A 116645-nucleotide genomic window follows, 5' to 3' on the forward strand; every position below is an offset into this window, starting at 1 on the left:
TAAACTATGAGAGATTTTACATTTACACTTGGACAATCCTAGGACTACTAGAATAAATCATATCATATCCTAGATTTTTAAGTTATTTTTGAAAAGAAGGGAGTAACAAATTATTCAAACTTTAATTGCCTCTAAATAACAGTTCCATCCCCATCCAAGCTTTGCCAGTCAAACGACGACGACTCAAACGCGATCTCGACGGAAAAAAAAAAGCACCAGTCACCACCACCATTAGTCTCATCAAAATTATTCAAACTATAGCACGACTGGTTTATCAGCCAAAGGACATGCATGCCTGCAGGACATATGCTAGGAACAGCATGCCATTTCCCTTTGTTGATCTAAAACAATAAACCACTACTATTACAGATGACTACACTAGCAGCTACTTCTACTGCGAAGCCGAGTTTAGAGATGGTTGATTGTAGGTTCATATGGTTAAAACTTAAAACTAGCAGTAATTAATTAAGGGGTTATTTAGATGGCAGTCAAAATAAACCTTACCAAATTTTGTAAGATGGTAATATTATCAAGTTTTGGCACGATTCTTCATGTACTTACCAAAGTTTATAAAAAACTAAAAGCATGCAATTTAGGAACTTCAAAAAAATGGTATGATTTAAATTGATATCTTAATTTACACAATAAGAGCAAGTTTAATAGGATAGCCAATTACTGGCTCCAAATCATCTATAGCTAATCCAATAGCTTATTCATACAATAGTTAACCATAGAAATATTCTACACCATTAATATCACCTCTCATACACACATAACATTTTAGAGTCTGTGTTCCAGCTGGCTATAAATCTGTAGCCGCTTTCTTTTCTCTCTTCTCTTTTCTTCTCGATATGTTGTGATTATAGCTGGCTTATAGCTTTTCCTGCTCTAAATAAGTAATATAAGAGCAGGTACAATAGCAGGCTATAAACCAGCTGCAAACATATTTTAAAGAGATAAATCAGGAGAGAGAAGAGCAACGGGCTATAGATTTGTAGCCAGTTGTAGCACAGACTCTAAAACGCAGTGTGTCTATGACAGGTGGGACTAGATATTAATAGTGTAGTATGTAACTATTGTATGAATGAGCTATTAGATTGGCTATAGATGAATTGGAGCTAGTAGTTGGCTATACTATTGAACTTGCTCTAAGGGTAAATAGTAGTAGGAACAGTAAATAGTAAAGACGTGGGTCATTAAAGGCCGCATCAAAGTTGTCGCCGGGTCGTCCCATCCTCCCTCCTCCGCAACGCACCGCGCCGCGGCACAACCTCCCCCTCTTCACCACCTCGCCCCCCTCACATCGCGCGCCCACTACTATTTGCCGCCGCCGCCGCCGCCATGAGCTAGCAACCGCCCACGCCCTCGCCCTCGCCCTCGCCCTCGCCTCCTCACCGCAGCATGAAGCCCGGGGGCGCGGCGTCGTCGGTACTCCCCGCCGCGCGCAGGGGCGGCCGCATCGCCGCCGTGATCGCGCCGCTGCTCCTCTTCCTCGCGGCCGCGCTCTCCTTCCCCTCCTCCATCGGCCGCATCCCGTCGCTCGTCGCGCTGGGACGGAGGCACGCTCCGTCTCCGCCCCCGCCGCCGCCGCCGCCGCGGGTGGCCGTGTGTTTGGTGGGTGGCGCGCGGCGGTTCGAGCTCACGGGGCCCTCCATCGCGCGCCACGTCCTCGCCCCGCTCGTCGCGCATCAGCAGGAGAAGAAGGAAGGCGAAGGCGGCGCGCCCGTCGTCGACGTGTTCCTCCACAGCCCGCTCGACGCCGACGCCTACAAGCTCTCCCTCCTCGCCCGCGCCGCTCCGCCGGGATCCAGGCTCGCCGCCGTGCGGGTGTTCCGGCCGGAGCGCATCGCCGAGACGCCCGAGCGCGCCCGCGTGCTCACCGCCAGCAACTCGCCCAACGGCATCCAGGTACGCGCCCGCCGCCGTTTCAATCTCCGATCACCCCCACTACTCCATGGTTGGATTTGGTTTGGTTTGTTCCTTGCTTCCGCATCAAACCACGCACGCACGCATGCTAGCTACCTCCCCGACTCCGATCGAACGATAGCTTCCCCGCACGTTGCGTCGTTTTCTTCATCCTTAGACTTGCTTGCTGCCGCTGCATACTCCTCATTGCAATTTTTTTCCCTACACATTGCTAATTGTTTATCGATTTTTTGTTGGGTGTTCTGTTTGTTCGTCTTGACTTGTTTGTCGCCTCTGCTAATCTGTCCACGTTGCTTAATTTGGAGATAATTTGTTTCAACCTTTCTTCTTATATTAAAAAAAACATTTAAGTAAAAAACTACCTAATAAAGTAGTAAAACCACCTGAAGTTAAACCGAAGGTAGGTGATGGTGGCAATGGCATGGTAGGGGCAGGTTGTTGGGTTCTTCTCTTTAATCTAGGGGCGGTTTCATTTCTCTATATCCTTTTAATTTATTAAGCCCTTAATTAGGTCCAAAAGATAATTAAGATTGATAACGTCTTCAAATGGAGGAAAAGAAACCAAGCAAGATTGAATTGGTACCAGTTTAATCAATTTGCATCTTATTATCTACCGCGGAAGTCGCATGGGAATTGTATAGAGCCATCATCAATTTGTTAATGGCCCATTGGCCAGCCATCGGGCCATGCATGCATGTCATTCCAAATTCACGGATCTAGTCAAAGTGTCAGCTAGACAGCGGCCAAATTCGCTACTGCTAGTTATTTTTTTTAAATGAGAGCTCGTTGCCCACAGCTAGCAAAAATATCAATCACAATCACCGAGTTGGTTGGTTCTCAAAAGGCATCAACGCGTTGGGACCATAACTCTCAATTGTTCATAAGGACGAACACTACAGTAGAATCAGCACAAGAAAGCAAATTCAGAATTCAGAAGAGAAATCATGTGCTTAACAGTAAATAAATATCCGAGTCAGTCTTTGGTCCAAGCAAGGTAAGCAAGGTTGGCCAAGTCGTCGATCGGATGATTGATCACAAAGTCATTGTTCCTTTCGTAGACAGTTCGGTACGTGTCAATCAATGACCCGTCTCTGACTCGCTCTGCACTGTGTACCAACAAAAAAATTGTGTCGTGTTTTCGTTTTTTGCACTGTGTCCTTGTGAATGTTCGGCGGAAGCTACGAACTGAATAGGACATTGCCGTGTGCACATTTGATTTTCACTGTGAGACATTTGTCACAATGTACTTGGCTAGTACTGTGACAAATCTTACGCGGGTGCACCCATAGGACTACCAGTACACGTAGGTATAAGGCATGCACGTCAGCACGTGCCACGACTACCATGACTGATCCCAATCCGATGGTAGTTTCTAACTGTCTGTGTGCTTAACTACCACGATTAATTAGTCTAGTAATTTCTCCGTTACAATGCAAGACTTTTTAGCATTGTACACATTCATTTAAATGTTAATGAATCTAGACATGTGTATGTGTTTAGATTTATTAACATCTATTCCCTCCGTTTCACAATACAAGCCATTCTATCATTTCCCACATTTATATTGATGTTAATGAATCTAGACATATATATCTATTTAGATTTATTATCAATATGAATGTGAAAAATGCTAGAATGACTTACATTGTGAAACGGAGGAAGTATATATATATGTGGATAATACTAGAAAGTCTTATATTGTGAAATGGAGAGTAATTGAGTATTATTGATCAGCCTGAATTATCCATGAGATGCTGTGTGTGTCAGTGTTGATCCATGGTTGGTTGGAGAGAGACTGAGGGGGGCAAATTAAAGGCAAATTACCGGCATGTCAATTAGTAGATGAGCACATGGCTGGCTCCACATGAGTGCTTCTATACATACAGTAGAGTAACCAGAAGGTTGCGATTGCTAGTGTAAACAAAGCATATCAGGCTAGGCTGGCACATATCCTCGTTTCTGCAAATAAACTGCTGGTTTCATTTGGACTTTTTTTCCAATGAAATTTGTGCCCTCCAAAACAGAGGATGACAGTTCATCATTAGAGTTTATTTAGGTTCTACAAGACAAAATTTGGTACCGACCATTTGGAACAGTAAAAAAAATATCTTCTGAAATTACTGTAGAAACGTGATGTTCTTATACCATCAATGTACGGATACATCATCTTGGTCTAACATAATTTGTTTTGCTCGAATATAATAACGTGCAAAGGTGTATGACAATCCATGTTCCACGTAGTATTAAAAACGGCAGGTAATGTGGGTACGTAGTGACGCTTTTGAGAAAGTCTCTTGAAAAGCCATTGTCATCTACATCACAAAAGTTTGATAGATATTGTTCTTTGCCTTGCTTTATGCTCGTCTTTTGCATCCTCTGTATTCACCTCCAAAGCTTCGGATTATGATGGCATTATGCTTTCTCTGGGAGAATTGGAGAAAAGGTGACAAGCTACAAGTAGATAGATACCTCATCCCCATGTAAACAACCGATGCCGCAAACGTCAATGCTCGGAAAAGAGAAAAAAACAAAGTAGATTTAAACTTGTCATGTGTTCTCCATCTTGTCGTAAAAAAAGTTATTGACAGTGACTAATCTACCTAATCCGTAGATTAAATCAATCTATTAGAATACTTATTACTGTATCTACTTATGTGTCTAACTATATATTAGAGTATATTCCCTGTCCTATAAAAACACCAAATGTCTAAATTTAAATTTAAAGTGAGAGTTGGTTTTTATGGGACGAAGTTGCTGTTAATCTGCAATTAGAGTTCTCATTTTTGTATGTATCTATATTGAGCAGGGATTGCTGCAATATTTTCGGTTGGTGGAAGGGTGCTTGGACCTGATCCGCGAGCGCGAATCTCGAGGCAACTTCACGTACGATTGGGTGGTCCGTACGCGGGTCGACGGCTTCTGGACCGGCCCGCTCGCCGCCGCCGACGCGTTCCCGGCCGGCGGCGCCTACGTCGTCCCCAAGGGGTCCCGGTTCGGGGGCCTCAACGACCGCCTCGGCGCCGGCGGCCGCCACGCGTCCCGCGTCGCGCTGTCCAGGCTCTCGCTGATCCCTCGCCTCGACGTCGCGGGCTACCAGGAGCTCAACTCGGAGGCGGCGTTCCAGGCGCAGCTGAAGGTGGCCGGCGTCAAGGCGAGGGAGCGGCGGCTGCCGTTCTGCGTGCTGAGCGACCGGAGGTACTCGTTCCCGCCGGCGCCGTACGGCGTGCCCGTGGCGTCGCTGGGGAGCCCCGGCCCGCTGAGCGGCGCCAAGTGCCGGCCGTGCCGGCCGGCGTGCCGCGGCGGCGAGTGCGCGTCGGCGGCGCGGCTGGTGCGCGGGTGGAGCTGGACGGAGTGGCGGAACGGGACGCTGGAGATGTGCGACGCGAGCGTGCCGTGGGAGCAAGGGTGGGAGGCGCTGTTTGACGAGGTCGCCGGCGAGGAGGCGGCGGCGGTGCGGCGGAGGGTGGCGACCATGGGCGCGGACGATTGCGTGGCGGAGGTGGCGGCGCTCATGACGCGCGCCGAGCGGTGGGACGCGCCCGCCCCCGCCGAGATCTGCCGCGCCGGCCGCCTCCGCCTCGCCACTCGCTCCGCTTCTGCCAATGCCACTGTCACTGCCAAGCCCAACCAAAATTGATTTGACCATTTTTTTCCCTCAGGAACACCAAACCAAAGGCAGAAAAGGAATAGAAAGAAAGAAGAGAATACAAGTTGGATAGTGGTAACTGATACATATTTTTGTACAAATTTCATAGAGATTTAGCTAGAGATCACTGATGAAGAATACTGAATACACACACAGTGTATATAGCGTCAAAATTCATTAATTGCATGATCAGTTGTTCGTTTCTTGTACTTACAAATGATACTAAAACATAAACCTAATCTAATAGTACGCTCGATAGCTGCAGGCAGCATGTCTCATGCATTCTTGCAAGCTGACTACTAATCTAATCTGATGGTTGGTGTAAAGCTGTATCCATCTGGACCACCTCTAGCCCTTTCTTGCAAGTTCGTGCCATTGTTGGTCAGTGTATGATTGGTGTTTGTGTGTGTGTGTAAATCTATTATTTGGTGGGCAAATCACCATAAGACGAGGCATCACATCGATCTACCCATCATTCTTGCTTGCTGTTTCTTCTAGTGTTAGCTCTAGGTTGCCCAATTTTATGACCACTTGTTTGTTACCCCATCAGATGGTTATCATCGCAATATCTCGATCGATCGATCTCTGGTTCCTTGTATCTCAATCTCCTACTAAACTAACTATTCCTTGTTTAAATGGTGTGACATATACGTTAGCTAGGGTAAATTTCACTCTTGTTACTTCAGTAATCCGATCAAGATTCATGCTTGTGCTATGGATTCTTTTCAGTTAGCTGACCAAACTTTCCTCACTTGGGACCGATGAGATTGAGATGGTGTGTCCTTTAAGATAGTGACAGCTCTTATGTTTGGTTAATGTGAGTTCTGATGGATGGATTTGGCTTTGTATAGAATTATACCTGTCGCCGTCGAATGCAGGGTTGGTATACACTAGGCAGGAGAGGCTTCTTTTGCTTTCTTGCAAGACATGTTAAGTTCCCTCTTGTGGCATAGTTTGGACGGCGACGGATGTTCAGATGCCAAAATACTGGCACATTTGATCAGGAATTTCTCTCCCAAGTGCTTCTGTGCTTGTCATTTTCCTTTGTCCAAATCATATGCTCACATTTGTTCATAGCTAGAAGTTCTTCTTTTTTCTAGGATGGAGGGGATATGTTCGTGACCTGTCCAATGATGCATATATGAACTCCAGTGATATCATCCATCCATTTCATTAACCTTTGATGTTTCCTTCTTGTTAACATATTTCCACTGATGGATACATTCTGGCATTTTCATTCAGAGTGTATTTCTTTGTTTTTCTGGTCAAAAAACACCAAACATTCCAAGATGGAGTTAATATCTCATCTGTAACGACCAACAGGGAGGACACAAGGACGGATAAAAGGAGCTGGCTTCTTATCTGCCAACAGAGACAAGCAGGTCCCCGCAACACCAACACCAGCAGCAACAAGCCATCAATGCAGCTTTCTCCTCCTCAAGCAACCACCTCGCTGTCCTACGTGTAATGTGTTATTGTCCTTGGTCCTTCCTCCTCCACTGGTCAGGTTAAGCCCCAGGCAACCAACGACAGCAGCAACAACGCAAAAACATGGTGCAACACATTATTTCCTGTCATTTCAGACAAAATTGCACTGACAAACTTGCGACCTAAAGGAGCTGATCCGTTTTCCTTTTCTCTTTGAAAATTGTTTGAGCCTTTGCATCAGAATCCTATTCCTCTCCATGTGCAATTACCGTATGGCATCTCCTGTGTAGATCGCTCCATGTTGGCCATATGTTTCTTGCCGGATGTTACAACCCTATCTTCAGAGACAATCCATGGATGGAATTTGCATTGTGTAAAAGCAAAGGAGCTCTCACCTGTTGCATAAGGCAAAGCTCGAATCTATCAACTCTTGTTGTTGTTCCAGCAGCAATCCGCGCATGATATTCAATTATTGATTTGTCCTGTTTGTGGTAGACTGGTTGGTGCGTTTGTTCTGCTCCTCTTCCTGTTAATCTAACTTGGCTTCTTGTCAGCTCAAGAGGTGTGATAACTTGGACCTGACTTTCAGAGCTGGCTATCATTTTGCTGGATGACACGCGAGATTGATCTCCTTGTTTAATCGCCTAATCGGGATTGCCATGTTCCTGGATGTTCTACAAGATCATCCATCACAGAGGCCATCACTTGACCAGAGAGGCACATCGCAGCTATATGTTGATACTGACATGAAGGCAATGCATCCGCCAGTTTCTCTCAGCTTTTTTTCCATGATCCTTGCATTCTTCTTTAGTCACGTTACAACTCTTGCCATGCACTTCATTTTGATTTATGATCAATCTTGGCTTTTGTCTATTACAAATAGCTGCAGTGGTCAAGATTCAGTTGACAGACCATTTCGTCTTCAGTATTGCCTTCTCAGCAGCTGACGTGTTTCCTGTGAGAAACAAAAATTGCTGTGTTTTAGGGACAATGCGTAGACCTTACCTTCCCAAACAACATTGCAAAATCTGAACTTTTGATGAGACAGGCAGCAGTATGAACCTTCAGCTATGCATGACTCACAGGATTGCTGAATGCTGACACCAAAACTTCGGCATGAGAAACTGGATCCAGGTGACAAAATCCTAAAATCTTACACAAGCAGGATTTTTTTTTATTTCCACAAATCTTTTGCTTTACTCCAGTAGACAACAGTCAGTTTACTAAAAGCTTAATGTCTCCTACAGATGGACCATATGGACCTTCAGAAATTGAGATTTGGATGATTTATTCAGACATTTACAGGAAAACTGATCCCAGAGGGACCAAAGTGGGGGGACACCAATAGAAAAAGACCAATATATTCCTCTAGTACAATATCCCTTCTTTTGCATGAGATTCCACTGCTGCATAAAGACTAATGAGCATTCCAAAGTATTCCCTCCGTCTCAAAAAAGGCAAACCCTGACTATGTATCTGTCTTTTTTTTTTTGTGACGGAGGGAGTATGAAGTTGCTCAGTAGTCGGTACCAACAAAAGGGTATAAACATCTGATGCAGACCATTCAAGTAATCAAGCTGTGCTTTCATAAATATTGGATCTGCAAAAAGGGAACAAATGAATTGTGCTAGCTAGGTATTTAAAATATAGAGATAGCAGAAAACCATACAACTGCGGACATCTTTTCTGTTGAGCTTGCCGGTCATGGAAAAGGCAGGACATGATGACTCAGTTTTCTCCCATGCTAGCATGAACCATTGCAGTACCTAGTGAATTACAAGATTTGAGTAATTTACCACATTCTTCAAGATGTCCTGAAACTCACTGTGTTTCAGTGAAAAACCTATTATGCTTTTAATGAAGGCTGAGAAATGCCTTTAAAAAAGGGTGCATCTCTGGTTATCTGACAGCTGCATGGTTTTTCTGTGTGTTTTTTTAATCTTGTATGCTTGCTAGGGGGCACTACATACCAAAACTAACCCACAAGGTGGTGCTCCACTGTCAATAGGAAGATGTTAATGGATGTCAGCAGAGTCATGCCGCAAACAACTAACCCTAGCGGTGGTTGTTGGAGGATTTGAAGAAACACTAGAAACATAGTATTGCTAGCAAGTGCAAACCAATGGGATGTTAATACAATAAAACTGATTAAGTTCATCATGAGAATGACCAAATGCCTTTCAGAAGACAATTGAACTCACTAATATAACACAGAGAATAACTAAAGTGCTACCGTAGTCAGGAGAAAACAATACAATGTGGATATCAAATGTAAACTTAGCATAGCAAAAATTATTGGAACATTTGCTGAAGCTGTGAGAAAACTATTGTCAATTTGCATTGATTTTATATAGGGATATACCAATAGGTAAGATGTCCGAAGCAGCTAAAATCTCAGTCCAATAGCATGCTTTTTGTACATGATAAAAACACTGCACTAATGATCCATGTACTTGATTAGCTCATGCAATTCACTACTAGATAATTTATTCAGATACAATATTTGATTTTAGTGATTCTGATTCATAGTGTTGATGTTTTTCATGGTCACACCTGAAAAAAAAATCGTTTGAAGAAAAAAAATTGTGTTTGTTTACACAAAAGCATCGAATCAAGCTAGAAAAGCTTGGTACAGATCAGAATAGGGCTCTTGCCATTTTTGATTCTCAAGGACTAAGAGCATATTCAAGATTTTGTAGCTTCAATTGTACATTTTGGTAGATCAAACAATCATATCACAGATTCATCTGAATTTGCATATTTCATTGTAATACAACAAATTAAGGCAGGCAACTAGCTTTTCATGGAAAAAAAAACTAAGGCTGAAGCAAGTACCAGGGACAAAGATACTGGCCATGCAGCCTACTTTATGATTTCATCCGGTGCAGCCACTTGAGCGAGTTCTCGAGCTCAGTATACAACGTCACCTCCGCAAAGCTCTTGCTCTCGATCCCGTAGTCGAACACCTCGTATGCATCCGGTATTCTCCCTGCACGACACAACGCCCTGACGAATGTCGCATAAGCTGGAGCTTCAAGCTTCATCGCGGCACCAACCATGGATTTGTAAACATCGACGGCCTTGTCGAGCTTCTTGTTCTTGCAGAGCCCCATGAGCAGAGTGTTGTATGTTCGCTCATTCGGCTCGCATCCCTTGGCCTCCATCTCCTCGAGGAGAGCAAGCGCTCCCATGGCGTCGCCCTTGACGCACATCCCGTTCATCAGCGAGGTGTATGTGATGACGTCCGGGAAGTGGCCAGCGGCGGCCATGGCGTCGAGATAGGTTCTTGCCTTGGTGACCATCCCGGCGCGCGCGAGGCCGAAGACGAGGGTGTTGTAGGTGACGAGGTCGGGCTCGACGCCGTCGTCCTTCATGCGGCGGAGGACGCCGAGGACACCCGCGGGGTCGGAGGCGGCGCAGTGCGCCTTCATGAGGGCGTTGTAGACGGGGGCGTCGGCCTTGACGCCGTGGTCGGCGAGGACGGGGAGGAGCTGCGCGATCTCCCGGGGCTCCCCGCGGCGGCAGACGGCGTCGGACAGCGCGAGCAGCGCGGGGCGTGGCGGCGGGGAGGCGGGCGAGGGGTGGAGCTCCGCGAGGAGGCCCCTCGCCGCGGCGACGGAGCGGTGGCGGGCGAGGCGGCGGAGGAGCAGCGAGAGGGAGTGCGGCGGGAGCGGGATGGTGCGGGCCGCGGACCGCGCGAGGTCGACCGCCGCGTCGACGTCGGCGTCGGCCGCCGCGCGGATGGCTGCGGCGAGGTCGGAGGCAGTCTTGATCGGCCTCTTCTCTACCGGCGGCGGCGCGGCGGCCGTGGCCGGAGCCGGGGTTTTGGAAGCCTTGGCTGGGGTTTTCCGGTGCCTGGGATTGCTGGGCCTCGGCGGCGCAGGGGGCTGGGAAGCCGAAGCATGGGTGGGCTTGGCAAGGACGGCGAGGGGGAGCTTGGCGGCGCGCATGGCGTGCGGCACCTTCCCCATCGTCCCCGGCGGCGGCGGCGGCGGCGAGAGTTTGGGAATCGAATGGTGACAGAAGGAGACGGGAAGGAGGAGGCTTTTGGCCCATGAGATATATTATTGGGCTTTCGTTTAGTGGGCCGTATTTGGGCCAATGGAGTTTGTTGGGCTTTGCATTATTGGGCCGTGGTCCCTGCCCATGTATGTCATGTCAGCCTTGTACTGGTTGGGCCAGATTGAATATTTTTGGGGGGAGGAGGGGTGAGAGTGGAAAATTGCAAAGCGTGTGGCGCGTTGACCGGTTGACCCCACGCAGGTGGGACACGGGACGGGAGAGGCGCGTGGGAAGAGGGGAAGACGACGAGAGGCGAGCAACACGATGACATAATTTTATAAACCACTCCACTTGCACACCACCAAAAGTGACCAAACATAGGCAACCTTTGTTTCAAAGTTAGTTTATATTTTATCTGGATTACATTTATTTATCCAATCTATTGCACTTTCAAATTTAATACTCCACACACACACATGAAAAAATAAGTACAACTGTAGATATTCATATCCAATATTTGACTATCCATCTTTATAATTTTTTTTAAAAAAATTAGTCACACATAAAATATTATTTATGTTTTATCATTTAATAACAATAAAAATGTTAATCATAAAATAATTCAAATAAAACGAACGATCAAATGTTAAATATAAACAGTGTAAAACTATGATAGAGGAAGTATAGTAGTACTCCTAATTTTCAAGTATTAATTCACTTGAATTTTGAAATGTGCCCTCGCACTATCCTCATTCTCCTATTTGAGATGACAAATGATTCCCAAAATGAAGGGACTAAACCGTAAAATCGCCGCGGCTTTCTCTTTCCTTTTGTTCCCTCCTCCTTGGGGTCTCGCAGCATATCAACCAATCACCACCGGCGGCCACCACCACCACCACCACCACCATCGCCTCGCCGCCAGCCAGATCCTCCCCCTCCCCCGCGCCAATCACATCGCCTCCTCCGATTCCCAAGGATTCTTCCCGCTCTCTTTCCTTCCTTCCCCATTCATCCGCTTCTTCTTCTTCTTCTTATTCTTCTTTCTTGTTCCGATCGGGGATTCGGATTTGGGGATTCCGAGGCAGCGGCCGCGGCGGAGGCGGAGAGAGGGAGAGGATGGGGTACGTGGGGCAGCACGGGGTGGCGACGCTGCGGAGGTACAAGTACAGCGGCGTCGACCACTCGCTCGTCGCCAAGTACATCCTCCAGCCCTTCTGGTCACGATTCGTCAACCTCTTCCCGCTCTGGTTCCCGTAAGCGCCGCGCCCCCTCGAATTTCTTTCCTTTCCTTTTCTTTTCTTCCATTCCACCAGTGTTTTGATCCGTGCCTTGTCAAGCTCCTGGCTTTCGCCAAGATGATTGCTTCAAAGAGAAACACTGGCACTAGTTAAGATGATTGTTCACAATGTTTTCTTCTCCACCGCACAAGTCGCTTTTGTGTTTTTTTTTTCTTCTTCTTTTTTCCTACAGGGACAGTAGCATTTCGAGTTTTTTCTTTGATTCGTTCAACTGGGTTAGCAGTTATCGCATATGCTTATGGCGCTCACAGTTACATAGCATGGGCATGAGGAATCCCAAGCTTTTCTTTAGCTTGTGGAGTCATTTTTTAGTTTAGAGAGCATCTTCCAGTGGGCTGCAGACAGTGGACATCAAAATGTCAGCTTTTGTTCTCCTTGCTGGACACTGAAAAGCATCCTATTCCATACTCCTATTCAATACAGTAGTATTAGTTAATCCTTTTCTCTAACATGCTAAAGTTAGGTTCATTACAAAAATTAGTGCTATGGCTTCATTTTTACATCTCTGGTCATTTTTGCTTCCTACAGGAGGGTGTAATCTGAAACAATGGTTACTGTAATATCAGTACATAATCATTTGCTGTTTATCATCCAAACTAACTAGTTAAGCACTTATGGAGCATTTACATTATGAATTCATGCTAGTGCAATACATTATGTTGATTTCTTTGTCCAAATGTATTTGTTAAAATACTAACTTTATTCTTCTTTTCCCATGTTGGAATCGACCGCAGGCCAAATATGGTGAGAGTCCCGCACATGCTGATACTATGAACTAGGGTTTTCTTTTTGTTCAAGAGCTGACAAAGCATTGTTTCCATTCCTGTTTTCCAGATTACACTGACAGGCTTCATGTTTCTATTGACATCGGCATTCCTTGGCTTTGTAAGTATCTTATGGCTGTAAATTTTCGATGCTTTCTTTATTGTGGCCTATACAGAGGAGTTTTATTGCTCGTTGATGCAGCAGAAATATTTCAGCCAACTGATACCTTATTACTGTTCCAATTTTATCTGCAGTTTTATTCCCCTCATCTCGATACAGCACCACCTAGATGGGTGCACCTTGCACATGGAATGCTTCTCTTCCTTTACCAGGTTTCAATCTCATTTTTTGTTTGATTGTGCCGTATAAAATTTCCAGTCGCTACAAGCTAGAACCTTAGCTTAGAAGTACAATGCATGCAGACTTTTGATGCTGTGGATGGTAAACAAGCAAGACGTACCAACTCATCAAGTCCTTTAGGCGAGCTATTTGACCACGGTAGTCTTTACTGAAAATACAACTTGGTGAATTAAGTTTTATCCCTTTAGAAAGTCCTGTATCTGATGCTGACATGACTATATCTTGAACAGGATGTGATGCGCTTGCATGTGCTGTAAGGCTATTCACCAACTTTTCTCCCTTGCATGTCCCAATATACGGAAAATCTTGTGAACTGATTGTATTTATTTTATATATTAGTTTGAGGCCTTGGCTTTTGGAAGCACGGCAATGTGTGGAAAAGCTACCTTCTGGTATTGGTTCATTGCTGCTGTCCCATTTTACTGCGCAACCTGGGAACAGTGAGTTCATGTTACTTGAGTTCTTCCATTCCTAGTTAGAGCATCAAACTACACTAGGAACCAATTTTTTATGCTCACTCATCTATTGTGAAATGGTCTGTGGAATGCTTTAGTGCTCTTAAAGAATTCGAAAGCACCGGTAAGAAAATCAAGGGTTTATCAGCATTGGCCCAATTCAATTTAGTTTCTGCAAGAACATAGATGATAGAAGCACTACTTTTTTTCAAGTTCAAGAACTAATAAACTAGATACTCTGCTCATTGTTGTTTCTATATTTGCATTGATATTAAGAGACTTTCACTGCATAGATTTTGAGTAGTACCTTTCTATTCACACTTAATTGTCATCTCTGCAGCTTTTTCACAAACACACTAATTCTTCCTATAGTCAACGGACCGACTGAAGGCCTTATGCTAATCTATTTGTGCCATTTTTTCACCTTCTTCACAGGTACTATTTTATTCCCATTTTTATCAACTTTTAACTAATCAAATCTATTCTGAGCCTGTAAATCTTTGTGGTTTTATTCTGACAATTTACTGTGCATGTATATCAGCCAGTCACATTCAAGCCATGTGGTTATAGCAATACTAATAGCTCATCTTTCCTTTCACAGGAGCTGAATGGTGGGCACAAGATTTCCGGAAGTCAATACCCCTACTAAACTGGGTACCTCTTGTTCCTGGTATGGGGACTAGCAAGCTTATAATCGTTTCGTAATATTTATTGTTTTGGTAATCATATGGTACTCAATTGTTTTAGCATACTATTTCATCTATATCAGTGCAATTTTTTCGTTAATACTGTGCAATAGACGTAGGGTTTTGGACAGCTACAAATGCTGGCATTGCCTATACTATAATTAATTGCTGGTTGCTTCTTTGCAGAGGTCCCAGTATATGGAATTGCACTGTTTCTAATGATAGCTTTTGCTGTAATTCCGACGATTGGATCTAAGTAAGTTCTTACTGCACAGCATGTACTACTTTATGAATTATTTTATATTACCTGTCAGTTTAGTCATCTATGGACTATGGAGCATATGAATCCAGCAAGCTTCTCTTGGAATCAACTGAAAAAATAGTTGTGTTTTATTTATCAATTCACTCTCGAGGCAACTATTGAATTTAAATAAAAATATCATAACGTTCTTTATTTGATAGCCGATAAACATTCAACCTATGATCAATTTGCATTATTCTAAACCTACAGCATTCACAATGTGTACAAAGTGGTCGAGGCAAGAAAAGGAAGCATGCTGCTGGCACTAGCAATGGTAAGATCTAAATATGTCATTTTGTGATTTTATCATGTATTCATGTCTCTCTTTTTTTCAAATGATATTCTATTTTGTTGTGCCAGCTCTTTCCTTTTGGTTTGCTGTTGGCCGGAGTTCTTGTCTGGTATACCTGTTCACCTAATTCTAGTTTAGTTGTATATATCTTTCTTGTTCTTTCTATTAATTTATTAAATTTGAGCTAGACAACAGAAGCTAGCAGTTAAGGTAAAAAATCCTCCAGCATGTCACTGAAGGATTTTTCATTTTTATTCAGGTCCTACCTATCTCCTTCAGATATAATGAGAAACCAGCCACATCTTCTAGTTATTGGAACTGGTTTTGCATTTGGCTTTCTTGTGGTAAGGCCTTGTGCTATAACTCATACATTTATTGCCTTGCAAATACTTGTTTTGTGGATGTTTCTCTTTTAACTTCCTGTCATTGTGAAATATATTTCTGTCTGTCATCCTGCCTGCTGCTATGAAAATCGCCTTATTGGCCTAATGCATGGAATGGTTTATAATATTGCTCATCTTATTATTTCTCAATAGACCATGCTGGCATGATTTGATATTTTGTGTTAAAGATTCTGTTCAGAGTAGGTGTGCAACTCTAAGCAACAGTTTATAATATGATCACTTTATAGTTTTAGCATTGTATCGTTCCAGGTCTGTCATGCTAAAAATAGTTTATGTAAGCCAGTATATTTTGGTCTGACATGCTTCTTTTGTTGCAAAAGACACTCTTATGAGCATTACCTAATATCTACTTCTATTATGCACAGGGCAGAATGATTCTGGCTCACTTATGTGATGAGCCCAAAGGTCTGAAGACAGGGATGTGCATGGTTGTTGCCTAATCACCTTTGTTCTTTGGTTTTGTTTTCCACCACCTTTTATAAGTAATATATGATGATACGCATATATTTTGTTATGATTAAACATTGTGCCTCCCTTTGCAGTCCCTAGCATATTTCCCATTTGCAATTGCAAATGCGCTGACTGCACGGCTTGATGATGGGTTTGTGCCTAACTACCTTTTTATTATCCTCTACATGATAACTCTTTTTACCAACCTTATTTGGCCATCGATTGTTGTTGCAGAAACCCCCTTGTTGATGAGCAGCTAGTTCTCCTAATGTACTGCTTATTTACCGGTACTACATTATTCCAGAACTTAATTACTACCGATGGCGCTTGAAGTAGTAGTTTTTACCGATTTCTTTTCAATAGTTTTTACAGTAGTAGCATATCTTACCTTGTACAAGCCCTTTTGTTCCACGTATGTTTGATCTCACTATTTTGATCAATTTTGGCAGTGGCTCTCTACATGCATTTTGCTACATCTGTTATCCATGAAATCACCAATGCTCTCGGGATTCATTGCTTCAGGTTTGTGTTAGTCACTGCTATGCACTTCATTTCTGCCATTTTGTATCAAATGTTTGACACGAGGTTTTTTGTGTGGTGACAGGATCACTAGGAAAAAGGCATAATTGTGAACCATCCACAATTGCCTTGCTCTGGTTGGCAATCATATGTTATATTTGCGCAAAAAGGCAAATATTTTCAATTATTCTTCATGAAGATTCTGCTCTTCAGATCATATTTGCATTTGTTATTCCCAGGATTGCTATTATCCGAGATTGAAATTATCATCAGAACTTGTGCTGATAAGGAAACGACGTCCTTGGAAGAGTTGGATTTTGTTTGTTGTATCACCTAGAACTTCAATTCAGTGATGCTCGGCAAAACTTTTTTTTTGGGGGTACATGTTGAGCAGATTGGCAGATGATACATTTGTAATTTTTACATTGTAGCATCACCTGAGATGCAGGTGTACAATTTATGCTAAAAATGATGCTCATTATGCCTTACATATTATTCATGCTCTTTTTTTTGAGAGAGAGAGTAAACTTATATATACATACTATTATATTCTAATAGATTATTGTTCCTCTCTCCGGGTGAGCTGATGTACTGGGCTCTGAAAGCATGATTTGAATTTGCTGAATGGATGATGACACTTGGAGAGTTGGAGTGAACTTGTCTATTCTCATTTGAAGATGCACCTCTGTTCCAAAATATAAGCACTGCTACATCTTTATCAAAACATAGCTTGTAAAATGCACAATCAATTGGATCTTGCTCCAATTTTTCTTATCCCCTAGTGCTTTTGTCCTGGGCATCAAGAATCAAGAACTTTCCAGACAAGCTGGCTTCCTCCTTTTTGTTCTCTCTTGAGCCTTGTGGTAGTTACTGAGTACAGTTAATTGTAGTAACAAGTAACTGTAAGGGTGAATGTAATCACATTCCAACCCAAATCCTGTACTAATTAAGCACTGAGCTAGCTCTCTCTCTTCTCTGTATATATAACTAGCTGATCTGCTTGTATTGTCACAAGGTCACTTGCTTCTCATAGCCATGGCTGTGCTACGAGCTACCGAGCTCCGGTTGCTTCTCGTGGCCATGGCCGTGGCTGCTGTGACGGCGAGGGGCGCTGCCGGTGGCGGCGCGGCGAAGGTTCCGGCGATCTTCGTGTTCGGCGACTCGACGGTCGACGCCGGGAACAACAATTACCTGGCCGGAATCAGTGCCAGGGCCGACTTCCCTCACAACGGTGTCGACTTCCCCGGCGGCGAGCCGACGGGGAGGTTCAGCAATGGCCTCATCGGCGTCGACTTCATAGGTGAGTAGTAGTCTAAGTAGCTTCATCACTGAAAATAATTGAAGTCATTGCGGTTTGCAATTGTATGCAAAGGTGGAAAAAAAGTAAGTGTAAGTGATCATCTCGTCGTCACTTGAGTTAACAAATTTCAGCAAATTCAATATGTAAATTCTGATGAATGGAGAAGAATATTTGAAAATGAAATTTGTAGCGGCTGCGATGGGGTTCACCAGGAGTCCACCACCTTACCTCTCTCTCATCGCCATGGATGCTAACAGCAGTGGTGAGGTGATGAGCAACATGATGATGGCAGCTGCATCCGCCATGAAAGGAGCCAGCTTTGCTTCCGGAGGCTCCGGTGTTCTTGATTCCACAGTACGCATAAAATTCTCCAAAACCATTTTGATCCTGCATGTTATTTCTGTTATTATGATGGATATGTTTGTGGATTGTGATGTCATGTAATGCTAGTAATTTTGTTGGACACAAAATTGAATTTCAAGTCCTATATATTTATGATCACCAGAAAAAAAGGAAGTTTGGTAGGAGCATGGTTGCTACCTAAAGTTGAAAATTTTCTTCCAACCTTCAACTAAAGCTATAAATTCTGCTCCCTGGTTCAAAATTTGGTTACTTACTTTTCCAAAGTGCAACTACTAGTACAGTTTACTGCACACAACTGACAACTGACTTAACAAATTATCATTGCACCAGGGGACTACAATCAGCATGACAAAGCAGATAGAGTACTTCTCAGATCTCAGAGACCAGATTTCGACCATATTGAGCGCCGAAAAAGCGTCAACATTGCTGTCAAAATCCATCTTCCTCATCAGTGCTGGTGGGAATGACGCCTTTGAATTCTTCTCGCAGAACAAATCGCCAGACTCTACAGCAATTCAGGAATTCTGTGAAGCTTTTATCTCCACATATGATAGTCATGTGAAAGTAAGAGATCCGAACTATGATCCAGTTCCTTCAAGCTTCAAGATGCTAATAGGCCAGTAGCAATTGATGCAACTTAATAAAAGCTTCCTTCTATGTAAAAGAAAGAAATTGATGCAACTCATGTTACATTTTACTTTAGTCTGAATCAATATATCTGAAATTTTGAACAGAACATACTCCCTCATTTCAATTGTCCACCAAATGCAACTCAAACTCGAAATGCTTGGCATGCTGGCAAACAAATTATGTTTTATTAAGTTAGTAACTGTTGAAGTATTCTTGTAGACATTATACAATTTAGGAGCAAGGAAGTTTGCAGTGATCAATGTGCCATTACTCGGGTGCTGCCCATATTTGAGAAGTCAGAACCCGACCGGAGAGTGCTTCGAACCGCTAAACCAGTTGGCCAAGAGACTGAACGGCGAAATCCGGGACCTGTTCCGTGACCTCAGCTCCGAAATGCAGGGAATGAAGTACTCCATTGCCAGCTCCTATGAACTTATCTCCAGCCTAATTGAAAATCCACAAGCTGCTGGTAAGTTACCTCAGTTTAAGCAAAGAGTAATATGACCTGGAACTCACACCTCAAACATTGTCACAGTTCTACTTAGCATGAATTGAATTGTAACCGTCTACTTTTCAGCTATATCTGAGATCTCACAGACTTGCTGATTGATTTCAGGGTTTGTAGAGGTGAAGAGTGCATGCTGTGGTGGTGGTGGCAAGTTCAACGCCGAGGAAGCCTGTACCCCCAGCTCCAGCTGCTGCGCTGACCGTAGCAGATATCTCTTCTGGGATCTCCTCCACCCTACCCAGGCCACCTCCAAGATTGTAGGCCTTGCCTTCTATGACGGGGCAGCACGGTTTGTCAGTCCCATAACCTTCAAGCAGCTGGCCGACGCATAGCATTTCGGCATCAGAACTAGAACTTAGGATTCACTAGACCAAGACAATGCTTGTATCAATCTACAGCATGGCAAAGATGCTGAACTATCCAAAGACCAAACTATCTGAAAAACCTACATAAGAGAGGTGCTTCTCTTATGCTTTACCCTTTGAGAACTGCAGAAATGGTGACAGAACCTGTCCTAGTTTTCTCATGAGTGTAAGTAAAAATGGTTGCTGGTTGTCCCCATTAGGTGATTGATCTGTGCTCTCCTCATCCACCGGAGAGCTCCAGTCAGTGGCCAGCCATTGCTTCACCCTGTCGCGCTTGGCGACAAGCCGGCCTTTGTTCCTCATGGACAGCCTCAGGGGGCTCCCCATCCTGCTCAGAACCTCCTGAGCCAGCTCCCTCACCTTGGGCTCACCTCTGACATCGCTGTGCTTGCCAATGCCACACACCACTGACACCTCCAATGGCAATGCGCGGCGCGCCTTCATCGCATCCACCCACTGCAAAATCAAAACATAGGCTGCAATTGTGCTGAATCCATGGAGGTTCAGCTTCACCTCCGACTCCGACCAATCCATCGCCTTGTCGAGCACCGAAGAGGATGTCAGGAGCTCCTGCACCAGCTCAGCTTCTGCTGGCCATTGAGATGCAGACCTGAGCTTCTTGACCAACTCAGCCGTTGACAATGGCAGTGATTCCCCCAATTCTTGAGCCATCGAAGCTACTGTTGGGCATGAGTTGAGCACAAAGTTGAAGGCCTTCGTCGTCGGCGCAATCCGCAGCTTCCTCATCCTCCTCAGCCATGCCAGCATCCTGGAATGGTCACGGCAGGAGGTGTAGCACGAGAGCACGATGTTCGCCGCGCCGGTGCCGAGGCGGATGCCGGCGTCGGACATGGACGAGATCACCCTCTCCATCTCGGCCATGGATCCCGCCTTGCCGTAGCACTTCGCCACCAATCCGAACTGGAACGCCTCCGGCTGGTGCCCCCGAGACGCCATCTCCCTCAGCGCCGCCTCCGCCTCGCCGGCGAGGCCCATCAGGCACAGAGATTTTATCATCGCCGTGTAGGTCTTCTTCCCGGACAGCGGCGGCGAGGCTCGCAGCTGGGAGTAGAAATCCATCGCCCGGTCTCGCATCCCGCGGGAGGAGAAGGCCGCCATGAGGTCGCAGTAGAAGAGGGACACCTCCTCGGAGGAGGAGGAGGTGGAGTGGAGGCGCGAGATGGAGTCGGAGATGAGGGATCTTGATTCCTCCGCGCTGCCATTGCTCTCGAGCAGCGCGGCGACGGCGGCGGCGTGGATGGAGCTCCACTTGAACCACCGCGCCTGGGTGACCACCTCGTAGAACTGCAGCGAGAAATCAAATCCCACCCCAAATTCGTGACGCGAAATCGGCAAGAAATCACAAGAATAATTTGGGACGCGCTCACGCACGCCGCACGCGCACCGGGATGGCGAAGGGGTCGGAGTCCATGAGCAGGCGGGAGAGCGCGGCGAGGGCGGCGCGCTCCGACTTGGAGGCGACGTAGCTGCGGATGACGCGCTCCGCCGCGCCGGGCGTCACCGTGCGCTCCAGCTCCGACATGAGCCGCCGCTCGCTCCGCCAGCTCGAGCCACCTCCCGCCGCCGCCCGCCGCAGGGACGCCACCGCCACGTTCACCCTCCTCCGGCCCCTCCCCCCGGCCGCCGGCGATGGCGCCGGGGTCGAGAGCGACGCCGCCACCGCCACCGCCATGGCTGGCTGCTGCGCTGCTCGCGAGCGACGCGGTTGGCGCGTCACAAGATGAGACGTCTTATCACCAACGGGTACACATCGCAAGGCCGGCCCAGTAAAACAATTCAGCCCAAATAGGCCCACCACATTTGGATTAGCGACCCAACTGGACCCACCAGTCAAGCAAGCTTCATGCATGGCTGATGGGGCCCAGTTCGTTAGCAACTGATGCAGTTCTTGTCACGTTTGACTTTATTCTGAACCAAAAGTTTATCTGAAAAATGTGAGCTCATTATGTATACCCTCATTTTGAAATTGTGAACAAATCATACACCCTATACCCTCATTTTGAAATTGTGAACAAATCATACATCCTCATTTTAATCCACGAGATGCAAAAGATGCAGTCGTGCAACTCAAAACTGATCACTATGATGATGGAATGCCAAAAATTTCCAAACATGTTTTTAGCAAGGGAACAATTATTTGCATGTATTACTGTGCTCGAATTTAATGATTAATCGTGAAGTTTTCAGTTTTTCGGCAGAAGATCACCAACTTTTGTGTAACACGCTCCACTTTCAACAAGATGTCAAAACTAACTGGTAGAATATAATGCAGATATTTTTTTAAAAAATATAATGTATAGAAATCTGGCCTCTACGTCCACAAGCCACATCCAAAGGTTATACGAATATTTAGATTTTAAGTCTCGTAACGAAACGCAGATAACCTTGGAAAATATAGGCATACACTACAAGATTTTCATCTACAACATAGGAGGAGAAAATCGGAATTCAGACATGAACAAGAAAACAGGATCAATTTGTACAACTCTTTTCAGCACATTCCTTTTTCTATACTTGTTCTCATTAATGCAACAAAACTAGAACAAGAAAAACAACAGCAAAAGAAACCAAAAAGCTGAAAAAAAAACTAAATAAGCAAAAAAAACAAAGCTGCAACAACGTAAGAAATACTTTTTTTTTAATCACTGTACACCACAATGCGCTTCCCTCTTGTTGTGGGATGCTACAATTGAATGATGCACCAACATTGTATAAGCTACTTTCAGTGGTTTCTCTTCAATGCTGAAAGAAATCCTGCCTTTGATTTCTGGCGACCCTCGGTATCAGCTCTCACCTGTTTTTTTAAATCAGGATATTAAAACAAAATTTAATATATATTTTTCTGGAGCATGATATTGAACATGAAACAAACTAAAATTTCATTGAGCAAATAGTTTCTGTTTTTGTAAAAGAACAAAATCTTGAGAATTTTTAAGAAATGCATGATAAATTGATGAGTCGAGGTGCATTAGAACTGACCTCTTTGGGGAGTCTCTGAAGAATCTCCAGTATCTGGGAGAAGTCAGGCCTTTCAGCAGGATCTCTATGCCAGCATTTCTGAAGCAGCTCAGACAGCTTGGGGTGCGTATCTTTCGGAATTGTTGGTCTAAGGCCCTGCAGAAAATGATCAAAATACACATGAGTGAACCTTAATTTTGTGTAGAATTGTTGTAAATAACTAGCAGCTCTCTGCTACATATGTACAAGTTAAAATGCTGTCTTGCAACTCTTTTAGATACCAAAGGCAATCTCCTATCTTAGGCCTTTTATCCAAAAAAAAGGCCATACTTTATGAAATCAAGCAGGTATACCGTATATATGCATGTATATGAGGATATAGATAAATATGCCAATAAATTTCCATGAAATTTCTAGGTATGTACAGTGTCTCTAAAGGACCTATATTCTCTTGAAAATACTTGTCTTTTCAAACTACTCCTACTTGGCAATCACGGCAACTATTTCATTTACAATCAAGGTTCATAATCATTTTCATATGCAATTCATAGCACTTTCTGCTAATGGTAAGAATCTATGATGTTAAGCAGATATTATATGTGACCCTACAATTGAGGGAGCTACAATGACGTGACTTGACGGAAGTTTGTTCTACTTCATCTCATTCCCATGAGCATGGTAACCTGAAAACCTAACTTGCACCTCTAATCAGGTGAGTGATTAGTAGGATGGACACAAAGGGAGGCAATCGCATATTAAAAGAATGGTTTCTTGAAAGAACAAGGATGCCATCATTTTTTAAAGACTGCTTCTCGAAACTACTGTATCCTTAGAGCATCACACATGTCCCCCACTTGAACTAAAGAAATCCAGCACCCACAGGACATAGCTATACAATGGGTTTCATCAACATTTTAAATTTTTGAGCTAAATACTACGGATACCACGCATGTAACTACAGAATTTAAGCAGGGATGCTTGCTTACCTTCTGAACAACACCTATGGCTGCTTGTAGTGGTGTTAGGTACTCATAGGGTATCTGAGAAATTGAATAGTTAGGTGAGTTTAGTTTTATATGTAATTAATATAAGTTGGAAAAAGAAAGAAAGAAATTGACTTTTTCCTGGAGCAATTTGTAGTTACCTTGCCAGTTAGCAGCTCCCATAGAACAATACCAAAGCTAAAAACATCTGCTTTATGATCATAGGGCTTATGTTCAATGACCTGTAGTTACAATAGAATACAAATGTTAGAATAAACAAAAATGCTGTTGTTATTCTTATGGAATGAGCGTATGTATAACAGGCACCTCAGGTGCCATCCAACGATAAGTTCCAGTCTCTGCAGTCATCACTCCGGATTGATCTTTGACACGTGCAACACCAAAATCTGCAACCTTTACGACCTGAAAAATATGATCGCTCTCATTTAGAAGTTCAATGACAGGAGCAAATATCACTCTGCACACTCTGTAAATCATATAGCATTATGGATGAGATTATGGATGAGAAAAAACTAGCCTTGTTTTCATCCATAAGAAGATTCGCTGTCTTGAGATCACGGTGAATTATGTTGTTCTGATGCAGATAGTTCATTCCTTTAGAGATATCTGTCGCCACTCTCAGTATTTCGGATAGCTTGAAAGAATTGTTCTTTTTATGAAGGTAATCATGCAGACTACCTCCTGACATGAAATCTAAGAAAATGAATGCAAATTAGAGTGTGTCAAACACTACAGAAGTTTGTCTACAAAGATTATAAGTTAAACCGTTGTAATATACCTGTTACAATATATAAGTTGGGCTGTCTTGTACAGGCACCGATAAACTGTACAACATTTCTATGGCGGACCTTTCTGCAAGCATGTAGATTTTGTAAGAAACAATTTGGTACAGTCAATAAAGTCAATATGCATATGATTTGCCAAATGCTAAACACCAGAAAATGCTCGATAAATGGGAGAAGCAATAAAAAAATATTAAGTTAACCTCATAATGTAGACTTCCTGTGCAAAATCACGGTACATATCTGCACTAATGCGTTCAGGTCTCACTACTTTAATAGCTACATCCTGACTGCAGTATGATCCACGGAACCTGAGAAAGCAAAGCATCAAATGGCACTCAATCCCCAGTTGTGTAAAATTATATTGTTTTCACTTCCCGACAAAGATAATGGAACTTACAGATCGCCATTTGATCCAGAAGCAACCTTGGTTCCAAACTTGAGAAGCTTGAGATCTATCTCCCAAACATCCGTCCCATCTGTTGGTATTTCCACACTGGTAGATGGCATACTCTCTCCACCTGACGGACCTTCCAATGATTGTGACGATGAGTTTGATGTTGGCCAAGCTTGTGTCTGTACACGAAACCAAAATAAAACTAAAACAAATGTTTTTTATCTGAGGAATTCAATAGACCTTACAAGATTTTTATGAGTGCAATGAACAAGGCAAGTACTGGTTAGGAAAATAATGTTCTGCATTCCTTTTTCAGGTCCAGGTACCATATTTTCAGGCAACAATTAATACCACGAGAATGAGTTTTTTTTTTCGTTGAACTTCATAGAAGAAAGTGAGGGGAAGCTTATACCTCAATGTCATGAAACTTCTCCAGCAACTTTTCTTTTAGCTGCTCAGTACCCTGCAGTGTGCATCAAAAGAGCAAATTATCAACACGAAAAGTGAAGTATGTTACTGAACTAACTGAACTACTGAAGCGTTTAGCTCTAAAGACCAATTGCAATAAGGACAAGACAAACTAACACAGTAACACTATTATGCTGGGTGCGTACCCCAAGGTGCCAACCAGTGACAACAAATACATCCAATGAGTAACCATCACTTGTTGAAAATGCATGCGCTTCTTGGATGTCAAGACCAAGCTCACTAAGCAAGCAAGTCAGCTGCAAGTGTATGAAAGGCAAAGTGTAAGAATCAAAACAATTGCTGACATAAGTCCTGTATAAAATTGCCTTGAAGTTCACATTAAACAGATTTGTAATGTTTTTTTAATCTTTTTTTCTAAATAAATATGTCCATTTATTTTTACTAATGATTTTCCTAACTAGCTACTTGTCAGCTTTTGAATTTCCTTCGCTTTGTTAAGATTGTATTGAAAGAAGTATGCCTACCTGACTAAGGACCTTTGGCTTATCAGTTGTTGCAAAAGTTATCTCATGCATTGGCCTGCAAGATTCAGAATATAGCGAGAATTAATCAACTAGAATGAGAATATATAGAATCCAAGTATTAATCAACTATTTGCATAATCCTAATGAAAATGCCCATAAATACTTCCTCCGTTTCACAATGTAAGTCATTCTAGCATTTCCCACATCATGTCTAGATTCATTAACATCAATATGAATGTGGGAAATACTAGAATGACTTACATTGTGAAACGGAGGGAATAAAGGCTTAAGTTGGAAAAATGAACTACTCCCACCAATTATGAGTACTTTTGACAATTTCATAATCCACTCACTACATGATCAAACCAGCGCATAACAAAGAAGCTCATGCGTGGCATCGGCTTTTTGTGAAATGTCTTGTACATCTAAACAAGTATGCAAATGCAATATTGCCAGAGAAAGTACCATATTCGGAAAGGAAATTCTGCATATCATGGTTTTGCAGCTAACTGTTAGTAACAACTAATCCACTGATGCTATCATTTGTTAAAAAATAGGCCACAGAGGCATGCATTCTTCACAAGGTAAAATATGCGATTTTCTGGTTGTAACACAATATACCATGTTAATTAATTGATATAGAGAAGTATCAAAAACAGTTTTTAAAAGGGAATCGCAACATGCCGACATGCCAACCTTGTAAGGTAGTAGTACAAGACTACAAGCTAGTGCTAAGCACGCTATGATTGTACAGAATGGCACATGAACCAAAAGAACCAAAGACAAATACAGTGGGCTCCTCTGAAACACGGGATTGAGAAAACAAAGGAATAGGAAAAACACAGAATTTCGATAGGAATTCAAACGCAAAATAGAGGATTGTAAAACACAGGAAAAATTCAAAAATTGAATGAGAGAGATAGACTCATAGAAAACTTTCCATGAGGTTGGACCTCATGTTAAAAATCCTCCAAAACTTGTATGGAATAGAGCATTCCTTAAGAATTTCATAGGATTCAACAGTTTTCAATCATTTGTTTCAAAGGGCCAGATAGGAAAAAAAACCTATAGGATTTGAATCTTACAAAAATCCTATGTTTTTCATTCAAATCAAAGGGGCCCTAAACTCAAAATAAAGCGAGGTACACGTGAACTGAAAAGGGGAATTATCTACCTGGAAATGAGATGAACACTGCTATCTTCATCATTGTTACTGCTCCTTAGATTAGCCTCACTCGCCTCGAGCGCAAGTGCCTCTAAGTTGGAGCAAGAACCAAAGGCAGGAGGGGGATGAACCCTGAAACGATTTGTGTAGTCACCATTACTCCATTAGCGTGCATAAAAGACAAGAACAGCCAAGGAGACACATGCATGAAAGTAAACGAACTTCATGTGCATATAGATAGATAGATAGATAGATCATGCATACATTTGTCTTGCCAAGTGGTTGGTATGAACCGGCTCCATCCCAAGCTCAGAACAATCATCCATATCACCATCAAGAATCCTAGAAACCTAGATCAAGCAGAAAACAAAGTTTGGTAAGCCAAGGAATTAAAATGTCTCTTCAGTTTGATGCAACATCTAAGCTCTACTCTTCAGTTTGATCTAATGAACAACATGAGACAGCACAAATCAAATTCCCCGAGCAACACCACAGGAGAGAAATAAAAATCTAATGGAAATTAAGCAGTACGCGAAATCGACCGACATGCAGGCAGCCATGGATGGATCTCTCTCACCTGGACGACGCGCACCGACAAGGCGGGCCGCCGGTCCGGATCGCGCGCCTCCTCCAGCAACCGGTGGTGCGTCACCACGTCCTCCGCCCTATCCGCGTGCACATCCAGCGCGTACCTGCACGCCCGCCATGGCCATGAGGGAAGTCGGGGAGGGGGAGGGAGGGGGAGAGAGAGGGCAGGAGAAGAGATCTCACCGGGCGGGGAGGCGGTGGAAGTGGGCCCAGAGCGCGTCCTCGTAGGCCGGCGAGATCTCGACGGGGGCGGCGGCGCCGAGGCCCCGGAGGCGGGCGAGTACCTCGCTGTACACCTCGAGGCGGCGCCCGCTCTTGTCCGCGCGCCGTCCCCCCGCGCCGACCTCCGCCGCTGGCTGCGGGGACGACGGCGGCGGCGGCGGGGACGACGGCGGCGGCGGCGGCGACTCCTCCACGGCCATCGATTACTCTCGAAGCAAAGCGAGCGCGCGCGGCGGCGTGGTGCACGAGACGAGAGAGGAGAGCCGTGCCGCTACTGCTGCTGGGTCTGCATGGGGTGGTGGTGGCGCGCACGTGAGACGTGACAATGGCGGCGAGAAAGTCCACAACTTTATAGACACAAACAAGCGGAGGCGCTCGCCGTAGAGAAGAAGAAAAAGATGAGAAGAGAGACAGGTTTTTGTCTAGGTTCTGGATTGACTTCTTCTCCCCTATTGGCTGGAGTAATAATAGTACCATTGTACCCTCAACGTCTCAAAATAAATCATCTCTTACTAATACACAACAAATCTAGATATATATCCATATTCATTGTATTCACATTTTAATACGAGGTTGATTTATTTTTGAAACGAAGGGAGTAATACAATGATCCAAACAAAATAATTCAAGATTAATGGTCTGTTTCGTACTAGCTTCAATTCCACTTATTCTAAAGTTCAAGTCCAGCTAAATAATTTCGGCTCCATCCAGAATAGAAGTGGAGCTAGTTAAACTCCAAATCCAGCTCTTGGAATTAAATTTTGAAAAACAGATTCTAAGTATAATACTAAGAAGTTAAAAAAATCACAATTTTTATTAGGTATTAAACTCCTTCCGTGTTTAGCTTATTTGGAAGTGAAGTTTAAAATAGTATTAGGCTTGAAATTTAAGTAAATTTATGTTTTTATTAAAAACATTGAAAAAAACAAGTTGTATTTTAATTGGGGATTGAATATTATTGGGGATAAGGCTGCAGAAAATGGGGGTGATGAATCTGGAGGATTTGGATGACCATAATAAAATATGAGGACATTAATCCAAAACCGAGTCAAAAATGTGATGTGGAGAATGGAGAACGGTTACACACAAGCCATGCAATGACCAGTGAATCAGTCCAAAAACCATTGCTTTCTCCTCGACCTGTGTGCATGCGCAGTACTACAACTCCAAGGTCAAAGCAGACATTGCACGTGGTTTATTTGCTACGTCCACACGTACGGTGTGTATGAACCCGGAATAAAAACATTGCTTTCACAAAATAAAAAGAAAAGTTACTACCATATGGTTGAACTAAGCAACAATTGAAGCATCATTTTAAAAGGATGCAACTCTGAGCGAGACTCAAAATCAACTTCAAACTGTGTAACGAGACCATGGGCGGGAATTGTATATATGTGTACCGCTGGCTTCTCACCAAAAAGCTCTAGTATTAAATTTATAGGTGGTACCTTTAATATTTCTATATTGATATGTTTATATGTGTCTATATATAAATAGAGCGTACAAAATATGACAAAATTGGAGCTTACTCGGCGAAACTTGCGGGCATTGATGAGGCAATGTACTAACCTAACTAAGCTAGTTAGGTTCATTATATCTCATATTTGGGCTGGGTTCAATGGTTCATCCAGCCTAGACACTCAAAAAGTGGGCAAGATAAACAAAGATACAATATTGCAATTTGAAGCACTAGTAGTACCAGTGAGCACCATATCATAGCAGGATAGTATAATTAAATCAAGAAGATATTGTAAATTATTTGGTTAGTATTTTCTATACCATGATGGTCCTATATGATACTGCTAACTAGTACTGTATGACTATACTGTTAATTGGAGCTCTTTGAGCATGTAACAATGGTAGCAAGTAGAAAGTAGCTAGCTAGTCACTGAAACGTACTTGTACGTACGTAATTCAAGAATGATAGATAAGCTAATCAAGTACTGATGAGATAACATTGTCCTTATTTATTTGTTTGAGGCGATTTTCTACTAACCAATTTTTTGATAAATACAGACACAGCGTTTGTGGTAAGTTCTGAAAAACTTCGCATATATACACACCGGAGGGAACAAAAGTAAAAGGAAACTTCGATAAATCGTTTTTCTTTAATTTGGATAGTATGAGTGATTTGAATTTGAAGGCATCAATTTTCTGACGGTATAGCGTGGGATCTTTTTCAGGGTACGTATTTTGAATTGAATGGAATTTAGCTTGGAAATTACCCACTCTAAAAAAAACTTGGAATTAAAAGAGTGGTGCCTTGCTTTTGCCTATGACCTCGTTCTCTTAAACTATATATATGCAGTTCACCTTTCGAGGCGGAGCTGGATATGCCCATGTCGATCCTCCGCATCGCACAGTTACTCCATGCACGAACCAATTTTTGGTTTGGCTAATCACGCCACGTGTACTCCACCATTTCTCAAAAAGACCGTGTTTTAGCATGTGTAAAGGAATATGCGATTGAGTTTTAATTATCTTCTTCGCCCATTGATATAATTAGTAAAAAATACTACTCCCTTTGGTATTATTTGTTTGACGTTGATCATCGTATATACACAACTTCAATCAGTAATTTTCACTACTCCATTCGCCCCTTTAAGATAATCGATTTTAATTATTTACTGCTCCTTACTCTACCAACTCTCATCTCGTACCAACTCTCGTCTCATACTGGTCGCTAGCTTCTATCCAATCTCTAACTAAAAGGTCGTCGGGCATATCCATAGTATTGTACCCCAGAACGTGAAACGTAAGCAAGTGGACATTTATCACCTTATCTCCGAAAAAAAGATAGATTACATCGCTGGCTCGAGCTTGAGTCTTCGCATCGGTCCAATGGTGAGGATTCACTTGATATATAAAATCCATCATAAAACCATGTTGGCATATTTCTAGCGAAACCTTATTCAATTTGACACATGGCTCGAGACAAGCAGCCTGATGTTTTTAGAATATGCTTGGGGATTAAACCCAACAATCATACGATGATTGATCTCCACGTCTAATATAAGCATATATAGTTGTGGTTAACTTAATTAATCAGAGAGGAGGAATGATATTTATATCAAGTGCTGAACGAGATCAGGACTCCAGCCCGGCACCTAGCAAGTACTCCTACGTAGTACGACACATGGATCGATATCCATTTATACTAGTGGATCAGTAGTTTACAATTGACTCGCAAAAGCAAGCTAAGCATCGAGTTAACATCGGCTAGCTATTCCAGTGACAGTGATTTGGTCCTAACCAAGTGGCTGCTGAATTATTGACCGTTTGCAACTTAAATTAATTGTTGTTTTTATCACTACTACTTGATCTCCGACTCTCCGTTTGAGAACATATACGTGTTAAGCAGTTCAAAATTAAAACTGAAAAAGTCATGAACAGCGGCAGACCAGAGATATATATAGATCGAGAAAATATATATAGTAAATGCACGATGTGTAACCTGCATTTTTGTCATTTAGTTAAGCAATAATTAAGCATTCATTATCCAATTAAAAAGCAATAAGCATTGTATATTCAGAGTTGCAGGCGAAGTCACGCAACAACCGATGATCGATATCGATTCCTGGCGTCGCATGCGTGAGTACTTGTGCCTGTCGGCATCAGACAAATTAAGCAATCGATTCATTAATTAAACATATGTGTGTGGAGTAGCTATAACCTTGCAGAGAATCAGATCGAATAAGTTAAGGTAAACGATAAAGATAACATAAGAAAATATATCAATAGTAGTAATTAAGTCTGCATTTTGTTTTTGCTGGGAAAGTCTGCAATAATTAGTAGTAAAAAAATAGTGTTGGATCCAATCGTTTTGCAGAATCAAGTGCAGGTTTGACCTGAAAATGCATTGCAGCATCAGAGTGAGAGATGCGTCAAATTAAACGAGCAGTGGCGACTACTGGACGGGCTCGACTGGCCGCGTCACAACTACAGGATATGCATGCAGCTGGACACGTAGCTTCATCGACCGACACGTAGGCATGCAGAGATACGCGATGTCTGACGAAATTACGTTTATAAAATTTACTACTCCCTCTATTATATATTATAAATCGTTTAACTTTTACATAGTCAAACTTGGTTAAGTTTAATTAAATTTATAAAAAAATTTAGCAACATATAAAATATCAATTAGTTTCACTATATCTAATATTTAATATATTTTAATAATATGTTTGTTTTGTATTGAAAATACTAGTTAAATTTGAATAGATTTAACTAGGAAAAAAAGAAAACTACTTGTAATATGAAACGGATGAAGTAGTTGATTTGGCTGTGACTTATTGACATAAGATCGAAGATGCATTCTTTTTATTATTATTGAAACAGAGCAGCAGATAGATGCTTCTCGGGATTTTCAGAACGTGTCATGAAGATAGGAATACCAGAATTTATACACTACTCCTATCATGTGCCTTAGGATAGTACAGGCGTACTATAATATATTGAGTTATTCACCATCAATTCATTCAGTTTTAAACCCCTTTAAAAATCATCCATCCAATCGTGGCATTTTTAAATAATGTTTTGTTTTTGAAATTTCTTTGCATGCATATAAAATAAAAAGGGATAATAATAACAATACTAACTATCATCATTTGTGCCACTCCAAGAAAGAAGGAATGATAGGAAGGAGAAAAAAAAAGAAAGGAAAAGGAGAGATGAGGAAGAGAATGTTCAGCAATTTGGCCCATATATTACCGATGGGCCTTCCAAATACGTATAACGTGGCCCATCAACCTGGTTCGAATTACGTATGCAGCCCAGCAACATGCGTCCGGATACAACACACACAAACACATGCTATGTTTGGCCTAAAGGTCTAAAAAAGTTATAACAAAATAATAAATATAAAATGTATTCATATCCTAGGTAGAGTTTAAATATTTTTATTTAATTTGTAGAAATTAAATTTAATGTTGTATGTTTGTGGAGTGATATACGGATACCTTGTTAAATGTTAATAAAATTTTTAAAAATTTTGATAGCTATTTGGGTACCTTGAAAGAAATGAGGTAACATCCACTCGAGGAAAAGGACCATATTCTAATAATTATGGATAAATTTAAACGCTTATCATTTTTATATTTGTTTACCTATGGAGTAAAATACTTGTATTCTGATTCTACACAGGCCTGATCAACGATGTGCTTATTATGCTTTATGCTACTTGTAACTTGCTAATGAAGCGCGATTACACTCGTGACTCGTCCCTGATGCCGCCTGTCGCACGCTCTTCTCAAGCCAAGAATCGCATTCCTTCCTTGCATACATAGCATCATTTCATTTGCGTTTTCATGCATGCCCCCGTGGGGCCCACCTTAGTAGACTGCGGGCCCACCGGTCAGCCTCCTCTTGTGCATTAATTCAGCAATCCTCCCGCCATGCATGTGCCCTACGCTTTCACACCGTTAATGGTTAGCTTAGCTAGCCCCCGAAGCGGCCGAGCTCCGGTCATCATGTCTTGGTCCGGCGAGCTGTCGCCGCCGGCGGCGGCGTCGGGGACTCGCCTCCTCCACGGCGACCTCGACCTCACCATCCACGAGGCGCGCGGCCTCCCCAACATGGACTTCCTCTCCACCCTCCTCCGCCGCCTCTGCCTCTGCCTCCGGCCGCCGGCGAGACGGCCCAGCCCCGGCCAGAGCCGCGGCTCTGTCCCGGCCGACGAAGACGGCCGCCGCCAGCCGCACGGCCACCACCTCCTCCCGACGTCCGACCCGTACGCCGCCGTCGTCGTCGCCGGCAACACGCTCGCCCGCACCCACGTCGTCCGCGACTCCGAGGACCCAGAGTGGTCCACCCATGTCCTGCTCCACCTCGCCCACCACGCCACCGGCGTCGCCTTCCACGTCAAGGACGCCGACCCCTTCGGCTCCGACCTCATCGGCGTCGCCATCCTCCCCGCCGCCGACGTCCTCGCCGCGGCCGCCGCGCCCATCGTCAGGAGGGAGCTCCCCCTGTACCGCCCCGACGGCCGCGGGAGGCCGAAGCCCAGCTCCGCCATCGTCATCACCGCCTCGTTCGTCCCCGCCGGCGAGCATCAGAGCATCTACGACGCGGAACACGGCGGCGTCCCGGCGGCCTACTTCCCGGCGCGGCGCGGGTGCGAGGTGAAGCTGTACCAGGACGCGCACGTGGCCGGCGGCGAGCTGGACGGCGTGCGGCGGCGCGGGGTGTTCGAGCCGGGGCGGTGCTGGGAGGACATGTGCCTGGCGGTGCTCGGGGCGCAGCACCTGGTGTACGTGGCGGGGTGGTCGGTGAACACCAAGGTGCGGCTCGTGCGGGAGGCGATGTCGCCGGAGATGGCGGCGAAGGTGGAGGAGGTGCGGACGACGGCAACCGACGACGACGACAATCCGGTGGCGGCGGAGGGCATGTCGCTGGGCGCGCTGCTCAAGTACAAGTCGCAGGAGGGCGTCCGTGTCTGCCTCCTCGTCTGGGACGACAAGACCTCGCACGACACCTTCTTCCTCAAGACAGTTGCGTTGCGTACCAACTCAATTCAACTCTGTTCTTGAATTTTTGTCAAAGAAAATTGAATTTGGATTTGATTTCTCAGGGCGGCTTGATGCAAACACATGACGAGGAGACGAAGAAGTTCTTCAAGGACTCGTCGGTGATCTGCTTGCTGTCGCCGCGATACCCAAGCAGCAAGCTCAGCATGGCCAAGCAGAAGGCAAGATATAATTAATTACTCAATCATTTCCAAAATATATTACTCCTTTTATTTTTCACATCGTCTTATTTAAAATATATATAAATATTATTTATTTTTGTTATGACTTGTTTTACTATATTCTTATTAATAACTTACTCCCTCCGTCCCAAAATATAATCTTTTTTTTTACCTTGATATGGTCTCCGAGATGCTATTTTGACCAACAATATTAAGATGCTTTAAATAAAAATAGTTGCATATTATAATAGTTTGTTTAATGATAAATCTAGTAACATCAATTTTACATGTTTGATTTTTTTTTATTTTTTGTTATTAATGGTCAAAGTTGAAAAAATATTTGACTTATTACTATGCTAAAAATACTTATATTTTAGAATGGGGTATATACTTTTACATATTTATGCTAAACTTTTAGATAAAATAATAATTAAACGATACGTGAAAAGTTAACGGCGTTTGAAACGAAAGTAGTATCACAAGTAAATCTCGATTAAAAATGGTGCAATGCAAGCAAAGCATGCAAGACCCAATGCTGAGAGGGGCGTGTCAGCCAGCGTGCAGATTGTGGGGACGATGTACACGCAGCACCAGAAGTGCCTGCTGGTGGACACGCCGGCGTCGGGGAGCACGCGGCGGATCACGGCGTTCCTCGGCGGCCTCGACCTCGCCGCGGGGCGCTACGACACGCCGTCGCACAGGCTCTTCGCCGACCTCGGCACCGTCTTCTCCGGCGACGTCTACAACCCCGCGATCCCGCCGGCGGGGAACAAGGGCGGCGCCGGCGAGGAGGGGCCGCGGCAGCCGTGGCACGACATGCACTGCCGCGTCGACGGGCCGGCGGCGTACGACGTGCTGGAGAACTTCGAGCAGCGGTGGAGGAAGGCGACGAAGCTGTTCAGAAGGGCCAAGGCGCACTGGAAGGACGACGCCTTGCTCAAGCTCGAGCGCATCTCCTGGATCCTCAGCCCCTCCGACTCCGGCGCCGGCGACGGCGACGGCGGCGACAGCCACCTCTACGCCTTGCCCGATGGTCACCCCGATTGCTGGAACGCTCAGGTACATGATAAACCGATCGATTGATACTTGAAATCGATGGAGATAATTTTAATTTCTTGGTGATAAAACTGGCAGGTGTTCCGGTCAGTGGACTCTGGATCAGTGAAAGGATTGCCTCGTTGCTGGGAGACAAAAAAGATGGTTAATAATCTCTTCTTCTCTCTTCATCAATGGCTCATCGTCATTAACTTATCAATCAATCAATCAATAATCGACGTACTCCCTCCGTATTTTAATGTATAACGTTGTTAAATCTATTATCAACATTTGGCCATTTGTGTTATTTAAATTTTTTTACAGATATAAAGATATTTATGTCATGTTTAAATAACGTTTGATGATAAATCAAGTCGCAATAAAATATATGGTACTTAGATAAATTTTTTAAATAAGATAAATGATAAAAAATGTATCTTAAAAAATAAATAGTGTCATAAATTTAAAAAATAAATAGTGTCATAAATTAAAATACGGATGGAGTAATAAAATGGTACTCCATCAAATAGCTGAAGCATCGATATGCGATGCAGGAGGCGAAGCACCTGGTGTGCGACAAGAACGTGACGGTGGAGCAGAGCATTCACACGGCGTACGTCCGGGCGATCCGGTCGGCGAAGCGCTTCATCTACATCGAGAACCAGTACTTCATCGGATCATCCTTCGCATGGCCATCCTACAAGCACCAAGAAGGCAGGCACCATCTGAATTTGCTGAATTTGTCTCATCACTTGTCTGAATCGGTAAAAATACATGGAGCTTAGTGGTTGCAGTCACCTGAGTAACACCCTGACACCCTAAGGTCATGAGTTTAAATCTTCATACGAGCGAATTACAATTAGGTTATTTGAGGACTAAATTCCTAATTTCATATTGGGTTATTTGAAGGCTAAGTTCTCAGTTTGTTAGACTAAGCTCTTATTTTAAAAAGATTCATATGTCCGGTTGGATGTAGAGGCTGTACCAAAAATACCATTCTCTAACAAAATTGTCTGAATATGCTGCACACTGATGCATGTATATGTGTGTGTGCAGGTGCTGGAAATCTGGTGCCGATGGAGATCGCGCTGAAGGTGGCGAGCAAGATCGCCGCCGGCGAGAGGTTCGCCGTGTACATCGTGATCCCGATGTGGCCGGAGGGGGTTCCAACCTCGGGCCCCATCCAGGAGATCCTCTTCTGGCAGAGGCAGACGATGCAGGCGATGTACGAGGTGATCGCGGCGGCGATCAGGGCGGCGGGGATGGAGGGCGCGGCGCACCCGCGGGACTACCTCAACTTCTACTGCCTCGGCAAGCGGGAGGCGGCGGCGGCGGCGGCGGCGGGCTCGCCGGAGCAGGAGCACAACCCGGCGGCCAGCAGCGCGCGGCGGCACCGGCGGTTCATGATCTACGTGCACTCCAAGGGGATGATCGTGGACGACGAGTACGTCATCGTCGGCTCCGCCAACATCAACCAGCGCTCTCTCGCCGGCTCGCGCGACACCGAGATCGCCGTCGGCGCCTACCAGCCCAATCTCCGCGCCGGCGCCGGCGCCGGCGACGGCCAGGTGTTCGGCTTCAGGATGTTGCTGTGGGAGGAGCACCTGGGCAGCAGCGAGTGGCGGGAGCTGAGGTCGCCGGAGTCGCCGGAGTGCGTGAAGCGGGTGAACGAGATAGCGGCGGAGAACTGGAGGAGGTACGCCGCCGACGACGACGATGTCGCCATGCAGGGGCACCTCATGAGGTACCCGGTGGACGTCGGCGACGACGGCAAGATCAGCGAGTTGCGCGGGCACGAGTTCTTCCCCGACGTCGGCGGGAGGATCCTTGGCTCCACCAACAACAACTACTGGGATTATCTCACCATGTAGGCATGTAGCTGCCTCTGCATTCCCAAATTACTATTCGGATTAATATATGGGACTTTCTAGGTGTCTTTTGACAGAAAAAACCTCCCTAAATCTTGCAAATTATGAACCGTTGGATCAATCGTGCAACATAAGTAAAACCTACTTTTCCTCCTTCCGCTTCTCAGTCCATCCGTCGCCGCCGCCCGGCCTCGCGGGCTGGTCGGAAGGAGTCAACGACAGCGGCAAGCCCCCCCCCCCCTCCCATGGCCGGCCTCCTCTCCCTCCCCCCTTCTCTTTCCAAGGTTGCACGGCCCATTTTCCCCCCACCGCCAATGCCGGCTCTCCGCCCGCTGCCAACCCCGCAGCTCCGACGCCGCTGCCGGCGCCTCGTCGCCCGCCCGTGTCCACCACCCACTGCCGGTCATCCACCGTCCACGGCCGTCCCTTTAAGATACTGGTACGAAGTATTTAAATTGAGTGTCTAGATTTCAGGCACGTGAAATTTTCGAAAAAAAGAGAGTTCATTTTTTTTGTATGCCGTAGTTCCAGTGGTTATTATCACTTCCCTGTTAGTACTTGTGGCTTATTATCACTCCCCAGTTTCCAATATAAAAAAACTTTATAAAATTACATGATATAAACGTATAACTCAATACAATTTACAATATTACATGAAAAAAGAACTCAAACTTACATAAAAACATATATAGCAATAAAACTGTAGTTAAAATAAATTAAAATTGCACATTGCATAGCCTTATCAATGTGTAATATTTGGTGAATATATAAATTAAAGCTTACAAACTTATAGATGTCTTAAAAAATAAATTTTAAGGTATAAAATTAGCTATATTTTGGAATGAAAGGGAGTACTAGCAATTAGCAAATCATTTCTATGCATTGATTTGAGAGTCATTTGACCAATGTTGTTGCTCACAATTGACACGTGTGTAATAACTATCTACACGCCTGTCTTATACCGTTATACGCTGACGTCAGCAATAGTGTCACCAACCCGCGCGCGCCATGGAAACCGCCGCCTCGGCGTCCACCTCAACGCCGGAGGGGGATTCCGGCCAACATGCCGCCGCCGCTCCGCCGCGCATGACCACCGTATCCAAGCACTACTTCGGCGGCGCCTCATCGGCCCACAACCACGACCTCCGGGTGGACATCATCGAGGTATGTCGCCCCCCCCCCCCCCCCCCCCCCCCCCCCCCCAGTGTTATGGGTGTCTCTCCAAGACGCCTCGCTGCCGCGATCGGTAAATCTCGCCGCGACGTGACGAGCAGTAGCACCATGGCTGCGAGTGAAGGTGGTAGAGATGGCGACGCCGGGGTTAGGGGTGATTCGTGCAGGCCAAGTGCTCGGCGAAATGCCGCACCCGGCTGTTGTTGATCGGCTCTCGACAAGTCCTGGGAATTTTCCTTTTCAGAAAAGAAGTCGGCTTCGGAAATTGTTGCTTATGATTCTGCATTTTTGTTTTGGATTCAATTGCTACTGCCATCTCTGAGTTTCTTTGACACAACTGCTGTTGCCTCGTAGAATATAGAAGAGGATTACGGGATGTTTGTCTGGCCATGCAGTGTCATTCTAGCAGAGTACGTGTGGCAGCAGAGGTCACGCTTCACTGCCTCCACAGTTGTCGAGGTACTATACTTGTCATCTTTAAATTCTACTCTTGAGTGTCAATGGCCAATGATGATCTACTTGCCATTGTGATGATCAACCATAAATCAGGTCCTAGCGCCAGCCTCTGTTATGAGGTTTGGTACAGCCATTATGACATTCTGTTAGTAGTAATTGTATCCAGTTCAGAGCATATTTTGCACTCTAATTTTAATTTGCATGTACGACTTTCAGCTTGGTGCCGGAACCTCACTACCAGGGTTAGTAGCTGCAAAGGTTGGAGCAGACGTCACACTGACAGACATCGCACATAATACAGAGGTTAAGTTCATTCAGAGGGGTGCTGTGTTTCATTCATCTAGGCTCATATTAATTATTTTCTTCTTATGTTTTATCAATAGGTCCTGAACAACATCAGACAAGTATGCGGTCTCAATAATGTCAACTGCACTGTAAGTTTTTTTATTTAGAGGGAAATGCATGGTGGTACTTTGCATTCTGCTACATAGCTTAACAAATCTGCATTCTACAACATAGCTTAATAAATCTGCATTCTACTACATAGCTTAATAAATCTGCATTATGGTACATATAGCTTAATAAGTCGACAACACTCATGCAGGTATTAGGACTTACCTGGGGAGAATGGGATGAACCTACATTTGACTTGCATCCTGATGTTATTCTTGGAGCCGATGTGCTTTACGACTCAGCAAGTAAGCTACACCTACACGGGCTACACATCTGTATTTGTAGTTCTGTATAATTTTCATGTTGACTGACCTGCACACAACTGCATCAATTTGGCTAGAGTTTGATGATCTCTTCGCGACAGTCTCATTTCTCTTGGAAAATTCCCCGGGGGCGATGTTCATAACCACATATCACAATCGCAGGTTCCGGGAATTGTTTTACCCTTCTCCTCATGGAAGAATTGCAGGAATTGTTTTACCCTTCTCCTTGTGTGTCAACTATTTGATTCCTGTATGCAGTGGTCATCATTTGATTGAATTTTTAATGGTGAAGTGGGGTTTGAAGTGTTTAAAGCTTCGGGATGGCTTCTCCTTCCTTCCGTCATGCAAGGCTGCTTCACTACAAGGGAACATTCAGCTTGTTGAGATTGCACTTGACAAGGAAAAACCGAACTGCTCTTCAGCTGACGAGAACAATCTGTAGCAGTTATGTTCCATGCGGTTCAGCCTTATGGGGGCTGAAGGCAAGAACATGGCACAACTTTGGGGCATCCTCCGCACACAGGTTAACTTTTATAACACTAGGTGATTTCCAGGAGCAACATCATGTAAAATTGCCCGTACAAAATATTCTCAAGTTTAACCATGGATTGTATTTGTTGGACAAGCTTGTTAAACGAAGATTCACCAAACCAATAGTTATGACAGAATATTACACATCTCTACACGGGATGTTCCAACAGAACTTAATCGAACATGTTTTCCTTAGTATCAATGAGATGATAATCATCAGACATTGCATGTAGGAGCAGCAATCAGTTGTAATACAAAATGCTCCTCATTGTGAGGTTAACATGATTCCAACTCACAAATTTGATATGCCACTTGATATGATAGGACCGTCAAGTATTAGTGTGTAGCTGATGAAACTTCTATCAGACTGTCCAGCAAAGCACACACGAGAACTTCCTCTTCATTAGCACCAGTACGGATAAATCTGGAATCTGGATTGTTTTCAAATTCCGTAAACAGGTAAATAAATGGCAGTGGACCATCGTGCAAGGATCTTTCATCCTGAGGGAATGGTCGACTCATGCCTAGGCTGTGGGATCATTGTCGAAAATTCCTGGATGTACATAAAATACTTAAAATGTGCATGCACGAATTGAATTATGCAAGAAAACAGTACTAATTGTTAACACTGGAACTGAAGGAAACATGAAAAAAATGATGGAGCACTAGTCCAGAAACATGCACCGATTACCTTTTGGATGTCAGCATGTTCCCCTCAAGTTCTTGTAATCATCGTAGCTAAGAAATTTATCCTTGATTTTTAGCCAGTCAGCTGGCTTTGGCATAAAAATTGCTATATATCCTTCTCTGTCAGCCTAATAAAGGTGGGAAAAGTATATGTGTTGGTCAGAGTATGAAAAAAAAATAAAAACTTGCGCAAGCAGATACAGAATGACAGGTCACGAGTAAAAGGTAATGCAATATATGACAAACACACAGTGATCCACAGACTTCTATCACAGGTACAGAGCTAAATGATATCTAGTCAATTCATTTGTGAGAAGAGGGTCGACCTAAACCTCCCACTTCACCCACAATCTACGTTCATGATAAATGCAATAGCTGTATTCATGATATATCAGACAGATGTGCAACTTTACCAGTGTTTATCTGGAATCCAACTAGTTTTTTTATTCTAATCTAGTCTGTGATTTCCTATGTATGACTTCATGTCACAATTCTATTCACTTGTGTATGGCACCAACATTGAAATTTATGAGTGAAATAATTCAAAAATCTCCTTGCTGAGTATGGGCCTTTTTTGCAACAAGATGGCAGAATAATAAACACTATCTCATGTTTGATATTAGAATGTTACTGATACAGAAAACTATAGACAATATGTCCATACATGTCTGACCACTGTTTCAATGCATCAGACAAGTGACAACAGTAAAAAATATATATTTAACCCAAACTAAAAAAAAATAAAAAGAAAACAAGGAAAGAACTGAAACACAGGAGGAAAGAAAATCAAGGCACTTGTTAGGTCAAAACAGGATACTCACAGAGGTGTTAAGCAGGTCTGGTTGTTTGATCAATCTATCATTGATCTCCAAAAGTGATCCTTTCACACAACACCTACATGAGTTTAGCATAAACAACAACTCAGTGCAAAAATAGAATGGCATTATCAATTATTGATTGGGAGATCTAGTGGACCAACCTCACTACAAAAGAATTACTACTTGTGCAGACTTTACACAGCGCTGAATTTTCTTGCAAATGTTGTGCATTCTGTAAAGTAAAATAAGAACCGAGTCATGCTTCCATAGTTCCAATAAGTCAACCAATGATAAAAACATGCTTCAAGAGTTCAAGTCATCCAATTACCCTTTTGCGTTTTCCTGTGACTTTCATCTCACTGCGGTCTGACTTCCCAACATTGAAATCAACGGCAGTTATCCCCCCTTCCTCTTTCAATGCAATATGGGCTGAAGCTAAACCAACCACACACAATCTGATCTTTTGAGAAACAGAAGAAACCAGCGAGAAAAAAAAAGTTCAGCTTCATCATAGACGCGGTAATTAAAACGAAGGATGGAGTGGCACGTTTCAGCTCAAGCTACATATGAAAATAATTAACTACCACAAAATTGAAGCATGCCTCAAAAAGATAAACCAATGGTATGATGATATTCCTTAAGAATGCACTAGACATAGTTGCCTATTGCCTACATATAATCTCATTGGGGAAAACACACCACAGTGAATTATGACCTGCTTTGGATCCACCTTGTGAATATGAAAAGTTCATCAACAAACCCATTCTAACATTTTTTTTTCTAAGGAAGACTAATTTTGATTTCTTGGGAGCTCACCCGTTTGGATGGCGGTACACATACTGATCATGTCCTGGATTGAGAAAGTCTGCCCAAGAAAATAACAAGAGTTGAATTAGACGATTTGAAGCATAGATGAACCTATATTTCAATCACACTACCAAATGCAGCAGAATTGGATTCAGTTCAACATAAGGTTCTTTGAAGACTCGGAAATGTTCACTGTGACCAGAATATGTATGGGCAATGTAAGATGTGGCCTTTTGTTTTTAACTTGTATTGGTCAAAGAAAAGTAAATTCATAGACAAAACGATTCAGTATCTGGTATTTCAACAGCAAATTGGGTAAAGTAATCCATGGTCCATACTCGATAAAGCAATGCGTACTGAAAAGGCTAGAGCATTCAGCCCAAGTGAAGAAATTGGAGCTCTACCTACCTAACGACCTCAACAACTTCTCAACCTTCCCTAACCTTAATAACGGAATGCCAAGTTCCCCTAACATCGAAGCTCTCTCTATGCTACGTACAAACATACCCAAAAACCCAAAAACCCAAAAACTTCCAATAAAAACTTCCAATCTTTTACATCAGGTAGGGCTCTAGGAAGTAAAAAGTACCAGCGACGAAGTAGCGGGCGAAGTTGGCCTCCACGGCGGAGGGCGGGAACGGCGGAAGGTCGCCGGCATCGGGGACGACGAGGGCCCGGGTCTCCTCGTCGACCGCAGACTCCCGTTGCGGGGACCGTTCAAGCGGCGGCGGCGCGTCTAGGGTTGCGGATTCTTCCGCCATTAGGGCGCGCGACGCGTGGATCTCCTCCGCCGCCGGAGAGCTCGTGCCGCGCGTGGCCGGTGTGGGTTTTGCTTTGCGGCGGCGGCGGCGCGAGCAGAAGAGAGATATTCCCGTTTAGATGTGGAATTAACTTTTTGCCACTGGACCCACATGTCATAGACACATGTGGAGCCACGTGTCATTGAGATAGAGGTGACAAATAGTTATTTGTCAAATCTAAAAGTGGAAATAGTTAAAAGCCCCGTGAAGAGAAGGGCAAAGTGCGTGGGAGTGTGTGAGCCGTTAGATCATTCGATCCAACGGCCTACAGCGGTACAGCTCGGGCGTTTCGGAATTTGCTCTTTTTTTTGCAAATCCCCACCTCTTTTCCTGCTATTCCAATTTGATCCTCGGCAATAAGGGTACAGTTCATTTTTAACCCTCGAACATTGCTCAAAGTCTGTTTTCACCATTATTTTTAAGAAAATGGGATAAACTCTCTACGTCCAATTGGATGTACATGTCCATAAGAACCGATTGTTTTTTGTCCTAAACTTTAAAAAACAAAAATAGACACACTGAAACTTATTTCAAGTTGGTTTTCATCTGTATTAGTTTCATATTTGTCAACCTACATATAAGTGACAGCTACACCATTAAAATATGCGTAATAAAAGGTTCAAGTCTTCAACTCAATACATATACTCATATTTATGCCTATTTATTTTTCTTTTTAGTGGTAGACGGTGTGTTCATCAATAGAGAGACATCTACGACTATAATGACTTCGTCGATTTCTAAATAAGTTAGTCCAATCTCTCAGAAATGCTCATTAGGGTGGGGATGCATGTGTACCTTCATATAGGCAAATATGCACACATACATAAGTATATATGTTTCGAAAAAAAACAGAAAGAAAAAATATCCTCATTTCAAATAATACCCTAATTTGAGAGTTGCTTCAATAATCTTTGGGGCAGGGTTTATAAAACCGCGCGGTTACCATGCACGGTAACCTTTTCAGTTTTTGAAACCACGGTATGTCTCGCGGTTACCATGTGGTTTTCGCGGTAACCACGCGGTTACCGCGGGGGTGCGGTAACCACACCAAAAATGGTAAGGGGAACCCTGTTTTGGGGATGCCCATAGTAATAGGAGACATGCGTGGTTTCATAAGGGCATGCTCAATGGTAGAGACGAAAATGGTCTCTTAAACAATGCAAGATTATTAAGAGACCATGTCTTTACAATAGTTGAGACGACAAAGACTCTAATCATTAACTCAAAAAATATTCCTTTTGTCAATATTCAATATTCTTTCTACTTTTTTTACCCTCATGCAACTTTATTTCCATATTACAGTGATTAAGAGTCATTGTTAAGCCATTGTCATAAATAACAGCGATGTTTTGTCTCTTCTCTTTCTCTTTCTTCCATGTCAATAAATATTCCTAATTAGCAACGCTGAGAGACCACTGTTGATAACCATTGTACATGCCCTAAGAGCGAATGTGTGCGTGTTATATAAGCATTTTCGTCTGTACTATATTTCGAACAAAAAAAATTGGCAAGCAAAAGTTTTTCCAACAAAAGTGGAAAAACACTCGATAGAAGTATCCACAATTCTAGCTAGCCACATTTCAGTCATCAAGTCATTATGCATATATGCCATTAATCACAAATACTAGACAACTACTTATCAAATCCATTATTACTAGTACGTAGCATTATGTTTCTTTCTCGAATAATTCGAGTGTGTATACACTAGTAGTGAGACGTAGATGGTAAAATCAATCATCATCATCAATCAAACGCGAGGTAATGCAGGTGCTGATGGTATCCGCCGCCGACTTCGTCGTGGTAGTGCTCTCCACCGGCCGCCGCCGCCGCCGCCGCAGCCTGCCCGCCGTCGCCGCCGTCGAACTTGGCGTCGTCCTCCTCCTGCGGCGACGGCCACACGCCGGGGTACGTCTCCCGCGTCACCTCCAGCAGCGAGTCCCTCACCCTGTCCGCCTGCACCGCCACCTCGCTGTCCCTCACCTGCAATGCAGAAACCAACCAGCTCGGAGTAGTCAGCTCGCGAGCTCGCGTTCATGGCCATGGCGGCGGCGAGCGGGGCGTACTACCATGACGCGGAAGACGTTGAGGACGAGGGTCTTGTAGGTGGTGACGTTGACGTTGATGACCTCGAGGCCGAGCGCGTTCATGGCGTCCATGAGGCGGACGAACCCGCCGGGCTTGTGCTCCCAGAGCACCTGGACGAACAGCTCGTTCCCCTGCACCTGACGCACCTCCAGCTGCGGCTCCATCCGGTGCCCACCGCCGCCGCCGCCGCCGACCTTGTCGTCGGTCATTGCTGGGTCCTTGTTACTCCTCCTGCTGCTGCTGCCGGAAACGGCGAGCGGCGGCTGCTGTTGGTGGCTGTTGGGCGGCGAGGCGTCGTCGTTGTCGAGCCCGACGAGGCTCGCCGGCGGCGGGTGGTCGATGAGCACGTCGGGCGGCTTATGGTGGACATGGTTGTCTTCCAGCTCGTCCTGCAGCTCCTTCACCTGCTTCTGCAACCCCACGATGTAGTCGATCGCGTCTCCAAGAATCGACGCGCGATCCATCTACGATTCGTTGCAAAATCAAACGGAAATCGATTTGAAGAAGCTTTTGATCCGTTCATGGCCATGGCGATCGACGAGGAGGTAAGATACCTTGGTGATGTTTGGGACGAGCGAGCGGAGCTTGTAGAGGTGGCCATTGAGCTTCTTCCTCCGCTTCCTCTCCGCCTCGAGGTTCTTGCACTGCTGCCTCTTGGCGCCGCCGGAGCGCCCCTCGCCGTCGCCGTCGTCCTCCGGGTCACCGCCATGCAGCTTCCTCCCCTCCGACCCGGACTCCGCCACGCCGCCGCCCGCCGCGTGCTGCATCTGCTCCTGCGCCACCGCCACCGACGGCTCGCTCACCGCCATCCCCGCGTACGGCCACGCGCCCGCCGCCGCCGCCTCGTCGCCCACGGCGTCACCACCACCACCACCCAAGAACGGGTCGTCGTCGGCGGCGGCGGCGTCGAACAGGTTCAGCGACGAGCCGCCGTACATCAGCCTCTGCGCGTCGGCGCCTCCGTCCCACTGGAAGCTGGGCGTCTCCGGCGGCGGCCACGCCTGCCCCCCACCGTCGTCCCCGGCGCCGCCGCCGCCGCACTGCGCCATGACAAGCTCCGCCATCTGCTGCTCCTCCGCCATCTGCACCAACACCGATCAACCCACAAATCTATATAACCCATCCATGCAAAACGCAAAGGCCGTTGCGTGCAGCTAACCGCAAGCTCTCCGGCGTTCGTTGGCTCACGCGGATGGCGTGAGCCGCCGCCACCACCGCCGCCGCCGCAGCCGCAGCCGCATCCTCTCTAACTACTACTCCTCTAACCAATCGAACGACCGACCACTCACATATCTCGACGCGAAGAGCTCGACGAGGCCGCCGGCGACGGGGACCAGCAGCCGCGTCTTGGCGCCACCGCCGCCATCAGCCTCCTCCTCCTCCTGCCACGCATCCAAGCAACACACCTCATCAGTGACAGAGATTCATATTCAGATTCAGATTCAGATTCAGATTCAGCTACTGGGTTCAGTGATGAATCTTGCTTACACTGCTGCTCTGCCAGATCGGCTGGTTCGACAGCAATGCCTGCGCATGCATCCTTGATGGATAGTGACAGAGATTCAGATTCACCAAGCATACAAATGTTCAGAGTTACTAGACAAGAAACCATCAATTTTGCAGGTAATCAGAACACGTATCGATTGATTGATTAATCATTCAATTTACCCTATGGAGGAGGAGTCCAGTGGGATTGAAGAAGGCAGGTCCAGCAGTGCTGAGACCTGTGCTTCAAGCTCACTGCTGCAGCAGAATCCTGTCATCTCCAAGAACCTGCCATTAATTTTGTGTTAATGGTTGTATATCACTACAGAGATAATAAATCACACCGTAATTGCTACTTTGCATGCATGATATGATATGATATGCCAAGTAATCAATCACATACCTCTGATCAGGAGAGAGCCTCCAGTAGATGCAGTAATCCCAGCCATCTGAACCAACTAGAGGCCTCAATGCAGCATCCAAACTGGTGCCACCTCCATTGACAGCAGCTGCAGCTGCAGCAGCATTGCTGTTCTTCATCAGCAGGTGGTCTCCTCTTCCCATGTGGTGATCACCCTTGCCCTAGCAGTGACACATGAAAGCAAGAAGAATGGATGCAAGTGTCAGTTGCAGCATTCACAAGGCCTGCTTTTTCTTGCTGTCAGGACAGGATAAGTTGATGTCACCAAGGATACAGCGAAAATTCAGGGTATGATCACAGCAAGGGAACAATCAGATTCAGTCTGAATATTCATCAGACTAAAGAGACAGATTTAGTCTGAAAATTCAGTCTATGTTGAATCAAATTTTCAGTAACTTAAAGAGACAGAGATCAAAGCTGCATTCTTCTGGCTCATCAGGATTGTATGTGAAATCTTTTCTAGTGAATTTTTGGAATTAAGCAGAGAAAGAAAGATACCTTCTGTCTTCCTGAGATCGCTTCAAACTAACTGACGAACTGTGGCAGTGATCAACAGATGGAAGAGAGAGGCATCAGCTGATAGCTATTGGTAACTGAAGAATCATTTTGTACAGAAGGACTATTGCATCATGCATATATATAGTTCACATGTGTGTGTTCCTCTGAATTTAGCCATGGCTATCTGATGATGTATTGATACCAAGTCTTCGGAAATGGCTGTCAAATTATGTATGATACTAGTTGAATTTTGAATTCTTTACTTAATCACTCCACCTATATTGCTCTGAAGGTTTGTTGTGGGTAGGTGAGTTGCAAGAAAGGTGTGAGAGTTTTCTAACTCCAATACAAATGTTGTTGTCTAATACGCAAGTAATCGCAATTGCGATGAGTCCTCTCAAACTACGCAATGACAGTTTTGGTTATACTACCTATAATCATGGAGATAAAATGTTCACAAGAACCTCTTTTACATGAGTTCTGAGTGAAATTCAGAACTTGTCTGTTAATTCAGTAAAAAAAAAAAAAGTTCAAATGAACAGGGTGAGACAGAGCCTTGAGCTGATCTGGTCCCTCTCCATTGACAGCAGACAGCAAACGTAAGAGGTTGTTGAATCGAAAAAAGCTTAGCTGTGTGAGATATTTGCTGATGCAATGTTACTCTGTCGTCCACGCTTCAGAGTTCTGAGTTCAACAAGTCACATGATAAAAAGGACAGGCACAACAGAAAGGAAAAGGGATAGCTACAAAACCCATATGCTGAATTTGAACTGCAGATTTAAACATGGAATATACAAACAATTCGATTATCACCATTAAATGTTCTTATTACGATTCTTTGGTTGGGTGATAGCTAAAATACATCATGGCAGCTTGTGGAATGCTTTCCACTTGCCAGGATCAGGACATATGGATAATTGGATAAGTTTGAGAAGTCTCATCTCTTCAGAAACTGCATCCCAATATAGTTATGTTTGATGTTCAGAAATCAGAATGCTACTCTTTAATTAAATTCGACAAGAAACTCATTATGTTCAGAACTAGTCGGCAAGAGAACACCTGCAGCAATCACTGTCAATTAGACTTTCAGAAGACGAGTAACGGTCAAGTATTTTGTTCTTTCTGCAATCTGAACATCTTTGGCTGCAATAAATCATTGCAGCATGTAGTAAATTAACTGATGGTAGTACAAACAACACAAATCTGAAATCACTGGTGACAAACGAACTGTAGGTGCCATTGATTTCATTTTGCATCAGCAAGAGCATGAGAGTTTATGCCCGGTCCTTCGAGAACATACACAGCAACCAACAAGTACTACTGTACTAGCAATATATAATTTGGTCTTGAATGGCACATGATTCTTCTAGTGATAAGCTCGAATATAGTTTTTATTGACAGCAATGTGGAAACACTGTCGAAAAAGTTGGCCGGTGTTGGATGCAAAGATGGATTCTTGTAAATGCAAAATCTGACCTCTTTTTTCTTGCCATTGAAATGTACATGGAGGGATCAAGTTCCATGAACTAGAGCCATCAGAAAATAAAGTTTGGCACTACTTCTCCCACTTGGACTTTGCCCTTTTGGTCAGAATCCCTACTCTCTTTTAGCTTCATGAGGAATTCTCTTGGGAGTCCTAACTTTCAATTTAGGCACAATAAACACAGATATGCATTGCAAGTTTGCAATCACTTGTTTAAGCTTTAAGGAGAATATTTGGCAATGATAAGATATTTATTGTTATTTTATTGTATTATTATTATTATTATTATTATTATTATTATTATTATTATTATTATTATTATTATTATTATTATTATTATTATTATCATGCCCTGTTCCTTTTTTCTTTTCAATGTCTCATTCAAGAATCATATACCATTTGGACCATGCTAATGATGTCGGTATATATAGCCCAGTGATCATCGGTACCCAGACCATCGAAACAAAACATTCTTCAGTTGATCTTGAGATTAAGTCACTCCTCCATCCCATCTCAAGAACTGATCAAGGAAAGGAAAAAAAATGGCACTGAGGAGAATAATCAAGGAGCTCAAGGACCTTCAGAGGGATCCGCCGACTTCCTGCAGCGCCGGTGATACGCAAATCTTTGCATTACATCCTGAAAATCTTCAGATAGAAATGTTCAGAAACAAAATCAAGAAGATCTATTGCATTAAATTTTCTCATTGTTGTTGATGAATTGGTGAAAATTCAATCAGGGCCTGTGTCTGATGACATGTTCCACTGGCAAGCAACAATCATGGGGCCCAATGACAGCCCCTACTCTGGAGGAGTGTTCCTGGTGACCATCCACTTCCCTCCTGACTACCCTTTCAAGCCTCCAAAGGTATGTGCTAACTAAGCAAACATCACTTGTCTATCATAATTCAATCAAGATTCAAGAAGTTGATGAAACCCAATCATGAAATGAAAAATGAAGCGTCTGATTGACTCATTGATTGGGATCTTGGGAGCAGGTGGCATTCAAGACCAAGGTGTTCCATCCAAACATAAACAGCAATGGCAACATCTGCCTTGACATCCTCAAGGACCAGTGGAGCCCAGCTCTCACCATCTCCAAGGTAATTAACAACACAAGAACAACATCATCATCAGCAGCAGCATTGTGAATTGGTAATGAACTGATGATGATTAATAGTGGATGGTAACTCACTCATAATTGGTGCAGGTTCTTCTGTCGATCTGCTCGCTGCTGACGGACCCGAACCCGGACGATCCGCTGGTGCCGGAGATCGCTCATATGTGCAAGACTGATCGCCTCAGATACGAATCCACCGCAAGAGGCTGGACGCAGAAGTACGCCATGGGCTAAGCTTAGCTGCAAGCTAGCTAATTGCAGCTGAAATGGCAATTGGATTTGGATTTGGATGCAGGGGACAATCAGTCAATCACCAGCATGTCGATTAGAATTCAGAAATATAGATCGTGCCATAAAAAAAGATAGTAATAATTCTTGCTTGCAATTATTAGGATTGTTGTTGCAAATCTGAATCATCGTTATCATCTAACCTATAATCAAAAACCATCGTCTTCTTGGTGAGGAGGAATAATAAAAGTCTGCGATTTTGACGGAATTATTGTTCGTCAGAAGTGAAATTGGAATTATTGTTCTTTAAAAGTGAAAATTTTTCACTGACACAACCGACGCTTTGGCCGAGTGGTTAAGGCGTGTGCCTGCTAAGTACATGGGGTTTCCCCGCGAGAGTTCGAATCTCTCAGGCGTCGATTAACTTTTTTATTTTTTTTCCAACCAACTCGTAATATTTTTTTATATATATTTTCACTTTCTTTCAGAATCCCTACGGTTACTTCGAGACGATTTTTTTGGGGGGGGATTTTGCGTTACCCTTGTGTGAATCGAACGCTACCACAGCCCAATTGCGAACAGTCCAGCTGCTGGATTGAAAAATAAATAAATATAATACAACAGCTCTCGATATTATAATCCATGTGTTTGTAACTTTGTGCTTAAATTTTGCAGCGACATCGAGAGCTAAATTTAATCTTAGAAAAACAAAAGGAAGGCCTCAATCGGGTCTTTTGAAATCAGGGGACAATTGCCAATTAACCAGTTGAGATATATATATCTTGGTTCCAGGCACTTCCAGCTGAGTTTTATTTAACCTGGTGATCTTCTGAGATGATAGGTTTTGACTGATTGTTGGTGACAACCACCCACCAAATTGCATCCAGTTTAACAATTTTCAAACATGTACGCATGTATGATATTGATTCTGCTAGGCTGTTGCATAGATGGCCTTTAAAAATGTAACTGGCAAAGATACAGAATTCCAGCAGATTCCACATATTATAATTTACAAACAGGCCTCTACTTCAAAGTTCAAACATGCTCTCCACAATCTCCAGAAAAATCATTATGTTACTAGAGCTAGATGTTGACTCCAGGTAACCATTGGAAGTTGAGTAGGCCACTTGTATGCAACAATTGGACAAGTCAGAAGAACATCACAGATCTTGCTCCATTTGCAGAACAGAATATGAAGGGGAAACATAATTTTCCATTGAAGTGAAATAAGAAGGAAAAGAATAAACTGAGTGCGATTACATCATGTCTACTTATGAAACAGGGATAACAAGAATTTTTTTTCTCAAACACAGGAAATACCATCTAGGAAAGTTACCTAATTGCCACGACTTGTCAGTCACACGAGATAATCACAAGGCAGAAAGGAGAAAATGAAACAAACGGATCGCTCATTGCCTCGACAAAGAGGCCTTGCTGCAGCTGCCAGTAAACTAGGATCCCCGGACCATGAATGCTGTTTCGCTGAAGCAAGACGCAACAATAATAAAGCCTGGCAACTTCATCGTTCTTCTTCTTCGTCGTCTACTGATGATTAGATCACAAAATGGAGCACGCCCCCCTTTGCGCCTTTTTCTTCTTCTTCGCCTTGGGTGGCTGCAGCACCACCTTTATTGCCGCATCGAAAACGCCCTTGACGTTCTGCAGATCAGGGGGGGGCAGGATATCTCTGTTAGTATCTTATATGTTATTGCACATTTAGCAAAGAAATGGGAAGAAAGCAGTACTAGTTGGGTCTTTGAGCTGCATTCGATGTAGTATGGGGCGCCTATTTGCTTTCTTAGTTCCTCTCCCTACAAAAGTGGCAATTAAGGAACAAAAAAATGATCAAGATATGGCAATGTAGTCCACAGGAGTTGCAAGTACATCTCTGATGCTACAGTAAATAAGGAATTAAACAACCCACAATGCCACAACTGTACCTGAGCAGTGGTGATAGGAACAGCACCAGGATGGTCCACAAAAAACTGCTTGTCATCTCGAAGATCTGCCAGTGCAATAAACAATGTGAAAAATGTAAGTGGGCTACAGTTGGATCTTTACAGGTCGAAGGGGATATTATCTGTAGAATGATTGGAATTTAATTTCATAAGACAGGTAGAAACACCAGCCAAAAAAAAAAAGACAACAAAACTGAATCCATCATGACAATAGCAAACTGAGGGACAACGTGCAATGCCACAAATCTGTGAGACAGAGTATAACTGTTGCATGTTGTTGAACCAAAGTTGAATAGTACAAAAGTAGAACCAAAAGAGCAAACAGTTCAAATAGGTTTATCACAAGAATTTCTTGCAAGTACTAAAAACTATGGCTGATTGATATACTGGTACTATATATCCATATTTTTCCTCTTTTATAGAGCACCCTGCTTCATGTATTATCACTAAATGACGTCACCAGTACCAAGCATTGACATCAAAAGAACACACACCAAATAAAATCGTATCAACCTAAAAATCCCATGCCACTACTTCCATCCAAAATCAAAACCGAACTTGTGACAGGTACAAAAGATTAGATTTCTCAAAATAGAGCCTTGCACGGTTCTTACCAAGCTTTGTTCCCACAAGGATGATAGGCACACCAGGTGCATAATGCTTCAGCTCAGGTATCCACTGAAATATAACAAAGTTTAGAATCAACAAGAAGTACCATAAGTGGAGACTAAAAAAGTGAATCGAGCCACAAAAATGATCAAATCAAGTATCAACATAAGACAATGACCTATGAACATAAATTTATGAGATTATTATCATCATCTATCATCTCTAATGGGTGGAATAATCCATTGAAGGATGCATCTAGGCCTGCTCTAAATTTTGTGGAGCCTAATTCCCAGCATGGTAATAGTTTTATCATCGAAGAAGGCAAAAACACAAGAAAAATGCCAGAAGCAACATATCATTGCACAGACGATCTCAAATTAAACATGACCAACAAACTTCTTTAGCGAAAGAAGAAAAAAAGAGCACATCAATATTATTAACAGAAAATGAAAGTGAGTCCCTTGCCTTCTTTGAAACATTCTCATAGCTGGCCTTGCTGATTAGCGAGAAGGCCAGAAGGAAAACATCAGCTCCACGATAACTCAGTGGTCTCAGTCTGTTGTAATCCTCCTGACCTGTGGTATTCCGAAGGAAAAACTTAATAACTTGGTAGAAGAAAACAAGCATGCAGAATTAGATAGCAGCGCAACCAGATTACCTGCAGTGTCCCATAGCCCGAGGTTGACGGTGTTACCATCAACCACGACGTTGGCACTGAAGTTGTCAAACACCGTCGGAACATAATCCTGTCAAAAGCAATGACGCGAACAATGAGTGCACATATCGTCTCAAGGCACAACCGATTCATAAGATACAAAATGAGGTGAATCCTACTGTTACAGAACTGATAAGATATCTATGGTAAATGTGCAGTCCATTCTCAAACTCTTGCCTAAAGATAAGATTACAAAACTGATATATACTCCACTAGATTACTATTTTACCAGGCCTATTATACATGGCAAGAAGTCCACAGGTGGTCCAATGGATACACTACCCCCACTACATGGTCACCATGTCTCAGGGCTCTAATAAGCTAATCTACCCCCCAAAGCAGCTGAAATGTTCTCTTCTTTTGAAGATCTCTCCTCAAAAGAGGGAAATTAATGTGCAATTGGGAAATTAACCATGCGCGAAAAGCAAGGGTGGTGGTGTGTAATTGATTGGGTGTGGATTTGCGTGAAAGGAACAAAGAATGCGCTTACCAACCATGGGGAAGGTGTGAGATGTGAGTGGAGGAGGGTACAGGACAACTAGAAAGTCGGGAAAGCGATATCGAGCTCTCGACCTGGCGGATCCGCGGTTTCCCACCTTTGATAGAGAAACGCCAGCCAAACTGATTCGACGTTATATGAATCGTGGGGGGAAAAAACCTGCATTTTTTTCCGCCGCTAATGCTGCTACAATCCATAAATGCTGCAAGCAATCAAGGACGAATTTTTTGTTTTTCTACTGCATTTTTTTTGTTTGAGCGTTCACGAGGAACGAATGAGGCAGCATTTGGCTTCGATTTGAGCCACGGTTTTTGATTTGGTACGGGGTGCCGTGCAAAAGATCCCCTTTTTACTCAAACTCGAATGGCAACCCTAGGCAGGAATTCGAAGCCGCATTGTCCCAAATTCACGAGCGGCGGACGAATCAGAAAAGCCCCACAATTTGGGCCCAAATCCAGATCAAGAACCATAATCCTAGCTCCAAGCCTCCGAGCACACAAGTATTTTTTTTCAAAAATAATTAAAAAAAGAAGAAGCAAAAGAAAGAAGAAGAAGAAGAAAAGGAAATGTTTGGAGGAAGAAGAAGAAGAAGAAGAAGAAGAATACGCACAGTGGGGAAGGTGTTGGAGGTGTAGGAGATGAGCATGCAGGTCTTGCCGACGGCGCCGTCCCCGACGGTGACGCACTTTATGAACCTGGACGCGCTCATCCTCGCCGCTCCCCGTCGGTCGCAGCAGACGCCGCCGTCCTCCTCCTCCTGCGACCGCTCCCCCCTCTCTCTCTCTCTCTCTCTCTCTCTCTCTCTCTCTCTCTCTCAAGAAACTCCAAGAAAGAAGAAGGTTGAAGGAGGAGCAAAGCAAGGGGTCGACGCGAGAGGAAGGGGGGAGGTTGGGTTAAGATTGGGAGGTGGAGGAGGCGAGGCGGAGAGGGTTTCTCGCAGATCGGCGGGTGAAGCGGTCTCCTCTCCGCGCCGAAATGGTGGGTGGCCAAGCGCAAGCGAAGCAATAGCAATGCCCCCCAATGCAAATGCAATGCCGAGACCCGAGACAAGGAAGGAGAGAGCTCGCTCGAGACGGAGGAGGAGAAGAGGAGGAGTAGAGAGAGAGGTGGTGGGTGAGGTGGGTGGAGGAGGTGGCCACGTTGTGCGCGCGCATCATTTCCTTCTTTATTACCGCTCCTCCCCGATTATCACGCACGCATATGCCCATTAATTATTTCTCTTTCTCGCCCCCCCCCCCCCCTATCATTTTGTAGTATATTAGTTGTTCTATAGTTAGGGCGAAAATTCAATCTTCTTTAGTAGTAATTCTAAACTCATGTAATATGATAATGAATAAATTATTTGGGTTCAAAATATCGATCAATTGTTGTTTACATTGTAGCAACCAACCAACGCCGATCAAATGTTAGCGCGGCTGACTGGGTGGCTACTATAACACGGTAAGCCATACCGATCAGGGTCATCATTAATTCGAGAAAGAAATTATATCCTTTCAATTAATTAAAAAGTCATGCACGATAATATAAGTATCTTGAAATAAATGATTTTGGTTCAAAATATCAACCATTATGGATGTAAATTGTTGCCACTACAGCTACAAACCAATATAGATTAATACTGCACCAGTGGCTACCGAGCACATATGTAGCCAACAATATTCATTAGGACTGAATATAGCTTTTATATTTTTCTCGTTTATTCAAAGCTTTGTTTGGGACATTGTAAAATTTTACAGGATTTTCATATGAGTCAATTTTTTTCATTAATATCCTTTGTTTCAGTTTCCCATGGAGACCATATTACTTGCTAATGTGACAGTACTACTACGGAGTATATACCAATTGCAATTGGTAGTTGTGTAGTTAATTCCAGCTCACCTGTGTACAAACTGTCAAATGGTACCAGTGTACTGTAGCTTTTACAGATGTTATATACCGGTGGTTGATGACTTGATGCCATTGTCCTAACCTGGTGTACTCGTTACATTGTCCTAACCCTGTCTGTCAGGCCGAGAAACATATATATGTGCACATATATGTAGTACTATCATACTCCCTCCGTAAAAAAAAAAAAAAAAAAAAAGACCAAACCCTGGATTTCTGTATCCAATGTTTGACCGTCCGTTTTATTTGTTTCAAATATAAAAAATATTAAAAAGAAAAGTCACGCATAAAGTATTAATTATGTTTCATCGTCTAACAACAATGAAAATACTAATTATAAAAAAATTTCATATAAAACAGACAGTCACACATTAGACATGAAAACCTAGGGTTTGTCTTTTTTTTTTTTGGACGAAGGGAGTATGTCAAACTCAAGCTTCCAAAACCATGGGAATGGGTGATCATAAATAAATAAATGTCAATTTCATACTATTGTAATTTTTATCATGTGTTACAATCATCATATTATAATAAAAATAGTTGTATTATAAAAGGACGATTTGTTATCCCTATCGGGTTGCTATTTGGATTTTAAAACTGGTCCATACACCGACCTTTTACGTCAAGAAAAGTTTTTAAGAAGGCATTCACAACCGCCCTGACCTTATTTATGTCATTTCTTTCTTCTTTTTGATGATTGGATTTATTATTTTTATCATTTTACGCTTTACCTACTTTGTTCTTTTATATTTTGTGCCTACCATCTGCCCAAACTGCACCATCCATTATTGCCTTATTTGTGTCTTTTTCTTCTCGGCGTTTTTGCCAACTCAGTAATCAACTGCTCAGCAGTCATTCATTGTTTTTTTGGCACAAATTTATTCAGTATATATACAGAAGAAGATGCTGTAAGTTCAACTAACAAAAGTTGCTGAAAAACCTTTAGAGGAAAAGTGAAATTGTTAGTTGGAAGATAATACTTCTACATCAAGTGAAGTGAAGTTGATGCATCTCATATGTTGGGCAAGAAATATGATTTCTATTTCAGCTCTCTTTGGTCATATTATAAGTTCTAAGATTGATACATCGAAGAAAAATATCAAACTGTCCTGCATTGAAATGCAAGTATTATATGATTTGTGATAGAATTGGACAAATTGACATGACAAACTTTTCTTATAAAAGAAATGTTACACGACCAAATTCCATCCAGCTATGAGTAGTCACCAGTTGGCAAGAACCAAAACAAAACCATGAGTGCAGTGTACCATACATAAAATAGTATTGACAGCTAATAAAATCCAGGATCCAACTGGCTGGATTAGATTGGGGCAGTTGTTTGTTTCTTTCCCTCTACTGTGCAGTCACAATGACCAGAAGGCAGAAGCATCCACCACTCATTGTACCCAATCAAATTATGGAAACAAATATACTGCTAACTGATCAGATGGATGGATGGTTCATCCAAGCTTACTGGCATCCCAATTTTGCCTCATTACCAAATACAACGAAAAGGTTATTGTTGCTGGTATCAAGCCAGGAAAAACATACCATGGTCAAAATTTATTTTTATGACTATTGTTGTGGTTACCTGGTCCAGCAAAAGGCACACGAAAAGGTTGAGCAAAACCCTTATCTGGTAGGCTACAGCAAAGGTTAAGTACACATCCATTTTTTTTAATGGATATTCATCCGTTTTTTACCATAGGGTTGCACAGTTATTTGAATTTGTGTATCCTTTTAGCTGACTCAAGTGTGTTCGACAAAAGCATCGCAATTGTCATTGGCCCGACACCACCAGGAACTGGCGTGATTAGTCCTGCAATCTTGGAGGCCTCCTCGTAGCACACATCTCCAACCAGCCGATAACCTCGAGGGCTTTCTGGATCCTGAGACATTTCAAATCACTAGTAAGCATAGCATGCAAGGAAATCAGGAAGGGGGTGTAGGGAAAGAAGCAGCCAAGTCACCAATTTCTTTGGAACCTTCTGAGGTATTAACTGAGTTAGGATACAAAAACATACAACAAAACTTAAAGATATGCACAAGCCAACATTTAAGTGAAGGCTTGTACTAAATTGATTAATCATCACATATTGCCCAAACACATATACAATGTGAAGAAATTTACCAGCAAAGATATGGGATCATCAAAATTTAATAAGGCAATTTAAGTTTTTATAAATGGGTGTCCAACAGTGGGATCACAGGAGGGTCTACTGGTGTAGTTCCTTACCTGCCTTCGATCCCAGCTGCGAGGATCTAGACAATAATGTTCCCTTTGTTCTTGAAAAAAAAAACTATATTCCTTCTAAGAATGTGACATTTTGCATATATGAACCAAACATGATTAGAAACATGAAGTGCAAAAGCATTATATATTATTTTATTAACAACACAAATACACCATTAGCCATCTGGATCCCACCAATGTGGTGATATTCCAGGGAACCAGTAACATTGGAAATCTTATTAGCAGGTTCAAACTACCTCCGTCCCAAAATATAAGGGACTTTGGCTATGACATGCCCAGTTTTCATGCATAAAACTTATCCATCTAGAAATGGGTTGGCATTAAAAGCAAACAGATCTGTTGAATGTTAGGGAGGAAGAATTAAGGAAGCCAATCAGAAAAGTAGGTGTCTTACATCAACTGGATTGATGCCAACATCAATAATAGCAGCACCAGGCTTTATCCAACTCCCTCTGACCAGATTAGCAACTCCAACAGCTGCGATAACAATATCTGCTTGTCTTGTTATTTCCTCAGGCTTCTTGGTATTTGAATGTACAATGCTAACAGTTGCGTTGGCTTTCTAGTAATCACATATGGCATAAAAACATGTTAATTAAACACTCCAATAAAATTTCTCCAACTAATTGAAGTGAGAATTAATTCATACTTGCAGTAATAATGCAGCAGGCATCCCCACAATATTGCTCCGCCCAATTACAACAGCTCTCTTCCCTTTGATTTCAACTCCATATCTGTGTAGTAATTCCATGCATCCTTTAGGGGTGCATGGAACAAAGAACGGATCCCGACCTTGCATTGCAAGTCGTCCAATGTTCAGTGGATGAAATCCATCAACATCCTTCTCAATACTAACAGCATTCAAAATGTTCTCATCATTCATATGCTGCAAACCATCAGAGAGCAGAAATACAGATGCTCAGTGGATGGAAGACATGGAAAACTTGTGTGATGCTAGCAGGCAAATACCTCTTTTAATGCTAACAGGTAAAATCATTCAAAGTATCTTGATCAAAAAATTATTCAAAAATATCCCCATCATTAATATGCTACAAACAATGCAACAAGATTAACAGAGAACTGCAAGCACCAGTATAGACCATCTAATTAAAAACAAATGCTGACAACAAACTCGAAAGACCACAAAGGGAATGCGACGGACTACCTAAAACAAAGGATCTGTTTGCACACATTTTTCTAAGACCAGATATCTTTCACAAGAGCAGCATCAAACCAGTTAACATAAATAGAAACATTTAGTGTACAAATTGGAGATGGCACCAATATCACAATATTTCCAGAAAATATTGTGCATAAAGTAATGTTTCCATGGTGTGCCATACTGCCATACATATCTAGGAATGTACCTCACTAAAAATACATTTAACTACCAGTTCAGTTGGTAAGGGCCAAAATTCAATATCAGTGGATAGGTTATACAGAGACATTGGCCCAAAGAAAATTGTTGAAAACTTACATGAGGTAGGGGCAACTGAACCAAGATGCCATGCACCGACGGATCACTGTTAAATGTTGCGATGTGCTTGAGAACCTCATCCTCAGAGCTGTCTTCCGGCAAATTAACCTCATATGACTTGATACCAACCGCTTCGCATGCCTTCTTCTTGTTGCGCACATACGTTTGAGAATCCTTCCTTGACCCAACTAGGATGACTGCCAGCCCAGGCACAACCCCAATTGCATCCTTCATCTTGGCGATCTCAACAGCGATTTCCTCTCTTATCTGCTTTGCCACCAACTTCCCATCAATGATCTTGGCACAAGCATCTGATGAACACAGTTGTAACACATGCAAAACGATTAAAAAAAAGAATTGTCATATCAGTGCATCAGAAAATACAAGGATCTCTTCATATACTCCATTTGCAACTACACTTGCTCAACAACGAAATCAAAAACATAGTACTATCTAATAATACAGGTGCAACTAATAGCAAATGGGTTTCACCTGAAGAGCTCTTCCAGCCACACACAACTCGACACGGATGAATAGAACATTCACAGTCAGGCAAGCGAGGAGAAGTGGGCGCGCGCACCTGAGTCGGTAGAGGAGGCGGCGGCGGCGGCGGCGGCTGAGGCCGAAGCCGTGCCGCGCGCGCGGGGGAGAAGCGGGAGCTGGGGGGCGGCGATGGCGAGGGGCCTCCGCGGCGGCGCGGCGACGGTGGCCGGGCGGAAGCGGCACGGCGGCGCGAGGAGGGCGCGGCGGAGGGGGAGGAGGCGGGAGGTGGCGGAGGAGGAGCAGTCGGAGAGTATGGAGGACGCCATGGCTAGGGTTTAGTGCCCTGGAGCGGCGGCGGCGGGAGGTTTTTCGCGGGCGCACGGGAAGGGAAAAGAAGGGGGGAAAAAGAAGAGCGGAAAAAAAATGGCGTGTAAATGCAGCAGCCGCTAAACCCCACGTAACAACAAGGGTTTAGGGCTAATCCATTAATAATAAAAGATTTTTTAGGGTCTAATCAATAATTAAAAAGGGATTATTTATTGATTTACTACTCCCTCAAAATAAGTGCAACTTTTGGGGTAATATTTATTGTAACTACTATGTAACTGCACTGTAACTACATTATCATCTCCGTATAATTTAGATATAATGTTACATATATTATTTTATTACTTATATAGGAGTTACATTATAGTTATAGTAAAATTATATTGCAATTATACTATAAGTTAGATTTGAAAGTTTTCTTTTTAAAAAACTTTCGACAATTCTCTAGATAGTCCCTTTAGCTAAATTTTAGGCCCATTTGGAATAGTGGAAGGCTGGAAGATATGTGCAACTTTTAGGCTGTGTTCGCTTCCCTCGTTTTCTGCGCGCATGCTTTTCAAACTGCTTCTCTAGTTTTCTAGCTAAAACTTAATTAATCATGCGCTAAACGCTGCTTCGTTTTGTGTACCAGAGAGTGACTCCCGAGCACAGCCAAAGAGGGTGCGTGCTCCAGTTGTTTCCTCGGTTTCAAAATCAAAATGTTGTTTTGAACAAATTTTGGAGGACAAGTGGATATCTAACACTCCTTGTAACGATGCCATTAAACGAGTACATGATCTTGCAAAGATAGTCACAAAGATGTAGAGAATTCAGGCTATGTTCTACTGTTCTCAGAAATATTTGGATTCAGCAACTGAAAAAGACAAGCAGCATCACCTCGTAACCTTTGCCATCCAATCCAATTCAAATCGACAATTACAGAACAGCTAAGCAAAATTCCGCTTTATTAACTACAGAAAACCGAAACTATAGTTTCCTCACAACTGTAGAAATGGGTAGTAAAATGGAACATATCCTATGCTTTATAGTGGAGTATTACAGAAAACAAAAACTCTCCCTGATTGATCTGAATCTTGCAGCCTATCGAGAAGCAGGAACGGCAGTTTCAGCTGGGGACTCTTGCTCCTGTACCAGTGACTCCCACTCCACCTCCTTCAGGATTCTGAACCTCTCGTCGAGATTTACGAAACCGGATTGCTGAGTGACCGCTCCACAGGTGCCGGCTTTGTGTATGAGGACTACGGTGCCGCCCATGTCAGGCCCATGAAGCTTGCCAGTCAGCAGTACACGGAGCGGCATAAAGAGTGACTTTCCCTGGTCACAAATGGATACAGCCAGAAGAGGTAAGTTATAATTGTTCCATTCAGGATATATGGCACAAAAGGCATTTGCAACAATGGGCTTGAATGTGATTTTAAGGTGAATATGATGGTTAGTATATACAAGTCAAAACAAAGGAAGCTTACTAGGGTTGGGTTGTCAAAGTCTAGATCAAATGATTCGGTTGTATTTTCATCATTTCTAGATATCAAGGTTTAGGTGAGACAGATTGCTTCCATAAAAAGTTGTGTTTGAGCGGCACCTAAGAACAAAAGAACAAAATGATTGCTGTCATTACTCATTAGCACTGACCTTTCTTTTAAGTGATTTGCCAAAAATTTTCACCCACTTCTGCCAACCATCACGGCCCTCAGCTAGTGCTTGACAAAGTTCACCGCTATCATAAGCAGAAATGAGTCCTGATGCAACCTCAGAAAGCTTGTCTTGCACCACAGATTTAGCTTCATCACTGGTAATTTACATGTGAACAGAAAAACGAACTGTTTACTCCAACAGTACTACCACAACAACCAATTCACTGAAGAAACTTTCCTTTTTTGGCGACAATTTATGAAGGGACTTTCAGTGAAAGATTAATGAAGGGTTCCCGAGGGATTAAATTTAAAACATCACATTTCTGCAGACCTGCTTAATGTAGCATGGAGGGGATACGACAACAGGTTTGAAAGGGCTGCGTCAGCATCAGTGATCAAATCGATGCCATCCTTCAAAAGCTCAGCCGCTTCCTGTGCAAAAAATAAAGTAATTATGTTATTAGTGCTCCCCAATCAGTTACCGTCCATTTAGCATATATACCTAATTCTTTTTAGTGTGTAGTTCCAAAGTACAAACACCCATGGTGTGTAGAAATAACAAAAGGCCTCCAATCTTACTTTAGCAAAACCACTTTCAGACTCCTGGAGAATGCCTGTGTCCTTCCATCTATCCTCAAAACTCTTGATGAGTACATCAGGGGGAAATGATCTTAGATGTTGTCCATTCATCCATCTACAAATATAAAAAGTAATGCATTATGTAAATAGGATTGTTTGTTTATTTTCCATGATCACCAGTTCAAGTGAGTAGTTGTGTGCACATGCACTTCTTAAAGGCAACGGTGGATTAGATAGGCCAACAAAATATCAGTAGGTTTGAGCTTGATGGTGGTTTCTGAGGGTAGGTCCCAGTAAACAAGCTTTATCATGATGGAATGCGCCTTTCAAACACTACTGACCAGCAGGCAGCAAAGTACATAAATACGTATTTATTACTGATTAGACACACTGCATTTATTGCTTATCAGACTTATGTTTCTCTTTGATCCATAATGTGGAGTGATTTTGCGAACTCCATACAGTATATCAAATCCATTGATACACTGTACATTTAACTTTGTTGGTCATATGGAGTTATGGACTGGACATGCTTCCCAGCTTGTGTCTGAGTTCATAAATAAAAGAACCTATGAATTACTAGCTACTTCCTCCATCCCAAAAAAAACAAATCCATTGATACACTGTACATTTAACTTTGTTGGTCATATAGAGTTATGGACACATTCTAGTACAACGAATCTGGACAGATATATGTCCGGATTTGTAGTACTAGCATGTGTCATATCCAGTACTAGATTGGTTTTTAAGATTCACCTTCTAAAATATACCAACAATTAGTATAATATGAATTAAAATTTTATTAGTGAATATTATCATTGGATTGACATTTGAATTTAATTTCATATGGTTATAATTTTGTTGCTACAAACCTTATAGTATATCAGAAATTATAAGCAAAAGATTATTTTTGGAGATCGTGACGTGTTTGACGTGCGATAGAGGGAGTAGTGACAATGACTTTTCACTGGTTCCCTTATAATTGAAATAATGCCTGATATCAGACTAAAGAAACATAACAATAAGTGGAAGCAAGCTCCAGTTCAACTAATTATAGTACTGCAACTGAGATATCACGAGTAATTAGAGAATACTGACAAATTCTATGAAGATAACTCAACCAGAAGGAGATTGGCAAAAAAAAATGATCTTACTTTAATTTTACAGCATCAAAGACTGCTCCACTTTTGTTGACACGATTTATAGTGAATTTTTCCACTGGAAATGAGATATAACAGCAAAGAATGGGTAAATGGATGGTGACTGTAATTTTCAAAAACTGTGCAGGGAAAGTAACTGAACGAATTATTCATAAACTAACCTAGGTCATCAATGGTGAAGAACTCATTTTCAGTACCATCACCCCAACCAAGAAGTGCCAAATAATTTACCATTGCCTGAGGCAAATAGCCCATCTCTTTGTACTGGCCAAAGAAAAGAGGACACATTGTTACATTTTTCTAACATTGAAAGTGTTTCAGAAAAGATGTGAAATGGCGAGTAATTAGCTGCAATACTATATTTTGCCAAAATCTAGTTGGTTACCTGTCCCACAGAAGTAGCCCCATGACGTTTAGACAGTTTACTTCTATCAGGAGCTAGAATAAGTGATACATGAGCAAACGAAGGCATTGGAAATCCAAGTGCCTGCAGAAGACAGTCATAGGACAGTAGGCATATTATGTTGAGACATACAGTTCGAAGGGTCAAGGTTGTAAACAATGATACACAAGATAAGAATGGCATAGAAAATTACTTTATAAATAAGAGCCTGCCGTAATGTGTTTGGCAGATGTTCTTCAGCTCTGGGGGAGAAACAAGAGGATTGCAAACTTCAGGAAGAAATCATCAAAAGGAAAGATAACAAAATAATTAGTTTACATTACCTGATAACATGAGAGATGCGCATGGTAGCATCATCAACTGTGACACAGAAGTTATACACTGGCTGGCCATTGCTTCTCATAATCACGAAATCACCAAGCGTGTCTAAGTTCCAACTGACCTTTATAAAACTATCCGATGCTTAGTGTGTGTGTATCACTTCTCATAATTTGCAAGCATGAATTATTGACAGTGGAAGGCTAAAAAAAATGCAACGATGTGGCAGTGCTAGAGTTTCTAGTTATTACCTCACCACGAATAAGGTCATTAATTTTCAACGACCCTTCCTTCGGTACACGGAAACGGTAAGTGTAAGGTGTCCCCTTCTCTAACTCCTGTTGTATTTCTGCATCTGAAGCAGTCCCCCACTTGCCCATGTATACAGGTGGAAGTTGCATCTGCTTTGCAGTTTCTTTCATCTGTTCAAGTTCCTGAAGTAACAGAAACAGCTATCAAATGGGCAAATAGTTGATCCAGTAGAATTCCAGAAGTAACCTAGACAAATTGCTGACGGGGTTTAAACTAACTCATCCCTTAGTATTCATAGTTGAATAAATCACTACGAGTGTTTCATATGAACACACAGAAAGATCAAGCTTTTTTTTTTGAAAAGCACCAAAATAATACTCCAACATTACAACAACCTGTGTATAAGCGCAACACAATGCATCACACATACATGCAGATCATGCAAGGGGAGAAATATACCTCACTGGAGCAAAAGCACTGATAGACTGCACCAGACTCCATCAGCTTCTCGGCATACTGTTTGTACATCGAATTGCGCTCGGACTGGCGATACGGCCCAAATTCCCCACCAACATCGGGACCTAAGCAAGTACAAATATGAGCATTCATATCATCTACCATCATAGAGGAAAAAGAATAACTATTTCACTGGTTTATCCATGCTTAATAAAACCAAATACACATCTCCACAGTTGCACAATATCAATAAAGATAAGCAATCAGATTGTATCAATCAGATAATCATAAGAATTGAGCTTGCCAGAACTCTCGAGTAGAGTAGAATTCAGCATCCAAGGCCTAACTACGGTGGACAGCAATAGAGCACTACATCAAAATGATACTCCCTCCGTTTCAAAATGTTTGACACCGTTGACTTTTTAGCACATGTTTGACCGTTCGTCTTATTAAAAAAATTATGAAATATGTAAAACTATATGTGTACATGAAAGTATATTTAAGAGAAAAGTGCATAGGCGGTCCTTAAACTTATAAGGTTGTGTCATCTAGGTCCCCAAACTCTCAAAATGCACATCTAGGTTCCAGAACTTGTCAAAGTGTATCATTTAGGTCCCAAATCGACATAGCCCCTATAGAATCCTATGTGGCGCTGATATGGCATGCCATATGGACGTGATATGTCCTTTTCTTCCTTTTTCCCTTCTTTTTTCTTCGTTTTCTTCTCATTCTTCTTTTTTTTTCCTTTCTTCTACTCGGGAAAAGAAAAAAAAGGAGAAGAAAGAAAAAAAAGAGGAGGAGGAAAAGATAAGAAAAGAAGAAAAAGATAAATGGGTTTCATTTGTTAGTCAAAATGATGCCACGTCTTGTCCGTGTGGCATGCCACATCAGTGCCACGTAGGATCCTATAGGGGCTGGGGCGATTTGGGACCTAAATAACACACTATGACAAGTTCTCGGACTTGGATATGTATTTTGAGAGTTTAGAGACCTAGATGACATACCCCTGCAAGTTTAAGGACCGCCCGTGCACTTTACTCTATATTTAACAATGAATCAAATGATATGAAAAGAATAAATAATTACTTAAATTTTTTGAATAAGACGAATGATGAAACACGTAAAAAAAAGTCAACGGTGTCAAACATTTTGAAACGGAGGGAGTACAACTTAACTTCCTAGGCAGTAAAACATTAGAGCGATATAGAGAAATCAGGTGGGTCAACTCACCTTCGTCCCAGTCAAGGCCGAGCCAGGCGAGGTCACTGAGCACGGCCTCCTCGGACTTCTTGGTGGACCTCTCGAGGTCGGTGTCCTCGATGCGGAGCACGAACTTGCCCCCCTTGGACCGCGCGAAGAGGTAGTTGAAGAGCGCGGTGCGGGCGCCGCCGACGTGGAGGTTGCCCGTCGGCGACGGCGCGAAGCGGACCCGCACCGGGCCGCCGGCGCCGTCCGGTGACGCCGAGGCGGAGGCGGAGGCGCGGACGGAGAGGGTCCGGCGGAGGTGGGGCCGCAGGAGGCGCGGCGGCACCTCCGGGAGCAGCCTGATGCGCAGCCATGGCGACCCCATTGCCGCCGCCATCATCTCCGGAGATTGGGAGTTTGTTGCGAGAAGAAAAGGAAGAAGAAGAAGAAGAAGATGACGATGCGGATAGAGTTTGGGGATATTTGGGGGCCCAACAAAGCCCACGCGCTTACAAACTGCAGTAGCCCAACAACCACGAAGGAAGAGAGACTGACAGGTGGGACCCACAAAGCAGTGTCTTGTGAGGCATTTTATCCCTCAGAGCGTTTTAATCCAGCAAAATGCGGAGTTGGAAAGTTGCTTGCAAAGTAGAGATAAGAGAAATTAATCTCTTTGATCTTGTGAAAAGAAAAGAAAAGAATATACTCAGGTGGCGTTTGGATACATCGGATGTTTGGATATTAATTTAAAGTATTAAACATAAACTACTTATAACACTAATTATATAAATGGTGCTAATTCGCAGGACAAATTTTTTAATTCTAATAATCCATAATTAGCACATGTTTATTATAGCATCACATAGACTAATCATAGATTAATTAGGCTCAATAGATTCGTCTCGCGGATTAGTTCAGGGTTATGGAATAGGTTTTGTCAATAGTCTACATTTAATACTTCTAATTAGTGTCTAAATATTTTAGTCCCATCTAAACAGCCCCCCAATCCATTAAAAAAAGAATAAACCTTTTATCGTTCGTCTTATTAAAAAATATTTTATGATTAGCAGGTTTGTTGTTATTAGATGATAAAACATGAATACTATTTTATATATGACTGTTTAAAAAATCATAAACATATGTCAAACGTTAAACATAGAAACTGACGTATGCACTTTCTTTAAATAGGACGGAGGTAGAAGGAAAAAATAGGTTAAGAGCATCACCAACAGTCTACCTATATGATTTCCAAAACTAATTTTAAGAGATTTTAGTCCAAAAATCAGCTTCAACAGATCCCCTACTCTCCTACCAAGTTTTGGAGTTTCCTTCTCCCGGTTCCTCGCTCCGTTTATATGCGGGTGCGAAAGTCGCTCCCAATCACACAATCCTGCCTCTCTCCTTCGTTCCCGTAAAAAAACAGAATTTTCTCTTGGTAGTTTAACAGAAGGGTCCACTTTTAAGTTTTGGGGATTAAATTTAGGCTATCCATTGGAGGGAGGAGTTTTTTCACTTTCTATTTTTAATTTAGAAAAAAAATAAATTTTTAGAAGAAAATTATAGATAATCTGTTGGTGATGCTATAAGAGGATGAAATGGTGAGGACATGGCTCCACCAGCCCACCGGCCAAAACAACGAGGGCAAGGAAATGCATAATTGCACATGATGGATGGATGGATGGATGGATGAGACGATGCATGGGCGGCCGACGACGACCCTGCCCAGTCTTTTGTTGTGTTGTGTGCGTTGTTTGATCCTTCGTCTGCACCCTGCCCTGCCCTTGCTCTGCTCCGTCTCGTCTCGTCTCGTCTTTGGTATTGGCCTTTGTAGCATCACTGTAGTAAATTATGGATTAATATATCTCGTTAGATTAATCTCGCAAAATAGACTAAAAGTTATAAAATAAGTTTTGTCAGTAATCTATGTTTAATACTCTTGAATAATAAAATTTTGGAGCACTTTAATCCTAGCGTGAAGCATCCAAACAGGGCCATTGTTGCTGCTGCCTTTTCTTCCCCCCGCCAGGTCAGGCCTGCACCCCCCCCCCCCCCCCTCTTTCGTACCTAACGACAAACAACTCCTCTATGCTCCTCCCGCCTCCACGTGTAAAACCCGCTCAATCTACACTAGTATATTCATAATACTATCACATTCGTTAAAATCTTTTATATCATGGGGAAGATGAAGCACTGAAGTGAGTAGATTTTGACAAAAGATAGATAAAGATGAAGATGAAATCAGAACACGCAAGGTAGATGAAAAAGTCATCGGTATATTTTTTTAAAGGAAAAGTCATCGGTATATGATTAATTAAGTTTAATTATTATACAAACTTTATATATATATATAATAGACACATCGTTTAACAGATTAAAAAACACGTGCTAACAGAAATTGAGATAAAATTTGAATCTTAACCAGAAGAGAATGAAGAACGGACCACAGGCACAATAGTATTTAGATTCTAAGTTATCTAATTTTGAGTCGATGATACGTGAATCATTTTTTTTTGAGAACCTTATTGATTCTAAAATCCACATTGAAAACAAGTCAAGTCTATAGCTAGTGGGTTTAATTTCTACATAGATGCTACAACTATGACAAAGTTTAGCTTAATTAGCACTCAACTAGCACAGGAATACATATACATATATAGGAGTATCCACGGTCGTACTAGCCCACAGCAAATAGTAAATTCTCCCCACAGCAATAGGCAGGGGAATCATACATAGGAGTATAAAGGTAAACCACCAGTTGAGCTGCGATCAGGATTACAGTATATGAGCGAGAATATAATCTGTTGGCTCCTTCGGCGAGAATCATTCAATTCACAAGGATAATGATGATGACATTCAGCATCCATATCGATCTCGCTGTTCAAAAAAAGCTCCACAACGATACGATTCGCCACAAAAATTATGCTTACGCGCAACACAAAAAGACAAGCTACCCCCTCTATAGGTGCGCCATCCCTCCATCCCGAATCATTGCCTTCTTTCGTCCACAACGCGGAAAATATTACAGAATTTACAACGCGGAGAATTTAATCTTGCCGAATCTAATCTAACTGTAAAATTACTAACAGCTCTATTTTTTCGCTTATACTTATCAGCTAAAATTTAATTTTCGAACCTTAAATTTGGAGTTGATTTTATGGTTTTTTCATCGAAGTTTATTTTTCAGCCTTTTCTTTTAGATCGTTAAGAACACGTATATAAAAGTTTTATTTGTAAATTATTTTTCGTTTGCAAATTTGTTCAGCCTAAGTTTTAGAGCTCATTTGGGGCGTAGGATTCTTTTACGACGCGGAGAATTTTCTACATCCTCCGGAATCTGAAACTAGTCCCTGTAAAGTTTCTGTGTTTTATGACTTGTTTGACATACAGTACTCTCAAAATGAAGCAAAAAAGGGATAAGAATATATCATCAGAGTATGCAATAATATAGGATTTAAAAACAAATGAATGCTGAGGTAAATATGTTTGGATGGTTACGCAAAATAGTACTCCCTCCGTCCCATTATAAGTGCAGTGATAAGTTTCTGTGTCCAACGTTTGACCGTCCGTTTTATTTGAAAAATTTATGAAAGATTTTTAAAGTTAAGTCGCGCATAAAATACTATTCATATTTTATCATCTAAAAATAATAAAAATACTAATCATAAAAATATTTCAAATAATACGGATGGTCAATGTTGGACACTGAAACTCACAACTACGCTTATTATGGTACGGAGGGAGTACATATGATTCTTGTAGGAAAATATTTGCAACTTTCTAGTAACATATATGCAGAAGACAATAGAGACGGAAAGGTAGGCCACATTTTATCTGTTTTCCTTTTTATTTTCCAGATTTTTGTCCTAGGTTATTTGGTAAACGCTTCTAGAAAAACTTATCAAAAATAATTTCTCATATTGCATTGTTAATTTCTCCTAGGACAAAGTTTCTTTCATAAAAACATTGATTTAACACGCTAATCAAGCAATCTGCCTCAACAATCCACATAAAAATCTGTTCAAAAAGGACCTTGGTGTGCATTGGACTTGTCAAAGGACAATAATAGAATACTAAGAGGTAATGAGCTCATGTTAAAATTCCAACGAAATGAAGGTATGTCAGAATAATTTTGCCATTATATTTCTTGTTCCAAACAATCCTGGCCCAATTTGATGGATCTTATATGAACATTTAAAACACGAGAATTTAAAAAATGAAAAACACATAAGTAGAATGGCATGTCAGTGCAATCCTATGGAATATCAAAATATAAGAATTACTCCCTTTGTATTGTTTTGATACCACATAAGAAAATACTCCTATTACAGAAATTTGGAGAGAGAGGATGACTTTTGGTGAAGTTTCTCAATGCTCTACCTTTTGATAAACATTTATTGTGAGCAGCAAACCGTTTTAGATGTGGTTACCGTCATCCTATAGTCAAAATCACTTATATTTTGAGACAGAGGGAGTATTACAGAAATTTGGCGAAAGAGGATGGCTTTTTGGTAAAGTTTCTCAATGCTCTACCTTTTAATAAAAAGTTATTGTGAGTAGGGTTTACCAAACTGTTTTAGATAGGGTTACCGTCATCCTATGATTTGGCAGTCACCATAAAAATCACGCAGTTATTGTGATATATACTCCACTAGAGAGAGTTACCGCAAGTAATAATCACGAAATCCTTACGGTTTGGTAAACCTTGATTGTAAGTCAACGTAGTCAAGCGAAACCCTGGGTGCAAGATAGAGAGATGGACGTGGCAATGGCAGGACTGCTCCTGTGAGGATGGATGTGGCACCAGGGACAGTGAGTGCAGATGCTGATGATCAGAAGAGAGAGTGTCCATGTGGAGGGCTGGCCGGCCTTGGAGCAAAGGAAAGGATGAGACGACGGCAACAAAAGCAGGAGAGAGGGAGTGTCTCTGACAGAGTGACAGATAGGAAAGGGTCCCATGGCTGCTGCTGCCTTCAGGTATCCGCACATGTCTCTCTGACACGCACCACCACCCCCCACACAGCCACCCCAAAGATTATTTTAGAAAAAATAAAAAATTAAAAAAAAACTTCTCTTTCTCCTCCAGTACTACTCGTGCTACTACTGGTAGAGGAGTAAAATAAACGTACACTCGTCTACTGCTGCATCTGCTGCCTGTCTTCGCTTTTGGATCCCATCAACTGAACTGTTGGGCATATGAACACATGCCTTCTTGCCTGCCTACTGTCCACTCCACCCCCTACTGCTGTCAAAACAAAAACAATAATCTGGAGTAATTGCTGATTAGCACATCAAACTATGCAGCTTTCAAGTTTCAACTCCCATGCTTTCTTCTTTTGATCAGAAAACTGAGTGGATGTTTTGGATGGAGTCTAACTTTGTCATAACTCGATTTGCCATAACTGTGGCAAGCCACACAAAGTGTGACCAATAATTTGTTGGCCACAACTATGACAAACTTTAGCTAGCAAATGAGAGTATGACGCGTGGGCCAATGTGCTAATAAAATATGGATTGACTCAACTGCGGCACGCAACCAAACACTAGCCTGAAAAATTGTGACACGCCTAAGGTTTGGTGTGGTAAACCGAGACCACCAACCAAACAGCCCCTGAGGCTTTACCCACAAGGTTATTATTGTTGTTAATTCAGGATTTAAATATTAACGGATACCTTTTGTCTGGCTACCAGGCCAAGTGGACTACCTGCGGAACTACTGAATCAAAAAAATTAAAATCACTCCGAGCTTCTGCCACGGCTTAAATAATGAATAATTTTGGATCATAAATGTCACCTTCTGCCACGGCTTAAATAATGAAACATTTTGGATCCTAAATGTCACCATGTTAGACCATGTGTGGCAAATCAACAATTCCAGCAGTAAACAATTTTGGCCCAAACCATCAAAATGACACTAGTAGTACAATCAATCTTTTTGGTTAACTAAAACAGGCATGGATAGGAGTACCAGACAAGTCCTGCAATAAATCCAGCCGCTGCCCACCCACAACATTAGAACAACCGCAATAGTAAAGTAAGTTGCTCTCTATAACACATCTACATCTCAGCAATAGACTAGATTAATAATAAACCTCCTTAATAGTATGTCTACATGGGTATCTATAGCTCTCTAATCCATTGCCTCGTTTTTCTCGTTAGTAGATAGCTTTGCTATCTCTCTTTATTTAATCTCTTTTAAGTAGAAAAAAATGCTGACATAGATATCTTGTAGATAGTATATAGATAATCATTGCGGGTGCCCTTAGTACTACTACTGTACTAGTAGATGGCAAAATGGCACTACTGTAATTTTGCTACCGGTTAGTACATCTTAACATTGGATTGTATTCATGATGATGCATTAAGGGAGATGATGCACGCAGCAGAGTCCGATTTGGTCAACAAGAATAATTCTTCTTTGCTTAAATCCATCAACCATGGATCTTCTTTTGTACTAGTAGTACCATTGATGAACTACAGTGATTGTTGCTTAAGGATGGAGCTAAACTGGATACACCATGATCCGAGATCACCACCAGATCAAGGACAACAAAGCTACTCCTACTAGCCAACAAAAGAAATCCAAAACAACACCAGACACAACATGACACCCAAGGCTCAGGGAACTGACAATAGTGTCACCCCCCAGATTCCCAGATGCAGCAAAGCTACTACTCCTGTACTGTAGTACTACTCTCCTCCCTAACTACTCAGAAAACAAAAAAAAAAGATAATCCATTGTATGCCAAAGATAATCCATTGTATGCCACTGAGTTTGTCATAGGTCTACAATTTACCACTGACTTTGTCACGTTCTATAATATGCCATCGATTTTTGCTTAACTTCTACGATTTACCACCGCCATCCGGTTAGTCTCCGTTAGTACTGTACACTTTCATCCAAATGACCAAAATACCCCTGAGACAAAAACTTTCAAATTTTGGATAAAAATTCTGAAATGTCAGACTTTAAGTTTTTGGACAAATTTTGAATGTTTACAATCTTATGTTTATAATATGGTATTTCGGAATTTTTGTCCACATTTTGGAAGTTTTATCCCAGGGGTATTTTGGTCATTTGGACAAAATTGTACAGTACTAACGGAGACTATCTGGACGGCGATGGTAAATCATAGAAGTTAAGTAAAAGTCGATGGTATATTATAGAACGTGACAAAGACAGTGGCAAATCGTAGAGCTATGACAAACTCAGTGGCATATAATGGATTGTCTCAAAAAAAAAAAAAGTCACTGTTGTACACAAACAGGATGAATGCAACATCTTATTGATCCTAATCAAGTCAAGCAACCAAGATCAAGCTGGATGCAACATCTTATTGATTCTAATCAAGTCAAGCAACCAAGATCATTAGTAGTACTATCATGTATACAAGTACCATCATTATTAGGAGTAATTGGCAGCAAATCTGTGGTATTGTTAGCAGTATCATGCAAGCATCCAGGACAGAGAGAATATTGATCATATGCTGATGATGGAATCGACAAGGTGGTAAAAATTATAGAGTAACCGACAATAATCATCTTTTTCATCTCGGGGAAACCACAAAAAGGAGAGAGATTTTGTCAATCTCCTCGCCCAACACACAAAACCAATCCAGACATCACGTCTTCTTAACCTGAACCAGAGGACCAGACCAACTCATAGCAGCAAAAGCATCATCACACGAGCAGCAGCAGCAGAAGTTAAAACTAAACCGAAATCCCAATAGCAAAAAAAGAAAAAGAGGTAAAAACAAAAGGCAAGCGGTTCCTTTATAGCAGGCAACGCGCTCTCCATGTGACCCAGATCGGCGGCAAAACTAAAGCAATAATTCGACTTAGGAGTGATGAAGATTTAGGCGAGATCTAAGAGGAGGGGGGGGGGAGATGGTGTTGTGAATCCATCACTTGTGGCAGTCGCGGGCGATGTGTCCAGCCTCGCCGCAGTTGTAGCAGGAGCGGTCGCCTCCACCGCCGAATCGCCCGCCTCCGCCTCCACCGCCGCCGTTGTAGCAGTCCCTCGCGAGGTGGCCGGTCTCGCCGCAGTTGTAGCAGGCGCCGCCGCCGCCGCCGCCACCACCACCACCTCCACCACCACCGCTGTTGAAGCAGTCCCTAGCCATGTGGCCCATCTCGCCGCACTTGAAGCAGCCACCACCAGCGCCGCCGCCGCCGCCACCGCCTCCACCAACGCCGACACCGCCGCCGTTGAAGCAGTCCCTGGCCATGTGGCCAGACTCCCCACACTTGAAGCAGCCCCCACCGGGTCCACCACCGCCGGATCTCCTCCCCCCGCCCCAGCTACCGCCATAGCTGCGGCCGCCACCGCCAGATCCGCCCCCACCGCGCGATCCGAAGCCTCCCCCGCCACCGCCGCCGCCGCCGGCGCCGCCCTTGACGAAGGATCCGTCGGGGCCGGTGACGTCGACGGCCTTGGTGCGGCCGTCCTCGCTCTCGGAGATGGCGAACTCGACCTGCTCGCCCTCGGCGAGGGAGCGGAAGCCGTCGGCCTTGATGGAGGACTGGTGGACGAAGAGATCCTCGCTGCCGTCGTCGGGGGAGATGAAGCCGAACCCCTTGGTGTCGTTGAACCACTTCACCGTCCCCCGATGCCTCGCCGCCGCCGCCATGGATCGCCCGCCGAGGAGTCGAAACCCTAGCCCTCGCCTCTCCCTGATCTGATTAGGGTTTGATTGATTTTTTTTTCCCCTCGTCTCGCTACGCGTGTGCCCGATCTTATCTGTTTCCTTGGGAGACTCTATTTATAGGCGGCGGCGTGGTATACGAGGAACTCGAGCCGAGAGGGGGGGGAGACGACTCGCGGGATGGGGGTTGATCGGACGGCCGTGATCGCGCGACCGGGATCTGGACGGTCGTGGGGGAGTGGGCCTTGGTTCGGACACCGACGCGTGGGCCCGTGACTCGCACGTGTGGGCTGACGGCCCAGCTGTCAGTGGGGATGGGCCCCGCGCGAGGGTGGCAGTCTGACGGGTGGGGCCATGGAGAGGGTGGTGGTGGGATTGGATGCGGTGGCTACGCGCGTCAATGCTCGCGGGTTGGGCCGTGATTTTTGTGATTCATTGCGTGCGTGATTATGTGCGTACGCTCGTGTGTTGCGTCAGCGTGTACCACCACGTAACAGAGTTTCATGCCTACTACTCCAGTTTAGAGGTGCAATGGATACAATACCGGTTACCGCTGGGTTTTCTTACCCCGTATCATCTCCAACCATACCTATTCGAAACAGTATCCTCCCACATAGTCACTGATATATGGATCCGTGAACGGTGAGGCTCACATGTCAATTACCATGTCCTTCTGACTCCATGTTAGAAAATCGCAATCCCACCTATCCGTAGGTACAAGATTCTCTCTATACTGTATATGTGCGGGCAATAACTACCCGTTGCAGGTCGGACTCAGGTTTAACCAAGGTCTTAGGCTAACTCAATGCATGTTGAGCCAAGACATGTCTTTTTACATTTGTGAAAATGCATGGTTTATATGGGGTTTTAGGCCTAGGTCCGACCCATGGCCTAAGTGGCTCATGACCTAGGTCTGTCATTGACCTGCCGGGTACCGATACACGTGACACTTTGAGCACTTGCAATTTACACTATAGTCAAATGATTAGCAATCATCCATTAACATCATAATGTCAGGTATACAATGATTTTAACATCAAAGTTAGCAAATAAACAGACCAAACAACTACATTCCAAAATCAAGAAATTAAATGATAATGCCATACAACAGACTAGGGAAGAGGTTGAGAGGTTAAAGGAGTTTTATCGAATGTCCCCGAAGAGACAGGTTAAAGGAGTTGGGAGTAGCTATATTTATGGCGCCATATTTTTCACCAAAAAATAGTCGGCATGTATTTATATTGTAAGTTTCTAAAATATATATGTAATTTTAGTGCATTTACAATGTAAATCTCGAAATTACATATGTAATTTTAGTGTATTTATAATGTAAGTACCAAAATTACATATGTAAGTTTCTAAATTACACATGTGTAATTACTGTGTAAATAGACTAATTGCATTCTTTGATGACCAACACGTGTCACGCAAAGCAAAAAGGAGTCACCAACTTAGGAGCAAGTTGTTCGATTAGCTTATCAGATGTACTTTACATGAATCGTGAAGAAAATTAGATGGTAGATCGACAAACTGACTGTATTTAGCCTAGAAATATGTCGACATAATTTTAGCAAAGCCGAAGGAGTTTTATGCTACAGATGATAACTATTGGCAGTTTTTCTATGCATACGGTTTTTTTAACCATGGATTAGTGGGTGTGGATGGCTAAAGAATAAACCCGTAGAGTATATCCAATACTCCTCATTACTATACCATATGGATATAACAATTTTTTCTCACTAGTAAAAAACTGTTGGGTACTTGGGTCTCCAAACGCGGACCCTCGTCGCCGTATCTACTCCAGACAATGCTTATACAAGCTTTTAAGAAGATGTTTTCACCTTGATATTTATGTTTTCAAGTCCTTAAATTTCCTTTGCCTGGTGATTTTGACTTGTCTCGTCACAAAGCAAAAGAGCAGCAAAAATGGAATATGTTTTCAAGCCCTTAAATTTCTTTCTCGTGATTTAAACTTGTTTCGTCACAAAGCGAAAGAGCAGCAAACATGGAAAATATATCGCCTCAAAGGCACAAAAACACTCTTAAAGACCATCAGCCTAAACCTTGAACTTTTCTCACATCGATACCATAGAAGTTTACAGTTAACACCCAGTTCATCACAGAATTGAGAGGCAATGAACACAGCTGTTGCAACTTGCAAGAGACGGTTGGTATACAATCATCCAGACATCCAGTACAGACCATGCAGTGTATTTCTACGGATATTTTGAGCACAGCTTCAGGCATCTACAAACATCTCACAGCCAGTGACACAAAAGCAGTTCTTCATTGTGGGTGTCACTGCAGAATCTGGAAAAGGAAGAATCTCACACGGCGAGTCGTTTTCCAATTTCGGATAAGCAGCGAAGGCAACATTTAACGTTACTTTCCCCGCCAAAAAAAAAAAAAACATTTAACGTTACTTGTAACCAAGCACCGTGACAGCGTATAGCTTGCTTGTCCAGGGGTGAATGCCCACACCAGCAAGCAAAAGATGGGCGACAAGAATTCCTGCAGCGGAAGCAGCTTTTCATCACAGCTCAGCACCTGTGATCTCTGTGGCTACCGGCCAAGGCCATGGTCCATGGCTGCCTCATGATTGCCAAACATTAGGCTGATTAGGGTTCATGATTAAGTCCCTAATGATGGCCTTTAACTACCGTGCCTTGCTGAGGAATTCCATCTTTAATGTGTCCTCTAGTTGTGAGAATGTCGATGAGAAGATACCTGAAAACAAAAGAACAGTACTTTTTTGTCATTGTCACCGAGATAAAAGAAAAACTCTAATTTTGTGCATGTACTAGTAAGCCAGAGGAGCTATCATGCAATTGGTACAAGTATCATACATGCAGAAGTTCTGTTTGGTTCACATCCAGTTGCAACCACTATTGGTTATACATAATACAATTGGAATTTGAGGGAATGAGCTAAATGCTCATGCTGCACATGTATAGACTAGAGATGAACAGAGCAATTATATAACCTAACCAGGTTTGAAATATGACAAGCAATCTCTATTTAACAGAAAGATCAGCTAGAGATTCTTGTCTGCTTGTCCTACTATCTATAGAGCTTGATTTACTTCCCTCTACAACCTGAATAATTGTATCCTCAATTGCAAGGACGGTCAGTCGACAGTCAATAACAAAAGCAGCAGCTTCAATGCCAACATGCCATATGATCCGTATCTACAGGCTCTGCCTCCTGCAAACTTACCAGCCAAACTCTCTCAATGCGTCAATGGTCCCTAGCGTTCAAGTGTCATTTAGGAGTATGTCTCCATCGTGGAATTAGCACTAGCAGCTGTCTAGAGCCAGTGACAATTCATATGCTAGAGCCAGCTAGGCATCAGTACTACTGTCACCCTTCTTTTACTGGATAGACAACCAAGACAATTCTCAGGACCGTTTCATGACTATAGGACCAACACAGCTTGGCAGAGGAGGGCATGAACAGGATTCTCCATCTCGTGCTGTACAATGTACATTTGACACCATTTGGTGGATCAAAATTTTCTACTCGATCAACAGATTTCATTATGATTGAGCGTTTATGCACTGTAAAACAACCTCACATCTACAAAAGCAAGTGCCAATCATCCTGAATAGCAAGAGTTAGTACAGATAACGAATCAAGTTTCAGCTCCCCATCTTGCCCTTTTAGTGTTTTATGCATCCTATAGAATTAAAAGGACACAAATAGCCGATGATACAGACATCAGGGGATTTATACATGCTTGAATCTGGAATGGAGTTATATGGCAATAGGGGAAGATAAAAGAGGTTATCACTGCAGGGGTTGGAACAAGGAACTGCATAAACATGCTGCAGCAGTGGCAGGAGAGGTTTCCTGCAGATGCACGAATTCAAGTGATTTCAGGCTACTCTTGTGTTTAAGACTCGATGCCATCCTTTCTGACTTCACAAACTGGTTGGTACGTTATCCAAATCTCTAGGTTAACGTGGAAGTCAGCTCTTTCCACGCATGCCAGCCAGCTGCATGCTAAATAACTTGAGGGTGGACATTTGTATTTTCTGAATGGCCACAGACCATCTGGTTGGTGCCCATGATTAAGCGCCAGATGCTGTATTCGTTAAAAATCATCACCCTTAAAGATTCACTCATCACCACTTAACCTGAATGCTCTCCTGAAGATGGCTATTTCAAAGGCATTGTGTCTGCTGAATCACATGGAATTCGGCACCTATATACTAGACAACATAAATCTGGCTACCTCTGGAAATTTCTTCACCAGTAAGCTGACCAATGGAGTAACCTTATGTCAGTTCATACTGAAATTTGCCCCTGCTACCATAAGGAACGGACAAAATCTTACAACTCCTCTCCAAATCTCTGTCCGTTGGTAACAAGGCTAGGCTGAGGCATACACTCGAAGTCTGATTAAGATGCAAAATAGGTTTCTGGAACACAAATTAACACATGATGCCAGAAGAAGATGGGTTTGATGGGTGACAGAAAGCTTTGGGGCATGGACAGCAGTGAGCCAATGATAGCTTCAGGGTGCCAATGCCAACGGTAGTTGAGGGAGGGTGGTAGCCAGGCACCAGTGCACCACGACCGTGGCTGGACAGTGGCTACAGGCATACAGTAAAATCAAGTACACTGTTGGCATATCTGACAAGATAAAAGAAGAGTAGATCAAATGAAGGTGATGGTAGCTGGAGAATTGATGTTGCTGGCAAGAGGGTGATCACTCTGGTTGCATTGGGTGGGAAAGATAGCTGGAAGAACAATAGTGAGAGGGAACGACCAAGCCCCCAGAGGATGGATTGCTGCCATGTCACATTCATGATTTAATAGCTCAATAGTTCCCATTTTTTAGTTTTTTTATACACACAGATGAAGCATCCGTGACTGTCAGTTTCACATGGAAATAAATAATGGCCAGGCCAGAGGCAAAGTGGGATGCCATTAGACTCAATAAAATAGCTCGGAACTCAAATCAACAACAATGGTATATGCACTCAATTGAAATATAACATACAGTGAAATTTACACAAAACTACAAGATCAAGAAAATGGCATGTTATGCATTGATGAAAACCAACAAAGGTGTATCTGCATGTTTGGACAATAAATGTGATATCATTCACATGAAGAACAACGATTACCTGACAGTGCTTTGTTCAATAATGAACCTCTGACTAGGAGTGTGCCTGGCATTTGTTCAAACACCTATATGGAAAAAATACAATGATTTTTTTTTTGAAATATACACAGAAACAACTGACAAGTTCATAGGAAAAAAACATAACTAGGTAACTGATGAACATAATATACTTCAATTTATCCTAAGCATACCGAAATACGGAAGGATGTTCCAGTAACACCACTATGAAGCTTTGTAGAGTTGCCTTCTACAGAACCAGATTCATCGTGCAACATTGCAGCCTGAGCCTGCTCATCTGATAAGGTAACCTGAAAGAAGAGTATTTCATACAATTCTTGGAGATCGATACACTATAGAATTTGTACAACAACAAAAAGGTCTGTGTACTGGTGTAATTTGACAGAAGGAATATGCGGCAGATTAATAAGGAATCTTACATCAATAGAAAATAATGAAGAATCAGTTTTACACGATAGATTAGAAGCATGGAAAAAGCTCTCAGCTGACTTCAGCACTTGAAATGCACCATATTCACGTCGAAGGCCCTGAAAGCCATTATGTAAATGAGATATTGAAGCGAAGAAGCTTGAGAAGGTGCAATAGTAGTGGAAACTCAGTATCAATAACTCACAGATAAATATAAGTTGGCTGATTAGCTCTTTATTAATAAGAGGAAAGGGCGCAGGTATTGTCCAAGAACATACAAACATAATGGTAGATAAGATTCGAGTTGGATTTCTTTTTCTTTTGGTTGCTAAAGAAAAATAGCTGTGCAATTTATGGAGGTAAATGATAATATGAATCAAAGGGACAAAAGGTGACGTGATACTAACTTGAAGCATAAAAGAATAGTTGGCTTTTCCAGGTGTACTGGATCTAATGACCATTTTCCTTGGAGCAATGAATGACCATGCAAGGCCCCATCTAGCTGTTTGACCTTGCACGAATTCAGTAGTTTTCACAACTGACACCCCAGCTTCACGAACTTTTGAAACCAATATTTTTAGATTTGCTTTTCTGCCAACCATCGAAGTAAACCACCTAAAACAATAAAAGGAACAATGAGCCCAGAGACAATTAAAAGGCTATTATCATGTTAGGTTAGTATTTGAATCACCTGAAAGAGTTCTTAAGGGAAACACTGTCTTCAATTATACGAGTTATAAATGCCTGTTCACCACCAGGACAAACCATCTCTTCAGCAGTTCCACCGCATGAAGTTTTTGGATTAAGACCAGCTTCCTCTATACTTTCAAAGAAAGGAGGATTGCACATACAGAAGTCAAAGCTCTCACTATCCTTCACAACGCCAAGAAGGATAGATGGTTTCGACCTCAGTACACCATCCACTGGCTTCGAAGTGTTCTCCCTGGCTGCTTCACCATCAACTGCTTCAGATTCAGAAGAACAGGACATTTTGTTTGCATTTCTAATCTCAACCAGAGCTGCTAGCTGTGGATTGCTCTCCACATTCTTTTTAGCCCATTCAAGGGCAACATCAGTGACATCTACAAACACAGGGGTAATCCGATTAAAAGAGAAATGCAAATAAAAGTTCAACTAACATAAGAAACTCTAATTGATGCTTTGCAAAACTTATATTGTACATGATCTAAAGCATACCAGATCCAACAAAGCTCCAGCCTAGTAAAGAAGCCCCAAGCAGAGGGTAGATGCAATTGGCACCTGTGCCTATGTCAAAGCCCCTTACAGTCTTGTTTGAACTGGATATTGGTGGTATGAGGTCTGATGAGAGAAGATCCTCAATCCAGTGGATGTAATTGGATCTGTTTGGCACAGTAGGGCACAGCTGTCCATCCGGAATCCACCTGACGGTAGTTAGCGACAAATGTCATGTTCATATATTAGATTAAATAAGATATTGATCACAAACCATATGCATGACACTTAGCCAATAACATATTGAGCACTAGTAAATATTTTGCATGACAAACGAACATCACGATTCTCTCTCTTCAAATAAACATGGCAGCTAAAACTTCTTCAGAGAGGCCATTTGAATTTTGAACTGTTAGTGCAACAATAGTACCATTTCTGATATAGTAGCATCATCAGAAAAACTACTGAAGTTACTTAGAACAATCAAATTCCCTCAAGCTCACTCCTGATAGTAGCAACTAGCATCAACAGTTCATAGAATGACAAATGAGACGCAACAGCTTGAGCTCGATGCTGCGGATGGCTGAATTGAGTGGTACCCTAGTGATTCTTCAGCAGAGCAATACCGGGATGCACTAGAAGCACAGACGGATTAGGGTTCAGGGAAGTGAGCCCAGAGAGTGTAATTAGTACCAACCAGTTGACGCCGTGGTCGTGGAGGAGGAGGACGCGCGTGAGCTCGCGGGTGGCGGCGAAGTCGGTGAAGTCGATGGAGGCGCGGCCTCCCCGGGAGACGGAGACGAAGGGGGCGAAGGACGGGTAGAGCGACGCCAGCGACGCGAAGTCCGGCGCCGCGGCGGCGTAGCGGTTGCGCGGGTGGATCGCCGGCGCCTCCGAGCCGTCCCGCCGCCGCCGCTTCCTCCCACCCCCCATGACGTGGATGGACCAACGGCGGCAGAGCTCGAGCAGAGATCGCCGGAGCCCCGAAGCGCCGCGGGGGAAGCGACGGCGAGCGGCGCGGCGGCGCAGGTCGGGTAGAAAAGCTCGGGGTTTTCTCCGGCCCAATCCTTCGTTTAGATCTTTACATGGGCCTCGAGTCCCTATCACGGCCCATCCACAATTCATCTTTGTCAAATGCAGACATATGTTTGGCAGGGCTTCAGTTCCAGCTTCATCTATCTCGAAACTGAAGTTCAACCAAATGGTTTGGAGTAGATTAAGTGGTATGAAAAACTATACTAAGAAGGTGAAGCGGTGTTCAGCTCCACAACTCCGCTTTAAACTCAACTCCAGGAGTTGGAAGTCCTGCTAAATAGACCATAGCATAGTGTTTTTGAAATTCACTGAGAAAACAAGAGTATGAAGACATGGTTTGTGTTTTCATCCTACAATGTGATACAGGTAAAAATGAAAAAGATGTCAGTGTCATTTATCATTAAGCAAAATTTATAAACCACCAAGTTTAGGGTATCTGTCATGCAAACCACAAATATTGTGGTTTTCTTTAAGAAACCTTAGATTTTGAGTAAAACCACTTAGGGTGTGTTTGAGGAGAAGGGGATTGAGGAGATTGGGAAGATACGCAAAACGAGGTGAGCTATTAGCTCATGATTAATTGAGTATTAACTATTTTAAATTTCAAAAATAGATTAATATGATTTTTTTAAAGCAACTTTCCTATAGAATTTTTTTGCAAAAAACGCACCGTTTAATAGTTTGGGAAACGTGCGCGCGGAAAACGAAATAAACAAACTCACTCTCTCTCACCCTCTCGAATGCTGCCTAAGGAAATGTTTGGTTGATGCCTAACCTTGCCATAACTAAGTTTAGGCTAGTTGTGGCATGGTGGCATAAATGTGGCTTAGAAATAGTTGGCCACAAGTGTGTCATGCTTAGCTCTAAATTTGAGAGCATGACATGTGGGTCCCAAAGTTAAGAAAGTGTGGTATAACACAATTGCGGCAGCGAACCAAACACATGCCTAAAAAACTGTGGCATGGCTAAAGTGTGGCGTGGCAAAGTGTGACAACCAACCAAACAGCCCTAAATGTTTCGTGAAACTTTGTGTAGGCTTACATTGTTCATTTAACCAAATTTATGAACAGCAATTGTGTTAAAAAAAAGGTAGTATGAGATATTTTTTTTAGGTACATATACACTTCAACCATATTTTCAATCAACATCGAGTATTATCAACAGTATGGAGGTACGTGTGTATATGTAATCGACTGTTTTATATCTTTTTTAAGTGGAAGCGGCAAGAGTATTGCCGAATATATTAGAAAGATAGTGTGTGACCCTGTTTATAAGGAAAACCGGGCCAAATAACATACAACTGCGCGTTTTGCTAAAGTGAAACCGGCAAAAATTTTACACAGAAGACACAAAAGCCTAAGGCAAACACAACTACAAACCGCATAAGGCCGTGGGAAGAGTAAGATCCTAAGGCGAAGCCGGAGATGAACAACGACATAAGCCGCTGTCGACGCCCGACCTAAACAGTTGGACTGTTTTATATCATTATTAGCGGGGGATTGTATTAAGTTTTTCAATAATCCAGCGCAAGGATAAGATAGAATATAAGATGACAAGGTTGTATTTGAACTTTGTATTGGAATATGTTTATTAAAACATTTTGCCCAAAATATAATACGGATGTCTTAATAAAACCGGTTTTGGGAAATTTAATATTTATCATGTTGAGCAATTGGAGGGTTTCAAGATCATTTTTTGCAATGGTGAGATTTCCTTCACCAACTATTTTTTGTTATTAAAAGGGAAATGAAGTCATCTTGTATTTATGTAACACAACAAACTCTCCACATCTTCTTATAATTTTCTCCTCTGTGTTTAGATCCTGAAATGAATTGGAGATCAGGTTTTAGGCGCCACAGCCAGGTGCATGGAGATTGGAGACAAGACGAAACGGCACTTGCCTGCAAAAAGTAGTGGATACTGTCTTTCTACTTCTCCGTTCTTCCAATGATGAATTGGTGATTGGCCTTTTCAAGGTAGTTGCAGCAAGTATCTATCTATATATCCTGAAGATGACAATTGGAATCGATGTTCAGTGCGTCGTCACCACCACTTGTCATGCTTTCAGAACGTCAACGACACACAACCTCTCGTTTTTTCCTTTTTGTGAAGTAATTTTGGCGAATACGAGCACCATGAGAACAGAATTTCGCACAACTTGGAAAGCTGTTCTTCAATTTTTGCGATTCCTAACGCAACCGCGTGTGGAAAGAGAGAAGGAAACTAAAGTGAGATCGATCGAATCAAGCATCTCCTGCGTACAGTAGCTGCCAGCCATGATCACTTGTGGCAGCCATACTTGAGGCATCTCGATCGTTTTCAGGACGTCTCTGGCTTGACAGCTGAGTTGAGATTATTCAGGTTGATCTTTTTGCTTGGTTCAGATTTCAGATCCGTCAGACTTTTCAATTCTGTTTTCCTACTCGTTTTACAGGTTCTGAAATTGCCAAATGCCGACCAAACGAACTCAACACAAGACGTGATTCTGTTGGTATTGGGAGGAGATAGGAAGGAAAAACCTGTCCTGCAAATGCAAAAATGCAATATGCCATATTGCCTTCCAATGAGAGTATGTCAGCATTCAAGCAAACAGCCAAACACAGATTATAGTTCGTCCCATAGAGGCTGGATGTGGAACGTTAGCCAAAAACTGGATTTGTAATCCTAATTTTAATTCATTTTAGGCGTTCCTTTTCAAATTTTTTAAGGCTGTGTTTAGTTCCTTCTAAAATTAGAAGTTTGGGTTGAAATTGGTACGATGTAACTGAAAATTTGCGTGTGTATGTCAGGTTGATGTGATGGAAAAAGTTGGAAGTTTGGATCTAAACACAGCCTAAGTTTCGGCTTTTTAACCAAATATCAATATACTAAACGCCTACCGTAAAACTACTTTTTCGTAACATCGTTTTTATTCTATGGCTTATAACTCGAAGCCTATCAATGTGACTAGTACTATTTTATTACTTAATGAAACGTCTATACATTATATATATCAAAATGTTATAAAACCGTAAAAAAGCCATGATATCAAACTGACAAAATAATACTCTATCCATCCTAAAATATAAGGAATTTTATGTGGATGTGACGTATCTTATACTTTGGGTGAGAGGAAGAGGTACTAATACCACTATTATATTGTACTCCCTCCATACTCGTAAAAGAAATCGTTTAGGACAGCGACACGGTTTCCAAAACACAACTTTGACTTCTTATTTCTATAAAAGTATTTATTGAAAAGTGATATATGTATACTTTTATAAAATTATTTTTCAAGACAAATCTATATATATAATTTTTATATTTTCAAACTCAACAACTTAAAAGTTATTTATGATTTATATTCCTAAGATTTGATTTAAGCATTGTCCTAAACTACTTTCTTTATAAGTATGGAGTAATATGTATTGGTAACAGTACAGTATATACAGCAGTAGTAGTAGAATATACTGTACTGTAGGGGGAGGTTTGGGCCGGCAGAGGAATGGGCCAGTCGCACATGCCGTCTGCGTGCGCTTCCCGCGACCTAGAATATCGCCCACTCGCTCAACCGCATATCCCTTCCTAATAACCTCTCCGATCCGTAAACCTCGCCCATGCGCCACGTCCCCCCTAGTGTCCTACCTCCCGGACCACCCGGTCTTGGTAGACCACGTCCACCTCCCCAACTAAAATATCCTCCCTAACCCAACCACCCCACGGTAACCCACGTACTTAACGCGAGTTACCCCCCGCAAAGATCCAACCGCCTCTCGCACCGCCCGCCTGTCCACCCACGCCTACTGACGAACCCGGCCCACCTCTCCGGGCCCCACCATGTCGTCACCACGCAGGCCAAAATCGGGGAGAGCGTGTCGTGGTCCCACCTGTCATTGGCTTCGTGGGTGGGAGCGGGTCACGTGCATCTCGACATGACTCGAGGAGGTAACCATGGTTATGGTAACCCCACCGCCTTGACACCCGTGGTTAGGGGTGGGGGCGCGCGATGCCGCCACGTGTGACGATCGGACGGCTGCGGAGGGCATCGGGGTTGGGCGACCCGCCTATTTAACCGCGGGGGCCTCGTCTTCCTCAGGCCACGCAGCGATCTGAAGTGAAACAGCAAAAAAAATCAAACAAAAAGAAAAAATATTCCCCATCTGTGAAATTCGCAAAACCCTAGCGCGGCGGCGATGTCGAACACGAGGGTGTTCTTCGACATGACCGTCGGCGGAGCTCCGGCGGGGCGGATCGTGATGGAGCTGTACGCGAAGGACGTGCCGCGGACGGCGGAGAACTTCCGCGCGCTCTGCACCGGCGAGAAGGGCGTGGGCAAGAGCGGCAAGCCGCTGCACTACAAGGGGAGCACCTTCCACCGCGTGATCCCGGAGTTCATGTGCCAGGGCGGCGACTTCACCCGCGGCAACGGCACGGGAGGGGAGTCGATCTACGGCGAGAAGTTCGCCGACGAGGTGTTCAAGTTCAAGCACGACAGCCCCGGCATCCTGTCCATGGCGAACGCCGGGCCCAACACTAACGGGTCCCAGTTCTTCATCTGCACCGTGCCCTGCAGCTGGCTGGACGGGAAGCACGTCGTGTTCGGCCGCGTCGTCGAGGGCATGGACGTCGTCAAGGCCATCGAGAAGGTGGGATCCCGCGGCGGGAGCACCGCCAAGCCGGTCGTCATCGCCGACTGCGGCCAGCTCTCCTAGATCTGTGCTGTTCCCCTTCGCCTTTCGCCAGTATCAGTCGTCTTGAGTCGTCGAGTCCCTAAATAAGGAGGAGGTGGTGGTGGTGTTAGTCTTTTTATGAGTTCGTGTCGTGTTGGTGAGATGAGATCGCCCATGGTTTGGTTGGATTAGGCGGAGTTCTTGGATCGATTCGGTGGAGTTGGATCTGCGATCCTTCTTGGGGTTGGTTTTAAATCTTAATTCGTGTCGCTGCTTCTATGATATCGCTATCAATCAATGAGAACATTTGGGATCCGTGGATTTTCTGTGATCTTACACCTGTGTGGTTGTTTGTTCTTGCGACAGTACTAACGTTCTTGCGATTAAAGTAGATTAAACTATCTTCGTGAGATGAGCGGTTTGTCGCCGCGTGATGCCTGACTTTGATGTGATTTGTGGGACTTCGTCTTATCCATTTGGTTATTATTATTTTTTTATTTTGCACCGAGGCTCTCTCTCTGATGTGATCCACTGTTTCTGATCTCTGATGTTACCACCACCAGAGGGTAATTTGATCGCTTACCAGATCTCTGAAATTATGCTTACCGGTTAGAGGGGTAAATGATCTTACAAGTTGTTTACAGGTTCAAGAGGTGAACATAATTGCGTTTCACCAGAGGATACTAGAACCTTTTTTGTGTTGAAAAATCTATTATTAAGGGCAGCAGTACTAAACTGAATTATTATGTCTTGAAAATTCTATTATTAAGGGCAGGAGTACTAAACTGAAGGTCGCCGTTATTTTAGTGAAAAGACAAAAGTTGCAACACCTGTAGTAGGAGTAGTACTCCACTTTGAAGAATGACCATTCTGAAATTTGCTAGGTACGCTGTCACTGCCATCATCTTGCTGCCTTGCCTCCCACAAGGCCACAACCCAGCGTACAATTGTACAATCAATTCTCTCTGTTTTTTTTAAATCACAACTTTCATTAGCCATACTAATAACTCCCTCCGTAAAAAAAAAAGACAAACCCTGATTTCCGTGCCCAACGTTTGACCGTCCGTCTTATCTGAAAAAATTATGAAAAAAATTAAAAAGACAAGTCACGCATAAAATATTAATCATGTTTTATCATCTAATAACAATGAAAATATAAATTATAAAAAAATTTCATATAAGACGGACAGTTAAAGTTGGACACGGAAACTCAGGGTTTGCCTTTTTTTTTACGGAGTAGTACTTAGTACTATAGTATTTTTTTACCGCGAGCACACAATATATTTGGATGGATCTTAGATTTTTTTGATAAACTTAGAGGTTGTTCAGATTGATATAATTTCAAAGCATACCAATTTTAAGTAAAGTTATCAAAAACATGCATCCGTTTAGTTTTTTACCAATTGCTAAACACATAAAAAATCCTGTCAAAATTTAGCAATATTGTCAACTTGCAAAAATTTGTTCAAGTTTGTTTTGACTACAATATGAACATCTTATTTTTAGCAACACAACGGTAGATAGCTTTACCAAATATATTTTCCTATACTAGCAGTGAGACTTACTCCCTCCGTCCCAAAAAAAAGACAAACCCTAGTTTTCGTGTCCAACGTTTAACCGTTCGTCTTATTTGAAAAAGTTATGAAAAAATTAAAAAGATAAGTCACGCATAAAGTATTAATCATATTTTATCATCTAACAACAATGAAAATACTAATTATAAAAAAATTCATATAAGACGGATAGTCAAACGTTGGCACAGGAACCCACGTTTTGACTTTTTTTTTTTATAAGATGGAGGGAGTATCCTTGACATCAATCACGAAATTTCCCTCATCCCGAGCGGTACGAATCGCATCTCGTGGTAGCACCACCAGTCAGGTCTAGCGGAACAAAAACGGAGCTAGTCAGATTTGGAATCTGTTTATACAATTCCATCTCCATTTGATCGCAGCATATTCCTTTCCTGTTGCAATTAACGCTAGCGTCATCATCACAAAGTGCAACTCATAATCTCATACGCAGATTGATTTGATTCTCCGTGTAAGGTGAGTTTAGTTCCAAACTTTTTTTTCAAACTTTCAACTTTTTCATCACATCAAAATTTTTTTACATACAAACTTTAAACTTTTTTGTCACATCGTTCCAATTTTAATTAAATTTTCAATTTTGGTCTAAACTAAACACACCCTAGGTAAAAATACCGACAAATTACCATCATCTTCCGAAAACGTGCAAGCAAAAAATGGCAAAGGATTGTCATGAAAGTTTACACGCTCGGTCGATTTTTTTCTCCCTGTGTGTGTGAGCCAGGTGACGGTGGGGCCCACATGGGTAGAGAGAATACAGGGAAAAGAGGCTTGGGTCCCACGAGACAGCGGCTGGTGGCGGTGAAAAGGAGGACGGCGCGCGAGATTCGAGGCAGCAGAGGAGGGTTTTGTTTGGCGTTTGGCTCATGAATGAATGGATGGATGAGGGTGGGGCCCACGTACGTGTGCGTGCAGGTCCAGGTCGCGTTGGTGCTACGCAGTGTTTGACCCGGGGTGGGTGGTTGGGTCGGGTTGGGCGGGTCGGGGTCGCCGCGCGCGTCGGGGATCGCGTCGCATTGGTTTGGCCCACCACTACTATTGCTTTCCCTGCCCAGCCCAAATGCAAAATGATGATTGGCCTGGCCCTCGTCGCGTCTCGCCTGTCAGCCGCGAAAATATTGGCTCACTCCGTCCCAAAATAAATCACAGATAACATATTATTATATTTTATTATTATATAATAAAATAAATATTAAGCATAAATATTATTGGATGTTCAAACGTTGGACATATAAACCACAACTACACAACATAGTACTATTTTTAGGTCCCCATCGTTTCGCTTTTTTTTCTGGCTTATTAGGAAATAAAAATAAATTTGTAGGTAAAATTTTTATATATGTGTTCTTGATGACTTAAAAGCCAATGCTGAAAAAGAAAGTACGTTGAAAATATCTCAAAATCAATCTCAAAATTAAGTTTGAATATTTAAAATTTGGCTTTTTCTTTGGCTTATTAGGCCATCCGATGGGAGCCTTAGTGTATTTTTTTCACGTTTTAAATTGATCTTGCTGTCAATTTTACTATGCATAAAGGTTGACATATATTCCTAGATATAGGTACAAATATTAGGATTCAAAATTTGTATACAATTTAAATGTAAATATACTTATAGTTATTATTTGAGAACACGTTGCATAAAAAAAAGTATAGTACGATACTCACTCCTTCGAAAAAATCTAAGACCTATTTTATTTTTGGTTTCTGTAAAAATCTGAGTCATATTTGTAGTCAACATGTGCTAAATTAAATTGTTGATCGGAAACCAAGAAACAATTCTAGTACTTATTGATTGCATGTTCATTGGTTTTGCCATATAGTGAGTGAGTTAATTGCTTCTTGGTTTTAATGAAAAAGAAATAGATCTCATATTTTTGGAAGGATCCATCTACTTTTGATAGTCATATTTCCAAATCTGAAAATTTTATTTTTGATAGGCATATTTTAATTCAACAACCTATCCTCTTAATGAATTTCTCGGATTTAATGCATGACTCTCCATTCTTCTACACAAAATTGGCTATATGGGCATCGAGAAATGTAAATATTAATGAATCGCTTGTTTACGAGAAATGACTATTAGCATGTTTAAATGGATGATAAATAGAATAACTTATTCTTAATCTATATGCCAAGATGAAATATTACTATCAAAAGTAGATAGAAGGAGTACTACGTTCTAGCGCTACGAGTTTGTTTTTTTTTTATCATACGAGTTGTACTTTTATACCCAAAAAAGTCACTCTGTCCTGTCCTGTTGAAGATTACAGTACTGGTGGGTTGATCTTCTAGAAACAGAAAATATACTTTACAATGGATTAGTAGTATGGTTTGGAAATTATGGAGTGGTGACGAGTAGTCTGTTGAAGCAGAAATCGCTGGCAATCAAAAGTAGATTAGAAACAGTGGATTTGGGGCGTGATGGCGGTGAGGTTGCAACCGCGCAAGCAACGGCGTCAATGCCTCCGCCGGTCTGCCGTGATTACTTCACCTGCGACCACTCGTCTGCTCTGCGTCATTCTGCCTGACATCCTCCTCCGTTCTTGTCGCTTTCACAACGTGGAAAATGAGGGCTCCATTATTTTGTACGATTTTCGTAACGTATGAATAAGAATAAAAAAAATATAGGAACAATATGAAAATATATGTGTAAACTTAAGAATTGAAAAACATCGAAAACTTTACCATGTATGTTCAGTAAACAATCCAAAAAATTTAAAACATTGGGTTGGAGTGGATTGTTTTTTCCCCCTATAAAAGTAGAGTGATAATAAATTCCTTTTTGCTGGATCCCTTTAAAACAGATGGCAGTTTAGTGTCACTCCAAAGGATCCCATATTTCTCTATTTTTCCTTTAAAATTTCTTTGAAACGAATGAGCCCGGAATGGCTCATCATCTTCCATTCCTCCTCTCAGTTCCATCCAACTCACACATGGATAGAGTGGAGATGCATCACTGAACACAAGCTAGTTTCAGAAACATCACTGAAACAGCCAAGCATGCTGGTGGTAGTATCTATCACAGGATTTAGGAGCAGCTGCAGGAAGAAGAGAATTCGGTTTCGGTGCTACCTTTCATCCTCTGATCTCAGCTGTGTTCAGTTCAGCTCTTGGCATTGCTAAAAGGAATTGTTAGTTCTATCTAGTTCAGTTCAGCTCTGAATATGCTGGTTTTACGTTTGTTGCAGATGGTGTCTGTCACTGAAGACTGAAACTACATTTAAACTGTATATGTATCATGCACGATTAGATCCAGATGGGCTCCTTTTCTGGCAGAAAACCATATACATCAATACATGCTGGTTGCTGGATCTTCATGTCTATTCTTTCCTGCTGGATCTACTATAGCTTATTACTAGTAGATTTCCCAGATAATATTACCTCGATTTTTCAGATAGACAAATTCTGTCTTTGCACAGAACCACACAGAAGACGACTTACTTTCTTCACCCTGCATGCTGGATATATAGCCCTTCAACCTATAAAATCGATGGAGATATCATCATCAACAGGGAACTATCATCTCATATAAGTTAAAATTTGACCTTATCTGATCTGCCATAAACTGAACTTTGGTTCTACTTAGTGATTATCTGGGAAAAAAATTGTTTTTTATCCATCCCACACATACCTATACAAAATTTATCAAATCCCAATGCAATGTATTTATCCTCTACTTTTACAAACTTCAGTAGAATAATTATTTTAAAATAAATTTATTTTGAGATTCAAAATAAATGGGAGGGATGGAAAATGATCATATTCTGAAACGGAGGGACTGAGGGAGTATTCGTTATACTACTGCTGCTTATCTTCTCTTCTGGGATAGGGTGGCACTGTGGCAGAGCATATTGAACGTTCTTTGGGGAGAGAGCCCAGTTTGACAAATAGCCCAAATTGGCCTACTAGTCACTGGGCTTAAAGCTCTGAGCATTTTTTATTGGGCTCAGTTCAGAATTATCGGGTTTTATCCCTCAATTCTTCAGCTTTTGATCACAAAGGAATAAGTCTATTTTGCCTTCCTCATCTCTTGCCTTTGATTGAATCATATCTCTCAACCATAAAACTATAGGTATAATGTCTCTTCCAACTTCAGAAACTGGTGCAAAATGACTCCTTGAATGGTTTAGGAAGCTGTTTTTGTTGTCGTGATAGGTGAGACCCACATGTCAGCGACTTTCGCCTATCTCATCCTCTTACTTACCTCTCTCCTCTCTTCAATCTTCCCTCCTCCTCTCTCACCTTCTAGTCGCTCACCTGTTGTTTTGATGCCCCAACCTCCTCTCCCTCGCTGCTGCAGCCACTGCCTATTGCTGCTTTTGCTTCAACACCACCATCGCAACCTCCTCTCTCCCTCATCGTCACAGTTGTCGTATGTTGCTGCTGCTGCTTCGGGGAAGTCGAGGGAAATGGAGGAGGCGCTCGCGGCCACAGGAGGACCGGGTCTAACAGGCGACCTTGGGAGGGTAGGATCCAGCTATAGGGCGATGTCCGGTGGAAGAGCCAAGGTGTCGGTGACCTTATCTCCTTCCGAGTAGCGGTGGCGCCGACATCGAGCTTGAGTGGCCACATTGTCTCCTCTCCATCCTCTCCCGATCATCGCGGATGACGGCTTTGCCATCGTTGGGCTTGAGCTCTTCTTTATCCTCCACTACCACGCCATTTGCGTATCTTGCCCAGACCGTCTGAGCCCAAGGAGAGATCTTATTTTGCGCCCCCGGTTGCACTGGATTTGATTTTAAAATCACCATCCGCGTACCCGACCTGATTTTGCGGTTAAGAGATCTGATTCAACCGAGGGCAAGAGACGAGGGAAGCAAATAGATTTATCCCTTCACAGAAACATGACTACTGACTAGTGTCTTATTTGGGTGGGCTTCAATCCTGGCCCATCCACATGTATGGGACAAGGCCTAACTAGCACATTTATAATTGTCTTGTTTTTCATATATCCAGATATCTATTTAGCCATAAGTATGGCTTCTTTGTGAGAGATTTACCGATAAAGATCTGATTATTCCTAAACGGCAAAATAGGCAGGCCCCCAGCGGAGGACTCATCAAGGGCTAAAATCACGCGATGAACAATATCATGGGCCTTAACTAGCCCTTGTCCCCTTTCTCATGCTGAATCAAACATTCAAATCAGATTCGATTTAAATAGTTTCAAACCTTTCAGGACATCCTTTCATTGTTCTCCACTGTACTGGTAAGAGTAAAACAACTGTACTGGTAAGAGAAAAACAATACATTGAGAAAACTAGGATATTGGGATATTGTGGTATTGTCTTGCTCACAAAAAGAATAATATATGTATTTTATTTCCCTAAAGAATGATGAATATATATGATTAGCAGTTGCTATCAATCTTGGCTGCATGGCCAAAATACAATACTCTCCTATGGTAAGCTAGCTAGAACTGCTAACCAGTCTCACTCACACACTATTGCAAAACAAGATGAACACTCGCTCAACTGTTTGATGATGAATATAGAAGCTAACAAAATTTGTAATTACTAATAATTAAACCTTTAATCACTAGCTACTTTGCTAGTAGTAATCCGATCGAATTCTTCTTCCTCCTCCTCTTCTTCTTCTCTCGTTGCACTGATCCAAAAAAGTTGGATTTCTGGCAATGGCCAATCAGGATTTCATTCTACCCGCCTCATCCTGCTCGCCGCGCTGCCGCCTTGTCACGCCGGATCTGTTGCCGCCGGAGCCGCGCCTCCGCGGTCATCGCCGCCTTGCACGCCATCGCCGCCCGCTTCTGTCCCAGGTGGTACCACTCCGCCGCCGCCGCCGCCGCCGCGGCCTTGGCGGCGGCGACGGCGACGGCATCGTCGTCGTCCTCCTCCGGCGCCCGCGCCGGCTCGTTCAGGTCCAGCACCGGCGCCGGCCGGACAATGTCGGCTGCCGCCGCCGCCGCCTCCACCCGCCGCTTCCGATTCACCTCCTCTTCCTCCTCATGCTCCCGCTGCCGCTTCAGCTGCAAATAGTAAAAATGAAAAAAAACGTAAAAAAAGAGAAAATGAAAAAAAAGTAAGATGAGGTTGACTCCGACTCAATTGGGGATTATTCGGAAAGGTCGCATCTTTCTTTCCATTTGGACTGGTTGCCAACCATGCCGGGGTGTCAGGTGTGTGTCCACGCAAACACCTCGACCAAAGAATTGAATTGAAGCGCAAGAAAAGAGTAGCACTAGTGAAGCATTGACCTTATCATCTATCTACAACAACGATGAATCGATCGAACATAATTTGTTTTTACGATTTTAGAGGATGCAAAAATTGGAGATGAATCGATCGAACATAATTTGTTTTTACGATTTTAGAGGATGCAAAAATTGGAATATATGTAGCTGTAAATTTTTTTACCTTGCGCTGCATCTGCTTCAATCCGTCATTGGTGCTCCTCGAGCTCTGCAGCCGGACTCTGTACTCCTCGATTTGCTGTTTTTTTATTCACCACAAAGATGAACAAGTGTGTCAAAATCCCAACGATTTTTGCGATCGGGATAGTTGAACTCGAGAGCGAATTCTTCATCCATCCATTCAGTTGGAGAGAGAGATAAAGACTTGGATAGATAGAGAGAGAGAGAGGGTTTGATAAATCTCACCTTGGATAGATGCGAGTTTTCCTGCGACAAGCTCGCGACGACGGCGCGCTGCTCCTCAACCCACTGATGAGCAAAGCAGGGAAGCAAAAAAGAACAGATCAATACTGCTTACAAGCTAAAATCAAATCGAATCCGATCGAATTGGGAGGAGAAGAGAGAGCGAGCGAATCAGATCTCACCTCCGCGTGCGACGCCGGCGCCTTCCTGGGCGGCGCCGCCCTCGCCGCCACGTCGTCGCCGCTGCTCTCGTCGGGGACGAGGAACGCGAGCGGCGTGTCGGGGCTGGCGGCGGCCTCGTGTCGCCGCCCCACGTCCGCGGGCGGCGCCGGCTTCTTCTCCCCAGGCGTCGTCCTCGGCCGGCGACATCCCCACGAGGGGATCTCCTCGCGCTGGACGCGGCGTCTGCGGCGGCGGCGATGGCGCGCGCGCACGAGGTCGGCCAGGTCGCGGAGGATGGCGGCCACCTCGTGCTCCTCCTCGGTGAACGCCTCGACGACGACGCCACCGCTGCTCGCCATGGCGGCGGCGGAATCGGCAGCGAGAGCGGAGGAGAGATTTCTTCGTGAGCGAGGCGAGAGAGAGAGAGAGAGGGAGAGAGAGCTGAGCTGCGGATTGGTTTGGTTTATAGCGAGAGCGCCACGTGGCAGCGGGGAGGGCGTGGGGATTAGGTGACCGCACGGTGGACTCCACGGGTGACTGACTGGTGGGTCCCTGGTTTTAGCGACTCCGTTATGGTTTTGCGTGCGGAGGGAGTCTGGTTTTAAAGGCTTCACAATACCGCCCCCTGTTTCAGGTTTTTTTTTTTCCTCCGTGTAAACAGGGAAATCTCCTATTGAGTTTACATGTCATGAATCTAAGCAAAAGGCTTAATTTCAAAATGAGGGGAAATCTAGTGAGTTACTACAAGGGAACTGTACTAATTTCTAGGAAAATTTAACTAAATTTTCCTTAAACTAGCGAGTTCGACACGGACGAGCGATCAAATAAGATCGAGTTTTTGTTGAGAGCAGGGATTTAATAATAATTTTGTAAACAATATCCATATGTTTCAAAGGAGGGCTGAATAATTTAGCACTCGCATTTTCATTAATTACGCCCCCATCATTTTTAGATTATTTGCTTCACGCTTTTTAAAATGTTTTCTTAAAGAAAATTTTCCCTACTACATTTGCTAAAACCATATTTGTTCTAAACTATTATTTGTTTTTTTATTTTTTTTCAATGCATCTAATTTCTTCATATAAAAAAAGTACTTCACTACACTCGAGTACCTTTCGATCGAGCAACATAAAACATCTCAAATTAATTACAGCTTTTTGCCACCCATTGGCATCTGTGACTGTCAAATGTCATGTCAACTTGTCTGAAAATTCCTTTTTGTCAGATGAACACACAGAAACAGCAGCAGTGACAGTTTTGCTATGCTAATAAGCTAGATCAACCTCAGCTGCGGCGGCTGTCTGCTGCCGCCATGGTACGGCGAGCAGAAGAGCTCCATCTGCGGCGGCGGTGGCGGCGGCGGCGCAGGCAGCACGGCCACCGGACGCAGGGAAGAGACGTCGTGGAGCCGGCTGCTGTGCTGCCACGCCGCCGACACGGCGGCGGCGGCGGCGTCTGGCCTTGGATGATGGTATTGAGGGAATTGAAACTGCCACATCTGCTGCTGCTGCTGATGCTGATGCTGATTGGGCATGAGCTGCTGCTGAATCTTCATAATGGCTGGGTTTGGATTGCACATGTACTGTGGCATCTGCTACTCGATGGCCAAGAAACAAACTGTGATGAGAAATTGAGAATACAATTGAATTTGTATAGCAAAAAAGAAAACAATCATGTTGTTTGCAGTCTCTCTTTTATCCACATTTCGTTTTGTCGGAAAAGGAACAGGCTATGATCAATAACGATAGAAGTGGTTTTTTTTTTCTGTATTGTAAGTTGTCACAAGAAAAGGAGTTTGTACTAGTAACTGTTATGAGATGCCTATAAAAAAGTTAGTGGTTGTCTATAAGGCATTGACAGAAAAACGCCTCACAAATCTTGCAAATTCTAATAGTACTATTAATGATGTAAATCTTTCTTTTGTTTCAGAAGCAATGTGCAAGGACAAACCTGTTGAAGTAGTAGTGCAGTGTGCGTCAAATTCCCCCTGGTGTAAGGGAGATGCTGAATTGGATATGGCATTGCACCGCGGGGAGCGATCGGGGGATGTAAATACTGAACATGCTGCACCCCTGATAACGCCGCAGAAGTGGGCAAGTTCAGAAAATTACCACTGACCTGAAAGAAGCAACACAACATCTTTCATATAGAAACAGAGATAGAAGGAAAACTGAAGTAGCTGAGATGGTTGAAAAGGCGGTCACTGCTCACCATCTTTTGTCGGGCAATGGTCGTGTCGCAAACACTGCAAGATGGCTGAACAGGTAGCCTTACATCGAAATGCAAGGCGTAGAACTTCTCGTCTTGTGCACCATTCTTACTTATGGTAGAACCGTCTGGAGACCTTGAAATGTGACTGTGACAAACTTCCTCAGGTTTTACCCGGTTTTGTGATGCCTTCTCTTTGTCCAAATGCATTTGGATGAGATGACACATGTAGACATGGGTAATGCTTCTCTTCCATGTCTTCGAGGGGGTACCATTTTTATTAACGAGGGAAAGCTGCAGATATAAAATTTGTCAGCTCAGTAGTCAAAGAATACAATCATAGCAGTTAACATATAAATATCCCTTCATGATATCAGCCTTAATAGAACATAGCATTCAACTTAGGAGAGAGAGTTTCCTTATCCATTTATTCTGGAAGAAAAGAAGGCATAGAAAAATGGATATGTTAACAATACTTACATTCTCATGTTCTCCAGTTCCTTTCACAGTTTCTGCGGCAGTATTATTACACGACGCCAGTGTGTTTGAAGATGGCCTGGAAAAGGGACATATTTAGAGATCGATGATGAAAACAACACTGAAGGTTTAATCGAAAGTTACTTGATCAAATACCTATGCGAGGCACAAGGTTTTGAAGTCTGGACCGGTGGCACAATTTCTGACAATAGTGACCATGTATTAGCCAAGAAATAGTAGAAGCATCGTGACTAGTTGGACAAAACGGTATGAACTATTCAACCTATAAATTGTTATGACACTATAAAGCTCTATGAGTACCTTGGGCAGTGTTATTCTTGACATTTTTCCTGTCATGTTCCAGAATATCAGGCTTCTTAGAATTTTCCTGCAGAAAATTCATATTGGGGAGAAAGCATGAATCGTAAGGACAGACTGAAAAGTGAAAAAATGACACCGAGGGGCACAAAGCAGTACCAGGCACCGAGGGGCTTCTATCTTTGTGGGATGAATTGTACTATTATCAAACTGCACTTTCAGTTGCTTCCGACTGCAAACAGAAATAATCAAATAAACATGGAGAGACCATTTACCAAAATACAATACGAGATACGACAGCCATGAGCAATTTCCAACCTGTTATTGTAGTCTTTAGATGGGCTCGGTAAATTCGTTACAATTCCCAAAGAAATATCATGTATTTGCCCATCATTTGACAAAGTTGGATTTGTGTTGTTGCAGGTACCACCACAAGGCACATGATTTATTTGTGAAACATTGCCAGTTCGTTCCACTGGTTCATCAAGGGCAGGTTGGTTAGCTACTTCCGTACCGGCAGTTGGCAATGCCGATATTTTCTCATCCACCTTTGTTGCTCCTGTAGAAGTAACCAGTCAATTATATATGCAACACATTGTCAAAAAGATGCTGAATATAGTGATTAATACGATAATAGCAAGTCAAACACTCAAACTGCAAACATACCTGCTGAATAAGACACTGAAGTAACATTTAAATCTAAGTTATCTTCTGCCATTCCTCTGTCGGACGACAGTTCACAAAGATGGGGTATTTGAGATAAAGATAGCAAAGCATCCACAACTACCTCCTCCTCCTTCGAAAAATGATTCGCCAACTGCTAAGCAAGAATGAAGAAAAAATGATTCATTTTCAATATTTGGTCCTGCCTCTTGACAAAATGAAGAGATATTTATGAGCACAAAAACTTACCGGAATTGCATTACATCTTGTTTCTCGATCCATAAGGAAAGTCTGAGAGCTGATAGCTGAAAGATGGCGCCTCTTCTTGACATGCCGCGGTGATGTAGAAACAGTTTGACTGGCACGTTTATTTATGGCTGAAAGTAGGGGGAAAACAGAATTTAAATATTAACTCAGAAATGTAAATCTTTAATCTATAATTTGAACTGTTATTTTCAGTACTCAAAACACTTTAGTTAATAAAACATCTAATATGTGTATGCACCAGAGCTCACGGAATTAAAATGAAAATGGTATGTTCAAATATCATAGCGAACCATCAGTTTGGGTTTTGTGTTCTCACAGGTGAATAGTACCCACCTTAATTAAAAAAATGCACTCTATATTTTCTATCCCGCTGTAAAATCTTACAGTATTATATGCTAAAAGTCTTGCGAGAAAAAATAGCACAGCATATTCACTTAGCCCCACCATAGATGTAAACTAAAAGGAAAAGGCATGATAAAAGCACACGAAATAAGTTGTCCCTTTCTATAGCTCTGAGAGAGAGGATATACAGTGATTAGTACTCCTACCTGATCTTAATTTTCTAGGAACCGGTGGATCAATAGCATCACAATCCTCAGCCACCTTTGAAACAGAAAAATGAACAAAAAAGATGTACATAAAGAACAGGAAGCAAATGATTGAACAGCAGAGAAGGCTAATAAACGGGACACAAACCTTCCCAAGGCTCTTCACTCTCTTCCTACTAATCAGACTGCTGAAGCTAGCTGTGGTCAGTGAGGAGAGCACTGTATCATCGTAGTCTCCATCAGAACCTCCTTCCTCCCCTTTCATGTCCATGTCAGTGTTGCTTAATCTCCACTTCAAAACCTTTGCCTTTCCTTTCTTCTGCCTAGATATCAGGTTTAGATCTCCACCTTCACTCATATTTTTGTTGTTGTCTGTAAACAATGTACAGAGGCGACTGGCATTAGATATCGTGTGTAACTTTGTACTCCGGTAACTAAAGAATTTTATCTTTTGAAAGGTTGTAGGTACAGTTTTTAGTTTCACCGTACTCCAGTTTAGATAAACTAATCGTTTAGAACCAATAAGCACTTCATCCAAGTGTTTAGTTCAGAGTCTTTTTAAATAGTTTTTGTTGACAAAATATTTTTAAATAGTTAAGAATCAGATGACACTCTTGGAAATAATGCACTATTCATCTGATGAAAAGGTGTACAGCTACAGAACCTGTATATTAAAAAAAAAGAAAATAAAAGCAATATATAGAATCATTTAAAAAGGAAAAGCAGGAGGAAAAATAAGCTCATTGGTGAATGTCATATCATGCTGCGAGGAGAACTTTGTGTTGTGAAAAGGATAGTAATCACAAGGTATGGCTTGGGGTGCATATCTACACGTAAGCAGTAGGTGACAATCGTTAAGACCCAAGACAACATCATAATATTTTGGAGATTTCTTCACGAAAGTTTAACCTCATCGAACCATCCAAAACCAGAAAGGTCTAAACAATAAAACTTTCCCCGAAAAAAAGGTACTACCAAAAAAAAAGAGGTTTCTTGTGGTGTGTGATCGATGGTGAGGAAAGTTGGCATATTTTGTATGAGCTCATCCATCCAAAGTTCCAAACCAAAAGGCCAAACCTTATATTGACTGTTTAAACATAAATTCATGACAAACCTAGATTCACTGTCTGAACATAAACTCATGACAAACTTAATTTGACCTTATATTGACTAATACAAATTCATGACAAGCTTGTACAACTACTGCTTAGTGCTTACTCTACTCATATATGATGTAATCATTTACTCTAGCTACTATGCAGTAGTGGTGGTCTCTAGCCAACCCCCTAGCAGTAGTACACTAGATGGTGTGATCCTGCCCAAAGCAATACTACAAGGGTGCTAATTTTCCAAGAAAATAACCTTAAAATGGGGTTTCAAAAAGAAAATAACCTTAAAACCAATCACAGCGCCATACTAGGACCCTATATCAAGGTGATCAGTGGGGCCCACCAGAGTGGAACAAAAGAACAAAAAAGAGCACCAGAAAAGATTATTTTTTTATTTGTAAGGATGCATTAGGAAAGGCAAAGGAGAGATAATTAAGATAAGGGGCATTTTGGGGAAAGATATATGCATGAGTGAGAAAGGAAAGCTGCTGGGTTAGTTCACTGTAACCATCTGGACTGGACACATGAGAGAGAAGAGAGAAGAGAGAGAGACCACTGGGGCAGAAGAGAACAGAACATTACATACCAGCAGCAGCAGCAGCAGCAGTAGGAGAGGAGGAAGAGGAGGAGCCACTCCTTATCATGTGTCTTCTTGTGAGCCCAGCCACCAGCTTCTCCCTCTTCTTCTCCATATCCACCATCCAAAAGGTTATATGCCCAAAAGATCTCAGAAAATCTCCATCTCCCTTTCTCTCCTCTCCTCCACACTTACCATAGGCCTACACTACACACAACAAATGCAGCAGTAATCAGTATGAATGAATACAAGAAGATATACACACACAGAGAGACTCAACAACAAAGTGAACTCCAGCTTTATGGAAGAGGAGTAATGCTAGTATTGAGACAAGGAGACAGCATCCAGAGGGTCAGCAGTACAATGGAAGCAAAGGCAATACCAAAAGGTTAGGATAAAAAAAGGGGGAGTTATGCAGCTTGGTCCTGTGTGATGAAATGCAGAAGAATTAGATGCTAGCAAAGCTGATGAGGGAAGGGGGGAAAGGTGATAGAAAAAGAAGAATTTTTTTTCTCTGGTGGTGTTTCTTGACTGGAAAAGATTCATGGATCTTTAGCCCCCCAAGAATCTCAAAAAGAAAAAAAAAGACTGCATAGAGTTGCAAATCATTATCCAGATCCAACCAAAGACACCATCTTTCTGAATTCTTCAGGGTAAAAATGAAATAAGATTTTGGCTCCCATTCGCTGCAGGGAAAAGATAGAGATAAGATCACTCTGCGCACATGGTCGCATCGCACCTTGGAAAATGAATTCAGGGTATTCTCCCCCACACAAAAGGCTTGTGAATTTTAACGTCAAATGCTCTGTCCGTTTCAAGAAAAGGAAGTAGTAATAAACTATTTAATTCATGCTACTAAACTAGTCATATGATTTGATTTGCAGTGAACTCCACATTTCATACCCTTTTGTCTCGAAATCGAAATTATGCCAAGAAGTTAATCAAACAAACGATGGAGACGAAGCATGTAGCAAAAACATAAACCAAACCGCGAAATCAAAGCCAACCGAAATAAGATAGACAGACAGAACAGCGGTCAAGCCCATCCTGAAATCGAGACGCAACCACGACATCAAAGAAACCGCAAGAAACAGGGCAGAATTGCAGGGCAGTTGATGAAGAAGAAGAAGAAGAAGAAGAAGAAGAAGAAGAAGAAGAAGAACACAATCCACAACCAAAACCAGCAGATGAATCCCCCTTCCCTTCCTCCAATCCATCCATCCATCCATACAAACAGACCACTCCGAAGCACTAACCTCCAGTCATATGCCTATGCACCGATCCATCTCTCCCTCCCTCTCTCCAAGCTTCTTGATCAGCAGCAACAGAGAGAGATAAAGAGAAAGAGAAAGAGAAAGAGAAGATGCGAGATGGAGATGGAGAAGAAGGCGAGGAGGCGAGCGAGCGAGGGAGAGAAGGGATGAGTAAATGCGAGGTGGAATGGAAGAGCAGCAACTGCAGGAGACGTCGCGCTTTTTGTTGGCCGCTTTGGCGTGGGCAGAAACGGAAACCTTGCATCTGCATGCGCTGCGCTGCGGCTGCCACTGCACTTGCATCTGCGGCTCACTGCCCCACATGTACTACCACTTCCTGTATAGACCAACCAAACACCAATACAGCAAAGGTGAAACCAAGGTGGATGGTGGTGGTGATTGGTGCAGGGTGATCTGCTCCTGCTTCTATGGCAATCCCTATCTCCCACTTAAAAAATATCCCCAATCTCTCTTTCTAACTGGGTATTTAGAGCAAAATATTGTTATTGTGGGTTATCTATTATTCTAGTTCTTATTGTTGCCTGACTATTAGCTCTCTTTGAGAGGTTTTTTTAATAAGTAGCTATAGCTTCTTTTAAGTAAAGGCTGGAATTTATATTCCATTATTAAACAAGCTAAATAATTTTTAGAAAAAACCTTAATAAATAATTAAAAATAAATGGTCTAATCAGTAATGCAATAGAACAAAGTTTTAGCTTTTATTGCAGTCAAGGCCTAATTATCTATTATATAAAAAAATACTGAAATTTTGGTATGGTTGGTTGCTTGATTTTATCTCTGCTGCATCCACAGTTTTAATTAATCTAACCTTATTTTTTAAAAAAAACTTAATAGATTTATTAGTTTATTAAAACGAGTGGTCTAAGTAATACAATAGAATACAATTTTATGATAAAACACATATTCTTTTAGGAGGTAGAGCATTATAGTTCATTTCGGTCATCTGGTAAACAATATGAAAAGGAAAACATGGTAACATGTGTGTGATTAGCTAGCTGTAATTAAAAGTGCAATCAAGGCAAAGTTATGGATGAATCTACCACGTGTAAATATGGAGTCCTCTCTGTTGGCATGTGATTAATTGTACCACTCTTTGTACAATCTGCTCTGGTCCATTTACAATATCACATCTGAACGTACTGATTCCAATTATACACCGCGATATACTATATCTTTTGATTTAATGGAGGAGAACATGCAAATATGCAATTCAAATGGCTCAAGATGATTTTCTTGGAAGAGAGTAGAAATGAGATCATGCATACACATGAGTTAGGAACTCATCCCGCGCATACGCAAAACGGACAACTCATTAGTACATGATTAATTATGTATTACAAAACAGAGTAGTTATTTTTTTTAGAATAGTACTAATATGATTTTTAAAAATAACTTTTCTATAGAGTTTTTTTGAAAAACACAAAGTTTAGTAATTAAAAAAAATGTACGCGTGAAAAACGACAAACATAAGGTGGAAAATATGGCTGCCGAACAGAGCCAAAATCAGTTGCAGTGTGCAGAGGTGTCAGTGACTCATGGATTAGACAGCATGCCACCAAAACAGAGAAAAAAAGAGATAGCAATACGATTACTATGCTAGTCTCACTGGCACGTGGGCCATGCAGCTGACGCAGCACAGCACCGTGTCTCAAGGGCTGTCCAGAGTTTGTGTGGGCCACAAACTAACTACGCACAGAAGGTTCAATGGGCCCATATTTGCAATCCGTTCTGGCCCAATACCTGACAGCCCACAGCAAGCCCACCAGAGAGCTGGGCCCACGCGTCAGTTACACGTAGCGCGTGTCCCCTCTCGTTTGCCTCCGAATCGGGTAAAGCCGCCGGTGGACGGAATCGACGGCGGAGATCCCATCCCTTCCCCTTCGCCTTCACATATTCCTTCCCCCTCCAATCCCAACACAGCAGCAGCAATTCTTTACTTACCGTCTTTGCAACCTTATCCACCTCCTAACCACTCACTGACATCTTGGACCCACACCCCAGATCTAGCCCTCCCCGCGCCGGGTATAAAACCCGTCACGTTTCCCCCCATCCTTTACCAATGCCCCCGTCGCGAGCGCGTCCACGTCAGCAAAGTCCCTGCATGACCCACCGGTGACACTGCCAGGTGGGTCCTTCTTCCTCCTGGGCCCACAGTCAGTGACTACGCGTAGCGGACGGGAAGAGAAAAGGTAAATTATTTACTCTTACGATTACGCTAATTTCCTCGCGTCCTTTGCTTGCTTAGATTATCCCCAAAAAGGAAATTATTAAACTCAAAAGACTCTTGTATTTTCTCTCCCCTTGGTTTTGAATTCGCTCGCCGCCGACGCGGGTGGCTTCCGTCGAGAAGCTTCTGGAAGCTTCCGGGACCGGGGCGCCGTCCCCCGCCTCGGCGTTCGTGCGTGCGGCGGCGAGGCGGCCCGTGGCTCGGCGATCGATCCGTTGCTTGCTTGCTTGCTGCGGGAGGAAAGGTATTCCCCTCTCGTTAGGATTCGATTTCCCGTACACGTTACGAATATTAGCTTGTGGTTTTAGATGTGGATTAGGCGGCTGCTGCTGCCGTAGTAGTAGCGGAGCTGCGATTTCTGCGCTTCGGTGGTGTTTCCGCTGCTGCAATCGCCCCGCGCGAGGTGGCGTTCGGTTCAAAGCTGTGCGCATTTGGGGAGATTTGCGAGTCAAATGTAGCGATTCCCTGTGTGCTCCGTTGATTTATCCGCCTAGGTAGGCATTAGACTCGTCTGAATTGCGGGGAGCGGTTTTGGCTGTTCGTTTGATTTCTACCTGTGTGCTTCCATTTTATTCGTTTTCAAACTTCCGAAACTAATATATGTTTTCAGCATGTTTAGGTTATTTGGTTTGGTCTTGTCTGTACTAGTAATCATGTGGATTCCTCCTATTGCTTGTAGTGCTTGTAGTAATCAAAAGGGTTCCTGGAAGTTGCTATGATGCTACCATGATTGAACACTGCACTTTTAAATGCACAATTGATCATGCAGTAGGAAAGGAGTGCTTCCATTTATTCATGTCTGCTGTTCTGCAATTGCTCCTGTAAATTTGATGCTCATAGTCCATCTTTGTTTTCCTAGGCCATTTTTGCTCAAAAAAACTGTATACCCCATGCTCTAACAGATGTTTCTGTGAAATAGGGCTCAAGATGGTCGTCTCAATCATTACCAGAGCTTTAATGTAAGTAGCAGCGGTAGTTTCCTTTTAATTTCTGGAAAGGGGCAATGATTTTGGCCACACCTGTTATGTGTTTTGCTATCTTTTGATTTTGCAGACTTATTCTTGGATATGCATACCCAGCCTATGATTGCTACAAGACAGTGGAGCTGAACAGACCTGAGGTTGAGCAGTTGCGGTTCTGGTGTCAGTACTGGTTTGTATTGGACACCCCCTTTACTTTAGACTATCATTCTTGGATTTAATTCTCTACTTGATCACATGCTCAGTGATGATTTTACAGGATTTTACTAGCAGTTCTAACTGTTTTTGAGAGAGTTGGGGATAATTTTGTATCATGGTAATGTGGCCATCTGTTATTGTGGTTTTTTTTGTGGTTGCAGTTTGGAGGGAACTTTCATGCTTGCTGATGATGATTTTGTTATCATACAGGTTACCAATGTATAGTGAAGCAAAGCTGGCATTTATCGTGTATCTATGGTATCCCAAGACACAGGTATGAATTTCTTATCTCTTTTTAATTTCAAAATCGTATGGCTTTTGTAATGGAGAGCATTTTCAGGGCACTTCCTATGTGTATGAGTCATTCTTCAAGCCGTACATTGGCAAACATGAAGCTGAAATTGATCGCAATCTACTTGAGTTGAGGACTAGAGCTGGTGATATGGCAGTTCATTACTTCCAGAAGATCGCAGACTACAGTCACACAAGGTTCTATGAAATCTTGCAATATATTGCTTCGCAGTCAGAGGCTCAAAGATCTCGTCCTCAGGTACTTCAGAAAACTCTTGAAGTTGCTTGCCAGCCATAATCTCTCAGTTACTTCCATTTGCTGGTGGAAGTTAGAAGAATAGGTCTGCAGCATCGTCTCTCTCTTGGGCAGATCGGAACTAGTAATCTTCATGATTCATGATTGTATTTAAAATTTCAGAATCAAATGCATGCAGTAACATACGCATTCAGCAAATTTGACATACCTATGAGGTTATGACCTATTGGTTCTATATTCCTTTCAGCCCTGCATTTTTCACATCCCATGTCTACCATTAGGTATTTAGGTTCATATTTGTGTTGCTGTTGATGAGATGCACAATCATTTTCATAAGTAAGACTTAGCTTAATCGTGGTATAAATGTACTACCAAGCCTTTCTATGGAAAGGTCTGACATATGCATTTCAGTGCATTTTTTCTTCTTAGTGCTTGAAGAATTTGGGTTACTATATGATATATGAATTTGATTCTGATCCTGTGGGATATTTACTGAACTAACAATGAAAATCCAACTTAAAAATAATATCGCGAGGTTCCAGAAAGATAGTTAACCTAATGCCATTTCAGTGGATTATTCACTATTTCTCTATCAGTGGTACCTTTTTTGAGAACTTATGTGCAGCTGTTTGAAAGGCTGTGTTTGACTGCTTGTTGTTGAGAAGTTCACGCCAACTGAATGTATATGTCCGGCTACGTGATCACCATCTAGCGACTTACATTTTTCTTGTTTGTTTCATCAATGGGTCTGTTAGGGGGAACCAATAGTTTTAAACACAGTAGCTTATTTTTTAAAATCTAAATTAAGCATTGTTCTTAGATGTATTAGTAATATCTGTTGTTAGCTGGTGTCCTTTATTTCTCTGGATTATTTCTGAGCTTAGGAGCTTGAGCTAATTTGACCATGCTGAATCAATTTCTTAATATGGTAGTTTTACTAGTTCTTGTTGTAAGGTGCTGGAAAGTTTCTAAAATTGCTTCAGCAAGAGAAGCACAACCAAGTGGATCCGATTCATTTAGGTCGTGTGTTATTGTGGTTATCTTTTGCCAAGCTCCCTTAGCAGTGACTCCTAACTAGGGAAGTTATTTTGCGCCCTAATTCCATCTGTGTTTCAAACATGACCCTTTATTTTATTATCTTAACTTGGTTAATCATGGTGCTGATTTTACCCTCCAAATAACCTGGGTCCACGAACCAATTGTTTTTTGGGTCTCTAGGAATAGGATGTGGAACCTTGCTGATGTCGAAATGGACCTATTATATGTTTATTAGGAGTAAATGTATAGGCGCTTCATAGTTCTGAAGTTGCTATTTTTTGTGTTCCAACCTTTCTTGTCTTGTTATTTTACCATATTTATAATTTTTTTGACTGTTTCATATAAACTATTCATTTTGTTACATGGAAATTACCGTGTATAGTTTGGCAATGCAAATATTTGTGGTCATTTTCTGGCAGGGTTCAAGTTGAACATCTCCAATTTATTTTTGCTTCTAGCAAAGTTTTTTTTTTTTTTGCAGGGATGCTTCTAGCAAAGTTTGTTTCATGCACATTTTTTCTCATGTTAAATTATTACTACCACCATCACACTCATTATGATGTTACACTACTCGTCATAGTACTAATGTATGTTCAGTTTACTGACAAAGTAGGCTATCTGGGCACAGTTTACTGACAAAGTTGGTTAAATTAAAACTACCACCATCACACTCATTTTCAGTTTACTAATGTATGTCTAGTAAAGTTGTTGACATGATGCATGATTGAGTTGTTATCTGAGCACTTAGAGGTGTAATATCCGCTTCATGTTTCTCAGTTGTATGTTCAGATGATTGTTTTTGAACTAGATATTTATTACTACCTTCATATTTTAATGTATGACGCCGTTGACTTTTTATCAAACGTTTGACCATTCGTCTTATTCAAAAAATTTATGTAATTATTATTTATTTTATTGTGATTTGATTCATCATTAAATGTTCTTTAAGCATGACATAAATATTTTCATATTTGCACAAAATTTTTAAATAAAACAAATGGTCAAACGTTGGTCGAAAAGTCAACGGCGTCATACGTTACGATACGGAGGGAGTATTTATTATCGCGTGATGCCTGCATCAGCTTATATCTGTGTAGAGCTACGACCTGACTCTCAACGTCTCTGTTTCTGCAGGCACAGCAACACCAGCAGCGTCCACCACCTCCACGGACTCGGCAGGTGAACCCTGCACCGCCGCCTGTTCCTTCACCGTCAGCGCCTCCGCTGCCGCCACAGCCTCCGCCGCCAAGGAACCAAGCTCAAGCTGACAAGGCCCCAATTCCGGTCGCCCCTCCAGGCGCCGCCGTGCCTCCTGCACAGCCACAGCCACAGCCACCTCAAGCAGGCGCTGAAGCCGTCACAACGGAGAGCACCGAGGCGACGCAGGCGGCCAATCCACCGGCGACGACGGCGAGCAACCCGCATCAAGCGCCGGTAATACCCGACGAGGAGACGCTCATCCAGGAGGCGATCCGGATGACACGGAGCCGGCTCAGGAGGCGCATGGGTGGAGCTTGAACTGGACCGCCGCCGATGTACGTAAAGCTCCCACGCCACGGGATCATTTCTCGTCATACGTTTCGCTCTCGACGCAGGGTGCACACTGCACTGCATGCACATCCTGAAATCTGAATCCTGTGTAAAAAAAAAAAAACAATCTGAAGCCTGTTGGTTTCGTTTCGCGGTTTCGCAATTGTGTATAGATCCCACCAGGTCACCAGGAAGTAGAACAGTAGATTGATGGACATTGTGATGGCACGAGAAGATCAGTAACCGAGTACATTGGTAAAGAAAGAAAGATACTTGGTTGGTAGATGATATGTGAATGTGAGCAACTTAGGACAATTGTCCCTCATCTCCTTGCCCTGTGACAATTGTCCTTTCCTCCTTGCCGACGATAAGATACAAGCTGATTCTTTTCTTTTCTATCACTCTCAAGATACTCTTCGGCCTGAAAAAATTGAGGATATATTGCCAAAGCTGAAGTCACATCTTTGTCACACACGAGAATCTCATGGTAATGCAAGAACTTCATTGTCTGCTAAGGAAATCAAAGTTTGCACTTAGTTTCATCCCTGCCAATATGATACCTTCATATATTTCCTCATAAAGTATAAGGCCCTGTTTAGTTTGCGAAAAGAATTTTTTTTTGGATGTCACATTGGACGACCGGATGTCGGAAGCGGTTTTCGGACACGAATGAAAAAACTAATTTCATAACTCGTCTGGAAACCGTGAGGTAAATTTTTTTAGCCTAATTAAACCGTCATTAGCACATATGAGTTACTGTAGCACTTATAGCTAATTATGGACTAATTCGTCTCGTGACTTTCATGTAAACTGTGCAATTAGTTTTTCTTTTTATTTATATTTAATGCTCTATGTATGTATCCAAAGATTTGATGTGATGTTTTTGGGGAAAAAAATTGGGTACTAAACCAGGCCTAAATCACTCCATATCTAAACTTCCGAGGCCATCTTTCAGCAGACCTAGATAAAAGAAAACAACAACAACAAACGAACGAAACTTCGACCTCGTTTTATATTTCGTTTGTGAACTTGTGATGGCACCCCAAAAAAGGGGGAAAAAATGTCAGGCAAGAAGCCAACGAAACTTCGACCTCGTTTTATATTTCAGAACTAACTTCGACCTCGTTGATAGACGATGCTTCCTATGTGAAGATCAGCTACAGGTTTACTTTTGTCATTCTCGAAAGTCCCTATCTGTGTCGCTCTAGTTGAAATTTCGCCAAAGCACTGAGACCAGGAGCCAACCTGGATCAGGTCCCAGCTAGCTGTTGATGGCAACCTGGTTGGCTGCTTCCTACAACCTTATGTTCCATTCCGTTGTGCCAGATATTTAGACATATACAGTACTTCATCCGTTTCACAATGTAAGTCATTATAGCATTTCCCTCATTTATATTAATATTAATGAATCTAGATGTCTAGATTTATTAATATCAATATGAATGTGAGAAATGTTAGAATGACTTACATTGTGAAACGGAGAGAGTATCATTTGTTAGAAATAATACCATTAATTGTTCTAAAGTAAGCGTAATTCTAGAATGTATGCATTCAAACCTTGATTCCTTAAATCATTAATAATATATTTGTTATGAAAAAAACTTCCTTCTGATTATATTTTAAATAAATTTTATAAATATATAAAAACAATAATGAGACATGTGCATTGTGTGGATGTTCGAAATGACAAAGAAAATAACGAAGCCATTATAGTCGTCAAGCTTATTTTCCCCACATAACTAAAACGTGGTTGCAAATGTGGGTTCCATATTATCACGTATACTCACGTGATCATGTCACATCTTGATGGGGAAAAAAAATCAGGAGCCGCACCGACTCAAAGGTTGCTTAGGCTTCGTTCGATTGCTCTGGAGGGGGAGTCTAAAATTAATTAAATATTAATTATTACAAATTTAAGAACTGAATTTATTTGTTTTTAAACAACTTCTATATATAAATATTTTTTTAAAAAATTAAATACACCATTTATCAGTTTGAAAAACATGCTAATGAAAACGAGATAGTTGAAGTTTGGAGTTGAAGAATATAACATGGCCTTAGTAGGAACTTATTGTTCCTTTCTCCGATGATCTTCGACCTGAAGATGGGCCAGGAATGTAGTCAAAATTGTACATATTACCCCTTTCCGTATTCTCGTTTTATAAATAGGCCCTCTAGAAAATTTATTTTAAAATAGACCCTTAACTCAACGGCATTAGCAATGGACCGAAGTATGACACATCGGTGTTACAAATTTTGTCGTTGAGAATTGAGATCCTCGCTAAGCTAGCACAAACTCTATGTCGAATTGTCAACAGGTGGTTGCCGCCAAAAACATTGGCGCAAACATTATACATAATTTGAGAAATTAGCTTACATTTAGCCAGAAACCAACGAGTGAATGGTAATTTAGTAATCTGTTGATTACGTTTACATAATATTTACATCATTACTTAAGGGCATATTTGTTGGTTAATCTATCAGTTTACGTCAAGCTCAGGCCAGCTCAGTAAGGTTCTTGTATTTTGATGTCAAGGTTGATGCTGGGTTTATTTTTAGAACAAATTTTTAGTCGGTCTATTTGTAGAACAAGAACATAAGTAGGACTAAGATGTAAAAATTCCGGGGTCTCGTGAATCTGTGATAGTGATAAATCTGTCCTAAATTGTAATGAGGACAAGAGTTCATAAATCTAAAATAGGTAGTACAGCGACAACTCCCCCTGCAGTGTGAAAAACAACAGGTTTATGGTTCTATACGTACTATTAATAAACGTGTATGCGCGTGTGAAATTGGGCATAAATACATTTTGTTCCAGAGGAATTTGGTTCAGATATAAAAGGTACACGCATGGTGAACCTCACGAAATGGAACACTGTTGACTGACCAGTATGTACAGTGCGCTCCATGTTTAACATGCACATGACCATCTTGACCAAAACTAGCCCTAGATACTACAAACCCATGATTGATCTTAATTAACGGCAATTATATTCTCTGCCCTGTTTTTACCATTAACGCTTAAACGAAATGTTGCGAACTGCAAGTCGTCCTGGAGCATCTCCAAGCTAGACATCTCTTAAACCTTGCTCTCCATTTACGGTCCCATCTTTTTACTTAATCACGGAATAAGCTAAACGATATATTTGCAAACGAAAAATAATTTATGAATAAATATATATATGTATATGTATGTTCTTAGTGATTTAAAAGTATAGGCTAAAAAATAAACTTCAATGAAAAACTCTAAAACCAACTCTAAATTTAAAGTTAAAATTTCAAATTTTGGCTAATGAGTATTAGCATATCATCTTTTACCCATTTGATAAGCTAGCTAGTCAAAGATTCATCTCTATATTTTTCATGTGCTCTAACATGCAATATCCTCTCCAAACTACACTCTTCATTTTTTTTGTGGGATCCACATTTCAGTCTATATCTCATTTTTCCTTCTCTTCAGCACAAATGAGTGATTTGACCAGCTATTATTCTGGCTTGCTAGATTTGGCCAGCAAAGGAGTGATTTTACTAGCGGGATGGCTCGGTCAACCAAATATAGCAAGTCTCTTGGTTTGTTTTTTTCTCGGGGTTTGCCTAATTTTGACGTGACGAGAGATCCACCTTTCTTGGAGATGCTCAAATTTTTAGTTGGGTGCCAATTTTTTTAAGTATATGGACACACATTTAAAGTATTAAACGTAAACTAATAACAAAACAAATTACAGATTCCGCCTGTAAACTGCGAGACGAATTTATTAAGCCTAATTAATCCGTCATTAGCAAATGTTTACTGTAGCACCACATTATCAAATCATAGCGTAATTAGGCTCAAAAGATTCGTCTCGTAATTTACATGCAAAATGTGCAATTGATTTTTTTTCGTACACATTTAATACTCCATGCATGTATCCAAACATTTAATGTGACGGAAAAGTTGGAAGTTTGATGAAAAAATTTTGAATCTAAACACGGCCATAGTAATGCAGCTTTCGATATTTAGACTGTTCGGAGCTCTTTGTTCCCAACTCCTCTTTTCGTTTTACGCGCGCACGTTTTTCAAACTGCTAAACGGTGTGTTTTTTTATAAAAAGTTTCTATACGAAAGTTGCTTAAAAAAATCATATTGATTCATTTTTTTAAAAAAATAGTAAAAACTTAATTAATCATACGCTAATGGATCGCTCTGTTTTATTTGCACACAACTTGGGGGTTAGGAATACGGGTTTCCAAAGTCCAAACGCAGCCGGCTGGTTGACGAAGATGACAATGTGAACGCAGTGGAGTAGTGCGTGGTGGAGGGACAGGAGGGTGCAACATTGTGACATATGCATGCATATTCAGTAGTAGTAAGGTGGCGTATTTGGATTTCCCGTCAATCGGATCTTTGGATACTAATCTGAGAGCTACTAATTGTAACATAGAGTACTTACAAAACTAATTGCAAAAAATAAGAGCTAATTCATGAGACAAATTTTTTTAACCTAATTAATTCATAATTAACACATGTTTACTGTAGCATCACATATGCTAATATAGATTAATTAAGCTCAATAGATCCATCTCACGAATTAGTCCAATGTTATGTAATAGGTTTTGTCATTAGTCTACGTTTAATGCTTCTAATTAGTGTCACAACATCCGATGTGGCAGGGATTAAAATTTAATCCCTGGATCCAAACAGAGTCTAAATCTCCATCATCTAGTATATGTTTAGGTTGGACATTGACTGAATAGCAGAGGTTATCGTTGACTCTGCTCTGGTTCAATTAAACAAACTAATGTTGTATTTAGGGGGGAAATTATGCCAAAATTTTAAAATTATAACAAGAACTCTTGTATTTGATTTAGTTAATGAAATTAAATAAGTTTATAATATTATAATAATAGTACTTTTTATTCAATTCTATGCATAGTATTTGTTTTGTTTTGTTTTCAAAATAAGTGTTTGAGAAATAATTGATGATCGGAGTTTTAAAACATAAAATATTATTTTTTTTACCGGAAAAAGTACTATACAAAACCAACACTGCCAGCCATGTGTGTCATAGCAACAGGCCTAACAGAAGACCGATGGATGGGTCAGCGGATGCAGCAACAAATCGGCAAAAAATGGTTCCTTATCTCCAGGGGTATCCCTTCGATTTCGCTAATTACAACGGGAAATTCCAAAAGAAAAACTGAAATGATAGTAGAAATCACGTGGTTTACTGATCATTGGACAGTGGGTGATGGCACTGGCCTTTGTTCATTCCATCGAAGGTGACAGTGACCGGCCAGCACCTGTACTGCGAGCATTTTCACGTGTTCATGTACCCTTTTATTCATAAAAATAAACATTCTAAGTACTTCAAATTTATTACAAATACTAAAATATCATAGTACTATTCGTCTTATAAATTACTTCTTATTTAAATTTCGTTTATCCTACTGTCGAAACAAGAATTCGACAATAATAAAATAGGGTAGCGCACGAGACCTAAAAGTGAATGGATGCGGAGACAAGGATTTAGACAGGTTCAGGCTCTCTCGATGAGATGTAATACCCTACTCCTGTTTGGGGATTTGAATCCGTCGGGTGTATTATAGATCTGACGATCTAGTTGTGAATTATACCCCCTAGAGGGCCTCCTGCCCACCTTATATAGGATGGGGGGCAGGATTACAAGATAGAAACCTTAACCAATACGATATCAGTTTCCTAAATCTACTTTACAATATTATCAAATCAGGACTTTAGGCCGTTCCATAATATACAAGGAAACGTAATACCCAAGTCATGATCCGTTACATATTTCATAAATATAAGTTATCCCCTATAACCAGTCGGATAACCATACCGTGTGTGTATGAGGTACCCATAATCTCCACACCTACATCAACCTGTCCTCCCATCCCCTATACATTTCTCATTAAATGAGGAGCGTCAAAGTTCTATCTTCTTGATCTTAATATCTACTTAAATAAGCTAGAAATGCTTATATTTGTGGATGAAAGAGGATATATCATATTATGGGGATGTTTGGTTATTAATGAGATTGGTTGACAATATGATATTGAATCTTATCGAGGTAAGGTAGAAGAAGACATGAACTGATTTTATGTTTTATTGATTTACTACGCGATGACTTTATTGAAAAAGATCATGCTCACAATATCTTTTTTCACTTAGGACTAGATATCCATATTATCACCATTAGTATTATAGGAGTGTTTGGTTCATAGCCACATTTTACCAAATGTTTAGCAAAGTTCAATCAATCTGGTCTAACGTTTAGTTTTTTATATCGCTTTTGTGGCATGCTACAAAATCCTTCCTAAAGTTTGTGTAATTCAATAAGGATTTCCTAGCCACACAAATTATGGTA

At 42.3% G+C, this 116645-nt stretch overlaps 20 protein-coding genes, 1 long non-coding RNA gene and 1 other non-coding gene across 42 annotated transcripts; 10 read left to right on the forward strand and 12 right to left on the reverse strand.

The window, feature by feature from the left end:
* Positions 1–1241: 1241 nt before the first annotated feature.
* On the forward strand, positions 1242–5781 carry LOC4328105 (uncharacterized). The gene is made up of 2 exons (XM_015769733.3): positions 1242–1908; positions 4733–5781. The coding sequence occupies exons 1-2, from the start codon at positions 1402–1404 to the stop codon at positions 5561–5563; spliced, it is 1338 nt and encodes a 445-aa protein (XP_015625219.1). The 5' UTR covers positions 1242–1401; the 3' UTR covers positions 5564–5781.
* A 1372-nt stretch (positions 5782–7153) lies between these two features.
* Positions 7154–8803, forward strand: LOC136355182 (uncharacterized). Its single transcript, XR_010739370.1, has 2 exons — positions 7154–8134; positions 8248–8803. It is a non-coding gene; the product is annotated as an uncharacterized lncRNA (long non-coding RNA).
* Positions 8147–11031, reverse strand: LOC4328106 (pentatricopeptide repeat-containing protein At2g17670). 3 transcript variants are annotated; one of them, XR_003240755.2, is made up of 3 exons: positions 9836–11031; positions 8670–8766; positions 8155–8600 (listed from the first exon to the last, which is right to left on the reverse strand). XR_003240755.2 is itself a non-coding variant. In XM_026023143.2 (2 exons), exon 1 carries the CDS (start codon positions 10969–10971, stop codon positions 9868–9870), a length of 1104 nt encoding a protein of 367 aa, XP_025878928.1. In that variant the 5' UTR covers positions 10972–11031; the 3' UTR covers positions 8147–8600; positions 9836–9867. The 3 variants fall into 3 exon arrangements, 2 of the variants coding, with proteins under 2 accessions (XP_025878928.1, XP_066163567.1); XM_026023143.2 differs by lacking the exon at positions 8670–8766 and having other exon boundaries at positions 8147–8600; XM_066307470.1 differs by lacking the exon at positions 8155–8600 and having other exon boundaries at positions 8621–8766.
* An 825-nt stretch (positions 11032–11856) lies between these two features.
* On the forward strand, positions 11857–17020 carry LOC4328107 (choline/ethanolaminephosphotransferase 1). Its single transcript, XM_015769734.3, has 18 exons — positions 11857–12255; positions 13035–13044; positions 13135–13185; positions 13320–13397; positions 13488–13563; positions 13656–13678; positions 13765–13865; positions 14221–14315; positions 14482–14550; positions 14753–14822; positions 15078–15141; positions 15228–15268; positions 15419–15503; positions 15929–15991; positions 16106–16164; positions 16248–16300; positions 16463–16535; positions 16618–17020. Exons 1-18 carry the CDS (start codon positions 12119–12121, stop codon positions 16637–16639), a joined length of 1170 nt encoding a protein of 389 aa, XP_015625220.1. The 5' UTR covers positions 11857–12118; the 3' UTR covers positions 16640–17020.
* On the reverse strand, positions 16727–21422 carry LOC4328108 (pentatricopeptide repeat-containing protein At2g17033). 5 transcript variants are annotated; one of them, XR_010739365.1, is made up of 6 exons: positions 21104–21422; positions 19097–21003; positions 18937–18990; positions 18373–18849; positions 18061–18219; positions 16727–17860 (listed from the first exon to the last, which is right to left on the reverse strand). XR_010739365.1 is itself a non-coding variant. In XM_015769732.3 (2 exons), the coding sequence occupies exons 1-2, from the start codon at positions 21389–21391 to the stop codon at positions 19801–19803; spliced, it is 1491 nt and encodes a 496-aa protein (XP_015625218.3). In that variant the 5' UTR covers positions 21392–21422; the 3' UTR covers positions 18983–19800. The 5 variants fall into 5 exon arrangements, 1 of the variants encoding a protein (XP_015625218.3); XR_010739368.1 differs by lacking the exon at positions 18937–18990 and having other exon boundaries at positions 18562–18700; XR_010739366.1 differs by lacking the exon at positions 18937–18990 and having other exon boundaries at positions 18373–18700.
* On the forward strand, positions 17568–19365 carry LOC107276995 (GDSL esterase/lipase At5g55050). The gene is made up of 3 exons (XM_066307471.1): positions 17568–17832; positions 18023–18186; positions 18526–19365. Exons 1-3 carry the CDS (start codon positions 17568–17570, stop codon positions 18817–18819), a joined length of 723 nt encoding a protein of 240 aa, XP_066163568.1. The 3' UTR covers positions 18820–19365.
* A 766-nt stretch (positions 21423–22188) lies between the features above and the next one.
* On the reverse strand, positions 22189–28168 carry LOC4328109 (serine/threonine-protein kinase STY46). Its single transcript, XM_015769719.3, has 16 exons — positions 27750–28168; positions 27556–27670; positions 27243–27328; positions 26988–27110; positions 25814–25868; positions 25475–25585; positions 25273–25323; positions 24864–25039; positions 24667–24774; positions 24460–24533; positions 24199–24374; positions 23988–24083; positions 23822–23902; positions 23664–23717; positions 22699–22833; positions 22189–22513 (listed from the first exon to the last, which is right to left on the reverse strand). Exons 1-16 carry the CDS (start codon positions 27986–27988, stop codon positions 22442–22444), a joined length of 1752 nt encoding a protein of 583 aa, XP_015625205.1. The 5' UTR covers positions 27989–28168; the 3' UTR covers positions 22189–22441.
* A 4916-nt stretch (positions 28169–33084) lies between these two features.
* Positions 33085–37532, forward strand: LOC9266665 (phospholipase D delta). The gene is made up of 6 exons (XM_066307146.1): positions 33085–34279; positions 34360–34476; positions 35041–35535; positions 35611–35676; positions 36066–36225; positions 36568–37532. The coding sequence occupies exons 1-6, from the start codon at positions 33185–33187 to the stop codon at positions 37380–37382; spliced, it is 2748 nt and encodes a 915-aa protein (XP_066163243.1). The 5' UTR covers positions 33085–33184; the 3' UTR covers positions 37383–37532.
* An 835-nt stretch (positions 37533–38367) lies between these two features.
* On the forward strand, positions 38368–40349 carry LOC4328111 (uncharacterized). 2 transcript variants are annotated; one of them, XM_015770242.3, is made up of 7 exons: positions 38368–38543; positions 38907–39011; positions 39225–39311; positions 39392–39442; positions 39613–39706; positions 39802–39886; positions 39983–40349. In XM_015770242.3, the coding sequence occupies exons 1-7, from the start codon at positions 38388–38390 to the stop codon at positions 40164–40166; spliced, it is 762 nt and encodes a 253-aa protein (XP_015625728.1). In that variant the 5' UTR covers positions 38368–38387; the 3' UTR covers positions 40167–40349. The 2 variants fall into 2 exon arrangements, with proteins under 2 accessions (XP_015625728.1, XP_025878929.1); XM_026023144.2 differs by having other exon boundaries at positions 39802–40349.
* LOC4328112 (uncharacterized) lies at positions 40304–43417 on the reverse strand. The gene is made up of 7 exons (XM_015770243.3): positions 43157–43417; positions 42577–42625; positions 42089–42215; positions 41922–41992; positions 41764–41836; positions 40947–41070; positions 40304–40808 (listed from the first exon to the last, which is right to left on the reverse strand). The coding sequence occupies exons 1-6, from the start codon at positions 43326–43328 to the stop codon at positions 40957–40959; spliced, it is 606 nt and encodes a 201-aa protein (XP_015625729.1). The 5' UTR covers positions 43329–43417; the 3' UTR covers positions 40304–40808; positions 40947–40956.
* Positions 43418–44871: 1454 nt separating this feature from the next.
* Positions 44872–48096, reverse strand: TDR (transcription factor TDR-like). 2 transcript variants are annotated; one of them, NM_001401755.1, is made up of 8 exons: positions 47857–48096; positions 47341–47519; positions 47121–47225; positions 46941–46992; positions 46742–46834; positions 46007–46534; positions 45434–45916; positions 44872–45347 (listed from the first exon to the last, which is right to left on the reverse strand). In NM_001401755.1, the coding sequence occupies exons 2-8, from the start codon at positions 47499–47501 to the stop codon at positions 45111–45113; spliced, it is 1659 nt and encodes a 552-aa protein (NP_001388684.1). In that variant the 5' UTR covers positions 47502–47519; positions 47857–48096; the 3' UTR covers positions 44872–45110. The 2 variants fall into 2 exon arrangements, with proteins under 2 accessions (NP_001388684.1, XP_066163074.1); XM_066306977.1 differs by lacking the exon at positions 47857–48096 and having other exon boundaries at positions 47341–47647.
* Positions 48097–49795: 1699 nt separating this feature from the next.
* LOC4328114 (ubiquitin-conjugating enzyme E2 28) lies at positions 49796–50971 on the forward strand. Its single transcript, NM_001406419.1, has 4 exons — positions 49796–49951; positions 50079–50206; positions 50337–50441; positions 50549–50971. Exons 1-4 carry the CDS (start codon positions 49882–49884, stop codon positions 50690–50692), a joined length of 447 nt encoding a protein of 148 aa, NP_001393348.1. The 5' UTR covers positions 49796–49881; the 3' UTR covers positions 50693–50971.
* A 52-nt stretch (positions 50972–51023) lies between these two features.
* On the forward strand, positions 51024–51105 carry TRNAS-GCU (transfer RNA serine (anticodon GCU)). The gene has a single exon. It is a non-coding gene; the product is annotated as a tRNA-Ser (tRNA).
* Positions 51106–51833: 728 nt separating this feature from the next.
* LOC4328116 (rac-like GTP-binding protein 6) lies at positions 51834–55604 on the reverse strand. Its single transcript, NM_001406420.1, has 7 exons — positions 55078–55604; positions 53912–53999; positions 53719–53828; positions 53259–53322; positions 52627–52691; positions 52432–52497; positions 51834–52345 (listed from the first exon to the last, which is right to left on the reverse strand). The coding sequence occupies exons 1-7, from the start codon at positions 55174–55176 to the stop codon at positions 52244–52246; spliced, it is 594 nt and encodes a 197-aa protein (NP_001393349.1). The 5' UTR covers positions 55177–55604; the 3' UTR covers positions 51834–52243.
* Positions 55605–57607: 2003 nt separating this feature from the next.
* LOC4328117 (bifunctional protein FolD 4, chloroplastic) lies at positions 57608–60942 on the reverse strand. The gene is made up of 5 exons (XM_015770245.3): positions 60663–60942; positions 60083–60393; positions 59255–59491; positions 59000–59167; positions 57608–58240 (listed from the first exon to the last, which is right to left on the reverse strand). Exons 1-5 carry the CDS (start codon positions 60889–60891, stop codon positions 58070–58072), a joined length of 1116 nt encoding a protein of 371 aa, XP_015625731.1. The 5' UTR covers positions 60892–60942; the 3' UTR covers positions 57608–58069.
* An 804-nt stretch (positions 60943–61746) lies between these two features.
* LOC4328118 (glutamate--tRNA ligase, chloroplastic/mitochondrial) lies at positions 61747–67335 on the reverse strand. Its single transcript, XM_015767357.3, has 12 exons — positions 66925–67335; positions 65698–65819; positions 65238–65420; positions 64992–65110; positions 64862–64910; positions 64651–64752; positions 64427–64529; positions 64260–64323; positions 63106–63220; positions 62858–62958; positions 62525–62681; positions 61747–62206 (listed from the first exon to the last, which is right to left on the reverse strand). Exons 1-12 carry the CDS (start codon positions 67277–67279, stop codon positions 61973–61975), a joined length of 1704 nt encoding a protein of 567 aa, XP_015622843.1. The 5' UTR covers positions 67280–67335; the 3' UTR covers positions 61747–61972.
* Positions 67336–74384: 7049 nt separating this feature from the next.
* Positions 74385–75608, reverse strand: LOC4328119 (glycine-rich protein 2). Its single transcript, XM_015769739.3, has one exon. The coding sequence runs from the start codon at positions 75504–75506 to the stop codon at positions 74781–74783; it is 726 nt and encodes a 241-aa protein (XP_015625225.1). The 5' UTR covers positions 75507–75608; the 3' UTR covers positions 74385–74780.
* A 1971-nt stretch (positions 75609–77579) lies between these two features.
* On the reverse strand, positions 77580–83318 carry LOC4328120 (uncharacterized). Its single transcript, XM_015769738.3, has 8 exons — positions 82970–83318; positions 82276–82481; positions 81770–82160; positions 81486–81693; positions 81090–81197; positions 80844–80960; positions 80654–80717; positions 77580–78248 (listed from the first exon to the last, which is right to left on the reverse strand). The coding sequence occupies exons 1-8, from the start codon at positions 83203–83205 to the stop codon at positions 78178–78180; spliced, it is 1401 nt and encodes a 466-aa protein (XP_015625224.1). The 5' UTR covers positions 83206–83318; the 3' UTR covers positions 77580–78177.
* Positions 83319–87385: 4067 nt separating this feature from the next.
* On the forward strand, positions 87386–88271 carry LOC4328121 (peptidyl-prolyl cis-trans isomerase). Its single transcript, XM_015769741.3, has one exon. The coding sequence runs from the start codon at positions 87480–87482 to the stop codon at positions 87996–87998; it is 519 nt and encodes a 172-aa protein (XP_015625227.1). The 5' UTR covers positions 87386–87479; the 3' UTR covers positions 87999–88271.
* Positions 88272–94837: 6566 nt separating this feature from the next.
* On the reverse strand, positions 94838–96733 carry LOC107276308 (auxilin-related protein 1). Its single transcript, XM_015768462.3, has 4 exons — positions 96340–96733; positions 96161–96223; positions 95919–95993; positions 94838–95530 (listed from the first exon to the last, which is right to left on the reverse strand). Exons 1-4 carry the CDS (start codon positions 96676–96678, stop codon positions 95210–95212), a joined length of 798 nt encoding a protein of 265 aa, XP_015623948.1. The 5' UTR covers positions 96679–96733; the 3' UTR covers positions 94838–95209.
* Positions 96734–97432: 699 nt separating this feature from the next.
* LOC4328122 (uncharacterized) lies at positions 97433–103936 on the reverse strand. Of its 10 annotated transcripts, none has more exons than XM_015767346.3 (14): positions 103743–103936; positions 102496–102688; positions 100949–101172; positions 100801–100855; positions 100235–100362; positions 99989–100139; positions 99641–99881; positions 99482–99554; positions 99326–99392; positions 99161–99206; positions 99008–99083; positions 98531–98821; positions 98270–98437; positions 97433–97910 (listed from the first exon to the last, which is right to left on the reverse strand). In XM_015767346.3, exons 2-14 carry the CDS (start codon positions 102608–102610, stop codon positions 97593–97595), a joined length of 1953 nt encoding a protein of 650 aa, XP_015622832.1. In that variant the 5' UTR covers positions 102611–102688; positions 103743–103936; the 3' UTR covers positions 97433–97592. The 10 variants fall into 10 exon arrangements, with proteins under 10 accessions (XP_015622832.1, XP_066163570.1, XP_066163572.1 ...); XM_066307473.1 differs by having other exon boundaries at positions 97433–97913; XM_066307475.1 differs by having other exon boundaries at positions 99989–100142.
* Positions 103937–105813: 1877 nt separating this feature from the next.
* Positions 105814–110563, forward strand: LOC4328123 (putative HVA22-like protein g). Of its 4 annotated transcripts, XM_066307477.1 has the most exons (8): positions 105814–105949; positions 106111–106231; positions 106907–106946; positions 107041–107139; positions 107227–107283; positions 107376–107439; positions 107506–107715; positions 109885–110563. In XM_066307477.1, exons 3-8 carry the CDS (start codon positions 106915–106917, stop codon positions 110266–110268), a joined length of 846 nt encoding a protein of 281 aa, XP_066163574.1. In that variant the 5' UTR covers positions 105814–105949; positions 106111–106231; positions 106907–106914; the 3' UTR covers positions 110269–110563. The 4 variants fall into 4 exon arrangements, with proteins under 4 accessions (XP_066163574.1, XP_066163576.1, XP_015622739.1 ...); XM_066307479.1 differs by lacking the exon at positions 106111–106231 and having other exon boundaries at positions 105821–105949; XM_015767253.3 differs by lacking the exon at positions 105814–105949 and having other exon boundaries at positions 106064–106231.
* Positions 110564–116645: the final 6082 nt, after the last annotated feature.

The sequence above is a fragment of the Oryza sativa genome, chromosome 2, assembly GCF_034140825.1.
Source record: "Oryza sativa Japonica Group chromosome 2, ASM3414082v1".
Lineage (NCBI taxonomy): Eukaryota > Viridiplantae > Streptophyta > Magnoliopsida > Poales > Poaceae > Oryza > Oryza sativa.

Bases quoted from the DNA above. Each gene is read 5' to 3' on its own strand.
- LOC4328105 (XM_015769733.3), top strand. From the start codon at position 1,402: ATGAAGCCCGGGGGCGCGGCGTCGTCGGTACTCCCCGCCGCGCGCAGG. The intron at 1,909-4,732 runs GTACGCGCCCGC...TATATTGAGCAG, and splicing joins ACTCGCCCAACGGCATCCAG to GGATTGCTGCAATATTTTCG.
- LOC4328106 (XM_026023143.2), bottom strand. From the start codon at position 10,971: ATGGGGAAGGTGCCGCACGCCATGCGCGCCGCCAAGCTCCCCCTCGCC.
- LOC4328107 (XM_015769734.3), top strand. From the start codon at position 12,119: ATGGGGTACGTGGGGCAGCACGGGGTGGCGACGCTGCGGAGGTACAAG. The intron at 14,316-14,481 runs GTACTATTTTAT...TTCCTTTCACAG, and splicing joins TTTTTTCACCTTCTTCACAG to GAGCTGAATGGTGGGCACAA. The intron at 16,301-16,462 runs GTACTACATTAT...CAATTTTGGCAG, and splicing joins AATGTACTGCTTATTTACCG to TGGCTCTCTACATGCATTTT.
- LOC107276995 (XM_066307471.1), top strand. From the start codon at position 17,568: ATGGCTGTGCTACGAGCTACCGAGCTCCGGTTGCTTCTCGTGGCCATG. The intron at 17,833-18,022 runs GTGAGTAGTAGT...TGAAATTTGTAG, and splicing joins CATCGGCGTCGACTTCATAG to CGGCTGCGATGGGGTTCACC. The intron at 18,187-18,525 runs GTACGCATAAAA...TCATTGCACCAG, and splicing joins CCGGTGTTCTTGATTCCACA to GGGACTACAATCAGCATGAC.
- LOC4328108 (XM_015769732.3), bottom strand. From the start codon at position 21,391: ATGGCGGTGGCGGTGGCGGCGTCGCTCTCGACCCCGGCGCCATCGCCG. The intron at 21,004-21,103 runs GTGCGCGTGCGG...TTCTCGCTGCAG, and splicing joins CCGACCCCTTCGCCATCCCG to TTCTACGAGGTGGTCACCCA.
- LOC4328109 (XM_015769719.3), bottom strand. From the start codon at position 27,988: ATGGCCGTGGAGGAGTCGCCGCCGCCGCCGCCGTCGTCCCCGCCGCCG. The intron at 25,869-26,987 runs GTAGATAATTCC...TGAATCTTGCAG, and splicing joins AGTGTTCATCTCATTTCCAG to GCCAATGCATGAGATAACTT. The intron at 23,903-23,987 runs GTGCCTGTTATA...TTGTAACTACAG, and splicing joins ATCGTTGGATGGCACCTGAG to GTCATTGAACATAAGCCCTA.
- LOC9266665 (XM_066307146.1), top strand. From the start codon at position 33,185: ATGCATGTGCCCTACGCTTTCACACCGTTAATGGTTAGCTTAGCTAGC. The intron at 34,477-35,040 runs GCAAGATATAAT...GCCAGCGTGCAG, and splicing joins TCAGCATGGCCAAGCAGAAG to ATTGTGGGGACGATGTACAC. The intron at 35,536-35,610 runs GTACATGATAAA...TAAAACTGGCAG, and splicing joins CCGATTGCTGGAACGCTCAG to GTGTTCCGGTCAGTGGACTC.
- LOC4328111 (XM_026023144.2), top strand. From the start codon at position 38,388: ATGGAAACCGCCGCCTCGGCGTCCACCTCAACGCCGGAGGGGGATTCC. The intron at 39,312-39,391 runs GTTAAGTTCATT...TTTTATCAATAG, and splicing joins ACATCGCACATAATACAGAG to GTCCTGAACAACATCAGACA. The intron at 39,443-39,612 runs GTAAGTTTTTTT...ACACTCATGCAG, and splicing joins TCAATAATGTCAACTGCACT to GTATTAGGACTTACCTGGGG.
- LOC4328112 (XM_015770243.3), bottom strand. From the start codon at position 43,328: ATGGCGGAAGAATCCGCAACCCTAGACGCGCCGCCGCCGCTTGAACGG. The intron at 42,216-42,576 runs GTGAGCTCCCAA...TCAAAAGATCAG, and splicing joins GTGTACCGCCATCCAAACGG to ATTGTGTGTGGTTGGTTTAG. The intron at 41,837-41,921 runs GTTGGTCCACTA...AAACTCATGTAG, and splicing joins AGTAATTCTTTTGTAGTGAG to GTGTTGTGTGAAAGGATCAC.
- TDR (NM_001401755.1), bottom strand. From the start codon at position 47,501: ATGGGAAGAGGAGACCACCTGCTGATGAAGAACAGCAATGCTGCTGCA. The intron at 47,226-47,340 runs GTATGTGATTGA...AATTAATGGCAG, and splicing joins AGGCTCTCTCCTGATCAGAG to GTTCTTGGAGATGACAGGAT. The intron at 45,917-46,006 runs GTATCTTACCTC...AACGAATCGTAG, and splicing joins TCGTCCCAAACATCACCAAG to ATGGATCGCGCGTCGATTCT.
- LOC4328114 (NM_001406419.1), top strand. From the start codon at position 49,882: ATGGCACTGAGGAGAATAATCAAGGAGCTCAAGGACCTTCAGAGGGAT. The intron at 49,952-50,078 runs GTGATACGCAAA...AAATTCAATCAG, and splicing joins GCCGACTTCCTGCAGCGCCG to GGCCTGTGTCTGATGACATG. The intron at 50,207-50,336 runs GTATGTGCTAAC...TCTTGGGAGCAG, and splicing joins ACCCTTTCAAGCCTCCAAAG to GTGGCATTCAAGACCAAGGT.
- LOC4328116 (NM_001406420.1), bottom strand. From the start codon at position 55,176: ATGAGCGCGTCCAGGTTCATAAAGTGCGTCACCGTCGGGGACGGCGCC. The intron at 53,829-53,911 runs GTAATCTGGTTG...GGAATACCACAG, and splicing joins CGGGCTATGGGACACTGCAG to GTCAGGAGGATTACAACAGA. The intron at 52,692-53,258 runs GTAAGAACCGTG...TTGCACTGGCAG, and splicing joins CCTTGTGGGAACAAAGCTTG to ATCTTCGAGATGACAAGCAG.
- LOC4328117 (XM_015770245.3), bottom strand. From the start codon at position 60,891: ATGGCGTCCTCCATACTCTCCGACTGCTCCTCCTCCGCCACCTCCCGC. The intron at 60,394-60,662 runs GTGCGCGCGCCC...TGTGTTCATCAG, and splicing joins CGCCTCCTCTACCGACTCAG to ATGCTTGTGCCAAGATCATT. The intron at 59,492-60,082 runs GTAAGTTTTCAA...GATGGTTTGCAG, and splicing joins TTCAGTTGCCCCTACCTCAT to CATATGAATGATGAGAACAT.
- LOC4328118 (XM_015767357.3), bottom strand. From the start codon at position 67,279: ATGATGGCGGCGGCAATGGGGTCGCCATGGCTGCGCATCAGGCTGCTC. The intron at 65,111-65,237 runs GTAATAACTAGA...AGTTTTATAAAG, and splicing joins ATGACCTTATTCGTGGTGAG to GTCAGTTGGAACTTAGACAC. The intron at 64,753-64,861 runs GTAATTTTCTAT...TGTCTTCTGCAG, and splicing joins GGCAGGCTCTTATTTATAAA to GCACTTGGATTTCCAATGCC.
- LOC4328119 (XM_015769739.3), bottom strand. From the start codon at position 75,506: ATGGCGGCGGCGGCGAGGCATCGGGGGACGGTGAAGTGGTTCAACGAC.
- LOC4328120 (XM_015769738.3), bottom strand. From the start codon at position 83,205: ATGGGGGGTGGGAGGAAGCGGCGGCGGCGGGACGGCTCGGAGGCGCCG. The intron at 80,961-81,089 runs GTAAGATTCCTT...CTCTTCTTTCAG, and splicing joins CTTCATTATTTTCTATTGAT to GTTACCTTATCAGATGAGCA. The intron at 80,718-80,843 runs GTATGCTTAGGA...TTTTCCATATAG, and splicing joins GAACATCCTTCCGTATTTCG to GTGTTTGAACAAATGCCAGG.
- LOC4328121 (XM_015769741.3), top strand. From the start codon at position 87,480: ATGTCGAACACGAGGGTGTTCTTCGACATGACCGTCGGCGGAGCTCCG.
- LOC107276308 (XM_015768462.3), bottom strand. From the start codon at position 96,678: ATGGCGAGCAGCGGTGGCGTCGTCGTCGAGGCGTTCACCGAGGAGGAG. The intron at 95,994-96,160 runs GTGAGATTTATC...ATAAAAAAACAG, and splicing joins AAAACTCGCATCTATCCAAG to CAAATCGAGGAGTACAGAGT. The intron at 95,531-95,918 runs GTAAAAAAATTT...TACTATTTGCAG, and splicing joins TGAAGCAGATGCAGCGCAAG to CTGAAGCGGCAGCGGGAGCA.
- LOC4328122 (XM_015767342.3), bottom strand. From the start codon at position 102,610: ATGGTGGATATGGAGAAGAAGAGGGAGAAGCTGGTGGCTGGGCTCACA. The intron at 99,207-99,325 runs GTACTCATAGAG...CACTATTGTCAG, and splicing joins CAAGAATAACACTGCCCAAG to AAATTGTGCCACCGGTCCAG. The intron at 97,914-98,269 runs GTTTGTCCTTGC...GCCATCGAGTAG, and splicing joins CTGCACTACTACTTCAACAG to CAGATGCCACAGTACATGTG.
- LOC4328123 (XM_066307477.1), top strand. From the start codon at position 106,915: ATGGTCGTCTCAATCATTACCAGAGCTTTAAT. The intron at 106,947-107,040 runs GTAAGTAGCAGC...TTGATTTTGCAG, and splicing joins ATCATTACCAGAGCTTTAAT to ACTTATTCTTGGATATGCAT. The intron at 107,440-107,505 runs GTATGAATTTCT...GAGCATTTTCAG, and splicing joins TATGGTATCCCAAGACACAG to GGCACTTCCTATGTGTATGA.